We start from the raw sequence: 137584 nt of genomic DNA, 5'->3' as shown, positions 1-137584 counted from the left end.
TGTCATTTTATATATGCAGTTGTGATATACTCTCTGTTTGGCATGAATCATAAGGTATTTGCCAGTTGCCAAGATTACTTTTTACAATAGAATCTGCAAATACGTTTATGATTTTCATTCCCTTTTATTGGTCATATTTCATATCATTTTTATTTATTTATGTTGGTTTCATTTTTTTTTCCGTTCCAGTACAGAATTTTAGGGGTTTTTATAACCACAACATTATTCTGGTTTTTTACGGTTTAGTTTATGAGTGCCCAGGAATGACATTGATTTTTTGCCTGAGAATTGTTGGCCCATGAGGATGGCTATTGGGAAGTTAGTTATTTATTTGACTGAAATCTTTCATATTTTAGATACCATGCGGGGTAATGTATCTCCTTTTGTATTAGAGATATAATGCCTTAATGATCCCTTTTGTTTCACATAGAATTGATTTTATTTTAAATGTCTTATGCACATTTGAAGTATTTGTATTTTTGAGCTGCATTTTGCATAGACATGGTGAAGAGTTTGCTTCAATAACATGATCTCATGCTTGAATATAAAATTTGTCCGCATGATAGTGTGAATTTGCTTGAGAAGAGTTGGTTCCACTAATGAGTTGAGAGGTAATGTCAGCTTATTGACAACTTATTGACGTTCATGTAAAAATTCTATTTTTGCAGCCTTAACAACCTGGTTACACTGCCCCACCTCCTCCTCACTCTGAAGATACTTCAATTGATATAAGGCAAGATACTGATTGTGTCTCTTGACTGTGTTTGTTTTAAGTGACTGCCACTTAACAAAGTACCTACAAATGACCGCAATTTTGGAATTACCTGAAAACCTCTCAAACAATCCAGTAGATCCACCACCCTTCTAGGCTTCTCATCAAAATTTATACTTTCTTTTGGGAATTCTGTCATAGACAATTTTTTTATTTTGCTGTAATATATTGGTGAGAATGGGGCCTAGATTGGATCTGATTGGATTTGTGGTGTTGCAAGAACAACCTGGATGTAAAGGAATTGGCAATTTAGTTTGGATGTGTGAGGCTCATTCCTTTTGTGAAAAAGGGCTTATCTATGTAAGACCCATTTCCGTTTGTATTGCCCAAGTTTCCAACTTCTCTCTCTTTATGTTCATATGCTATCTCTGTGTTTGAGAAAATTCCTGTAAGTGTGAAGATTGTTGCTTTTGCAATTTGCAATTTGCTAGGTGTTTCAAACGTTAGTGATTACTTTGTACTATTTGATCCAAAATGGTAAAAGTTTATAGTCAATGATCCCTGTATAATTTTTGTAAATGTTTATATGTGAGCAATTGCTAACATGTTTGCTTTCCAGTTTTAAGGAACGGTTTCTGGCTTCATTGCCAACTTCTCAGCATGCAAGTGCTGACTTCACTCGCCCCTCATTCATGATCCCTCTTTGTCTCTCTCACCATACATAGGCAGGGAAATTAGTTGCCTTCTGTTCTTTTTGAGCAATTTACAAATTTATTTACTGCTTGTTTTACAGCTCAAGGTAGACAAGCTTAAGTTGATTGAGCTCTGTGGGGCATCTGAACCTGAATTCTCTAATGTAAGGGAGCCTTCCCACCATGCACATTGTTGTGTAGCCCACTATAGTTTTCATTCATTTACTCATCATATTGTTAGACATTGACTATGGTTTACCACTGCAGGTTTCTACTTCCAAGAAGAACTTATGCCACGATGTTTTCGGAGTTGCAAAGGAAAAGAAAGATGCCAGAGATATAAAGGGGAACCGAGGTATGTCTCTTAAGTGGAGGTGGCAGTACTAGACCCTCTAGGATGTGCACGCAGTGGAGGTCAACTCGACCATGTTATAGCTTTTATTAATGCACTTCTTTTATAATATATCACAGAGTGTAATTATTTATAAATTACATAAACATTACATCGTTATTTAATTGATCAAAGCATTACGTCCTTATTAATAAAAAATTAGTTCTTAACAAAAAATAAATAAATAAAAATTAAGCAAACGTGCATTGCACGTTGCTTTTACCTAGTATATATATATTTATATATATGTGCCTTCTTGTTTTGACCAAATTCATTTAATTTCTTTTGGGCTTATATCAACCAAATTTCTGCTCGAGAGGATGACTGCTTTGTTTTCTCTTATGTCCTTACTGATCTTTTAAAATGTATGATTCACATGATAATTAAAGATATATGCATGCATGGCTGAGACAGTTGTGGCTTCACGTGCAGGATTCATACACACACACACATATATGTAGATATGTGCCAAAAAACTATATGCAAGTCGATCTGTTCATCACACATCCAACATATTATTGTCCTATAAAAAAAAACATATTATATATTGACGTAAAAGTAATTAATATATAAAAATAATTCTCAGTGTTTTAAATCTAGCTTTTATTGCTATAATGATTTTATAACAAGTTGTATTTCCCGATTGCCCTAAAAATAACACAACGTTTATATATGTGTGTGTATATATATGTATATATGTATATATATAAGTAGTGTTATATATACTTATAATTTTACATACAAAACTTATTTTATCAGATTTTATTTTAAATTTAAATTTTATAATTTTTAATATATCAATGATTGATACATCAATAATTAGTACATGCACGTATGTATACATCCATATATATATATATATATATATATATATATACGCGCCCGCACATATATTCACATTGAGCAATCGCAATTTTATTTGTTTTTTCTCGGGGTTCTCATTTCGTTGAGGTAACTCGTGTTTCAACATGCATCCTTTCCACGTAGGCTAAATTGTCCAACTCCAAAATTATATATATATATATATATATATATATATAAAGTAATAATACCACATAATATTTTTCATAATATATAATTATAAAATGGGATAAAATGAGAATATTTTTATAAAATAATAATATTTTTATAAGATATTTTGTAATAATATCTTTTATTTTAAGATATAATTATAAAATATGTTATAAAAGTGTTGTGTCTAACATTTTCTAAACGAAAATATCCAGTGATCTCTATCCTTTTCGCAAAGAAGCATGACACGAAACCGTGATTGACATGCACAGAAGAAGTTCTTTTCTTTCTTTCTTTTTTTTTTTTTTTTTTCTCAAAAATATGATTGACATTTGACATAAACAGAATAATTAAGGTTCTGATCTTTCTCCCTCTTTCCTTTTTTCCCCTTTCATCCACAGGTATAAGAAACGTTTGAGGAATGACTTATACATAATGGGACAAAATATGGCGGAAAACATTGACGAATGACTAATGCACGGAAGTGAAAAAAAAAAAAAATCTTATCGAAGAGGACGTCAGATCAGCTTGAATGCGAAATGTATCAAGACATGCATGAGGTTAATATGTAAATCAGAAATATATATTATGTTTAAATATGAAATTAATATCAATTTAATATTAACAAAAGAAAAACCAGAAATTAGTAATTGGGTTTTAAATATGTTTTGAATTTCAAATCATTTATCTTATATTAAAATGAACTTTAAGAGTAACAATACGTGACACGATCCGTGAATCCAACACGTACATGATATGAAATGAATGAGTTCGGATTTAATATAAATAGATTCGGGTTAAAATGAGTTGACCTGTTAAGATACGATTAATAAAAAGATCAATAATGGGTCAACCCGTTTAATTCCAAATCAACTCGCAATAATTCATTTAAATTTTATTTTAAAATTATAATTTTGTTATTGTTAGGTTGTAATATTTTTATTTCTCAACATATTTTTATTTTTATTTTTGATATTGTAATACTGGATCTATGTTCATATTTATTATTGTAAGATTTGTAATATTGGTTACATTAAATGTTAAAATTTGGAAAATTTTTATTAGTAGGTAGTCTTGATCTTTGTTTTAGATATTATGACTACTAATAAATATAGATTTAACTTATATGTGAAATTATGTTATAGTTAATCAAGTCAAATGGGCTGTATATATTATTTCAATCCATTTATATGAAACATATTGAAATCATGAGTCGGGTAAAGTTGTATTGATTTAGTTCTAATTAATTATTAAATGAGTAAAAATATGTGACATTAACATGATTCGTTATTTAAATATGTCGAGTTATAGTTTAAAAGTTTGACATATTTATCATAACAAGTCGAAGTCGGATTTACACATATAGACGAATGTTCTAACTCAATTTGAAAATGGCCTACAAACGAATTGCGACCTCTAATAGAATCCGCGTGAAACTTATTTTATTTAAAAAAAAAAGAAAAAGGACAAAAAAAAAGGAAAGTGAGGACCGAGGGGAGAATATATAGAGGTCCCAGAGGCAAAGCTTCTAACTAAAAGAGAGACAAAACACTACAAACAATGTGTTATTATAAGGTAATGGCAACACGAAACTACTGTCTCTGGGAACAACACGGCAGCTTTTGGTTTTGAGTTATCCGTGAAGAAAGAAACATCAACTCCAAAATTGACAATTCCTACGGTAACCCAAAATGTTTTTCCTGTCAGATCAAACCTAAAGAATATATATATATATATTTTTTCATCTCGTTTTATGTGTTATGGCCGACCTACCTAGCTAAAAAGCAGCTTAGTTAAATGGGTACGTACGTGCTTGATTGATAGAATAAAAGTGACTCTTGAGATCGACACGACAACATGTTTGAAAATTGACACAAACAGAATATGGTTATTTTCTTTCTTTGAGATCGACACAAAAACATGATCGAGAATTGACATAAACGGAATAATGTTGTTTTCTTTTTCTCTTTCTTCCTTTTTTTTTTTTGTTTTTTGTCGTCATCCATGATTCCACAGGTGTCAAAGAAACATTAGAGGAATAAATGACCTTAGAATATATATTAAGATTGTGTAATATTAAATTAAATTACCTATTTCAAATTATTGGAATTCGAGTGAGTCTTGTTTTATCAATTAACTACTTTTCAAGCCCAAATAAAAAACGATTTTTCTTTTGAGTGACTTATTTTTATCATGTCTATTAGTAGTCAATTTGATATATATATCTATCTATATATATAAAGTGGCTATTTAATAGAAATTCTTGTTTTAACAGATTTTATTATTTTCCGTTAAAGTTAACGCTTTTTTCTAATTCAGTCATGCCTTTTTTTAATTGTCATTTTAATAGTAATTTCTCATCTTCTATCCTGCTTCCCGATTTTACCCCTGCAAATTTGTAAAGGACGGTTTGCTCCTTCTACCGTTCACTGCCTCAACGAGATTGGTAAATTCTTGTTTTAATGATTTTTACTGTTTCCCCTTAAATTTAATAGACCCCATTAATGCAAATTGAATTTTGTGCTGAATATTAAATTGCTCTCTAATAGGCCGGTTTCAATTATATTTTTTTCCTATTGATTTTGAAAACCGACTGAAACAAATCACATGCATTGATCGATCTCTTTGTGAGGATGGAAAATCGAAATAGGGTTTAATAGAGTGAAATAATATATAGTAAAAATAAAATTAAGTTCCATAATTCAGAAACCAAAAACAAATTTAAACAACAAAAATATAGTTCACACAAGTCATATTATTAAATCGGGAATTTTGTGGAGCCATGCATTGATCAACTAAGAAACATAATTTATGATCAGTTATTTTTTATAAAAATAATCTATTTTCTATGTTATAAATAGTTATTTTCTTCGTAAATAATTTATCATAAATTTTAATTTAATTAAGAGAAAGATTGGTAAACATATAATCAATAATTTTAACATTCAAATACATTGAATGAATAAATCTAATCATATATTTAAAGTTAGCATGATTTATGGAAGTTTTTAGGAATTGAGGAGTCCATATATATATTAATTAAACTTAGAGGCCTGCAGACAGGCAGGCAAGTTGCTTATTCCTTTCGAGGTTGAGTCCACTCGCAAACCATCATCTTTTCCCTAAAAATCAACAATTAAAAAAAATAAAAAAATCATAACATCCAAGTAAAAAATTAGTAGGGGAATTTTTTAAAATAATTAGTAGAGAAATAGTTGGTAGTTGCTTGAAATGGGGAATTAAGTTTGGCAAATAGTTTCTAAAACATTTTTTGTATGTGATATTGAAACATGCTTTTGTTAGATTCTAATTTCATAGTATTTTATCATTTGATTATTTATTTAACTGAGCGTATGAAATAATTGTTATTTCTTTATTTCATCTTGTTTGTGTAGAACAGTATCCAACAGTTAAAACAATCATTTCTTTCATTAATATAATGAGAAGTGATAAGATTTTGTAATAATTTTTTTTTAAAAAAAAAATTACAAACGAAGATAAATTAAATTAATAAATTAAAATTTGCAACCCCTGACGGTAAATATTATTTTATTAGTAATAAATTAAAATATTTACAAAAGCATCCATTCTAAAAATTCATTATGATTTAACGTAGAAAGTAAAATTCTGGATAGAGGCGAAGATAAATATGATTGACTTGGATCAAATATTTTATTTACATGTCATGTGTTGGATGTAATAAAGGAATTGGATATAAATACAATGAAAGCTTCATTTATATATATTGCAAAAGTCAAGGGGTCTGCAAAACACGGTATGTATTTTACAATTTTAATTTATAATTGATATATAATTTAATTTAGAATTTAACACTATTAAAATTTAAAATAATATATTCAATGCATTTAAAGTGTTAGGGTATATGTTGAACTAAACGATAACACTGGAAAGTTAGTTGCTACTATGTTTGGTGAAGTAGCAGAAGAGACATTTGGTTGTTCAGCAGTTGAGTTGATGGAACATACAGAAGAGATATCTTTTAAATTTTTTATCCAAAAATTGAGTTTGATTATAATGAATTAATTAAAAAAGAAATTGGTTTTTTATTAATTATGTAAAGCTATTTAAATTTTATTTTGCAAGAACATCGATCATATATTAAAAGCGTTGTGGATAAATTATCAAAAAAAAATTGGAAGATTCAAGTTTATATAGATCTAGAGAAACTGAAGGAGAAAAAATATAGGCATTTTGATGTTCTCTCTATTGAGGCAATGCAAGATGAGGAAAATGTTAAATCGTCATCATAGGCATTTTAATGTCCTCTCTATTGAAGCAATGCAATATGAGAAAAATACTGAATCATTATCCTAGAATCAAAATTATTTCAAACAACTTTCTTAAAACTATGGACGAAATTTATTTATAGGACCATGTTATTTATAGTTTTTATTAATATTCTTATTTTATAATATATCACATGGTGTAATTATTTATAAATTACATAAAAATTACATCGTTATTTAATTAACTGAAAACATTACATCCTTAGTAATAAAAAAATTAGTTCTTAACAAAAATAAATAAATATAAACTAAGCAAACGTGCATTGCACGTTACTTTTACCTAGTATATATATATATATATATACTAGGTAAAAACAATATATATGCTAAAGTAATGACAACACAAAAGTCCGTCTTTACGGCCAACTGCACGAAAGATCTTGGTTTTGGTAATTCTAGAAGAAAGAAATTGCAACAAAGGCAATGAGAAGTTATACAGATACTACTATTTCACATGTTTTACGCAATTCATGTTCAAGATAGTTGTTGGGAAAAAGTATGCACTAGGGACGAAGAAAGGTCATGATCAGGTGGACTAATTAAAGAAAGTATATATGCTCGAGAAGCTGCCACGCACGTGAATGAATATTAATGCGAGGAATGCATGTTGTTAATAAGTAAAACACAATGTTTGGCGGGACTAGCTAGCTAGCTAGGTGGCCGCACCTGGAGTTCATGTGATCAACAGAGATTTCTATCGAATAGAGCTTATCTCGTGAGTACTGATTTACTCTCTCTGATGAAGCAAGTCTTGCAGAGATGCCAATAACCTTAGAAAGACGCCACCATCTTAATTCGTAGCTAGTGTGCTCAAACAGGATGGTTCCTTCATGAGAATATTCTTCCAGGTACGCATAATTAATAGATTCATTCAGATGTTTTTACTTCTCTCGCTAACTTAACTATTGAAGATATCCTCAACTGGGATCACAATAGGTTGCGTTTGGATTCAGAAATATATATATATATATACACACACTAAAGTAACAGAAAATAATATTAGATTCAGAATCATTTAAATTTTATTTGACATGTGTTTGAATCGACAAAAAAGATGTTCAATAATAGGATGCGGTATGGTTTTTCATATGACAATAGCTAGACTAGGCCAAAACATTTTCCCTTAAAAAAAAAAAAAAAAAAAAACTAGGCTAGCCTTTTTATGTATTATTTGGGCTTCAGGCCATCTCTGTTTTATTAGCCCAACTCCTCTCTATTATTTGGGCTTGAATCTTCTGCTAAGTTTGAGATATAGAAACTTTATCAAGTAATTGGACGTTGGGCTACTTTGGATCAACCCAATTTTATAAAACTTCAGTACAAGAAAGAAAAAAAAAAAAGTAAACGCTAAAGGCATTCGTTTTTATTTATTTATTTATCTAAAGGAAGCAATTAAAAATCAGGGAGACATACAAGAGATACATGTCCACCAGGGAGACATACAAGAAATTAAAAATCAGTTATTTCAAATGGTTGATATGTTAAGAAAATTTGAAATATTGTTCTTTATCATATATTTTGTCATCTCGGATCACATATGTTGACGTAGTACATTTTAAGTAGTGATATATAACACAATTTAAATTGTTTTGTATAAGCTGGCATGATTTGAGATGATTAATTAAAGATGAAAACTAACATTTATCTAAGAATTAACCAGGTAATTATAAGTATGATAATTGTAATAGAACTTTGACGAAGTAGGTTGTAAAGAATAAAGAATTAGTTGAAATGTCGGATTTAGATTAGACTTTCCTCATTTTGAAGGGGATAGTACTCCAATAGGTTGGATCTTCAAAATTAACTAATACTTTAATTATCATCAAGCTCCACAAAATTAAAGAGATTTTGATGACTTCCATGGAGGGGGAAACACTCTTGTCACCATGTAGGATTCTTTCATTAAAGCATTGCAAATTGGATTTTTAACGAGGATCCCATGCATGGAAGTTTTGTCAAAGCGAAGACTATAAACCACAATTTCCATTTACAATCTTAGTTTGAAGCTCTTCCCAATAGGCTCAAAGGATTACTTGAGAAGCACAAAAATTGTTTTCAATATCGTAAATCTCAAAGGAGGAATACATCATTATACATGGCATGTAGAAGGAATTGCAAGCCTATGATAATCTACAAAACATGAAATCTCTTCAACTCAAGATTGATGAAAAAAGGTTTATGTTACTACTGAAAGATGATTCTCATGTTTGCAAGACTATTGAGATTTATTTTATGCAAGGATATTTTATGTTTCTGCCGAGCTAGAAGAAATAATTGTTGAACAGGAATTTAGAGATGAGGTTCTAGATGTTTGATTTAGAAAATACTCACAACTTGCAAAATCCTTCATTAGTTTAGAAAGTTAGATAGCTCAAGAAGATGACAAATAAGCTCAATGTGAAAGTGGCTAATGGTGATTATTGTAATATAATTTTTTTATATTATATTAGTGTCAAAAAAAAATTTGTAGACCCAAATTATAATATAATTTAAATTATAAATTAAAATTTATAAATATAAAAAAAACTTAAACTCATTAGAGTTAGATTTTGAATTGATTTGGCCTCTTAGACTAACTTTTATATAGGAGGCCAAGACAATCTAATGATTTGAATATAATTTTAAGTCTTTAATAAATTATACATATCTATATACAATATATATATAAATAAATAAAAATTTATATTTGGAGCGGGAGTGGGGGCGGGTGGGGTCATCCCGCCCCCGCTAGGCCCACTCTATGCGGGACGGGGTGGAAGCGGGGTGGGGCAACAAAGACAGGGCCCCACTACCCACCCCTACACCCAGGCCTTGAGTCATTGGCCATGGTCATCTTCCGAATGAGATGACTCATGGACTTATATACACCACTAGTAGAAAGAAAATGATTACGCACTTATGGATGTTGCTAGTATGTCGCCAAGGTTTGACCACTTGGTGTGTCATTTAGTGAAAATTATATATATATATATATATATATTTTTTTTTTATATTTTTTAAATATCTTTAAATATTTTTAAAGAATTAAAAAAATACATCAATATATAATTTTTATATTTTTTAAATATTTTTAAAAAATTAAAAAATACATTAATACATTAATAGTTACTTCCTTAACCATAAATCAAGTAGAAAAATTAAAAAAATAAATAAATAAATTCATGAGTGGTCAAAATGAACATACTATCATTTTCCTATACTTATATAGCTACAAATAGCCTTTCATGTTCTTACTGCCATTGGAGTGATTTTCTCCGAGAACACCATTTTTGTGCAATTCTATTGCTGTTACTTGCAATCCTCTTTCTATTGTTGGTGTAGAATAATATGGTTGAGCCCAGGAACACTTCGTGGGCTCTTCAAGCATTACATGCGGTACCCATTTCGTTTGGTCTTTGGGCTTCCTTTCTGGGTCATTTGGTTGCTGGGGCTTTTGGACTATTATGTACAATGCTTCTTGATTATTCAACTGCTGACTGCCATATGGGTGTGCAAAAACAGCCCTCAACATTTGTCAACAAGATTTCAATCCTTCAAGCGGGTTTCCCAAATTTCCTGCCTGGTTAATTAGTACACTAATACGGCTAGTTAATTTTGCTATTTCTTTGCTAATTTTCTTGTTCATCAACTTTTATTTTTTATTTTTATCTTTATTTATTTATTTTTGAATAGTTCACCCACTTTTCTATTTCACCACCCAAGGGTCATGAAGGTGGACCACAGGAGAAATTACCTTCCCTAGTAGAATTTGGTAATAACTCTAAAATCAAAGTTGGAGTTATTGCCAAAAGCCCGATGGCCTGATAGCATATAGCTCGGTTCTCCAAATGACAAACCTTGGATTTGAACCCCCACCCCCCTTATAAAAAAAAAAAAATTCGGAGTCATTAATATTTAGTCTTTTGCTTTTTGTCATATAAATAAGGAAAAAGTCGGGAGATTTTACCAAAACATAAGCCTCCACAAGCTCGTAAGACCATATATAAGGTTGATGCCTACCCAGTGCCAAGATGGTCAAGGAAGTTGGTGATTTGAAGATAAAGGAGCCAGCTACCGAAGTTCCAGTGAACGACCACCATAACTATGACGGTTCTAAAATAGTGAAGTTCCTTGTTGGGTAAGTTTTAATCCTTAAGTAAGGCGTAACGATCTGGGCACTGTCTTGAAGAGAGAATCTCAGTGAAATAAACATTATTGTGAAGATGGAGACTACCTGTACCTAGAAAGAAAATTCCTATGAAACTTCATTGTTTCCTGAAATCAGATTTAGGCATTTCCTATGCAGCTTAGGTGGCGGGTGATAATGAAGGATGTAAAAAAGAAAAGTATGCAATTTTTAGAAATTTACATTTTTTATTGCACAATGAGTTCTTTTGAAAACAATGCTCTTTTGGACCAAATGGCGTAAGATCACTAATCTTCAAAAGGGAGAACCAAGTTCAAACCCTATAGCCCTTAATAATAATAATAAAAAGAAAAAAAGAAAACCCTCTAGCCTTTGGGTCTTCTTCCTCCCTCATTTCGTTTTTTTCCCTTCTCCTCCCATGAGTTTCCTTTCTCCTCGCATGGCTCAAAAGCACTTGCACTAGCTACTGGAAAAAAACCAAGAACCATTCCTTCTTAAGAACTACATTGCTGGTAAATGCTACCGACTCAAAGGGCCCTCACCCAAGACCTAATTACAAGATGTCAAGAAACAAAAATCCATCTACAAAACGCTGAGCTTTCCTTGAGACTTTTGCCAAAACGCTTGCTTTCTCCCTTCCATGACTTCCCGGATCTTAGGAAATATCTACTCTTTGATTTTTCATCTCTGGCCAAGAGCCCTTATAGAAGCCCAAATGCCATTTTCCTTCACAATCCTGCCAAAATCACAACTCTTTTTTTGAAGCTTCTCTGAGAATTCAGAAACAATTGTCAGCTTCAAAACCCAAAAACCATAGATTTTGGTTTATTTGGGTCAATAGTAAAGAGACTGACCCATTAGGGCTGAAATTGTGAGATTGCAGGTGATAGAATTAACATCTCAATGAAGGACATTTTGAAATGGGATTCATTAGTTTGCCGAACCTCCAACAAAAGCCCAAAACGAATGCAGAAAAAAAATGTGGCCATGGAGGACAAAATTGCTTTCGATAAAAGTGCTTGTGAGACCACCTATTCTTGTTCTTGTAATGGTAAGCCTAGTAGTGCGATTTGGTTCGAAAGTAATGAGGAAAGGTCTAAGGATCTCGATTTCTCAAGTAGTAGCCAATCCATAGACTCTAAAGCAGTTGAATTATTAACCAAACGGAGAGAAGCGGCATATTTGTCTTGTAGCCACAAACAATTTTACGAAAACCCTTTCTGTTTCGTGCTCAGAAGAAGTCCATTGCCCGGTCATCGGACGCCGGAGTTCACATCACCTGCGATGTCCCCTAGTTGCCACAAAAGAGAGGTTTGTCGCTTTCATTTTTAAAGTGAACTCTTTTACGCACGAAGCTAGGTTACACACGAAGAGAAGCTCCACAAAGAAGCAGAGAAGCTCTAACCCACGGTAAACAGATCGATTTGCCAACCCACGAAGAGAAGCTCACTTGGTTACACGTGAAGAGAAGCTCCACGAAGACAAAGAGAAGCTCTGTCTGCTCGCTCGGTTATGCTCGCTCGATTTGCCAACCCTCTTTCGTTTATTCTTTCTCTTTTCATGATCTAACAAAAAATCAACTGACGTGTCAACCGATTGTACCACGGTTACGTATCACGGACTGTCCATAGAAGAACTCTTATAACTTTATATTACTTTAGCGAGCGAGTGGCCTGAATACAATAATTTTAAGGATTAAGATATTTAGGGCTTATTTTTACTTTTCATCTATTTTTTATTACTATTCATTATTATTTAATATTTTATTATTATTTTATCATTATTTTTTTACTATTATTCATAGAATATCTGAGATCACCTTACTGCCTAAACGCAACCTCAATCCTCAGTTTATTTGAACTTAATTTTCAATGGCATTGGTACTTAAGTACTTAATTAAATGGAGTATGTTCAGTACTTCTGAAGTTAGCAAAACCTTTTATTGAAAAACATCAATTTGCTTTTTACTGAAATAATTTTCCCATTAATTCTTTTTCTTAAAACATTTATTTTATATCAAAACAAACGAACGAGGTTACTTCAAGCCAAGGATTAATATTGATAAGGCCGTTTTTATATCTTCTAACGAAATTTAAATTTAATTGGTTCAGAATCTCTTCTCAGTGTTCTTGTCTTGTGCATGTAGTGCTATTTGAAAGTCTTTACACCATACATTATCTACATGACATCATTTGATTGGTAAGATTCAAATTTTAAAATTTCTCTTCCAAATCAGATTACGTCACTTACATGGATGATTTGTAGTGTAAAAATCTTCAAATAGAATTATTCATCATTTTTACACATAAGATTCTAATGCATTTTTCTTCTTTTTTTTCGAAGCTTCTTGTAAATTATGTAAAATATTATTTTTTGCATCTAAATTATGTATTTGTTGTGTGCACGCTATGTATTATGGAAATCATGAGTCACCTTCTGGCAACGTCAAAAGGTACATTTTTTTTTTTTTTTTTTTCTGGGCAAGTCAATATGTACATAATTTATTCCTATCCGGTCTAGAATAACAGTTGTAAATCCAAGAAAAAAAGAAATCATTATGGAGCTTATGCTGACTTATGGCGCCGTTGTGTGCTTTTGTATTGTTAGCTAGTTAGGTGGTGAGAAAAATAATGCGGAAGTTTGAAACAAATCAACGATGATTCATATATTTGAATCAACTTGAGTAATTAAATGTATCCTATTGCCTTTTTATCCCCATTTTGAGAGTCTACTTTTATGAAATTCTTTTATGGCTATAGCTTTTATCTAGTATTAAATGTATCCTCTTGCCTTTTTATCCCCATTTTGAGTTTTAATATTAATAAAAGGTACTTGATTCAAATAAGCAAATCTGAAGGCTAGCATTTGTGAGTTTTGATCAGTATCGGAATAAGCACTCTTTTATCTCTACATGAGAACCAACCACATGATCAGGTGAAGGAAGCTTCCTGGCTAGCAACAACCGAAGCTCATAACCTTAACCACAAGACGGTAACAATAGAAGGGGACTCACAATCTGTGCAAGAGGCCATAGAAATTAAACCCTTCAAGTAATAGCAACTAGACATGAGGACTCAACCCAATCATCCAGATCAAAAAGAGCATCCTTAATTAGATTGATTGGAGCACTTTAATTCTGCATATAGTGCAAACTCTTGTGCGTACGACTTAGCAAAGCAGGTCGCTACCTCTTCAAAAGAAACAATCTATTAAGTTAAAAATAAATAATAAAATCCACATATTCGTATCAGTTTAAACTTTTGAGAAAAGTGCTAATTTTACATGGTATCAGAGCAGAAGTCCTGAGTTCGAACCCCGACTCTACACTCTACCCAATTTAATTAAACATTTCATGTGTTGGGCCATACATTGAATGAGAATTTAGCCCACACGTGAGGGAGAGTGTTAAGATATAAAATAAATAATAAAATCTACTTCTTTCCATCACCTTTATCTTTTGTGACAAGTATTGGTGATTTTACACAATCCAATCTTCACACCTTGGTTCCATAGAGGAAAAGACCCGCCCATAGTCATATTAATAATTATCCATATAGTTTGTGAACAATGCTACATACAGTCGTAGAGTGCGCAAGTGTCGTGCAATCTTTTTGAAAAAGAGTAAGGTCTACTATTAAAAAATTAATTTTTTTCATATGGATCCCGTATTTAGTACTCATGACTTTTCTCAAAATGATCATTATGCGGTGCTTACGCACTCCACGATTATAAATATTATTTCTCATAGTTTGTAGGTCTCGATCGGTTGTTTTCTTTTAAACTTTTCTCCACTTTGCCTTGTTCCAAATGCAAGCTTATTTGCTTTTAAAAAGGAATAAAAATGGAAAAGAAAAGACAAGAGTCGATATTGTAATGATCTGTAGTAAGTGAAGAACATGGAGTTTCTTGATGAATTCTCTAATACAACCTAATTATACAGAAGCACAGAATTTATTTTCTGTAAAAAAATTAAAATGATTCATTAATCAAATCTATATTTCTAAATCAATCATCACCCTTGTGGTACTCATGAACCTTTTCTCATTTTTTATTTATTTATTTGGGCAACTATATATATATAGTAATTGATTAATTGTATACTCTAATAATATTGTCTTAATTTGTCGGGATTCCTTACCTCCTTATATATATATATATATATATATATATATTATTCTGCCATTGTATATTAATATATAACATTTAATTTGCTGATCAATAAAAACCTAAAAAATAATTTAAGAAGGCAAAACGAAGCACAAATCTTATATGTTGGAGCGGAGCCAAGAGAAGTTGAGTCAAAAAATACGACTTTGGCTCCGAGTCATGTAGAAATGTTCGAGGCAATGAGGTATGATTCCCACGCATGCCAGCTTTATACCAAATTAATTAGCTCAGCGCGCGCCTGCGCTATATATATATGCTTAAATTTCCTTTCCCACTTTGAAAACTTAAAGTTGATTCCCAGACGTGCAAGAAAGTACGTGGCCTGTAATATATAAACATTAAAGCACATCCTTGGACCTTAATTTCGAGATTCAAAATCAAACATGATGAGCTGCTAATTATTGTGGTTGATGATCAGCCAGTACTGGATGCTTCATTGCTTCTCATCTCATATATTGCAGGCCAGTGCTAATTAATGTTGTTCTTGATCATCTTAGATTTTATCATTATCAATTATATATTTATATATATATATATATATATAATTATGTTGATGTTTTGAATTTTAATTAACCGTATATTTAAGTGATTGAAATATGAAACTGTATTTTGAAAAATGTGTAACTTCAATAATGGTGTTATTGGAAATTTGGAATGACAGAATTTAAGATGAAGAAAAACATCAGGCCTTGTTTAGTTACACAGATGAGATAAAATGAGATTAAATGAAAGTTGAAAATTGAATAAAATATTTTTAGAATATAATTTTTTAATATAGTTTTTATTTTAAGATTTGAAAAAATTAAATTATTTATTATATTTTATATGAGAGTTTAAAAAAATTATAATAATTAGATGAGATGGTTTATATAACCAAAAGAGACCTAATATATAATAATTCATAAGTTTAATAACCATGCATAAAGAAAAAAAAAAAAGAGAAATAATATGGTTGTGCAAGCCAATTACATACCATCATTTCAATCAACTTCAATACAAATTTCAAATTTTGACCAAAGAACTGTACTTTTTCAGTTAATATTCACATGCTTATTTGGATTCAAAGCCATCACACGCCATCTTTTTTTTATTTCATTTTATTATTATAATTTTTTTAAATTTTCATATAATATATAATAAATAATTTAATTTTTTAAAATTTTAAAATAATAATAATATTAAAAATTAATATTCTAACAATATGTTATTTAATTTATTTAAAATTATCTCGTCTCATTATCTAAACGAGCCCTAACTCTCGACCCGAAACACAAATATTTAAATCTAAATTATTTAAATATTCCTGAAAATTGTTCTCTTTTTCTTATATGCATTCCTCCTGCCATCGTTACTAAATATAAACAGAAAGTACGTATGGGTATATATATTATTGGGATTTGGGAGAGTTTTAATTTTATTTTCAGTTAACAGACTAATTAAGATCATATATAGTTGATTTTGGAGCAAATTCTATTATGATGAAATAATAAATTTGAAATCTGCAAATTTTGATCTTATAATTTTATAAATTAAAGTAATTTGATATAAAAGTTATTTTATAGAATAGATTTATTATCTAACATGAATTGATCTACCCAATTTATAAATTCTGTTTTTATAAAATCTTTGTGCAGACAGTATTTCTCATGATGCATCAGTTCCTTGGCCAAACTCCTCGTTTAGGGGGGCCCCTCTATTTCAATCAGTCGTCGTTTACGCCATAATTAATGGAATTATTACTCGAGAATTCTGACATGGAACAGGTTTAAACAAAAAACAATGAATTTCATTACCAACTTCCACTACAAACCGAAACCCCCCAAGAGAAAAAAAAAAAACAAAAACAAAAAACAAAACAAAAAAGGAGAAACATGATCACTCATATATATATCTGGCTATATACATAATTTGATTACATGAATTCATCGAAGTCCAAGCCCTCTGGAATTTCGAACTTAAACAAGTTGCTGCAGTAGCTTTCTTTCTCATCTTCAGTGCTGCTGTTGATGAATGTAGAAGATGAATTCATGGGAGTAGGGCTTGATATTGGTGTTGACAAAACAGACTCAAAGCTGAAATTCTGATTGCTATTGTATAGTGACTGGAAATCTGAATTTTCTTGTATATCAGGAACCGTAGGATTAGAGCTGCAATTCCCATGGTTTGGGTGGCAAACAAAATCTTCATTCAAGTCTGAAGGTATCGAATTATCTGAGCAATTACCAAAAGTTGCCACCTTCGAACATAACCCTTCTAAATTATTGGCTTGCACGAGTTGGTTTGACATCTCCGATGAGAACAACCCTTGTTGTAGTACTGGAGTTTGATACTGATTAAGCTGTAACGGTTGGACTTGGTTTTGCATTAAGGAATCGAAAATCTGGTTTTCCTGAAGATTTCTTGCTATGGGTATTAGGTTTTCCTGTTTTAGTGACAAGATAGCGGCGGCTAGCTTTAACATTTCTGGATTCACAAGGGGTTGAGAGCCGGCCAGTAAGTTTGACACATTGAGGATTGTGGGGTTGCAAACAGATGAACTTAGGATGGAGGATAGATCAAGAAGATCGAGGCGAGGAGCATGAGTCACAGGATCAATTCCCATTCTTAGCATCCTTTTTCTGATGTGGGTGTTCCAGTAATTCTTGATTTCATTATCAGTTCTTCCCGGTAATCGAGCGGCTATGGATGACCATCTGATTAAGAAATTATTGTAAGTTACAAAACTAACCAGATCTTACGATCAAGAAACTACCATTTGATCTTGACATCAGGCATAAATAAATATATTAACTAAATATATCTTACGTACGTACTTGTTTCCTAAGATACTGTGCAATTGGATTATTGTCTCTTCTTCTTCAAATGAGAATCTTCCCCTCTTGATATCAGGCCTCAAATAGTTAGTCCATCGCAAACGACAGCTCTTTCCACATCTTTGCAAACCTGTTTATAAATTACATGAGTAATTAGTGAAGATCAATATATAATTAAGCCTCTATTATGTTAGCATAAATCATAATCACAAATTAATTAATTAAGCTGCCTGCAAAACAATAAATAAATATTTATGCGATCAAAGCTATGCATGTATATATATATGTATTGATGGAGAAATTAGAAGCTGTTAATTGAGAGGATACCAGCATTCTTTGGAAGGTTTCTCCAGTTGCCAGGACCATGGAGCTGAATATGGTTTATGAGCTTAAGATCTTCGTCTGGAGTCCAAGGACCTTTCTTGAGCCCATTCTTCTCACAACAAGCTGGTGCTCTTCCCATTGATGTTTGTTATCTGGATTAACAGCTGGTACGGTTGCCAAAAAACGGAAGCTTTTTTTTTTCTTTTTTTGTAAAGGTAGTAGGAAATTATTAAGGTGCGTGGTAACTGATCATCAGTACCGAAGACGCAAAGTTAAAGTAGTGGTCTCTGAAACAAAAAACAAAAAGTGTACTTGTTGTTCCTAATAGTCGTCGATGATGACCTTTATATATATTGGAGGAGAAGTTTGAGATATACATTGTAGTCAGACGGATTTGGTGCCGACCTCAGGCCACGTGTACGTATAAAGATGTCATACATGAAGCATATAATGCATCATGCTTCTCCTCTGCAAAATATATATATATATATATGCATGAAAGAGATGAAATATTTTGTTAAAAAGTTAAATAAAATATTTGTTATAATATTATTTTTTTATTTTTTAATTTTTTTTAGACTTAAAAAAGTTAAATTATTTGTTATATTTCATATAAAAATTTAAAAAATTTATAATAATTATACGATATGAGATGAGATTAGATGAGAAAATTACACGTCTTCCAGTTTATTTTTTATTTTTCTCAGATTTTCTCTTCAAGAGTACCACTACGATCTGTTTCTTAATTATTAGAACGTATTACTGGGACAGAACTTGATCTGATCTGCTAGCTCTTCATGATAATAATTATTAGACGAACCATTTTATTTGATTTCGAAGCTTTTCTGATCTTTCTGTGCTATATATGTGCTATATATATATATATATATATATATATATATATATATATAAGCACATGCAATTCAGTTTTCGTGCAAAAGATGGGAATAAATATATATCAGTTGATTTTACCTTAAGGGATCTGGTATTTATTAGTATCATTATTTCAAGAAAGAAAATGATTTATTTTACATGAACTCCATAGATATAAAGAATCTCATGTTACTCTAGCTGCTGATGCATTATTGAGATATAGACAAAAAATTATTCAAAGTATATATAGTTCAGAGGAATTAAAAAAAAAAATAGTATATAAATGATGAAGTGTCACTCCTTTGAAAGATGCATATGTCTAACTTGCCATAATGCAACTTTCCAAGCTGTACCATATTTTCAATCAGACCAGTACTAACCAGCCACGTGGCTAATACAACAGTGACAGGTGTCCTCTCTATCTCCAAATTAAAAATAACAAGGCCTGTTGCTTTATCTGAGGTAGCAAACTTGTAACGCTTTGATCACACTCTATCCGTGAAACCAAAGTCAAGAAATGGCTGAAAATCAGGTGCTGCATCTCATCCACCCCTATCTAACACAAACACATAAATCAGTCAAAATGCTATAAAATCTCGTAATCTACATATGTAGGTATACAGAGATTTGGGCTGCATGCGGTCAAAACCCTAGTGTTCACATGGTCTTAATTGCTTCTCGATCCAACGTACATTAATCTTAACCCTTGTTTTATTGCTTCCAGAAGCACCCAAGAACCTTAATTTGAGTGTTCAGAATTAATACATGACTTCATTTAAGGCGCACACTCAATCTGGGGAACCAAATTCAAAGGCATTAATGACATGAAAATTGAGTGTACGCTGCATATCCCATCCAACATCTATCTAACAAATAATTACCGACCACAAATTGGTCAAATAATATTATATTCTTATGAATATCTGCACATCGAACTTATCTATACGATCCAAATGCTTTTGCTTTCTTGCTTGTCCATCCTGCGTACGTACATTTTTGTTACCACTCTGTTATTGCTTCCAGAAACACTTGCAGAAGGCCAAGATCAACATCTGATCGATCATGTTTTTGAGCTTTATATATATGTATATTTCATTTATATTAATAATAAAGATATGGCATGAAACGAATTACATCCCAATTGATTTGCAACCATCACATAAACTAACTTTTGGCAATCACCCACAATTAAACCACCAAAAATACAATGCAATATTGATCCCTTTTTCTCTTAAAAAAATTAAATTGTCCCTTTAAATTCAAAAAAAAAAAAAAAAATTGAAAAGTACTACCCTTATTGATCACTAGGTAATTTATTTTATCAAAAAATAAATATTTTTGAGGGGTATTTGTGCAATAATTTTTAACTAAAATATTATAAAAGATAAATAATAGTTACAGTCGTGAATGCACAAATATTATGTAATTATTTTGAATTAAAGTAAATAAATAATATAGAACTCATATAAAAATAAATTAATTTTTTAATAATAAATTTTATTTTTTTTTAAATAATTACATAACACTTACATATTCCACTACACATTATTCGTTATAAAAACCTAGGTAGTTTCACCACACGCGTACGGAAAGTTGGAAACATTAATCGCGCATAATAGACACGTACGGTGATATAATTTATTATAATGCAATATCAATACACAACATGATGCACATCAAGCACGATCGAAGCAAACTAATCCTGTTCTTTATCGATTGTTGATGATCATGCATATGTCTCCCTGTTTGGTATCTAGAAACATCTCTTCTTCCAACGATTACGTACCCAAAAGTTTTCTTCAAAAAAATAGTTAATCATGGCCGCTATCCACGATGACACATGGCTGCATGCCTCCCACTAAGTACAGTACGTGACTGTTGAATAAACTAAAACGTAGAGTAAAAGCCAATGCACACAATATATACGGTAAAATTCATCAACTAGAATTGATCAAAACGGAATATACACACAGAATAAAATACAAACTTTTCAACTATATTTTCTTACACAGCTGAGTATTATTCACTATTTATAGGATATTACAACATTCTTTAGAATATGCTAAAGTAATCCTATTAGACAGAATTAATGTTTGCATTCCGATAGAATTTTATTCTGGAAGGTTGTGGTGAGGTGTTATCCTCTGATGCAGGTTCACATGCTCTAATATCCCCTCGCATTTCAAGCGGCACATGGTGAATAGTGAGGCTTGAATGTAAGAGAGTAAAGCGTGCTCAAGAGAGTGGCTTAGTGAGAATATCTGCAATCTGTTCTTTACTTGGAACAAAAGAAACAGTGAGAGTTTTGTTAGTGACAAGGTCTCGTACAAAATGATAATCAAGATCCACATGTTTAGTTCTTGAGTGTAAGATGAGATTAACTGAAAGATAAGTCGCATCAATATTATCACATAACAAGTTTAGGACATCAAAAATAAAAATCCCTAATTTTTTCAATAAAGATTGTATCCACAAAAGTTCACAAGCAGTGTTTGCAATGGATTTATATTCCGCTTCAGTGGAGGATCGGGCTATTGTTGGTTGTTTCTTGGAACCCCATGACACTAAATGAGACCCAAAATAAACACAAAAATACCTGTCGACTTCCGATCATCTGGATAATTAGCCTAATCAGCATCTGAGAAGGCAATGAGTTTAAAGGTAGAAGTAGATGAGAAGAAGAGGCCAAAGGAGCTAGTGAGGCGGAGATAATGCAGTATGCATTTGACTGCTTACCAATGAGAATTACGGGGAGAGTGCATGTACTGATAGACTTTATTAACAACAAATGAAATGTCAGGACGAGTGAAGGACAGATATTGTAGACTACGAACAATGCTTTTGTAAAGTTGAGGATCTTCAAAAGAGGATCCATGAGGGCAGAGAATTTAGACGAGGATGACATTGGTGTAGACATTGGTTTTGACTCATGCATATTAGTTCGAGTTAAGAGATCATAAATATAACGAGATTGTGAGAGAAAAAGACCCGTAGTTGTTCGACTGATGTGAATACCCAGAAAAAAAAATAAAAATGAAGAAAGCCAAGATCCTTTACAGGGAAAAATATGGACAGTGAGGAGATAAAGTTAAAAATAAGAGACGAATTTGAGGCAGTAACAATGATATCATCTACGTAAATTAACACATAAATGGAGGCAGTAGCAGAGGTAAAAATAAATACTGAAGAATCAGAAAGTGAAAGACGAAAACCAAGATCTGTGAGTTTCGAACTAAGCTTTGAAAACCAAGCCCTAGGGGCTTGTTTCAAACCATAAATGGATTTTTTCAATTTGCAAACATAATGAGGAAAATCAGAATTAACAAACTCCGTTGGTTGTTGCATGTAGACATCCTCCTCCAAGTCCCATGCAAGAAAGCATTCTATATGTCTAGCTGATAAAGAGGCCATCGTCTGGTCACTGCAATGGAGATCAATAGGCGCACGGTAACTAGCTTGACTATAGGGCTGAATGTTTCTGAGTAGTCAAGCCTGGCTTGTTGATGAAACCCTTTTGAGACAAGGCGAGCCTTGTGTCGCTCAATGGTTCCATCGGCAAGCCATTTGGTCTTAAGAACCCACTTAAAGCCTAGGAGATTTTGATTCGGGTGAGAAGGGACGAGGATCCAAGTTTGATTTCTGAAGAGAGCTTCAAACTCACTAGCCATGGCAGCACGTCAGAGAGTGAATTTGGAAGCCTCCGTGTACGAGCCGAGTTCATCAGGAATGGGGTAGGCTTCGGTTAGAGATGTGAGTGTTTCGATGGTGGCCAAGGAATAGTCCCATCGTGGCGTCGTAGAGGTCGAATAACTTGGGCTTTAGACTGGATAATCATGTGATGATTATTGGAGGGAGAATGAAGGATAGGAGTTGAAGAGGCAAAGTGAGGAAGAGGAGTTAAAGGAGACGAGAGTGACGACGCAGTAGAGGAACTGGAAGGAGAACTTTCGGGAGAAACTATTGTGCACGTAGAGTTAGGAGGAAGAAGCTCATGGGCTTGAGTTTGGGAGGGAGTGAATTCTTCTAAGGTAGACAATGAAGGATTATCTTGTGGGCTAGACTGGGTCGTGGGGTGAGGTGAGGAATTAAGAGTGGCCCGTGGTGGGAGAGAAGTAGAGAGACTCGATTGGTGATGTGAGATCGAAGGAGATGAGGCCTGATGGGAATAGTCAGTAGAAGAGGCAAAGGGAAAAAAATTTCATCAAAACGGACATCGCTCGAGATGTAAATTTTGCCGTTGGGGATATGCAAACAATTATATCCTTTGTTATTAGAAGTGTCTCCTAAAAATACACACAATTGAGATCTTTACATCTAATTTGTGACGATTAAAAGGACGAAGATTGGGCCAACAGGTCGAACCAAAAACACGTAAAAAGGTATAATCAGGGAGAGATTTAAAAAGAGCTTGAAAATGAGAAATAAAATGAAGAATAGAAGTGGGCATTCGATTAATAAGAAAAACTGCAGTTTGGAAGGCGTCAACCCAATATTTGGTAGGCATTGAAGACTGGGTTAGAAGAGAAAGCCCAGTTTCAACAATATGGCGATGACGTCTTTAATACTACCATTTTGGAAATGAGAGTATGGACATGTAATTCTGTGAGAAATTTCAATATTTTGCAAAATGGCATGAAAGGGGTGGAACTCGCCACCCCAATCAGATTGGATGCTAATTATATTTTTAGAAAATATATTGCTCACATATTTAACAAAAGATAAAAAAAATTATAGAGACTTCAGATTTCGCATGTAATGGAACAAGCCAAATGTATTTTGGTAAAATCATCAACAATAGAAAGATAAAATCGAAAATGACTAGAGGACAGCACAGGCGTAGGTCCCCAAACATCTAAAAATAATAACTGAAAAGGAAATCTAGAACGAGAAGATGAGGGTGGATGAGGTAGAGCATGAGATTTAGCTTGGAGACATGCCAAACAAGGAGACTGGGTAAAGGTGATGTTGACAGGAAGGTTGTAATGCCGTATAGTGAAAAAGGTGATACGGGAAGAGGGTGACCAAGTCGGGAATGCTAGATATGCGATAAAGTTCTTTCGCCAATGAAAGCATGCTGAGACGGAAGAGAGATGGCCTGATTATCTGGAAGGACATACAGACCATTCTTAACGGGGCCCTGAAGGAGTACCTCCTGGAAATGTAAATCCTTCACAAAGAAACCATATGAGTTAAATTCAAAGAAAACAAAATTGTCTAAACAAAATTGACGGACAGATAATAAATTTCTAGAAATCAATGGAACATGAAGTAATTGACGAAGGACAAAATTGCCAAAGGTGTTGAGAGTAAGCCAGATCCAAAGTTTTGAATAGCCAGAGAGGAGCCATCACCAATGGTTACTTGATCAAGTCCCTGAGAGGAAGAGGAATCCAAATTGAGCTTAGAGAAGTCAAACGTGAAGTGAGTGGAGGCAACTGTATCTGAAAACCAACTATTCGAAGAAGTTGAGGGATTTGAAAATTTTGTAAAATTAGCAGAAAACGATGAGGAAGGGGGGCATTGATATGCATGATCAAAATGATGATAACAAGAGACGACAGTGTGGCCAACGCGATTACAAAACTGACATGTAGGACGATTTGTGTGTTGAGGAGGAAAGAAATTAGGAGAGGATGGATTGAAGGAACGACCACCCCGACCTCGCCGAAAGCCACGACCACAACTTCGGTTAGGTGGAGCGGAAGAAAACTGGTTTGTGGAACGTGTAGTGGTGGAATTAGCCGAGAAAGAAGCGGCGGAGAGAAGGGACTGAGTTTGGTGATTAAGACGCGACTCATGATTTACAAGAAAACTGAAAACCTGAGAAGTGGATAGGGGATCTAGTCGAGTGGTAATAGAAGATACCACCGACTCAAAATCTGTCCCTAAGCCAGTCAAAAGATAGATGAGAAATTTTGTTCGGGAAGGAGATGGCGTGTGGCATTGAGAGAAGCTTACAGAGCCTTAGCCTTGTGAAATACACGGAAATAGAGTCGGATCCCTTTTTGAGTGTGGCCAGCTGAAATTTTGTGTGCATAAGGTGAGTTGTGGACTGTGCAGAATAAAGACCATGGAGAGTTTGCCATATTTGACGAGACGTAGTGCAATCCAAGATATGGGAGAGCACTGTATCGGTGAGAGAGGAGTAAATAGCAGACATGATTAATTGGTCTTGGAGGTTCTAGGAAGTATATTCTGGGTTGGGAGCGTCATTGATGGTTTTGGAAGGCATGGGTAAGGTTCCAATGACATACCCAAAAAGCTGATTTCCTTTAAGAAATGTAGTAATTTGAGCATACCATATAAGATAGTTTTCGATGGAGAGTTTAATGGTGATGAGTCGAGTCGCAAAATTAGTGATAGAAGGATTAGGAAAAGAGTGTTTGGATGGTGCTATGATGGAACGGAGAAGAAAAGAGGTGGACGTAAGTCCTATCGGGCTTCTGATACCATGTTGAATAAACTAAAACAGAGAGTAAAAGCCAATGCACACAACATATTCGATAAAATTCATTAACTAAAATTCATCAAAACGGAATGTACACAGAGAACAAAATACAGACTTTTCAACCATATTTTCTTACACACAACTGAGTACTATTCAGTATTTATAGGATATCACAACATTCTCTAGAATATGCTAAAGTAATCCTATTGGTCAGAATTGATGCTTGCATTTCGTTAGGATTTTATTTTGGAAGGTTCTGGTGAGGTGTTATCCTCTGATGCAGGTGCACAGGCTCTCATAGTGATTATCTATGTACGTACGACTCTCCTTTCTCTCTCGTGACTGCCATATTTTCTCTAGACCATAATCAAATATATATGTGGAAAGCTTGGTTTCACAATAATAATTGCTATTTTAAGCTGGATTTGTTCATCAATTAATCAATACTCGATGCTTACATATATAGCATATATATACCACTTTGGGTAGTTGCTTGTCGAAAATATGTAGGCCGTTTGATTGTACATTATGGCTCACCAATATATATATATATATATATATATATATATATGTATGTGTATATATTACTCATCTGCGTCTACATATAGTTGACTTCACGAATTAAGTGTTTTATGAAAACATGTATATGGTAGTCAGTGATAGTACTACATATTTGTTAATATGTTGTTGTACGTACGTTGCAAGGTGTCCAAAACTCGAACGAACTTTGAAAATAGTAATATTGGTGGGTATTGTTTGACTAATTTAAACTGCATGCGTGCAGGGGTATGTATCTAGCCTTTTAAGATTTCACATACCATTATATAAAGATTCATAAGATCAGAGATACGTGATCTTAGTAAGTGTGTGTGGCTCGTGTTTAACCCTTATTATTATTATTATTATTATTATTATTATATATAAGGTACTATTCATGCAAGTTTTATATTTCTACGAAGGCTAGCTGTTTACTGACCAATTAAGAAGTTGTCCTACAAAATCTCAGCTACTTTATAATATAAAAGAGGATTTGACTAATATTATATCATACTACTAGCTAGCCTATAACCTACATTGTCATGTGCATGTGAACTTTCATTGATCTCTTGATCTATCGTTGATTAAATGTAATTTTTATTCTACATTTAGTCTATGGAAAATGAAACAATACATGATGATCAGTGACAAAACTTAAAAGAGATTTTATCTAAGTAAATTTATAAACTGATGTGATTTCATATAATATGTTAAATCTTCTTTACAATGTAATGTATATATCACATCAAATTATGTCAATTTCTGAGTCTATTTGTAAAAATCCCTTGTAGTTAAAGAATTTCTCATTTTAAAAGCAAAACAGGATCGATAGAGAGGCTGCCAAGAGTGATCGTGAGAAGAACATGCTTTCTTTATTTTCTGAACAATAGTAATATGAAATGTTTTTGAAATGCTATCCTGATAATTTTTTTCATTTGCTTCTCTTTTGATCTTGTAGAAAATACAATAAAATATAAAAGAAGATGGAAAATAGAGAGGGAGAACAAAGACTTTCCGGGCTACGTCATTTCTATTGTCAATTGTGTTGAATACATAACATGATGAAGATGCCGTCTTGAGTTTAGAGATAAGATTACATTGCCAACCATGTGGATAAGACTTGTGAATCCAACTGAGGACTCGACAAAAGGTGTCTCTGTGGGTAGGAGTGACAATATGTGACACAATTTGTGAATCAAACATGAACACGACTTGAAATTAATGGGTTTGGATTTGATATTAATTAGTTCAGGTCAAAACGGGAAGATCAATTAATACACGATTAATAAACGTGTCAATTATGGGTCAACTCGCTTGACACGAAATAACTCTCTGTTTAGATTTTTACTCAAAATTACATTTATACCATTTTTAACCCTAAAAAATAAAAAGACCTAAGGGTGCGTTTGGATGTTGAACTGAATTGAGTTGAGTTGAGTTGAAATGATAAAATATTATTAGAATATTATTTTAAATATTATTATTATTTTGATATTTGAAAAAATTGAATTGTTTATTATATTTTGTGTTAGAATTTGAAAAAATTATAATGATTAGGGGTGTAACCGGTCCGGTTTTGGACAAAATCTAGGACCGAACCGGTATGTACCGGTTTTGTATTTTTCAAAACCGATTACGCCCCGATTACCCTCCTAAACCGGTACTTCCGGTTTTACCGGTTTCCGGTCTGGTCCGGTCCGATTTTCCAATTTTTTTTAAATGTAAAAAACATATAATAAAATGTTAATTCTTATTATAAAATATTATTAAAAATTTAATATATATATTATGCTTAAAGCATATGATCAATTAAATTTTTATCTTTAAGATTAAACTTTTATTTTATAAATTATAACAACATTATCTTATATATAATTATATTAATAACATATGATCAAATAAATTACAAATGTTCATATTTAAGATTAACATTTTATGTTATTATTTATAAATTATAATATAAAATTTTTTCATATATGATATATAATTATATATATTATATATAAAAATTTAACATATAATTATATATTATATATATAAATATTTTGTATAATATATAAATTAATTTTTATATTTTTTTTTTCCAACCGGTCCGGTTCGGTCCGGTCCGGTCCCAAAAACTACGGAACCGGACCGGAACCGGCCGGTTTTCATAAAATAGGAACCGGTTCCGGACCGGACCGGTTCAAAACCGGACCAACCGGTCCGGTTCGGTCCGGTCCGGACCGGTTTTCCGGTTTCCCGGTTTAAATTTACACCCCTAATAATGATGAATTGAGATAAGTTGAGTTTGGTTTAGTTTCCAAACGTACCAGTTTCTATTTAACCTATCTCTCAGACTCTCACTCTCATGGAACTCTCACCTCACGACCCCCCCCCCACCTAACCTTCTCACTCTCTCGGCCTGCTCTCTCACGCCACCCCCAGTACCGCACTCCCACCCCACACCACCCCCTCCCAGTCTCACACCTCACTCTCTCAGCCTCCCTCTCCCAGTGATGACCTTCAACCAACATGAAGATCAGCCAGTAGACAGTCCTAATTCATGGGAGAAGAGGAGGGATTTGTGTTTCAACGTCATCACTAGCTACTCCTCAATGATCCTCTGTACCCAACAAGGTCTCTTCGTCTGTTTCTATATTTGTGGATCTTGGTTGTAATTGTTATTTGCTTGATGTGGTTGTTATGGGTCTTCATTGATTGGTAGTTTGGATGTTGGGTTTTTTTGTTATAGGATGTGGTTGGATCTCACAATTTGAAATACTTGGCCATTGAACAATGATTTGGGTGAATGATTTCTTAAAGTAAAGGGCTCTTGCTGCTTACTCTGTACTCTAGTAATCATACTCCTATTGGAGGACAGATGCATTGGATTGGATTTAAGTAAATATTCTTAGAGTACTTCATGTGTTGCCTCATATAGTTTGAGCTAAATTTATTCTTCTTAAGAACTTGATAAAAGCATAAAAAGACTTGAGAGCAGAGGAAAGAAATGAAATTCGTACTAAATTGTATTCAAAATCATTAAGTTCTATACGAGCTTTACATTGTATTTATACTTGAAGTAGTGAAAGTAACAAATAACAGAAATAACAGAATAACAAAAAATGATTAATGCTTATTCTCTAATTTGACATTTTCCTCTTTGGACTTTAATTCCATATTTTCAATCTTTGATGCTATACTCCAACACCCCCCTCAAGATGAACATGAATGTTAAGTATGTTCATCTTGCGAAGAGTGTGATGAAAAGGTAAAGAACCCAGTGGCTTAGTAAGTATGTCTGCCAACTGTAATCGAGAAGGGATGTAAAACAATTTTATAAGATTCTGCTGCAGCTTCTCTCGAACAAGATGGCAATCGATCTGGATATGTTTGGTTCTTTCATGTGTTACTGGATTTGTAGCAATGGACATGACAGATTTGTTGTCAGTGTATAATAGTGTTGGTTGAGGATGATTAATCTGTAAATCAAGTAAGGCATAAACTAGCCATTGAACTTCACAAGTTGTTGCTGCAAGAGCTCTATATTCTGCTTCAGCAGAAGATCTACTGATGGTTGCTTGGATTTCCATGAAATCAAAGAATCACCCAAGAAAATTGCAAATCATGTTACACTTCTTCTTGTGTCAATGCACCCTGCCCAGTCACTGTCTGAGAAAGCCTTAAGTTGGAGTTCTGATGATGCTGAAAAGAACAAGCCTTGTCCTGGTGTGGCCTTTAAGTACCTTAACACTCTAATGGCTGCTTGGTAGTGGCTAACAGTAGGTTTGGCAAGGAATTGACTTAAGACTTGGACAGAATAAGCAAGGTCTGGTCTTGTGAGTGTTAAGTACAATAACCTGCCAACAAGTCTTCTATAGGCTGGTGGATCTTCATAGAGATTAGGATCTTCAGCAGTCAACTTGAGATTAGATTCCATTACAAAGGCAGCAGCTTTTGAACCAATGATACCCGTGTCTTGAAGAATATCTAGTGTATACTTTCTTTGGTAAAGGGAGATGCCTGTTTTGGCTCTTGCTACTTCCAAAAAAAGAAAGTATTTTAGTGGCCCCAAATCTTTTATAGTGAATTGGTCATGCAGAAAATCCTTTAAGAGCTGAATTTCTTGCAAATTATCACTAGCTAGTATTACATCATCTACATATACTAGCAGTGCCATGAAAGATGTTTCATATTTCTTGATGAACAAATGAACAATCAGAACTGCCTTGAGTAAAGCCATAGCTAAGAAGGGCAGTAGAAAGTTTTTTCAAACCATTGTCTAGAAGCTTGTTTGAGGCCATAGAAACTTTTTAAAAGTCTGCAAACTTTATTATCATGATTGGTCAGGCCAGGAGCAACTCCATATAGACTTCCTCATGCAATTCATCATGTAAAAAGGCATTAATGTTTACATCTAGTTGGTGAATGTGCCAGTTTTTAATTGCAACAACAGCAAACAATAGTCGAATAGAAGTTATCTTGGCTACAGGAGAGAAGGTGTCAAAGCATTAAGTTCATTTTTCATAGCTATTTTTAGGAAGAGTTATTTAACTCCTAGGTTTTATTTAACTCTAAAGCATTAAGTTCATTTTTCATAGCTATTTGCCATTCTGGAAATTAAGCAGCCTGTTTATAGGTTTTGGGTTCTGGACAGTTTGAGATAGAGGCAAGAAAAGCTTTATGTGAAGCTGATAATCTACTAGTAGATAGGAAAGAAGAAATGGGATAGAAATTACCTTTGTTAGAACAATCAATAGAAGAAGTGGAAGAAGCTGCATTTGAAGAAACATTGCTACAATAGTAGTCCTGCAAAAAAATAGGTGTTTGTCTAACTCGAGAAGATTTTCTAATATTTGGACTATTGGTAGGATTAACTGAGGCAAAGACATATTCTGATCATTATTTGGAACATGTTCATCAATAGGCAAAATTGATGATGTAGTTTAGTTGGGAATATTCTGATCATTGTTTGGAACATGTTCATTAATGGGCAAAATTGATCATACAGTTTGGTTAGGGATAGCAGTTGAGTTAATGGGAATAGAGTAACTGCTATATGAAATTTCTGATGGAGGAAACAGAAAAGAGTGCTCATGAGAATTAGTAGGAACAACTGTGAATGGAAAATATATTTTCATGGAATACAACATTCCTAGAAATGAACACGTTGTTGGTGTTAAGGTCCATCACTTTGTAGCCTTTAACATTAGAAGGATAACCAAGGAAAATACAATTTGTAGCTCTTGATCAAACTTTTGTCTGTGATGTTGAAGTGTAGAGGCAAAACAAAGACAACCAAAAACCTTGAGGTGAGAAAAATTGGGTATTTTGTTGAAAAGCATTTCATAAGGTGTTTTATTTTTAAGAAGTGGAGTGGGAATTCTACTAATTATATGTGCTACAGCTAGTACACAGTCACTCCAAAAAGACAAGGGAATGTTTGCTTGAAACATTAATGCTCTAGTTGTACTAAGCAAATGTTGATGCTTCCTTTCAACTACTCCATTTTGTTGTGGAGTTTCTACACAACTCTTTTGATGTAAAATTCCATTTTCATGATAAAAATTAGTAAGAAAAAATTCTGGTCCATTATCTGATTTTACAGTTTTTATAGATGTATTAAATTGTGTATTTATCATTTTGTAAAAGTTTTTGAGTATTTGTAATACTTCAGATTTAGCTTTAAGCATATAAACCCAAATACATTCTGTAAAGTCATGAACAATTGTTAAGAAAAATTTATAACCTGAGTAAGAAACAGTTGCAAATGGCCCCCAAATGTCACGACAGATCAAATCAAAAATTTTATTAGAGCTGCTATGAGATATAGAAAAATGTAGCTTTCTTTGCTTTGCCAAAGGACATATATCACAGACATTTTGACAATTTATAGAAATGGAATGATCTAACTGCTTAAGAGAAAACAACCTAGAAGAAGATACATGGCCTAATCTGCAGTGCCAAATATCTAGTGATTTTTGTGAAACAGCTGAAACAAAAGGGACTGAGTTAGACTTAAGAATAGTGCAGGAAGAATCTTGGGAAGAATCTTGTAACATATGATAGAGCCCTTGTTTCTCAAATGCAATCTCAATCATCTTTTTCAATGATTGGTCCTATAAAAAGCAATAAGATGCAAAGAAAGATAAGCAAAGGTTAAAATCTTTGGTTAGCTTAGAAACAGATAGAAGATTAAAAGAGAATGAAGGTACACATAAGATATTTGATAAGAATAATTGGTTAGAAAGACAAACGATGCCAATGTGTGTGGATGGTACACTATGACCATTAGGTAAATTTATAGAAGTATTGATCTGTTTGGGAGGAGAACATTAGAAAAGTGGTGAACAGATCATATGATCTGTCACCAGTGTCAAGAATCCAAGAATAATTGGATTTTGGAGTAAATGAGGTAGAATTGCAAGAAACTTTACCAGAAAACTGAGAAGAAGTAACAAGATTGCAAGCTGGTGGAACATTCTAAGTATTTGAAGAAGGCATATAGGAATTGGCAAGTGCTAAGAGTTTATTAAATTCTTCAGTAGTTAAAGAAAACCTTTGTTGCTCATTATTATTTTGATTGTAGACCTCATCAGTTGAAATGGTAGCATGTGCAGCAGAGTAATTCCTTTTTCCTTTTGGTTCAGTCCACCCAGGAGGGTACCCATGAAGCTGAAAATACTTGTCAATAGTGTGTCAATTGTATCCACAATATGTACAATGAAGAGAAGATTTCTTAGATTTTTCTCTTGAGAATCTGTACTGATTAGCTACTGGATTCGACTGCTTAACCATTAAGGCATGAGTTTCATGAGAAACTGAGTTAGTGAGTTGTCTTTGACTCTCTTCTTGAAGCAACAGAGAAAATACTTTGGCCATACTGGGTAATGGGACAACAAGGAGCAATTGGCTCCTAACAGATGCATATGAGTCATTCAAGCCAACAAGAAACTTTAGAACATAATCAGATTGTTGTCTTTGTAGTAAGAAAGTGAAAAGATCACAAATGCAACTGGACATTTTTCCACAAGCGCAGGTTAGAAAAGGGCAATAGCTAATATATTCATCCCAAAGTGTTTTGAAGGCATTGAAATATTCAGTGACAGAAGAAGAACCTTGATTTATGCAGCTGAAAGATTTTTCAAGATTAAAGACTCTTAGTCCATCACTTCTCAAGTATCGAGTCTTCAACTCATTCCAAAGATCAAGAGCTAAAGCAACATACAAGAGATTATTTCTGATTTCTTTGGAAATAGAATTTATTAACCAAGAAAGTACCAAATTGTTTGCACGCAGCCAAGTTGTGTGAGCGACAATTTGAGCAACAACAGGAGGGTTGATTGAGCCATCAACAAACGCCACTTTATTCTTGACAGTCAAAGCTATGATGATTGATCGACTCCAAGCTACATAATTGTCTCCATTAAAGATCTCTAAGACTAAGAGAGCACCAGGGTTATCACTCGGGTGAAGGTAATAGGGACTGGAAGAATCATCTGATGGGTTTGGAATGACAGAACTGGTAGACTCCATTCCAAGAATGAACAAGAAAACACAGAATTTGTAGAACTATGTAGGAGATCACTACAAGATCTTGAGAAAGATATTGTAATGTAGAAAGGATCGAAAGACGATGAAGCAAGTTCCAGAAAAAGGAAAAAAAAATTTGCGGAATTATTTTCTAATCTGATATCATGTTAAGAACTTGATAAAAGCATAAAAAGACTTGAGAATAGAGGAAAGGAAATGAAATTCATATTGAATTGTATTCAAAATCATTGAGTTCTATACGAGCTTTACATTGTATTTATACTTGAAGTAGTGAAAGTAACAGATAATAGAAATAATAGAATAACAGAAAATGATTAATGTTTATTCTCTAATTTGACATTTTCCTCTTTAGACTTTAATTCCATATTTTCAATCTGTGATGTTATACTCTAACAATTCCCATTAAGATGGTGATGACTTGGCTTTCTTTCTACAAATTCATTTCATTTCTATTTTCTATCTTGGTTTAGGAGTGAAATCTCAATTGGATTACCTTCAGTAGGGCTTGCCAGGTAATTTCTTTTCTCATATGAGGAGTTAATTATTATAAAACTTATGAACTTAGGTTTATAGTCAAAGAATTTGGCTTTAAATACTTTTCTGATAGTATTGAATAAAGACGGATTTTGTACTTGTATTAATACTTAGATACATTCATCGCTTTTGTATCTGATGCATTTGTTCTTACATGGAATATAAGACATCTCCATGTGGTGCCCGATCACCAAACATCTGAGATGTCTGCTGGCATTGAGCTTACATATGCCACGCCTTTGCTTATATATAGTTATGGCTGGAACAGATCAGATCTTCGTCCCAGCCAGGTCTACGTATACACTTGTTCATTCTGATGGAAAGATTATTAATCAAGACCAAGTGTGGATCTAGGATTGTCATATGAGATGCATTTAGTTTCCATCGACGCAATCAAGTCTCTCTATGCTATTATGATTATATTTAGATCATCAGAAAATATCACCATTCTATATATGGATAATGTAACGTTATTTTTATTTTTTTAGATAATTTATTGTAATGCTTTCAATACAATAATTTTATTTGACATAAAACTTTAGAGATACTATTTTGTTAATAGAAACACAAGAAATGGATTTGGATGAGCTAGCTGAAGATGTTATAGAATTGGGTATCAACAAGAGCAAGAAGGACACTTCATTTACTCCTTCAAGTTCTATATATGTTTAGATTTGTGTTTATTGTTTTTGGGATTGTAACTTTAACATTATTACAATATGTTTATATTTTCATTGTTTGGATTGCAATTTTGAACCTATGCTCATATTTGGTATTGTTGGAATTTTGACTTGGATCTATACTCATATTTTTTATTGTTGAGTTTGAAATATTGGTTTTATTATATAATAAAATATGAAAAATATTGATATTTCTTATTAGTAGGTAGTCTTATTTTTTTGGGAGATATTGTGATTAATTTTATGTGAAATTATGTTAATCAGACCAAATGGATTATACGGGTTAGTTCAACCCATTAACATAAAACGGATTGAAATGGATTGTATTGTGTTAACCCGTTATTTAAATGGGTCGTGTTAGGGTTTGGAGGTCTGACCAATTTAGCTTAATGGGTCGTATTCAGGTTGACCCATATAATTGAATGTCCATGACTTGACGCGACAGTACGAACATGACCCATTAATATTATTTGCCACCCCTAACTATGGCGTGTGGCCCAAGTGGACAGCAGGCAGAAATAAACCAATATATGATACTAATGATGAAAATAATGATAGCAATTTGTTAAATCCATAGGAAGCCTTTGAAGGGTATGTGGTGAACAAAAAATAATACTATATAATATATTAAATATGAGACTTATCACAAAAGGCGATCCTTTAAGTGCGAAGCCTCTGGAGAATATATGGTGAACGAAAATGCACACCAAATAACATTTTGAATATAAGACTTATCATAAACGGTGATCCATTAAGTGCGTAGAAAGTTTCTGGCCGAGAACGTATAGTGAACGAAAAATCAAGAGTAGGCAGCACCATAAAACTTGTGACAAAAATGTCATTATTTTCAACTTATTTTTCATAGGCTTTGTGTGTAGTGGTTGGACCAAAACAAATAATCAAACGCTGACTATAGATTTTCTAACAAAAGGCTAAAATAGAAAACCACAAACTAAAAAATGCCAAGATAAAGTGCGTACGTAAAATCAATAGACCCTCAATTACAAACATATGCAATAAACTAGACAATTATTTAATATATATGAGGGTTCTTTCTTTTCACTTGAACATCTGATCCTAATTAATAGCCTTCAAATCAATTAATGAAAGAGAATTACTAAAAACATGGGAAGCTTTTACGTGATTTTCATAAATCAATACTGTTCATGTAATTGCCTTTTGTATATTCAACTATCTCACCAAAAACAGCTTGTTTATGTTCTTCCTTTACAACCTGGAATAGATCCTCTTTCTAAGATGATCTTCCTTAATCATAAGTTGTAACAACCTGGAATATATAGCTTCCGGCACTCCTATTACTTCAGAAGATACCGATTCTAGCTGATAATGATCTTTTGGACTTCTCATTGTAGTTATGACCTAATTCTCATAATATCTTGCGACTCCAAATTCTGCTTTTTTTTAAACTTTATCTATGGCCACATCCCAAGTTGCTGAATACCATCCCCATCCCGACCCCTTCTGATGTACTCCAGTCCATATTCCTCGTCATGTTGGGCATATGCAGTTCCTAATTCTCATTGTAAGAAGCATTCTTAAATTGGTCAAACATCTTTAACATCAAGTACCGCAGTGTTTCTTCTCCACCAAATCAAGTTTGGCACAACTATAGTCAATTCAACATCTTTAATATGAAGCTTTTCAATATCCTTTTTGTAGGAAAGCCATCCGTACACGCTTTCCATAAGAAGGTTTTTGTAGAATTACACAAGATATAAGTAACTAGGCTTAACTAACACAACCCTAGCCCATAAAAAGAAATACAATAAAACCAAGTACACCCGAGCCCATATAAGCCCTCAACCTAACCCTCTAATCTTAATCACCCCAAACCAAAGCCCACAATGAGTTTATTTCAAACCTGTAGATATATTGAAGTGTGACAAACATTCCCTCTCATCTTGAAACTAGTATCAAGAAATGCATAAACCTCCCTGCAGTTGGCCACATTGACTTTCACAAAACTTATCAACTCATCTTATTTCATAATCTAATCATTACAATTTTTTTAAATTTTCACACAACATAAAATAAACAATTCAACTTTTTTAAATTTCAAAACAAAAAAATAATGTGTTTATCATTTTTCTATATGTGTGTGTATATATATATATATATATATGTTATCATTTGTAAATAAATTAGATTTTTATATTTTCTCAAAATAGAATTCTAATTTACTTTGATGGGTAAAAAAAAAAAACTAAAAGCATTGAATAAAATCTATATATATATATATATATGACAGTATTTTTTGAAGAATATCTCTTATAACTTTAATAAAACATTATTACAAGTTTTTTTGAAGTACTACGAGAAATTAAATTTTATGAAATTCACTAAAAAAGATGAATAAATAATATTGATTGTGAGGGGATAAAGATATTGGTCCTAGCCCAACAGGGGACAAGGGGGAGTGAACCATGTGGAGAGGTTTTCTCGTCTCCGTCTGGGGTCTTCTTCTTCTTAGTCTTCATGTTCTTCTTCTAGCTTCTTCTTCCTCTTCGGCAGCTCTTTCAAACAAGGGAGCTCCAACAAATGTCCCTTCTCCAATAAATTTATATACAGCATCACCAATGTATAGTGAGATATGAGGGACCATGAAAGACTGTAAACAAGAATACTATGGTGGATTTCTCCTCCCCAAACGTCCGTGGATGTAGACATTATACCGAACCATGTAAACTCATGTATTCATCTCTTTACTTTCTCTATACTTATATTTTCCATTCACTGCCATGGACATACGCATCATCGTTGTACAGCCACACCGAAACACTACCGGGGGTTCTATACAACGCCGATCAACGCCCAAGTCGCCTCAGTGGGCTGGGAATGACTCTTTCTCCCCTTCTGGCCTATTGAGCGATTTTTACCGCATCAATAATGGCGCCGTCTGTGGAATCTAATTTCCTCTTTCAGCCAAAGGTGGGAGAATGACGATTTTTCGACACACTGAATAAATTACTAGACGGACAGATAACACCCTTCCATATGAGTATTCTCAATTTCTTTAACGTTTACATTTATGAAAAATGAGCAGACAGTGAATAACACATTGGCCGGGTCGCCTATCTTCCAACTCTAGGAGTTTGATTTATGCACAGCACCTGAGATACTGTACTTAGTGTGGGGGCACCCAGAGACAAGAACACTACAAGGTGGCACTGTGCACTTAAGTGCACAATGCTAAGCACGTCTAATTTGCATGTATGCACAGTAAACCCACACACCCCTCCCATGCACGGCACAAACAGTGCCATGCACGGGGTACGTACCGGCTAGGTGCACGCCTTGCACCTAGTGACGCTGCAGCCTACCGTGGCAAGGCGGGAGGTGGAGCCGGTGGCCACCAAACAAACCGTCGACGCCCTCTGAGCCATCCGGGGTGGTTGCCGACCACCCCACTCCCACGGCGTGGTTCCACAAGAACCACACTAGCCGCACCCCCGATGGTGCCACGGCCCAGCCGTGGCACAACCTAGATGCGGTGTCGGCAACCACCATGATGACCGCTGACCCCGTCTGATTCTTCTGGGCCGGTTGCTGACCGCCCTCTCCCTACCCCGAAGTGGTCTTTCACAGGCAACATTCATCGGGTTTGTTAGCCTTTGCGCAGCCCAACCATGTTGCCTGTGGAGACCCCCTGTGGTCCACTAGCGCAGTCTGGTTGCACCAACGGTGTCCCCGATGCCCGCTACTTGCACACAATTGCCAACAGCTGTGGCCCCATGCGCTCGCTGTCATGCGCACGACAATGAGCACATTTACCCTATCAGCGGTCACCGCATGAATCGCTGGCGCTCTTTGGCTCAACCATCACGACCTCCCGTCCACGGTGGCTGATGGTGGCCGTTGACTATATGCCCGCGTGTGTGCCTCGTTGTGCACACGGGATAACAACCATGACGCGAAGGAGGAAGGACGTATACAGCCACCTTTGGGCCTGCCGACATCGTCTATCTATGCCAGTTGGTCCCTGACCACCACAACTAGCGCACGAGTACTGTCATTCCTCACACACTCCACAGCCTCGACACATCCGACTCAACCACACTTTTGCAGGACTCGGAACGGTGGTGCCACTCGGCTCAACCACTCAGCACAGGTTCGGGAAGACTCCTCAACTCGGTCCTCCTCCCCTTCGGCTCGTAAACACCCCACGGGGTCCTCCCCCCTCGGCTCGACACATCCAGCATAGGCCCCTCCCTCTGCTCATGGTTCTCCACGACAGAGGCTCGAGCACACCCCACACGGGGTCTTCACCTCTTTGGCTCAGTGCTCACGCACATGGGGTCCTCCCCTGCTTAGAGTTCTCCACGGCAACACACCCGTCTTCGGCAGCTCGCCACCACAGAAGCTCTCCTCAGCTCGGGCAGTCCCCCATTGCATGAGACATGAACATCACTACATGGGGCTCGGACGCCATTTGCCCAACTCAGGAACTCAGCCACTGAGCCCTCCTCCACGGAACCTACCCTGTTTGGGAACCCCTTAGCTCGGCAGCTCACCTGCACGGAACCTACTCAGCCTGGAAGTCATCAGCTCAGAGGACACCTCACCAGCACGGGAAAACACTACACGAAAGACACAGCTAGGGAAATTACAACTGCATGCACGACTCGGGAAACTAACACCAAGCACAGCTTGAGAACCACCAATCATGCACGAAAGTTAAGCTCAGAAACAGCTCTAGCTTAGCAGCCCATCCACACAAAAGCAACTTCGCTCAGGAGCTCACCTGCACTAGGGCAACCCAGCTTGGGAAGTGCCTGCAACTAATTTGCACAAGAAAGCCTCACTCGCTTGTGAATCATCCATTCGAGACAACACCCGCTGGCACTGGACAGTACCGGCTCAGTACCTCATTTGCTCGGATGACACCTTCTTGGCTCAAGAAGTCACCAGCTTGGGAACCACCTGCTCGGAGCTCACTTGTGTGGGAATTACAACCAATAGCAGACAATTTTTTAGTCAAGCAAAAAAGATCAACTACAACTAGGGGCTCATAACAGCACCAGATCACTACTAGGGGCTCTATACAACGTCGATCGAGGCCTAAGTCTCCCCAGTGAGCCGGAAATGACTTTCTCCTCTTCCAACCTGTTGAGCGATTTTTACCGCATCAACATTGATGATGGCCAAAATATAATCGGAGATAAGTTAAATTGATTTTCTGCAATGAAATAACCTCCATTTTCATCAATATAAAGCTAATATATATAGCTAATAAAGCCATTAGTAATTTGCTTTTAAAAACCTATTCAAAATCCTTCTCCAGATCATGATAAGTGGACCAACATACAATTAGCCCCACATTTTTTCTTGCTGCAAATTTAATTAATTGATATCTGTTTAAAAAATGATCCAATAAATTATTAATTTTTTTTTATACTCAACAATTAAAAAAAGTTTACAAATTTCTGAAAACATTGAATATAACATTTAGGTTTTGGGATCTGCGCGCTTACATTGTGGACCTGGTACGCCAAATTTGAATAACATTCCATCGGCTGCTCTCAAATCATAAAATTTCTATCGTTTACCCAAAAAATAGCAGTGAGACCGATACTTGCATATTATTCTATCATTTTTCTATCAACATCGGCTGCATATAATACTTGCATATTATTCTATCAAATCACCTTCTATCATTTTTCATTCTCAAAACATCCAATTCTGATTATTTTAATTAAGAACTGCTTTAAAAAAATTATATAAAAATTAATTTATAAATTAATATTATAATTTGATGTAATATGTTAAATTATAAAATTATTTTTATTATAAAATAGTTCTAATATAATTATAACAATTTATAATATAAAAATCTTTTACGCAAGTGTAACACTTTTTTATCCTTCTTACATCAAAGCGAGATTGGACGAAAGTGGATGAGATTCTTAACTGTCAACAACAGACAAATTGTATCGAAAAGCTAAAAGGTGCAAAGCACTTTATTCCTATTATTTATAGCATGCGAAATTTTTTTTTTTAAAAAAAGAGTAATGGTACTCATATTTTAATTCTCATCATTTTTTTATTATTTAATAATATAATATTAAATTATTAAAAATTATTTATTATATTATATTTATAAATTTATAATCTAATATTACATTATGATATGATAAAAAAATAATTAAAAAAATGATAAATAAATTTTTTTCTCAAAAAATAGTAATACTCGCAACTTATCATAATGCAGCGTGTCATTAAATTTACTTGTATAAGTATTAATTTTTAATAACATAACACTATATAATAGATTTGGAATACTAAATGTAAATACTTAGAAACTATTTAATAATTACTTTCGAATAAGATGCAAATTCATCATTTTTTAGTAAAAAAAGTTTATGTTTAGATGTTAAGGTGATATTAAATGATGTATAAATAAATAATAAATAATTTATAAATAATAATAAAATAATTTGAAGTGATCAAAACACCTCACTAGTCCTAACCGTTACAGTTTTAATTGAGGTTAAGTGAATTAATAAGTCAATCGTTTTTAAATGCCAAGACAATTTCTGGGACAGAGGTACTATTCTAGTATCCTTATCCGATTCAATTGAATTAGTGGAGGCTGGAGGCCACCATTAGTTTTCTCCTTAATTCGACCCCACGCCCTTACAACATGTGTGTGTAGATGTGCCCATTTACCAGAGGTCAAATATGTCGTCATGAAATTAATATTATTATTTTTCTTAATTCTTTAATAATTAATCGTTTTATGTCACGTTGTCAATGACGTATCAAGACTGGCCAACTGCTTGCTTGTTTGGACTTAATCACCAACTTTTTAAAATTCTTTGGTTTAGAATTTATACAAGATCGATCATTGGTTTGCATTCAATATTCATAGTCTTTCTCGGCGGTCATCAATAACGAATGTTCTTTAATTCTTGTCTTTAAAATTAAGAAAACGAAACAAAATTCAAAAGAGTAATGCCACACGTATAATTTTATGTATGTTATTATATGTATTGGTTGGCAACTCTACGTCGACAGTGCCACGATGTGAATTATTTAGAATCCCTGGTAGTGTTCAAGTACAGCTGTACGGTGGCGTTTCGTACGTCCATGGCAGTGAATGGAAAATAAGTGTTGTGAAAGTGAAAAAATAGATGACACCAAGATTTATGTGGTTTGACAATATGCCTACGTCTATGAGTTTGACAAAACGAGATTCATGTGCTTTAGACTTCGCAGATTGACACTTATAGGTTGGCAGAGCCCAAGGGCCCTGCTCCCTCACCAACGCATCGCTGACAGTAACCTTGCATGAAACTCGGCAAGTCATTGGGACTTGCGTTGTTAATAGTTGTTAATAGGTCAGAGCTCATGGCTCAGTTCTTGTGCTTTATACTTCGTGGATTGACACTTATAGGCTAGTAGAGCCTGAGGGCTCTGCTCCCTCACCAACGCATCGTTTGCAACATCCTTGCATGAAGCTCGACAAGTCATTGAGACTTGTGTTGTGAATAGCTGTTAGCAGGTCAGAGCTCATGGCTCGGTTCCTGTGTTTTTATACTTCATGGATTAACACTTATAGGTTGGCAGAGCCTGAGAGCTCTGCTCCCTCACCAACGCATCGTTTGCAGTATCATCGGACGAAGCTCGGCAAGTCATTGAGACTTGCGTTGTGAATAACTGTTAGCAGGTTAGAACTCATGACTCTATTCCTGTGCTTTATACTTCGTGGCCGATCTAGAGACCATGCTTGTTTCTGGTAGGTCGGGCAGTTCCTAACCTTTCGCTCCTGACAGTTCGTTCCAATGATAGAAATAACTTTGTTAGTAGAAACATAATTCACATGAATTTTGTGAGTAACAAACCTGGAATTGTTGATTAGTCAAGGAGAGTTCGTGCTTACCTGCGCAGCAAAGCAGAGCAGAGCAGAGCAGAACAACAAAGCTGAGCAAAGCAGGGTAGCTGAACTGAGCCGAGCTGAGCTAGAAAATCGAGCCTAGCAGAAAAGCCAAACTAAGCAGAGAAGCCAAATCAAGCAGAAAAATCCAAACCGTGCAGAAATACTGAACAGAGCAGAAATAACAAATCGAGCATAACAAAATAGCACAGTGTGGCGTAAGTGTGCACGGTCTGAGACCACCAATGGTGTCCGAGTCTCATGCAGATGGAGATGTCGGTTTGTTCCGAGAAGAGTGGAGAGTTTTGAGCAAATGAGAGTATGTCCCAAGGAGGGTTCGCGTGATAGTGACTATCTAGTAAACTGTTTCCGAGTTGGTGACTCCCAAGCATGAGTAGGTTAGAGCTCACTTTCCCGACTTGGTGGTTTCCATTTTTAACGTTTCTGTGATGGTGGTTTCAAAGCAGTAGTTTTTCGAGCGTGTGCTTCCCGTACATTGTGAACATCATCCATGTTTTTATATGTAGACGAAGCCTCATCCCGTGCAGTAGCTTCCCATGTAGTGGCTTCTTAACTAAGGGACTCCGTGCAAGTTCTCCCTGTGTAGTGCTTTCCAAGTGGAGGACCCCATGCAGAGACTTACCGAGCTCTGTGTGTGTAGTTTTACCGAGCTGAGGAACCCTTGTAGGTGGCTACTGAGCTGAAGGATCCACGAAAATGCCTCCCACGCAGTGGTTTCTGAGCGGAGGGACTCTATGCTTATGGTTTGAAGAATCCAGAGCTGGTCAAACTTGTGTCGTGCAGTTCCGATGCTTCCCGAGCAATTTCTAGTTCCCATGCTGGTGAAATGCAGCCTGCCATAGGGTGGTCGTGGAGGGCCCAGAGTAAAGGAGAGCCCACTACAGTCCTGCTTGAGCACAGTGGAGCGGAGTTGGCCATTAGGAAGAGCGTCCGAGGGGGAACTCGTGGTGGTCCTGCAGCGCCAAGAGCCCACTGTCTCCTGCGGCTCTCGGAAGTGCCATCCGTTGTCCATAATGAAAGCTCGAACAGGGTCAGAAACAGCTGGTGGGCCAAGTGCCGGCCATCGGCAGCAACAGAGAACTCAAGGAGTGGCACTTTTAGAAGCTGAAAAACCTCAGTGGAAGACTTTCGTGGTCCTTTCGTCGGAGCAGCTTCCCGGAGGGTGGAGCAACTGCGACACTTTGGCAAAGACAGACGGGGCTGGTGAGCCACATGGTGGGCTGCCTATCCCCTCTCCTGCCGCATAGTGACTGGGCCACGGTGTGGTCTCCGTGCGCACAGGACGCATTGTTCATGACCCCATTTGGTGAGGGTCGTGGCTCTAGAGCCAGAGACCATCGGCGGTCCAGGTGATGACTACCAGCGAGTGAATGGGCTCAGGCATGGCGTTGCAAGCTCTGGGCGCGCAGGAGGTTGGGCCCTGTGCACAGTGCATGGTGGCCTTGCATGTGGACGTGCATGCATGCACATTCAACATGCATGCTTATGCACTGTGCACTTAAGTGTATAGTATTTTTATCCGAGTACTGTGCAGGTCTGAGGAGTGTTTGTGGTTTACTGTGCACTTAAGTGCACAATATTCACCTTGTAATGTCCGGGCAGCGTGATTTTTAAGCATTCCGTCTTTACTAGGTGCTTTAATCTCTACACGATTCATTAGAATCAACTGAGTGCAATGGAGCTCGATTCTCCACCTGGGCGTGTAAAGATTTACTTACCCCCATTTTTTTTATGAATGTAAAAATTTTAAAAAGCTAAGAATACTTACCTGGAGGAAGCTTCTTTCATTATTCAAAATTTATTCTGTGCCCCAGAAAATCATCATTCTTCCACTTTTATTGCATTCTTCTTCTATGTTATCATAGGCTATTCGTCAGTTCTTCCTTCCATGACTTCAGTTTGTTCTTCTTCACATCGCGAGCTCTGAGAGTGTGTTGTTGCTGACCTACGAAGGACACACTAGTTATGAGACAACAGAGATCCCACAGATGGCGCCACTGTTGACGTCGTGTTTCGCAGGCCTGGGCGACTCTATGCTGATAGTGCCACGATGTGAATTATTTGGAGCCTCTGGTAGTGTTTTAGTGCGACTGTACGGTAGCGTTTCGTACATTCATGGCGGTGAATGGAAAATAAGTGCTGTAAAAGTAAAAAGAGATAACATCAAGATTTATGTGGTTTGACAATATGCCATGTTCACGGGAGTTTGGGGAGGAAAATCTCCAATATAATATATCTATTTACAATCACTTATTGATCCTAAAAAATCTCTCATGATTTGTTTGTCCGTTGATCATCCTCTTTATGTTGTTTGGACATCCCCTTTTATAGGTTTGCCTGACCCTTTATTGCGGCTACAAGCCTGTCATGAGATGACAGATTTCCTTTGCATGAGTCTCTTCGCTTTCTTGTCCTTACTCTCTGTCATTTATAGCCCTCATATCCCTCTTGTCTCCTTCTGACATTTAAAGTCCTCATATCTCTTTTGTCCCATTCTTATCTTTTTTTTGTCTCCTTTTTTATTCTTAGTGATGATTTGGTAGATTGAGCCCAATTTATGGACTATGAGCATTTTTCTCCTTCACTTATCCAAAACTAACTCTTCTTATTTTCTATAAAAGCTTAAAAAGAAAATGAACCTGTAATATTTTCTCTTGAGATTTTCTTTGATGGAGGTGACACGGACCAGTGTGAGCTTTAACTATTCTTCTGTATTTTTTTTTATGAAAGAGTGTTGCGATGAAGGTACTACAATTTTAAAAGTTTTGCTTGGATTTCAAATATTCCTTACAACACATGAAAAGTCCTTCACGATTCATGAGTTTTACTTTTCGACCATTATGAAATTTTTAAACTCTCTCAATGTTTTCAAATAGATACATGAGGTATTTTTATCATTTCATTAGTATTTAAAAATAAAATAGTTGCTAGAAATTTATTCGGTATCGTATCCTTAAGATATTTATAATTTTTAAACTCTCTCAATGCATTTATGTTTAAAAAAAAGAAAATATTATATATTATTTTATTATTTTATTTTTATTCTATTATATATGATGTGATATATTTATTATTATTAAATAATTATTTATTATATATTTTTTTATTATTTAATAAAATTAAATATGTCATGTATTATTTAATTTGATCAAAATAAAATTAGAGAGTAGAATATGTTATTATGTTTTTTTTTAAAAAGAAGGTACGGAATAAAAAGTTCAGGACGAATTCTGAAATTCTTCTCGCGCTCCGAAGTCCGAAAGATGCTCGGTAGGCCCCACACGACTAGCCACGAGGAATTCTGACGTGTCAGTCACATTCACATTGAATATTCCTCCTACGGCCTTTCCTCTACTGTTATTTCTCGAAAAAATCATTGTTATTTTTGTCGCTAAAACCTCGTGGATATATCATATTTTATAAATAAATAAAAAATGTCTGAAGCATTACAGTCAACGCCTACCTGTCTATTTGTGTTCTTCCTTTCATAAATTAATTTAATTTTGTATATAAATTAAATGCATTATATTTCTGCATCCTCAATTCCTTCTAGTCTTCCGCTCAATAATCCCGAAGCGATCCCCAATACGATTCCGATCTGAGATTCTCTTTACCAGGTATTGTGAACTTTTCCTTCGCGTCAACCGAATCCGCAAGCAGAGTCTTCGCCTGCGTGCGTTCGATGTGAATTCCATGTTATCGTTTTCATCAAAGCTTGTGGTTTTTTGTTTTTATCATTTTGATATCTTTTTGGTTGCTAAGAAAATGAGTGGCTTAGTGAGGAATTTTCTTTCATTTGATTCGTTAGTTTCTATTTCGTTAACCAATTCTTCTTCTCTCTTTTTTTTTTTTATTCGTTTGCCTTGTTTTACCGTTGAAAGATATGTTGTTTGGTGAATTTACTGAACGAGTTTTCTTTGAAGCTACTCGCATATAACTTGCGAATAAATTTTGACGTGAAATATTCATCTCTGTAACTTTTAATCTACCATGTCCATAAGAATATTCATTCACCTGCTTGTTTTATATTATTTAATCTATTAAATTTTGCAAACCATTCCTCAAAAGCAGTTCAAATCTATCGTATCCATAAGAATATTCACTCAAAACCATTCATCCAAAAAGTATGGCACTTTTGCGGTGTTAATATCAAATATTGTTTCTTTCCGTCTTTTGATAAACGGTGTACAGTTGTTGGACTTTTTTTTTTTCCATTTTTGTTTTGATGATTTTGTGGATCTCTTGACCTAATGTAATTCTTTAGGAGTCTCGTGTACGGATCACTTTTACAACAGTTTCTCTCTTATTAATAAATTTTTCTTGCAAAAGATTCATCCAAAAAACTGAATTTGCAAAAGGACCGCCAAATGGTGTTGTGGTTTGTTATTGATATGAATTGTTACTTGGCTATTTGAGTCTGTGACATGTCACTTAATGAAAAAAAGATTTGGTTCCTGGCTTTTATTTAATTAGCAAATAAGTTGCTAGTATGCATGATCTTCCATGTGTTTCTTATATAGAGAATCGTTTTAGCTATTTATTACTCCCTGAGCTTGATCACCAGCAATGATGTGATACTGCAGTTACAGGCAATAATGGTGGATTCTAATTCCGAGACTGCGTTCTTGGCCGAGGATTTCCAAATTCCTACTTACATACTAAAACCTGAATCAGAGGTTGTGACTGCCCCCAATGTGCCCGCATGTCCAGTGATAGTGTTCATCAATTCCCAGAGTGGCGGACAGCTGGGTGGGAATCTTCTTGTTACATTCCGTAGTCTTCTCAATGAAAATCAGGTTCCTTTAGTCTCTTGTGAATTAGTTGAGCATCTTTTTATCTTTTTTTTGGCCATGGGGCTGACTTTGAAATGACAACTCAGGTTTTTGATTTGGGAGATGAGGCTCCTGATAAGGTGCTGCGCAAGATCTACGTGAACCTAGAAAAGCTTAAGCTTAATGGAGATGAGTTTGCAGGGAACATTGAGAAGCACTTGAGACTAATTGTGAGTTTAGAAATGGTTGATACTTTTTTATGCTTATGTTTACCTTATCTAACCTTTTTTATTTTGCATTGTATTATCGCACTGATCTGGTATGCTGTTGACATTTAATAAATCTGACATGAATAGCGGGCCTTTTAGGTTGCAGGTGGTGATGGAACAGCTGGCTGGCTTCTTGGAGTTGTTTGTGATCTGAAATTATCTCATTCACCACCAATTGCTACAGTTCCCTTGGGAACAGGAAATAATCTTCCATTTGCATTTGGATGGGTAGGAACTAACCCATCTCTGTAGGTTCTACTACTTTGAAGTGTCTGCAAAAAGTTATAATGGCTAGATCCTTGACTTCTCAATCTCAATGTGTGTAGTATTTTTAAACAAGCTGATTAATTTTGCATCCAATCAGATCTAAGATCCATGCTCTTTCTTCTCTGTTTTCTATGTGGTAAAGCACAGTTGTTGGTCAAGCATCTAGAACATTTTCTTAACTTTGATAATCTATACTCTGAGCTGGAAGATATGTTGTCATCTATAGTTTAGGAATAATCCCCTTCTTAAGTTTGCATATTACCTTCTGAAATGTACAGTTTCACGTATATATTTTTATGTACATGCTTCCAAGAAGTTTCTCCATTTTAGCGTGTAAGCATTGATAATTTCAATTGTATCTGCCAAATGTGTAACATCCAGTTTGCTTTTACAGGGAAAGAAGAATCCTGGGACAGATGATCATGCTGTTAAATCATTTTTGGGTCAAGTAAAGAAAGCCAAGGAAATGAAAATAGACAAGTTATGCAACAGGCTTATTTGTCCTTTATAAGCATTTATATAGACTTGTGATGTCGCTGCTTAGATGACTTAGACCTAATTATGTTATTTTATTTCGCTCTTGATTATTCTTCAAATATTTTAGTTCTCAGGAAGACACACTATTTGATTATCAAGTCCCAGATGATTTATTGTGTATACTTTCAAGTTTACTCTTTTATAAGAGATTGCACTCTAGAGTTGCCTCCAAAGTCATTTAACCTATTCTGTTACATAATTTCCATGTGACGTAGATCTCAGAGGAAATGAAAATGTCCTTTTGAGGAATTGCCCTTCTTTTGTATAGTAACATTCAGCCTTCTATTAAATAGGGGATCTTCTTTGGCATACTACAGATGCTGCCAGGTTGGAGGTTGGTTGAATATTACGATCCTAGTTATGCAGTATTCGAAGAATCACTAAATTTCCTGGGTAGAAATGAGTGCAATATCAGCAAAGTTGGGAGGGATTGACCTTTTCTCTTGATGTCTTTCTACTTAATTCCTGAATCTCAAACTATCATTTTGTAGCTCCTGTACTAAATAGTTCCTGAATCTCAAATTACAACTACATATTCATTATCATTTTCCTTTCGTGAGGGTTTTGGAAGGGGGGGGGGGGGGGGGGTTGGTGTCTTCTGTATACAGGTGATACATGCCTTTTCACATGGGTGATACATGTCTTTTCACATGGCACTTCCCCTTCCAGCCTTACTTCTGGATGATGGATATCGACAACCTAGTTCATATTTCACTACAATTGCATTCATACCTCCTTTATAACTCTATTTTTTTTCCTTTTTCTTCCCACCGATGTGGTTATTGATTCTGTTTCTGTAATCCAGTTGGCATATTCTCATGAGGATGAAAGCTCCAAAAGAAGGCTCCTGTGATCCCATAGCACCTCTTGAGCTACCACATTCTTTGCATGCGGTTCATCGTGTCTCCGAGGCAGATGAAATGAATTTGGTACCAGTCTAGTCTTTTTTGCTCCTAAGAATTCGCTGACCATGTGCTGCTACCAAATCTAGAAATTCTATCTTCTTGGGCACAAGCAGATGATTACAATTCTTCACAATTTTGTTCTGATACATGCAGATCTTTTCTGTGAATGGCTCTGGTTCTCTTCGTTTTTCATTCTCAAGTCATTATTATGGCCAGTAGTATTAAGCTAAATAGGGACAATAGCATTAGGCTTGAATAAATCAATGGCTTTTATGCAAAGAAGAGTAGACATCATTCATATCGCATGCTTTGTGACATTGAAGTTAAAGGGAAAAAAAGAACATTAGAACTCTTTGCACAATACCCACGGAGTGGCAACATTGAAGTGGATGTATGTCTTTATCACAGTTTTTTATGTTAGTTGTGTGATCAGTTGAAATTATATGATATATTTGCTGATTTGGCTCAGAAAAGGCTAATGCATATTGATACATTAATTATTTATGTATCTGAGCTCAGATTTGAGTAAGAAATTTATTGAATGGATTAGCAGATAATTTCTAATTAACTTTAGTATAGTTCACATTACGAATCTAGTCATTCAATATTTTGAAGGGCCTCCCCTATTCTATGGCTGACAACTTTCTTATGATAGCAGTTTGGATTTTGGAATCTGTGCAAATATGATATTGTTTGGAAATTGTATTTAGTGATTTTACCTGCCAGCCTCCATAGCATGTAAAAAGGAAAAGTGTAGATTTTCAAATGAAACCTTCCTTGTACCTGACTAACCACTATGTAGTAGCAACTAGTGTTATATAGAAGAGAAGCAGTAGCTGTAAAAAATAAAATTAGTCTTTTTTCTCGCTTGGTTTTCATTCTGTGAAAGCTTTCCCCTTTTATAGTGGTAGCATTCTTTTTTGCTTCAAATTCTAACGTGTTTATGTCTACGATTTCCTCAGGAAGGTTTCCACACATTTCGCGGAGGATTTTGGAACTACTTTAGCATGGGTAAGGATACTTCCTCTGAAGTCCTAGATTAATTTAATTTGTTACATTGCTAAGCTTTAAAACTCTTATGTTTCCTAATTTTAAATGCCTTTAATAAATTTTGGAATATATATATATATATTTATATAGATTTATTCCATATATATATTTGTCTTAGTTGAACTGCTCCCTTTCTTTACAGTGACTTTAATTGTTTCTTTTTTGTACGCTCTTTTTTTCCCATGTAAGATTTCAACCCCAAAGAATATGATATTGTATTAGCGATGAGATTTAACATTCTAAAGGAGTCCAGTTATTTGAACAGTCTCTTACATGTATTAAAATTACAAAAATAGTATTAAGTATTTTATTTTTAATTCTGAGAATTAATTTGAAATTTCAATTAATTGCTTGTTCATATTTAGTATCTTGCAAAAGAAGGAACTTTTCTTGTAAGTAAGATAAATTTTATAGTGACAAAAGAGGGTGTTAACCCAGGACACAAGAAGTACACGAAAGATCCCCTAATTAGCAAGAGGTAAGAGTGCTAAAAAAATCTTTGGAAGTAGAATATAAAGACAACCATTTTGGGCCTCAATCCAATGAAATAAGATATTAAGCAAGAAAGACTTAAGCTCTGGCATCTATTTGTCGTAATCCTCAAAATTATGATTATTTCTCTCCAAAGACACCACAATAAGCATGACGGGATCATTTTTTTTTTTTTTTTTTATAGAAGTTTGCTCTAATGGCTACCACGCTGCCCTTTCCAACATGTTAAGAGATCCACCATCTGAAAAGGCATAACCTAATCTATCCCAAATAGGCCAGTAACCATGTTCTATGGAAAGCTGGGAACCTCACCCTTCTTACACATGCAACACTGATCGATTTGGAGCTTATAGGGTGGGAGTTTGGAAACACATTAGACGAGGGTAGGGGATTTTTACTCGTCACACTAGACTTGTGTTGGGAGATGGCTCCTGAATAAAATTCTGGAGCGACGTTTGGTATGGGAATAATGCCTTAAAGGAATCATTCCCTTCAGTTTTCCGTGTTGCAAGCAAGAAAGATGCTTTAGTGGCTGATCTAATGGTGATATCTGGGGACCAAGTCCAATGGAACATTAACTTTAAATAGGGCGGCCCAAGACTGGGAAGTTGGTAGCTTTGAGGAATGTTTAGTCTCTTGTATTCCATGACAACACCGAGCACTCCAGGTGTTGACTTGCTGTGGTGGGTACCCGCAAGTAAAGGCACATTCTCGGTTTGCTCTTTCTAGAAGTCTCTCACACAGTCGCAGAACATTCAGTTTCCATGACGACAGATTTGGCGAAACAAGGAACCTCCTAAAGTGGCATTTTTTTGCTTTGACTGCATCTCTGGGTAAGATTTTGACAACGGATAATCGGCGGAAGCGTGGGGTGATTATAGTAGATTGATGTTGTATGTGTAAGAAAACTAGCGAGACCGTGGAGGATCCCTTACTGCATTGTGAGCTTGCTAGAGCTCTATGGGATGAAGTTTTTTGCAGATTAGACTTAGCTTAGGTTATGCTCGCCTCAATGATAGCGCTGCTGGCCATCTGGACAGCACTAGGAGGTATCCCACAAATCAAAGTTGTGCGGAAAATGATTCCTATCTGTATCCTGTGGTGTTTGTGGTAGGAGCGAAATGATCGGATGTTCAAAGACAAGGAGCGACAATAGAGGAACTTAGATCTCTTTTTATTAGAACTCCATTTCTATGGGCCTTAGCTGTAGATTTTAAAGGCCGTGATGTTCATGACTTTCTTGTATCTTCTATTTCTTCCTAGGTAGGTGCTATCTCTTGTATACCATCTTGATTACTTGGGCTATGCCTATTATTATTAATACAATCTTTTACTTATAAAAAAACACCGATTGATTACTACAACTCCCTTCCTCATATTGTTGAAGATAAGAAACTTCCCAAAAACCTCATCCCAAGTGAAGAAAGCAACTCTAGGGGGAGCCTTATTTTTCCAAATGAGCTTCCAAGGTAAAGGGTCCTGTCATGAACACAACAAATGATAGAATGATTTCGTTTGGAACGCTACTTTTCTAGATGGACCCCACACCATTTTGTCTTCACCATTGCTTCTCACTATGCAGAAATACAAACTCTACTGAGTAGAGTCGTGCACCATATGACAATGATTGTTACATAAGCCTCGCTATCACGAACGATTCTTAATAACATTTGTACCTTTAATTATTTCTTTTATTCCAACCTGAGTTTTGTAAATTAAATTTTTGTTCTCTATTTTACAGTCTTCATTGTTCCATATGGTGTTAGAATAACCTTTGTTCTCTTTTCCATAGGAATGGATGCTCAAGTTTCATACGCTTTTCATTCCGAGCGAAAGTTGCATCCTGAAAAATTTAAGAACCAGTTAATTAATCAGGTATTGCTATTCTTTCTGCTCCATTTTTGCTGATACAAAGACGTCAACTCTAGTTATACTTAAAATGGACATTTTTGTTTCCTCTACTTTTATTATTGAATCTGTTAATTTAATACATTATGCCCTTTTGAAATAAATTTTAGAATTGAAAAAATTAGTATTTTCAACTGTTAGTATCAGTTACACTTCCCCAGATATAATAAGACCTGTTTGGGTGACTGGAATATACATAATAGAGATTAGATGCCTTGACAGAGGATATTGGGAAGCAAAATTGTCAGTGGTGAAGAATTGTATTAGTTTTCTGAAAAAAATGCAATACTTTTGGTGCAGATGTGCCTGGATTGTACAGGGTAGTATGGATAATTGCATTGAACAGCTGAAAGACAGTTAGAGTTTGTATAATGCAGTGCTATGTTATCCTTTCCATAATCATATATCTAATTTTGAGTTATGGTCATTAGAGTATAATTTTAGGTTAATCATATGGACATTGAATCTATTCATATTTGTACTGACACAAAAATCTGTTCATATTTGTGAAGTTAAATAATTTACATGAAACTTTCCTTAGTTTCCATGTTCAAGTTCACGTGGAGAAACTTTACTTGCTTGGAACTTTTGTGATGAGTCTCTTAGAATTTCTTTGCATTAGTTGTCTTGATTAACATGTCGATGGCCAATTAATGCATTCAAGTTGTATACTAAATCCACAGGACTTTGGCACTTGATTTGTTGATTTTTATCTCCACAGTCTGCTTAAATGCTTTTTGAAAAACTTAGATAAGTTTATGTAGCATAATGACACTGTTTGAGTAGTGCTTATGCCTTTCCCTTTGAGAGCTTGCCTGGTTGGTCCATTTGCATTTATATAGGTTTATTTTGTTTTTTTTTTTTAAATGAGTAAGATAAAATTTGGTTGACAGTAAAGATGGTATTAATCTAGCACACAGGACGATATATGAATCCACTTAACAAACAAAAGAAAAACACGCTAGAAAATCTGAAAAATTGGAAATAGAAAGGCAACACCATGGTTGGCCATTATCCAATGGTATAGGGTGTTAATGAAGAATGACTTAACTCCAACACCGATTTTTCTTAGTCCTCAAAAACTATGTTGGTTTCTTTCTCTTCATAGACACCATAATATGCATGATGGGATCATCTTGCACGAAGGTGTGCACTCATGGTGGCCAAACTGCCCTTTCCAACACATAAGCTCCACCACACGGGAAAGAGTCACCTAATCAATCCCAAAGAGATCGAAGATCATGCTCCATAGGATACTTGCAACCTCTTTTGACACCGTTTTTTCGTAGTCCGTTGTCTGCTTTCTCTCCATAGACACCATAGTATACATGATGGGATCATCTTGCACAAAGGTGTGCACTCATGGCAGCCAAACTGCCCTTTCCAACACGTTAAAAGCTCCACCACATGGGAAGGAATCACCCAACCAATCCCAAAGAGATCAAAGATCATGTTCCATGGATACTTGAAACCTCACAATGCAAAAGAGGGCAATCCTATGTCTCCTCACTTCTCTCGCACATACAACAACGATTAACTATTATAATTCCTTGTATCCTCACGTTCTAGGTAAGAATTTTTCCTTAAGGCGTCATCCATGTGAAGGAAGCCACTATAAGTGTTGATGCATTTTTCTGATGGGTTCAGAGCCCAACAATATGGTTGAATGGCCCAAGATGGTAGTTTGGGCGTTGATACGATCCTCGCATATTCATCCATAAAATAAATAGCAAATAAAACATATAAAATGTAACTAGAGAGAGAGATAGAGAGACAGATATTTACATGGTTCGGCATAAAAGCCTACGTTTACCAGTAGTTTAGGGGCAAAATTCACTATACTGGATGATTTTACAGTCTCTCTTGGCTTCTAGAGGAAATAGTGTTTCCCGGAGGTTGAAGAAGATGCCTCCCTTCTGGAGAGAGAGAGAGTCCCCCGGGATGTTAGAGAAGCCTTTCCTTATAGAGTTATTTAATCCCCCACATTTGTAGTGGTCCCTTTATTTTTTATAGAGATCTCTTTCATTCTTTGAAGTAGTTGAGTCCTACTTGTCTTATATCACTTTTGTCAATCAGCTTTCTTTGTCTTTATAACTTCGGTAATGGGCTTTTAATGGGCTGGACTCTTGTTCATTTTATATCCAACAGATGCCCATGATTCTTAAGGTTGACTTGTCCAACAAGTAGGCTTTAAGAATCTTCAAGTCAACTACGAAAACTATAGAAAGAATCTTCAAGTCAACTACAAAAACTATAGAACAATAAATTCTGGGAACTTGTCCTTGGTTTTCCATTGTCATGTGATGCAATGAAGATCTCCGAGGTCGGACCTTGAGGAGACATGAAATCCTTGTAAGCGCCTCTGAGGATGGTCCTCTTAGAACGTTTGTTTGTGTGAGCATATATATAATAATCGAGCATATTGATGCTCGTGTGTAACTGTTTATCGTTAGCAAAGAGCACTGGATTTCTTGCCCTCTGAGATGTAATCCAGCATACTGTTTATTGTGTGTAACTGTTTTTCGTTGGTGCTAATGGATTTCTTGCCCTTTGAGATGGTTTCAAGGTTGCGTTGATATTTTGGCGTTAAAGTTAGTGTGTTGGAACCCGTGCTAAGTGGTTATGTAGCCTGTCGACCCCTGGTCCATCTCAGACAGTTGTCGAGCCTATTGATTCATTCCCGAAGACAACCCGCATGAGGCAATTATGGAGCTCACAAGTTTGTTCTCGGAGGTAACTTGCTGGTGATGGTTATGGTGAGAGAGGTAGCCCCGGTCGCATGTGCGTGCACTGACGCTTCTTGATGAAGCAGCTAAAGGCTTGTTTGACCACTCTATTGTGGCAAAGGCACGTATGTGTGCCTTGTTCGGGGGAACTCAGTTGCATGTTGCTCGGCATGGCTGCTATGGCAAAGGCGTATGTGTGCCTTGTTTGTTGTGGTAGAAGGCATGCTTGACCATGCTACTATGGTGACGACATATGTGTGCCTTGTTTGCCGTGGAAGGAGGCATGCTCAATCGCGCTGCTGTGGCGAGAGGTGTACTTGACCGCACTATTGTGAGAAGTTTTCACCAAAAACCAAATTGGTTAATGTAAATAATCTAAATCATGAGTTTGAGACTTGCAAACCTAAGCCAAGTGGCCTAACGACTTGTAAGAATTCGATTTCCGTTAGGGGTGTTACCCGCCCCCGCACCCCTTCCCCTCACCCTGCCCCGCATGGTGCAGGGGGTGGGGTTTTCACCCCCATCCCCCGCCCCCGGGATGCGGGGGTTGGGTATCCCGCCCCAGTGGGTGGGGTGCGGGGCAGATTCCCAATCCGCCCCGCCTATTTTCACTTAAAAAAAGAATACTATATTTATTTGATTTAAAAATTATTTATAAGTGCAAAAGTAATTAAAAATACATTTTTAGATCCAAATTACAAATTTAAATTTTGTATATATGACTATAATTGAAAAACTATGTAATTTTTAAATTTGCTAGTGCATATTTTGTGTAAATTGTAGTGTATTAGTTTTTAAACTATGTAGTTTTTAAATTTGCCAATGCATATTTTGTAAAAAGTCTAACAAATTGTAATATATATTTATATATACACAATTTGTAAAATATAAATATATATTTATGTTTATATATATGTATATAATATATATATATATATATATAAATAGGGGTGGGGGCAGGGCGGGGTTGGGCCCTCCCTGCCACCCGCCCCCGCTAGGGGCCCTAGATAATTTCCGTAGTGTTCAAGTGATGCTCGAGGAACCCAAGTGAGGCTTGAAGGTGACCCTATTTTATGGGGAGCTTCTTTTTTGGAATGAGCATTATTACTCGGCTAGTTCCTTTGTTGATAAGGGAGAACGTCGTTGATCAGCATGGTAATTTATTGCTCGGGAGAGTGTTGTTCCTCAGTGGGTTACGTTGTTGCTTGGGAAGAGCGTCATTGCTCGGCATGGTCCTTTGTTGCTCGGTGGGCTACGTTATTGCTCGGGAGAGCCTTGTTGCTCGAGGCGAGCATTGTTGCTCAAGAGTGCTTTAGTGCTCGGGAAGAACATTGTTGCTTGCAATTGTCTTTCCTTGTTGTTCAGGGCGAGCGTGATTGCTTGCCTGAAGTCTCCTCATTGCTCCGGGGAAGTAGTCGTGCCAGAATGTCCATCCGTCCGTGCACTCATCCAGGCTTAGTGCCCACTTGTCCATCTGTGTTATCTGGGCTAAGTGCCTTGTAGAAATTTGAGGAGCTTTATGGTGACAACATCCAAAATTCAAACTTTTTAGCAGAAGTTAAATCTCGTGATTGGGGCGAGCAAACCAGGGTGGGCTTTGTTGCTCGGGTGTTCTAAGTATTTGTTGCTTGGGGCAAGTTTCATTGCTCAGCTTTTTCTGTTCAATGCTTAGCGAGCTACGCAAACGCCAGGCTTTGGTAGGTTTGTGCCTCGGGGCGACCCCCCATGGCTCACCATGATGCGAGCAAGCAATGGAGTTTCATTGCTTGCCCAAAATGCTCCCTGTGTGGGCGGGTTAAGTACCCCGCCTTGCTTCCCTTTGCTAATCCTTGTGAGGGCAGGCTAATCATTTACAGCCCAAACGAGCTCCATGGTTATTTGCTTTGATCGTTGCTTAGGCGGGCTCATTGGTCGAGGTTCTCTATGTGCAGGTAGGTTGCATGCCCGCCTTGCTTGTCTTTCAGGTGAGCTGCATTGCTCGCCTGAGACTTTTCGAGCGCTGGCGGGTTAAGCATCCGCTTGGCTTTTGTCCTGTGCGAGTTGCATTGCTCTGTTTCAAGCACTGATGTGGTAGGTGCCCGCTAGGCTTCTATGCCGAGCGAGCTCATTGCTCACCCGGGATTTTCCAAGCGATCTCACATGTGTTCCAAGCAATGGCCTAGGATTCCAACATATTCCCAATAAATGAAAGATAAAGAGAAACAATAGTTAAACTTATCTATTTCTATCGTGTAAAACAGGGGCTTGGTGCAACTAGTTTTGAGGTGTTGTAGTGTAGAGAGATTCTTGGTCGGAGGCACTCGGTGTGGACTAGGCCACATCCACGGTGGACATGTGGGACCGCTTTTCCTATGGTTTCGACTTGCTTTGTTTGTGGGGTTTAAAACAGGGGCTGATGTGGCTTTCACTGGTGGTCATAGGGAAGCTCTTGGGCAATGAACGGAGTTTGTTCGGTAGCCCTAGCTCCTGGCCATGTGTAGAGCAATCTCCAATGGATGAGGTAGGAAGTGGCTGGGACTTTATTCCTCCTCTCTTGCTGTAACACTCCGTTGAGTGTAGCGCCTCTTTTGTGTTAAACTAGCTTTTGTTGGGTCATGCGACTTTTTGTTTTGAGAGTGATTTGTTAGTTCTCACAAAATTGCTGTTGCATTTTTCTGACGTCTTTGGAGTGCAACAATACGGTTGAATGGCCCATGATGGTGGTTTGGATGTTGACACAATTCTCTCATACTTATTCATGAAATAAATAGCAAATAAAGCATATAAAATGTAAATAAAGAGATAGACATAGAGATTTACGTGGTTCGGCATAAAAACCTATGCCTACAGGTCATTTGGGGGCGAAATTCACTATATTGGATGATTTTGGCCTGGTTTGCTTTCAAGACTATAACCTAAAACTTTGAAAACTTTGAAACCTCTCATCTTATCATTACAAATTTTCCAAATTCCCACACAAAATAAAATAAACAATTCAACTTTTTCAAATCCCAAAACAAAAATAATATTAAAAAATATATTCTAATAATATTTTATTCAACTTTTTAACTTTAATCTCAACTCATCTCATCACATCTCATTTCTGAAAACAAACGAGGCCTTAGGGCCCGTTTGTTTTCAGAGATGAGATGAGATGAGTTGAGATTAAAGTTAAAAAGTTGAATAAAATATTGTTAAAATATATTTTTTAATATTATTGTTGTTTTGAGATTTGAAAAAGTTGAATTGTTTATTTTATTTTGTGTGGGGATTTGGGAAAGTTGTAATGATGAGGTGAGATGAGATGAGATGAGATGAGATGTTTTTGGAAAACAAACAAGGCCTTAGTCTCTCATGGTTGCTCATAGCTCTCAATACAATGGAGGAAATAAGGTTCATCTCCCTTCTGGAGAGAGAGTTCCCGGGGATGGTATAGAAGCCTTTCCTTGTATAGTTATCCGATCCCCCTACGTTTGTAGTGGTCCCTTTCTTTTATAGATATTTTCTTCTTTGGAGTAGCTGAGTCCTACTTGCCTCATATCACTTTCTTTGGTCAGCTTTCCTTGTCTTTATCTCTTCCTTTTATTCCTAGCAATAGGCTTCTAACGGGCTGGACCCTACTTCATTTCATATCCAACAATGAGGTTAGCCTTATTTTATGCAAATAACCTTCCACCGGAAAGGGGCTTTGACATGATTACATAGCATATGATATGATTTTAGTTCCAGTACACCTCCTGGATGGGCTCCAATCCATTTTATAGTCATCATTATTTCCCACCCCCAACGAGTACAATCTGTCAAAGAAGGATGAGAGGAGCTCCACCTCACAATCATTAGCCTCTTTATATAGGTAATCCCCCATCAAATAGATTGAAGCTGAGAGGGATCCACCACATAAGCTTCCTTTATGCTAGACATTTGGACATGCACTCCTCATTGATTGATCCCTACACCACACGTCATGCTAGAAGCAAACCTTTGATCCATCCACCACCGTAACACCAATGAAGTGGGAATAGTCTCCCTAACCTCTTCTAATGCTCTTCCAAAGACCAACCCTAAAAGACTCGTTTACGCATCAACCTCCTCCCATACTACCATATTTTGTCTATTAACACCCTCTAGAGGCTCTCTCTCATATGCATAGTGCCAAAGTCATTCCCCCAACGTGATTGATTATTTCTCACCTTTAACCCGTCTTCTTCAACCGGTGAACACCATTTTACAAGATGGATCTTGTTTCCTTGGCCCATACCTCCTCATAAGAAAGTGTGCTGTAACTTCTCCAAAATATTAGCAACTCCCATAGGTAAGTAATAGGTGGTCAAGTTGGAAAGTGTGCTTTTGATTATTGTATTTCTACCACCCTTTGACAAATGCAAGCACCTCCATCCAGCAAGATGACGCTTCTTCCTAATACTGCCATCCTATGCCCAGCTTTATATGCTCCTGCTGATATAGGGGTTAATTTTATCGGACTTACCACACTTGACTCGTCTATGAAACTCAGCTCGAGGCCCATCGTCGGGAGGTGATTGAGACAAAACTTCCACCCTACTGAGCTCTTTGTGAAAGGCTATCCATCACTTTCCATTTCTTACCTCCGGGACTACCAATAAGCCCCTCCGACCCCACCTCCCATACACTAAGAGCTCCAAGAAACGACCGTAGTTCAAACATCGCTGCAACAGGAATGTGTTGTTCCCTTCCCACTAATGGTCAACAAGATCTTTATCTCCCTTCATTTGGAATAGAGCCTCTATTTAGGACATCAACCACTCAACACTCTCTTCCCCCATAGACAATGACCAACGTTCCCTCTGGAGCACTCAATGATTTGACTCATTGACCCCCGTCTTTGTTTTGAAGACAAAGTACTTGGCTTTTATGAACAGTCAAGTTGACACTCCCATTGGAAAAGATTGAATTTTGAGACCAAAACATCCATGTAAACATATCATAAAATTGATCCTTTCCTGTCTAAAGATGATCAGTCCATTTATTTCTGATGATATAGATGTGTGCCTTGGATGCCATAGAGAGTATGAATAGATCTATTCAAATTTCATGAGATAACCAAATAGGCCCTCAGATTAGATGCGTAATGTGCAAAATAAATTCTTCGAACTCTTTTACGGCATCTGTGGTATGTTATTTTCTTTGATTTGTTGTACATTAGCTATGTGAAATAAGATATAACCTTGTATGATATAAATAATGCAAAGTATGCATTTGCCTTGATTGGTTTGTAAAGCTACTTGATATCATGTAGTTACTGGGTCCTGATTGTGTTTATATTTAATTTATGTTTATTAGATGAAATGCTTCTTATTCCCTTCTTTTCTTATTATTATTTTTTTTTAAATCAGGGTACTTATGCCAAGCTTGGATGTACACAAGGATGGTTTGCTGCTTCTCTTTTTCATCCTTCTTCCCGGTGAGTACAAAGATATGGTTCATTAAACAAGAAAATAGAATGCCTTTTCTTGTTGTTTCCTTGAATTAGTGTCCCAGTAGCCACTATTGGGTAACTAGGTTGACAAGAATTTTTCACATATCACTACATGATTATTTAAATTGAAACATGAGTCACTTTAGGTTAAGAACAAACACACACATATTATAAGTAAACAATTGTATTAATAAGAATAGACATAGCTGAAGTACACAAGATAGTATACAAGAGGTAACATCTATTTTGGAAGAAGAAATGGAAACAAGAAAATCAAGGCCATTGAAATCTACTGCTTTAGCCCATTAAAGTTCTAACCAAAAGTAATCTAAGTTCCTCTAATGAGTGCTCCTAGTCTTGAAACGTCCGGTCATTATGCTTCTGTCATAAGTACCACAGAATACATATAGGAATCATCTTCCACACCATTGTGATTTGTGGAATACCACCTAGATTTGTCCAACTGGCCAAAAGCTCAACCATTGTTATAGGCATAACCCAGGCTAGCTCCAACCTTCTGAATACATCTTTCCATCTCTCTAGCAACCTCACAGTGTAGTAGAAGATGATCCACCATACAACACCAGTCCACCATAATCACCTTGTGTTTTTGTAAGTTATCCATCGTCATGATCTTACCTAGAGAAGTTGTCCAAGCAAAAAATACTGTTGTGGGAGACGCCTTATTTCTCCAAATCCTTCTCCATGAAAAGTGATTATTCTGCAGTTGTGTGAGAGACTTATAGAAAGAGTGAGCCGAGAATGTACCTTCCTGCAGGTACCCACCACAACATGTCAGATCCTTGAGTGTTTGGTCTCATGGAGTATAAGAGTCTAAAAAATCTGAAAAGTTACCGACTTCCCAATCGTGGGCCACCCTAACGAAACTCACATTCCATTGCAAAAGGTCACCAGATATCTCCATGAAGTCATCCACTGAGGCTTCTTTCTCACACGGAATCCTTTCTCACATGAAATCCTGAAAATTGAAGGGAAAGAGCCCTTAAGGACAATATCTCCACACCATAAATCATACCAGAATTTTATTCTAGAGCCATCTCCCAACACAAGTCTAGTGTGACAAGCAAAAACCCCCCACCCTCATCTAATGTACTTACATGCTCCCACTCCTTAAGCCCTACGTACCTCCCTAGTGCTCCACCCCCCTCCCAACAAAAAAAAAAAAAAAACACCTCCATACTCAAAGTCAATCACCAACTTCCATAAAGCTTCCGGTTCATATTATAACGACATAACCATATCCCAAGTAGGGCCCGATTGAACACCCTCAAATTTCTAATTCTCAACTCACGAGAAGAGATTGAGGAGTATACATTGTCCCACTTAACCAGATGGAATTTGAATTTGTACCCTCAGACCACTCCAAAGGAAATCACGATGAAGTTTCTCAATATGGATTGCCACACTCGTTGGAATTGAGAATCAAGATATGAAATAAGTTGGTTGATTTGACAGAGTGCTCTTGATTAAAGTGATCCTTCCACTTTTCGACAAATACAATCTCTTCCAACTTGCCAATTTATGTTCAATCTTCTCAATAACTGTATCCCAAAGAGATTTAGCCCTTGAGGCACCCCCCAAAAGAAAACCAAGGTAATTCATGGGAAGAGAGGAGATCTAACCTCCAAGAGTGTTAGCTTACAGCCAGATCTTGTGAACATTACCAATTGGAACTAACTCTGACTTTGCTAAGTTCACTTTCAAACCAGATGCAACTTCAAAGCAAAGTAAAGGTGCCCTCAATGCCTAAATCTGGTTTTGTTCTGCCTAACAAAATATCAGAGTATCATCTGGGAACAATAAATGAGAAATGTTAAGAGTACCCCTATTGATGTCACCCACCAAAAATCCAGTCACAAAGCCACTAGTAACCAAGGAGCCTCCATACAAATAGTACCATCTACGTTCAGCATCTCCATGGTATTAGTTCTCCTATGGGAGTTGGTTACTCTATGGAAAAACTTTATGCTTCGATCTCTTTCTTTCAATCACAATGCTCGCAATTTTTGCCGCCAAAAGATTTCCTCCAATAAGATAACCCTCTCTAGTTTTGAAACTAACTCAGTCTTCCAAGATAATTCTTCCAGAGGAAACCAACTCTCCTATACCCTCTCTACCTCCTATAGCTCCTCCAACATGGCCTTCTTACATTCGTCTATATCACCGAAGGATTGAGAATTCCAAAGCTTTAAATCTTTTTTTAAAACTTATAATTTATCCGCAAAAATGAAGCTAAGGGTGCCATGAATCTGGTATGAGGACCACTATTGCTTGACCCTATCTACAAACCTTCTATTTTCAACCACATATTCTCGAATTTAAAATACCTATACCCTCCTTGAATGGCACCACAATCTAGCAAAATAGGAAAATGATCGGAACAAAGGTGAGGAAGCCTCTTCTGACATAGCTCCGGATAATGAATTTTCCACTCCGAGAAGACTGAAAATCTGTCCAATCTAGACCACGTTTGGTTGTTAGACCACGTGAATGCTCCGCCCATAAGAGGAATATCCACCAATCCCAAATTGAAAATACACTGAGAATTCCATCATTGCTTGCCGCAACCTACTTTCTCTTGATTTTTCGTTTGGAAACCTTATAACATTAAAGTCACCACCAATGCACTATGGTAGGTCCCACCAGCCATGTACTCCAGCTATCTCTTCCCATAGAAGTCTTCTATTGTTGTCCAAAGTTCAACCCATAAATACCAACGAAAGCCCACATAAAATTATCTTCCACACTCTTTAAAGAGCATGCCACTGTGTACTCGCCAATGAACTCCTCCATTTTCTCTACCACCCTTCTATCCCACATAACAAGTACTCCTTCTGAAGCCCCAATAGATGCAAGATAAGCTCAATCCACATATGGACAGCTCCATAAGCTTTGAATGATACTTCTTGGAATAAATCTAAACTTGGTTTCTTGCAAGCACACAACGTCCGCCTTCCACTCACGAAACAATTTTTTTATCTGAAGACGCTTATTAGCCTCATTAAGCCCTCGGACATTTCAAGATACAATCTTAGACTTCATAAAGAAGGTGTTGACCCCCTCCCTTTGGATCTATCTCTACATGAGCTGCCTTCATAGTTAATAAACCAAGTTAGGGGATGCTTGGGGAATGACATATAAATAGTAGTAAGATAGTTTATGAATAGTAGTGAGATAGTTTGAGTTAAGTAATTTTTGGATTTTGAGAATTGAGAGAGAAAAAATTGAATAAAAAATATTATAAAATTAAAATATTATTAGAATATAATTTTTTAATATTATTTTTGTTTTAAGATTTGAAAAAGTTAAATTATTTTTTATTTTTTATTAGGAAAGTTGTAATGATTAGTTTGAAAGTATTTGTGTTTGAATGATGTTTGAGAAATGAATGAGATTGAAAAAGATGAGATGAGATGTGAATTATTTCCAAACATCTCCTTAATCTCTTAACTTCCTTTGTTTTTTGGATCCTAATTTCTTGAGTTGAACATGCCCAACTTCAATGGCAGTAAGCAAAGCCATGAACTATTCCTCAAGACCCTCACATTCAAACCCCACATAGTATTTCCTTCACCTTATGTAGAACCCAGTCAGAGGCACTGAGCTGACATGGTAGCAGACAGTTTAGGGGTATGGGCTCCTTTATCTCGTCCCTGGTTGCCCATTGTGACTCCATCGCCACCCCCCCTCCTTAGCAAAGAGAGGCCTAAATCCCACTCAAAAACATCGTGCGAAGGGACTAGCAACCTTAAGGGCCCTCCATCAACACCCTCGTCACTCCAAACTCTGTACACAACGCTCAAGCCACATCTGCTTGCTAAAGAACCTTCGCTGGAGACGAAATCACTTGAGACTCAAGAGAACATTGTTCCCTGCTACCCATCGGACTTGTCTGTCTGTGCCAAAGATCCAATGTCTGATGGTGAGGTAATGTTGAGACCCATATATGGCTCCGCTGTTGTCAACCCCACTGCTATTGTGTTCACCGTCTTGGCCACCGTCAAAGGTTCCTCGGCTGGTTGCAATTCGATCGGCACCTTATCTGACGAGGTTGATTGACTCCTGCGGTAGAAGGCCCGACATTGCCACCCTCGTTGATTCTCCACACGGGTTGGGTCCCAACCTTAGCCTTTCCTTTGTTTTGCCCCACAGGTTGAAGCCTAGTTGAACGGCCATAGGATTTGCTACTTGCCCAGACAACTTCAGCTGCCAAACTACTAAATTGAGGCCCCATACATTAAGAAGGTTGCCAAGTCCACGTACCACATAGCCTAAGCCCATAAAATGTTTCTCCTCAAAACACCGTATTAAAGAGTCTACTTTCTTTTTCAGTGCCATCAGTTGCGATTTCACGTCCAGAAGTGTATTGTGCATGTCATCCTCTACTAGACCGACAGCGAGCCTGCCACCTCCACCTTTCCACCAAGCACTTGTTGTACCAGAAGTATGAGGAGCCTTTCCGGTCCCATAACCGTTATTGTGTCTTACGGTGTCTCCTCTCTGAGCTGCCAAAATGCCGACCTCTTTACCCCTATTCTACTCTCGAGACTACACCGGCGCCATCTTCTACACCAAGGCCTCCCTATACAAACGATTTTGTGGTTGATTCACCACCACCAACGGCCTCAGAAATACACCTCTATTGTGAGTCACATGTCCTCCCTCTTTTACGACATCCCTCAATGCATCCGCCATTCTCTTCTAGCCCTTATTGTCCACCTCTTCTGGTATGAAAATAAAGCTGCGTTTGCCACCACCACCGTACTCCACTAAATCCATGTAGCTACTGCGGGCATTTGAACACCTCTACGCAATGAAGCTTCTGGTACCCTCTCTTGAGGTGGTGTAAAAATCTTTTTTTCACCCTTCTGACTGTCCTCCAGTGTTTTGGCGAACCATTAACACCGTGGACAACCCCAGCCTCATCTCTTTCACTGCCCTCCAACTCCTCTCAATAATAAGAATTTCAATCCTTCGACAAAGCAAAAACTTTTGATTCTATCACTAAGTGTTTCGGGAACCCCTTAATCACATTATTCTCACCTAATTACTCAAAACTCAAACATAATCTCACCGTTGAAACCCAACAAACATCATCGGAAATAAGGTTGTATGCAGAGAAAACTTTTTGTAGTAGTATTACATTTACAAAAACATATTACTACCTCATTCTGACTCTTGGGTTACATTTCAGTACATGCAGTCATGCCCTTTAAATTTTCAGAAATCTAAACAAACTCTTAACTCATAGTATGAGTTTTGGCATGGATCGAAGCTTACTTGGGTGTTTTCTGCATTGTCAGACATAACATAAATAAATTTGATATTTTATTTAAGTATGTGTTTTTAACAAATATATTGAATCAGATTTACTCGAAACCTTTTTGTGTTCAACAATGTTACCTGAGAAAATACTATGGAAGCAATAGCTACTGCTCTGGAAATAATGGACGTCTATTCTATATTTCATGAAAAAGAAGAATAAGTTTTATATTTCAATACTGCTTTATCTTTTCTTTATTTTATTAAATAATATATAAGCAGATGCCATATGTTACTGTAAAAATTTCTGCTCTCTGGCTCGTACCTTGATAAGTGTCCGCATCATGATTATGCTTCGGTGGAGTTCCCATGTGCTCTCCTACTACTTGTAAAGTAATCCTGTGACGGCTCAAGAAAAGTCCAAGCCACATCTGGGCCTACACTCTAAAAGGAATAGCTAATGGTACAACTTGAGCCCCATTGGAACCACTAAGAGCAAGAACTTTTGCCACCCAAGCAATGTGGGATCCCATACATCACCTATATTCACCATTCGCAATGGGGTATCACAAATCCTCATCATCATTGTCATCGTAGTACTATATTTGTTTGCTTTGATGAATCACCGGTTACCAACAGACACGCAAAGGCAGAGTTTTAGCGAGTCACTTTAAAATTGATCACATAATTATGCAGAGGAATTTGTTTCATTGTCTTCATTTTTGTCCATATTCTTGGTTGGATCCTAGAACAGCAACTATCGAATTGATTATCTTCACTCGTGAAGATACTAGATTACATGGTATAAAATATATAAATATAGTAGATTAACTGATATATTTTTTTAAATAAAGGAGTGTGGCTCACCTTGCAAAAGTACGCATCCTGACAAAGAAGGGTCAGTGGCAAGAACTCCATATACCTAACAGGTAAAATATTCTGTGTATTTTATACCATAATTTAATTTAGTTTGCTTTTTCCAGGTTTCATGTTGCATCTAATTATGGACCATTTGGATAGCATATTGTTGATATGGTATAAGTTCAATGCATCCCGTGTTGTTTGCACTTACAATAAGGTGTCTGGTGTATCTACTACATTGGGCTGCCCTCCATTGGATTTTGTGAGATTTAATGCAAGTTTGGCTACTATATTTAATGGGAAATAACATGGATTTCAATTCTATCTGATTTTTTAATAGTCCATAGATGCAGGAAGTTATCTTGCAGGTGACAATATCCTCTCTAGTCCTTAATTGTAGAATTTAAAAAGAACATATAAAGCAGGCCTTTACATCCTGTGCTGTTTGCACTTACAATAAGGTGTCTGGTGCGAGGAATTCCTTATTATTTTTATTATCTTGTACCTGACATGCATCTGTTTATCTAAGACGCATAATTGCTTCTCATCATCTGTTTGCTGCTAATATTTGCTTTAATATAGGATCCTATTGTTTTGAAAAGTTCTGTTCTTTTTAGTTTTTCAGGTAAAGGGTGTTAGGCTCTTTAGTCACTGAGTGTCATTTATTTATATTACAATATCCTTTACGGGTAACTCTCCAGTAAATAATCTCTTAATTTCTTGGTTGCTCGAAGATTGCAAGAGTGATTATTTTCTGTTACTGCTGCTCTGATGGTTAGATGATTAATGTGCTATCAAACCAAGAACGTGCACTTTATAAGTTTTCTCTGGTGTTCTATTTGAGTTTTTAGGGTAAATTACACTTGAACCCTTGAACTACAGCCCCTTCTATATGGTTTTCGAACTACCAATTTTGGCACATAGCATCCGAATTCAAAAGTTAAGTTGTATGACATCCCGGCATTTTTATTCTGAAATGACAAAATTGCCCGAGTTATTTTATTTTATTTTCTTTTGATGAGGCCAATTGGTTATTTCGGGCCTTAAGAAAGTGTACAAGGTACACATTGCAAATGAAGTTCAAATTGGGGTACAAAAGTGCTAAAATTAGTAATTTGGTGGTCAAATTGCAAAAGTGATGGTAGTTTTGTGGATTAATTTTAAACTTCCCTAATTAAAACTCCCTTTGCTTCTACTGACTGTTTTTTTTTTCCTTTCCATTTTAAATACAGCATCAGGTCTATAGTTTGTCTGAACTTGCCTAGCTTCTCTGGTGGACTAAATCCTTGGGGAACACCAAATCAGAAGAAAAAGCGTGATGTCGCTCCCAAACTTGACTTATCTTTTCTTCCCCCACCCCAGTCCCAAATTTTGTGTTGATCTTGATTAGTTTCATGCAAGTTGATTCTGCTTATGTAGATCTAATAAAAATATCCTGACATAATATGACTTACAGAGGGATTTAACTCCTCCATTTGTTGATGATGGCCTTCTGGAGATTGTTGGGTTTAGAGATGCTTGGCATGGGCTTGTTTTGCTTGCTCCAAAAGGACACGGGACTCGTCTTGCTCAGGTGAGAAATAAAAAAATTAAGGGTTAGCCTGTTACATATGTGCGCGTGCGCGCATGCACATACATACGTGTGTGTGTATATATTTATATATATATATATATATTTATATTTTTAGTTTTCTAGAAAATGCAAAGACAAATCTCACAAAAGTATTAGACCCTAGAAATCGTGTGATGTTGGATAAATTCATTATCAGTACACACACACATATATGCCATATATATACATATATTTACATATATTTGGCAGCATATGGGATAAGCCTCATGGCTAAGAGGATCACAATCTTGATGGTCCAGTTAGAGGTCCAAATCCTTTAAGAGTTGTGATATATGCCATATCATAATACTGAGATGAACTCCTGATTTTTCTGTCCCCTTTTTCTTTTTAATCTTTTCATTGGCGGGTAGGTAAACACTGCTTGCATTTCTAAATTGTATTGAACCATGATCTGACGTCCTTCACTCCTTAGTTATTGTAGGGGATGCCATTTGGTTAGGAATTGACCTGTTTTATCTTGGTCCTTGGGAAAATGGCTTCCTTAGAAGATATCTTTGCTGATGTCAGCCAAATATAAGACCTCTTAGGAGGGAAAGGGTACATCTAGTTACAAATTTGATTTCTATAGTCGAATGACTTTGCGGAGCACCATTTGACATTTTATATTGGATGACTAAATTCTCAATACCCACTGAATGACCTGAGCATACCACTGATTTTTTTGGCTTTATTTTGTCCGTAGGCACACCGAATCCGCTTTGAGTTCCACAAAGGGGCAAGTGATCATACGTTCATGAGGATTGATGGGGAACCCTGGAAGCAACCCCTCCCAGTTGATGATGATACTGTCGTGGTAGAAATCTCTCACCTTGGCCAAGTGAATATGCTTGCAACTGAGAATTGTAGGTCTAGAAGCGTCCATGATCCCACAACACCTAGCCATGACGATGCTGAGGAAGAAAATGATAGCAATGAAGAGGACCCTATAGAAGACGAGGAAGCGTTCAAGAAGTTTGGTGCTGCAGACACATTCAAGATCCCCGACGGGGTTGATATTTCCCATCTAAGCTAAAACCTTTCAATTTCTTCACCAATGGCTTCAATCATCAATCGTGACCTTTCTGCAGTCAGCATTTTGTCGAGTCTTGGAGTTCCAGTACGGTTTCAAGTTCTAGCTCTTCTATGATGGCTTCATTACAAATTTGATGTCAAGTGGAACGGCATTCACAATTTGAGGGCCAGGAGGGTTGTTGGTTGAGGGGACAATTCCTTTATATTAGGAAATAAGAAATGCCATAATGGTTTATATGATTTTTAGTTATTGCAAGTGCTCAATTCATATGGTTATCTTGTGCCTTTGTAATAAAGTAATAAAAGCGTGCAATCTCCCTTGATGCAGTTGTAACTATGTTTATACATGGTGGAGTGATGAACAAATGTGGATTGGTGTTATTCTTTTCAAATGAGAATGGATTATGGATGAGTTCTCTCTCTCTCGATTTCGGTTCTTCCTAACCTTTTTTTTGTTTTGTTATCGAAACATAATGATTCGTGCACGTACAGCTCAAGTTAAGATGATTTCTTGTTTTATGCTTCAACTAAGTCACTTGATACGATTCATGTTAACATCTTTTCATAGATGTCAATTTCATTTGCAAAACTGCTTAGACTGACAAAATCAGGCTACAAGAAAGAGGAATGCATTTTGTGAAGTCAGTACAAACACGCATTCTGTGGAGAAGCCAACTACTACGCATGAGTGGTTTCTTGCAAATTTTCCAAGTGCAAAAAAAACGTAAGGAGTTGCAAATTTTCTTCTCATCAGTGGAACAGACGGTGGCTCTGCTTTGGAAGAAAACAGAGGCAAGGTGCATAGGCGATGAGTAATGCTAGAGAGAAACTACTATAGCAGTATACACTTTGCACTCACTGCGTGGTTACTTCTAATTGATTGTTCCTAATACTTACTTGGAGAGATGTGTGATCTAGATGATACCACATTATGTGTGTAAAATGGATGCTCCTAATAGTGACTTCTATCTATATTTATTCTTTGTTTTTTGTCTCTTATCTTCCATCAACAATTATCAACATGCTGAGAATTTGTCTTGATCATGTTTTTTACACCATGTTTGGCAGATTTTGACCTCCGAATCCCTGCACTCCCATTGTTTGAACCCAATTCCTCCTCCTCCCACTCAAATTCTCATCTAATCATAAAAAATGCTTGGATTAAACCTGATTTTACACCGTTCGATTCTTGTGTTTATACTTTTTTTTTTTTTTTTTTTCCCCATGAGCTTATGTCCGTGTTTAAGGTTATAAAAGGGAGATCTATGTGTGTATCCATGGATGCATGTACTCTCTGACCAAATATATCATGACAAACACAAACATATCTCGGTATGACTTCAGAAAAACAAGTGTTTCGCCATAAAGCTACAATTCAGAATGGTCTCCTTCTGCATTTTCAAATTAGAACTTGGTCTCATTTAAAGTTTTATGGTAACTACTTTTTATTTTTCTGTTTTATTTCAAGAAATTAATTAGAATATATTAGAATATTAGAATATTTCTCTTTTAAAGTTTGTAAATTTATAATTATCTAGGTGAAACATATTTAACAAAAAATCTCATATTCGTTGGATAGCTGGCTACGTAGTATGCAATTGCGTTACTTAACAACTTTTAAATATATGATGTTATTGCTATACATTATTTAGCAAAATACAAAATTCAGTTTATAGTTTACATATATTACTCCTTTTTACAATTCCTATATAGATCATTTCCATAGTTCAACTTCTTCTCATAATTGCAACATTTCAAAAAGCTTAGAAGTAAAATTACTGGTAATCATGGAAGAATGCAAGTTTAAAATTTAGTTTTTTTCTTTCTTATTTTGTACTAAGTTTTTTTCAACTATTGTTAATTCAACTATTTATTCTAGACCTAAAAATACCGAGTCCCTCCAAACTTATAGTTATGGCTGCACCCCTGGTAGTAGTCTCAAAATCAAACTATAATTTCGTAAGGGAAATAAATAATTACTATTCACACATAAAAATTTAGATGTTGACATAAGTTTTATTACCCCACACATCACGACCTTATGCTAATCCCCATTTTTATGAACGTATTTGAGAATAAGCGCACTTCTCATGAGTAGCGGATCTACTTCCACACTTAGGTAAAATTTGTCAAAGGTGTTGTAAGTTTGTAACGTCCCAATAGAAGGTCTAAATCACATGGCTTATATTCTAAAAGGACTAGTTAATGATACAATTAGAGCCCTATTGGAACCTTATAAAGAGCAAGAACTTTTCATTTCCAAGCAATGTGGAATCCCATACACTACCTACCCTTATCCATATCATATAGGCTATCACAATCTACCCCCATTAAATTCCCGATGTCCTCGTCAGGCTTGTGCATTGTAAGTGGCACGACTCAAGTCCCACATTTCTGGTTGGGATAGACTCTGATACCATTTGTAACGCCCCAATAGAAGACTCAAACCACATGATCTATATTCTAAAAAGACTAGTCAATGATACAATTAGAACCCCATTGAAACCTTATAAAGAGCAAGAACTTTTCATTCCCAAGCAATGTGGGATCCCATACACCACTTATCCTTATTCATATCATATGGGGTATCACAAGTGTACCTGTAAATTCCAACATTCTACTCATAAAGTTGCAGATTTTCATCCAGAGGTAACTCATCCTCCCAATTATTACAGCGAGAGAAAACACTATCAATCCAATAGGACATATTACAATAGAAACAACTACTACTGCAGCGAAGCTTTATGAAAATAAGGTAGTTGATAAAACAATCTTTTTTTAAAAAAAAAATAACATAAAAAAGGGTTAGAGAGGGTAATCTAAGGTGGTTTCAATTGATAAATCAATGACTAATGGAGTATCCACCGCAATAGAAATATAGTGTAAGGGGAGCAAATTGAGTCTTGAGAGGAACATCACACTAGAGTCAATTGAAATGGAAGTTGAGCAAACAGATTGATTGCAATGCACCGATAACTCAAAGGTTCAAGATGTTCAGATGTCGTCTTGTTGCTAGGGGTGTAAATTTAAACCGGAAAACCGGACCGGACCGGACCGAACCGGACCGGTTGGTCCGGTTTTGAACCGGTCCGGTCCGGAACCGGTTCCTATTTTATGAAAACCGGCCGGTTCCGGTCCGGTTCCGGTTCCGTAGTTTTTGGAACCGGACCGGACCGAACCGGACCGGTTAGAAAAAAAAAATATAAAAATTAATTTATATATTATACAAAATATTTATATATATAATATATAATTATATGTTAAATTTTTATATATAATATATATAATTATATATCATATATGAAAAAATTTTATATTATAATTTATAAATAATAACATAAAATGTTAATCTTAAATATGAACATTTGTAATTTATTTGATCATATGTTATTAATATAATTATATATAAGATAATGTTGTTATAATTTATAAAATAAAAGTTTAATCTTAAAGATAAAAATTTAATTGATCATATGCTTTAAGCATAATATATATATTAAATTTTTAATAATATTTTATAATAAGAATTAACACTTTATTATATGTTTTTTACATTTAAAAAAAACCGGAAAATCGGACCGGACCGGACCGGAAACCGGTAAAACCGGAAGTACCGGTTTAGGAGGGTAATCGGGGCGTAATCGGTTTTGAAAAATACAAAACCGGTACATACCGGTTCGGTCCTAGATTTTGTCCAAAACCGGACCGGACCGGACCGGTTACACCCCTACTTGTTGCACTTATTCATGACTTCAGACATGTCGCCTTTGGCACTCAGGGGACTCTCTCATAAGACTTGTTTGGTATAGCATTCTTAAGAATTTCTATTCTATACATAAAATAAACAAGGGTTATGAACATCTAAGGAGAGAGAGAGAAAACAAAAGTTGAGAGAGCGAGAGAATATCTAAGAAAACTGGATTTACCATTGAGAATACCGATTTCTATGCATTTCGAGTATTACAGTTATGAATTATGAAATACATTGTAGATTTTTCTTTTATTTTTCTGGGAAATATATATGTGGACATCGTCAATGGAAGATCTTCCGAACGACACCATAAATGAAAAATAACCAGCTGCTAAAAGGGAGCCTTTAAGTGTAAAAACTTCAACTCTATCTCAAAACCACTTAAAACAAATTAGGGGTTCGAAGATTCACAGAGGTCAGAGGGCGATGAGCAATCGGAGGAACCACTGGAAAAAAATTCTACAGGCCGGCATGCTGGTACTCCCCCAAACATTTTGTGATAGCCTCACTAGCCTTCTGCACTCCTGCTCGTTCCTCTTGTTTTTTCTTCTCCCTGAAAGCCAAGTTCATTGACGAAGAATACTATGGTTTATTTCACCAAATACAAAGTAAAATGATTACTGGTATGGTAAAACCACATAAAGTAATTCTTCATTATCGATTGGTATGTCCGAAGGACCTACCCAACCCCACCCCACCCCAGTTCAACCCTTTGCCATCTCGAGGAAGGCCAAGTGACTTAAGAGCAAAATGAAAAAAAAAATAAAAAAACCATACAGTGATGCAGAAATTTTCCAATACAACTAGAGTTTGCACTCTGGAAAAAGGTCCATCATAATATAAGGACTTGAAGTTCGAACCCAACTTGTGGTCTCATGCAAATTTAATAAGGATTGTCTACGGTTTTAGAAACTTAATGAGTCTCATGCCCACAGGATTTAACTTCCTTTCCACCATGCTACGGTTTGGAAATTCTGATCCTTTGTGTAAGGTTATAACAGAAGACTGTTCAATCTTCATGTCTTGAAAACTTATAGTATAGCAGACCTTTTCCAGTCGACTTAAATATAATTTTCAAGCTCATGAACTAGACGACATGCCAGTCCAGGAAGACGATATAGTAGCACGAAATGAAAAGGTACTAAAACAAAATACAGATTTCAAGTTTAGTATATGTTTTTACCTATCCATGTATTCCTTTAGCAGCTCTTTTGCCTGAACCAACTTGGAAAGCAGATTGCGATATACATCAAGGTCCCGATCCACACTTCTTTTGTTAACATTCAAGGACGCACAGAGCTGTTAGGAAGCAATGAGAGTTATTGTCAAACCATTAGTCGTAAACAATTATACATCAGCTCCACACTAAACTTTGTTGCTAACAATTTTTTTTCAAGTACAACAGAATTTAAAATCAAATAGGTCATTGTGTGATTCTGTGTCGAGATTTACCTCTCATTTTCATCTGAACTTTCAGCCATTTAAAAAAAAAAAATACACAAATCAGATCCATAGATATTTAGTAATGAACTTGAGCAGGTGCATTGCCAGAAAATGTCTGATGGTACAAGAGTGAGGCCAAATATGTTCGTCAGCCCTATACATATGAATATGCTTACCCCAAAATGGTACAAGTGAAAGTTCTTTCCACTTGATGAACCGGTACTTTAGAGCATATTTTAAATTACAAATCTCCAAACACACGTCTTTTCTAATTTTCTCATAATCTTCAAGAGCAAGAAAGTTGATTGACTTACTATATATCCACCAGTAAATTCATCATTATGGGTAGAAAGCAGACACAGAAGAACCCCATATTATGCTTCAAAAATCATCCCATAGAAAAACGAGCTTAAAATAGAAGGGCTAGGTTAATGGTGTAACCTTTTCTAAAATTGCGGGTTCAGTTGCATTTGCCAACTCAAGAAGACGAAAGAGCCCAACAGCAAAGAAACGGCTGTAGCTGAAACTCCCCTTACCCCCGGCTCTTTCTGCAATGTCCTTTAATATCCCCTCAACTTCTCCTTCTCTGGATGCAAACTCAACTAATGAACTAGCAGTTTGCGCCCGAGCCCACTCTTCCAATTTTTGTGCATCAATTCTGTGGTGTGTATCAGGAAATTAATCAATGTTAAATTACTAATGCTTCTCTTAAAATTTGAAAAGCGCTTTACAAAATATGGTGCAAATGTTCTTTAAGTACATGCATCAACTACTTATTTGAAAAATGTGCTCAAGAGCATATCCAAAGATTGATTGCTTCCCTTCCACAATCAGTCTACTGAAGAGGTAATTGATGATAGTCATATAATTAGGACAGTTTCTTTTCAGTGGAAGAAACCTCTAACTTTTGTAAGCATCCATCCCATATTTTCGTGCAGGTTATATTCACTCAGCTTACCTTTTATCCCTTTTTTAGAGCTTTATACATATACGGTATGCTTTTTGTGCCACTTATCTAGCTTAGCTGGATTTCTCTTAATTGCCATACATGGTGAAAAATTAGCAAGTTGCAATAAAACAATCTTCCCAGCATAAATGATCACCAATATCCCAATGCTCATGTTGTAATAAGGAACAATGCGGTATCGTCCCATCAAAACGTAAAAATGAAAGTACTGAAATGAAAGGAGGCAGTACAGGAAGATAAGAAATAATTTAGTCAAACCTATATTGTTCTGGGTCCTCCTTCAGTGCCTTTATGTATGCTTGGAAGATGGCATCTCGATCCTCATCACTAGGGTATCCATCCATGAGTTGATCATACACAGTAACAAAACCGAGGGCAAACACAGGGTCATAACGGTATGTTCTCTTGTACTTCATCAAATGTTGCTGGACAATCAGCTCCTGGATAACATTGTTGTAGACAGTGGGAATAGGCCGCTTATATGACTTGAGGAAATTCAACTTCGTCTCAGATACAGTGGGCAATTCTGCAAAGAAAGTAAAATAAAATCACGACAAGGAGAGATATTAAGGATCTTTTGTTCTTCTTCTTCCTCTGGCTAGGAATGATAAAATAATCTGAAGCAGAAAACATTAATCATATGGGATACAAAACCTCTGATCCTATTCAAGCATTACAATTGGAAATGAGAAATCCTGAAGGATTCAGCATGCCATTGTAAAAAGACTATCTCATCAAGTTTATTTTCAAATCAATGGAAGGGGTGGCTTAAAGAATTGAAAAGGGATAAATAAATAAATAAATAAATAAATAAATAAAAAAAGTCACATGGCTATGGTCATCATTTTGGAGTAGAAACATTATTTTGAAAAACATATAATCACTTAATGAGAAGCCAAATGGCTAAAGAAACATCAACGCAAATCATTTTCCCACAAAAAGAAAAAGAAAAAGAAAAAGAAAGAGTTATCTGAAAGATTGATGAAGAAAAATCCATACCTTTGAAAATTTTCCAACAAAAGAAAAGCAAAGAAGCTTAAATTCCCATTGGATAGAGATGCAAGATTATACTTCATAAGATTAGTTAGGGCATTGAATAAATTTGAAAAAATTTCCAACGTAAGGAAATCAAAGAAGCTTAAACTCCCATTGGATAGAGATGCAAGATTATCCTTCATAAGATTAGTTAGGGCATTGAATAAATTTGAAATCTTGATAATTTCCATTTTAATACAACCGGTAATTCAAAACAAAACACAAAAGAAAAAATAACAATGTCAATATTTTTTTTTTTTTTTTGATAAGTAAAAATAACAATGTCAATATAACCAGCAATAACAAATTCACAATCCTCCTTCACTGCTCTCCACATATCTTCTTGGCAGTCTCTGCGGGCACTAAAATTAACCAGTTTAACGAGGTATCCAACTGAAACAATAACATGACCTCGACATAAGTTTTTGTGGAAACATTAGAAAGAAATACAGTTCAGATATGATGAGTCTTCTGCCTCAAATTAATTTCAAAATTCTTATTTTTCCCACACGTATGCCTTTTGAAGATGGTTAACTTCAACAACAAGCTTGAGTTATCTCAAACCATATGCATATCCAATCCAGTGACTCCAATCAAAATAACACACCAAAATACAAAAGAACACAGAAAACCCTATAGCTTCGCAATGGCAAACACATCAAGCTATTTCTTTAAAACTAACTTAATCGGAGAAACTGGAAATCGAGTTACCTCACTAACTGGAGCTTAAAAAATAATTAAATTTCTCTCAGTTATGCTCATTTTCTCAGCAATCAAACAATGCAGAGAAAATCACCTGTGGAAGTGGACATGCAATGAATAGCCAGACGAGAAGAAACCGAGGCTCGAATGCCCCCACAGTGACATGACAAGCTTGTACGGAACCGGAACCCTTCAAAATTCGTCGGCAAAGTACGAGTCGACGATACGATTGCTCTTCGCTCGGGATATTGACTCGGTACTGAGAAAGACAGAGAAGACACAGATGCCATTGTACAGAAAGTGAGAAAGCGGAAAGTTGTAATTAGTAATATTCCTGGAAAATGAGGTTCATTTACTGAGATTTTCTCGGCAAAACAGAGAGAGAGAGAGAGAGAGAGATATGAGGTCGACGGAAAGGAAGCTTATCCAGTGTGTGTGAAATTGAAACTTCATGGAGGAGCCTCTAAGAGTTCGACACGTGGATATGTGATGGTGGTGAGGCTATTTTTTCTCATTTGTTGGAGGTTTCGCAGTTGACTCCCGGACTACGGCGAGCGAGTCCGTTGAAATGCAAAAGATAAAAAAATATAACAGAAAATAATTTTTCTTTCAATCTAATTCAAATATTATATATTCGAGGAACGTAAAATATGACTACAGGGCTTATAAGTTTTGTGCAATATCTAAGAAAATATTAAATTTTTATAATTTTTTTTTTTTTCAAAGAGACCATACAAAGATTACGGGTCTTAGACTTGTACAAATTATTTTTCTTTGTATTTCCTTTTGTGAAGATTTTTTTTTAAAAATATAATTCAAGGGCATATAACTTCCATGCAATCTCTATGAAAAATGTTAAATCTTATCATTTAATGATAGAATCCACCATATTTTTTTAAATAGACTACACAACTTGCATAAGTTATTTTCCTTTCTATCTCTATTTTTTTTTATTATTATTTAAAGAAACTCGGTTTTGTCTCTCCCTATGTCCAATGACCAAGTATTATTATGTGATTAGTTTAGCTTAATAATGATTTTAACATAATGTTGTGTGTAATAGATAAAAATAATAATTACACACAAAATAAATATGAAAAGCATGTGTCTAATGCTATTTCTTTTCATCAAATGTTGGACAAGTGACTTATGTTTATATTCTGTGTGCTTGAGCTTTGTCTATATTTCAATCATAATAATAAAATTTTCTTTTATCTATCAATAAAAAACTAGCTCTATGCATAATTAATTATATCTATGAGAGGATCATGATAAAATTGCATAAGTTAGAACAAGTTTTCAAAACCTAATAAATATGTTTAGTCCGCTCAAGATGTAGACCAATTAAACAAGAAGATTAGATCGAGGTTTTACAAGATGATATGGTTCGATATGCATGAGATGTTAGAACTATTTTACAATAAAATAAGCATTATAATTTGATATATCATATCGAGTCATGCATATCAGTTTGTAAGCTTATTCTTGTAAAACAAATTTAAGTTCCAAACATTCTCTCCCCATAATCATGTCATGTATATGCAATGGTTGGCTCACGAAATGGTCTATACGACGTCATGTGCTACTAAATTAAAGAATGAAAAATAAATCTAATATAATTTTTTAAGGGTTTATTTTGTTGCATGCATGAATGCTTTGTCATAAGGTACGTATATAAAAAATTTTGGGGCAATTTAAAATGGTTTTTGGTTTTTATGCATGCGTGTACATAAACGACAGAATCAACATCTATCGTTTTGGTGATGCAAAATGGTTAATTTGTACGTCGTTTTTACCTTCATTGTTTTTGGTTGGGGGTGGAAGAACAGACGAGGCTTGTTGCAACTTGCAATGTATATATGGTTTAGGTGTCATTCTTATCCATCTGCTAAATTGTGTACGTACAAGTTATCTATCGGAGAACGTACTTGCTGCGTGTTGCAACCAAGGCAGTTCTTATATTTCTAGTGTTCCAATGTTTATATTCCTCAGAGTGATTAACTACAAATTATCATTTAAGAACGTGTCTTTTATGATAACAAAATTCATGTAATTCCTCAAAATTTAGAAAAAAAAATAATTAATTGTTACTCGATAGATCATGACTATATATTGACAAAAAGGCTCTTCAAATATTGTCACCCAGCCAGTTTTTTCTTTTCAGGTCTTTTAATTTTTTGTGAGTATTGCTAATTAATTGCTCTAAGCAAGTAGACTTATGTTCCATTTAGATGATAGGGAAAAATGGGTATGGGAGGGGGTGGAAAAAATGATAGGGAGTCTAAAACTAATGGTTTGGAGGGAAACTATGAGAGTCGAGAGGAAAGGAAAGAGAATGGGAGAAAAGAAAATATTGAGGTTACTAGTAGAGAAGAGGAAATGGTTGGAACATTGGTAAGTTTGGAGAGAAAAGAAGGTGAAGGGAAAAGAGAAAAAGTGAAGGAAGGGGACGTTTTACGTGTTAGGAGTGAAGTTGAAAAGGAAGGAGAGACGGGAGAGAATGTGCTGATAGATAAGTTGGGGGATGGAAAAAAACCTAAAATAGATATTAGTCTGAGAAAAGGAGGAGTATGGAAGAGAAAAGCAAGGGAATAAGGGATGAGAGGGGAGAATGAGGAAGTCACATTGAGTAGTTTAAAAAGAAATCATGATGCAGTGGAGGGGAAGCAGAAAAACCAAGGAGGGAAAAAAGCAAGAGGGGGGGAAGTGGAGATGAAAGAAGCGAGTACAAAGATAGTGGCGGTGGCTGGAAGTCAGCCCCGCCAAACATTATGAAAATCCTAAGTTGGAACTGCCGAGGGTTGGGGAACCCTCGGACAGTTCAGGACCTCTGTTGTATGGCAGAGGTTAAGAAACCCAGTATAATTTTTATTATGGAAACGAAAAGTGGAAGGGATAATTTTGAGTGGTTGAGGAGAAGGCTAAGGTGTGAGGGCAATTTTATTGTGAAATCAGTAGGTAAAGGGGGAGGATTATTGTTACTTTGGAATGATAAGGTGAATGTTGAAATAAAAAATTATTCACAAAGACATATAAACGCTTGGGTGAGGGATGATGAAACAAAAGAGAAATGGCTTTTTACAGGCTTCTATGGGCATCCTGAGGTGGGTAAAATGAACGAATCATGGGAGTTATTAGCTGCCCTAAAACCAAAGGGATTAAGGGGTTGGTGCATAGCTGGTGATTTCAACGAAATAATATCCAATGATGAGAAAGTGGGAGGAAGACCAAGGGCAGAGAAACAAATGGAAGGTTTTAGGGAAGTTTTAGCTAAAAGAAATCTACATGATTTAGGATGGAAGGGAGAGAAGTTTACTTGGAGCAACTTGCATGAGGATGAGACCTTCACCAAGGAAAGATTAGATCGAGCAGTTGCAAATTCAGGTTGAATTGAAGTTTTTAATGAGGTATGGGTAGAAGTCCTTGCTGCAAGAACTTCAGATCACAAGCCTATTCTGATACATGTGCTGAAAGGAAGAAATAGGAGTTGGGTTAAAAATCAGGGTTTCAAATATGAAGCCAATTGGGCTCTAGAGGAAGATTGTGAAGGGGTGGTGAGGGAGGTGTGGAATAAGGTAGAGGGATCTGTTTTTCCTTTAGAGAAAGTGAGTTTTTTCTTAAAAAAGAGTAAGGAAGCTTTCTTGAAGTGGAGTAAACAGAGAAGAAATGGGGGTCAAAGGGAAATAGAAGAAAAAACAGAAGTACTTCAACAGCTTCAGGCTGTGGAGGGTATCACTAATGTAAATGAGATAAAAAAAAAAAAAAAAAGCAAGAAAGGAGCTGAATTTATTATTGGAGAAGGATGATTTAAGGTGGAGACAAAGGGCCAAGGTTAATTGGTACAAGCTTGGAGATAAAAACACAAAATTTTTCCATGCTTGTGCCAACCAAAGAAGAAAGAGAAACACAATCAGGGAGGTCACAAATGAGCAGAACAGAAGGGTAAGTGGAAGTTCTGAGATTGAAAGAATTTTCAGTCATTATTTTGAAAATCTGTTTAGAACTACAGATCCTTCAAGTGAAGCTTTGGAAGAGTGTTTAAATGGTTTAGAGCCAAGAGTGATAGGGGAATGAATGATTTTCTATTCAAGAATTTCAATAGATCCGAAGTTGAGGAAGCTTTGAAGCAAATGCCCCCATTAAAGGCACCCGGACCAGATGACTTTGGAGTTTGCTTCTATCAAAGTCACTGGAATGTAATTGCTGAGGAGGTTTGTGAGGCTGTTTTATCTACTCTTAATGGTAATTCATGGACCCCTTCTTTGAATTATACTTTTGTAGCTCTAATACCAAAGGTAAAGGAACCTGTTTTGGTGAGTGATTACAGGCCAATTAGTTTGTGCAATGTCTTGTACAAACTAATTGCAAAAACTATTAACAATAGACTCAAGAAAGTATTATCTGAAATAATTTCTCCTACTCAGAGTGCATTCTTACCTGATAGATTAATTTCAGACAACATCATGGTAGCATATGAGTTGATATATTCAATGAAGACCAGGAAAAAATGAAGATTGGGGAGCATGGCTGTTAAACTTGACATGTCAAAGGCTTATGACAGAATTGAATGGGTTTATTTAGAAGCTGTGATGAAGAAACTAGGTTTCTGTGATAGGTGGGTGTCTCTCATTATGAAGTGTGTTTCAACTGTAACTTACTCAGTGTTGATTAATGGGAAGCCAGGAGAAGTTATTAATCCATCAAGGGGTCTGAGGCAGGGAGATCCCCTATCCCCTTTTCTGTTTATATTATGTGCTGAGGGGCTGAGTTGTTTACTTAATCAGTCAGAAAGAAGGGGAATTACAAAAGGGATACAAGTGGTTAGAGGTGGGATCTCCATAAATCACCTACTATTTGCAGATGACTGCATATTGTTTGGAAGAGCTTCTCTTGAGGAGTGGAACAAGCTGCAAGTGATTTTGAAGAAATATGAAGAGGCATCGGGACAGTTTCTCAACAAGGATAAAACATCCATATTTTTCAGTAGTAATACCCCGATAGTTGCTAAAAAAATAATTCTAGAGGCTGGTAACTCAGTAGCATGTGGAAGTTTTGAGAAATATTTAGGTCTTCCAACTATTGTAGGAAGATCTAAATACAATACTTTTAGAGTATTGAAAGAAAAGATATGGAAAAAGATTTCAAGTTGGAAGAACAATTTTTTATCCCAAGCTGGGAAAGAAGTGATGATGAAAGCTGTGATGCAGGCTATACCAACGTACACCATGAGTGTCTTTAAGTTGCCTATGAAGTTATGTAGTGAAATCAACACCATGTTTTCTAAATTCTGGTGGGGTAAATTTCAAAAGGAGGGGGGAATTCAATGGAGGAAGTGGGATAAAATGGCTGGACAGAAATTGAAAGGGGGATTGGGTTTTAGGGATTTGGAATGCTTTAATCTAGCTCTCCTAGCCAAACAAGGTTGGAGGCTTTTTCAATTCCCTAACTCTTTGGTTGCAGTAATTTTTAGAGAAAAGTATTTTAAGAATTCTAATTTTCTGGAGGTGAAACTTGGGCCCAAACCTTCCTTGATCTAGAGAAGTTTATGCAGTGCTAGAGAGGTAATCAAGGAAGGTATAAGGTGGAGAGTTGGAGATGGCAAGAAGATCAGAATCTGGGGCCATAAATGGTTGAACTCACCATCTTCCTTTACAGTGCAGTCCCCTATCACAAAGCTCAGTATAGACTCAAAGGTTGCAGAGCTTATGGTAGAGAACAAAAGAGAGTGGAATGAGGCATTGGTTAATGTCATTTTTGAGAAAGAAGAGGCAGAACAGATTTTGAGCATACCAATTAGTAGAGGATCAAGTGAAGACAAGGCAGCTTGGGGGCCAACAAAGAAAGGGCTTTTTACTGTGAGGAGTGCATACTATCTTTTACTCGAAAAGAGGAAAAGTTTGAAGGGGGAATCATCTATAGAACTTCAGAGTGATAGCAGATGGAAGAGCATTTGGGGGCTAGAAGTTCCCAACATGGTGAAGATGTTCCTTTGGAAGGCAGCAAATGAGCTTCTTCCAACAAAAAAGAACCTTTTTCTGAGAAAGATAGTTGAGGATCGTTTCTGTCCAGTGTGTTTTAAAGAAGAAGAGTCAGTCATTCATAGTTTGTGGGAATGTTCAGCAGCTAACGATGTTTGGGCAAATGACTTGAGTGGAGTCTCAAAGTGGAAAAGGGAAGGTGGAGATTTTCTGGCTTTGTGGGAGAGGTTGATGGGAGGTTTGGATAACACTAAACTAGAGGAGATAGCTATCCAGCTAAGTAAAGTGTGGCTAAGAAGGAACACTGCAGTGTTTGAAAAAAGAATTACATGCCCAAAAACGTTGATAACAACATCCATTGAGTCACTGGAGGCTTTCAAACAAGCTAACAGGTTGACTAATAGTAACAATGCAGTTCAACAGAGGATAGTGACAGTAAACAAGACTATGTGGATTCCACCAGCAGCAAACTTTGTTAAGGTTAATTGGGATGCATCTTTGGATGTAAAGGAGAGGAAAATGGGAATGGGGGTTATAATCAGAGATGAAAATGGAGAGGCATTGCTTGCAGCATGTGACAACAGAAGAAATGTCGTGAAACCTGATATTGCAGAGTGTCATGCTCTTTGGAAGGCTATGCAACTGTGTAATGATCTTAATATCCAAAATGCTATATTTGAAGGAGATGCCAAAGCTGTTATAATGGCAGTTAATAGTGATGAAGAAATTTTTTCTTACTTAGGTTCTTTAATTGATGATATTAGGAATGTATTGAGCTTTAGAAAGGATTGGCTTTTACAATTTGATTACAGGGAAAAAAATACAGTGGCACACAACTTGACAAAATCTGCCTTACACATAGTGGAGGAAAAAGTTTGGATAGAATTTGTTCCAAATTTTATTATAAATAGTCTGGAATATGATAGAAGATGTATGCAGGAAGTTAATATATGAAAGTTATGAGGTTTATTCAAAAAAAAAAATGTTCCGTTTAGATACAGAAACGGTTTTATCTCATCTTATAATTATAATTTTTTTAAATTTTCATGTAAAATATAATAAACAATTCAATTTTTTCAAATCCCAAAATAATAATAATATTAAAAAAAATATGTTATTAAACTTTCAATTTTCATCTAAAATCATCTCATCTCATTTCACTATTATTACAGAAATTCAAAACACTGTAGAAAATTAAACCTGAAGGTTATTAATTAGTAGATTTTGCCCAATGAATGGTTAGAGTTTTGCCAGCAGAGGTATACTAATTAATATTTCCTTAAATTCTTATTCAAATTTACTGACTTTAAGTGAAAGGATACAATATTTATTAAATATTTGAAATTATCCAAAAAACTTATACAATAATAATAAATATTGTAATATATGTTATTAACTTTATATATATTTCTATTTGTTTTCAAGTTTTGTACAAGAAGTCCTCAAAAAAAATTTCCTTCCTGATCAATGACTATGAGACCAGGAATCATCAATGCAAAGCCACCATTAATTCTTTCCTATTAGTGATCAGGCTTCTATATATGTAGACAACCTCATCTCTCTCTCTCTCTCTCTCTCTCTCTCTCTCTCAAGGAGAGCATTAAATTTAGATGAGTATGGAAGAAACCTTCCAAGCAGGTTCACAAATGCAAGAAGAAATTGAAGACCAAGCTCCAAGAATCACATCTTTCAAGGGCTCTGCTTGTTCATCTACTTTGTCTTTATCTACTTCAAAGCAGGTGAGAATATATCCAGGGCTGCTTTCAGTGCAGATGCCTCTGCTAAAGCTTACAGATCGAGCAAGGATAATAAGATTGTTCAAAAGGCAGAGTCCTCCCATCGGACTGTGATGTACTTAAGCTGTTGGGGCCCAATTGACCTCTAACCTTGATTTTCGAAGTGGCTTTGACATCTTAGTCTTCAGTGGCTGCTTCTTTCTAAGTCTATTGATTAATGCAGCCTTCTGTACATATTTTGGAGGTAATATGTAAGATGTTCAACAAAAGTCCTTTGAATGAATGATATATCTATATTTCTTCGATTACTATTATATTCATAAACGAATTCGTTAAATCTATTTTATAATAAAAATAATTTTATAATCTGAAAAATCACATAAAACTATATTAATTTATAAAATTATTTTTATACCTAAAATATTTTCCTTTTTGAGCTACATCTCCAGGTAAGCCGATCTAAGTGCAGGTGAAGTGGTTCACTAAGTCCGACCATCTACTTACGAAAGATATTCTTGGACAAAGAGCATTTACTCAATATTGGCGGTTCTGATCTCTTGCTAAGCTTGAAATATCAAGCTCTGGTTCACAATATTGCAGAACTTTTTCTTCAATACACAAACGTATAAATCAAGATGATGAGGCAAATAAAAATAATGCTAGGTGGCTAAGCTGTATGTGTGTGCGCGCGGCCTATATTTTTTTTCACTAGGAATTTATCAAAATACTTGTACAGAAATTGACTAACCCAAAGATTTCTCTGTCAACGCAAGACTTCTCCTTATTACCAGTCACTATAACCCTCTCAAGTCGTTCCCCTCTACTCAATTTGTTTTCACTAATTTTCAATTAAAAATTCTTCCCATCAATCACTATTCATCACTTCACATCATAAAAAAAAAATACTCTCATACTCTATTAAAAATACCCTCACACCCCATAAAAAAATTATAAGTATAGAGTGTGAGAGTGAATAGTGACTGATGCATAACATTCTTCTATCATTTTTTCGTGTAATATAGGGAAATAAAAGGAAAATCAAGTCACTTTTACTAACAAACTACAAGGAAAAACATTAACTCAAAGTGCATACATAGTTGAAAGTCATAGCTCAAAAGCGACATGCATAGAAAATGACTATTTGGGTCCCCAAAAAATGAGATGCATAACATTCTCAGCCTTCTCAGTCTCTCTTGGCTCCTTTTTCACTGGCACATCAACCTTCTTCATGGGTTCGACGGCGCCCGAAAACTGTCTAACCTGAGAAGAATTATCAGAATCTGATCTGATTTTTGGTTGAGGAGGCGTAGTTAATCCCTTATAAGAGCCTGCATGCTCTTTAAGCTCTTCTGCCATGCTAACAACAATTCTGCTCAGATAAGTCAAACTCCTATTGAGCTCTTCAGTCATTTGATGTAGATCTGAGTAAAGGTTAAAATGGTTAGAAACCTTTAAATAAGGAAGAAAAATCACTTTTTTAGGTCCTTTATTTACTTTTATTAAGTTATTTTCTTGGTGTTTAAAACATACTAAAGACACGAAAAAGAAAACTGCATGCATATCTATTTTACATCAAGCAATTCGTGAAGTAACTCCCGGTATAGCAGTAAAAGCAAATTAATATGTATTGGCAATGCATTGATGAAGAAAATCAAAAAGAAATTAAATGAGAGAGAGAGAGAGAAGAACTGATTTCTTGGTCAGTAAGTATAATTCAAAATTAATTCATTTATGAGGAAAAAACCAAAAAGAAATTGATAAGTATCCTTATTAATTATGCTTAACTAGGGTTTTGATCACCCAATTATAATCAATTATTGATTGTTCAAATATAATTGGGTTGGTTTAATAATTTTGTTAATTCATTTAATTTCTTTGAATACGTTGTAATATTTTTTTTAATTTATTATTCTTTAGGGCAAATTTATCACTTCTTTAAATGGGTTTTAACTTTGTTGAGAACCCAAACTTTATTTATGGACTTTGATATATATAGTCTCGTTTGGATACAGAAATACTCTCATCCCATCTCATCTAAATATTATAATTTTTTTTAAATCTCAAAATAATAATAATATTAAAAAATAATATTCTGACAATATGTTATTTAACTCATCTAAAATCATCTCATATCATCTCACTATCCAAATTCACTACAAGAAAAATGGTCTTTTCCAGCGCTCAAAATCGTCGCAAATACCCTTCAGAATCGCTACATTTGATCATTTGCGGCGATTTATAAATCGCTGCAGGTTTGCCACAATCCTAAAGCCATTTTTGATCAATTGCGGCGATTGGAAAAAATCGTCAGAAAATCTACTATTTCCGGCAATTTTAGTCTGTCGGAAATGTTCAAAAATCGACAGAAATGGCCTTCCGATTTATCTTTAAAATTGCTGAAAACAACTATTTCCGGTGATATGTATCGCCACAAAAACTTAATAAATCACCGCAAATAACTTATTATTTTTCTCAACCATTTAAAAGTATCGCCATTAGGAAGTATTTCCAGCAGGTAAGTTTCGCTGCAAAAAAGTTATTGTGGCGATTTTATGTCGCCGCAAATAAATTTATGCTATGAAAAAATTATTTCCGACTCGCCGGAAAAGATGTTTGACAAAATAAAAAAAAATGCACAAAACAGTATAGATATAAAGTCTACACATGTAATTACCTAAGACTGATCCCAAACAGATATTTGGCATTACTGTAATGTGAAATGGCTTGTCAATGACCCATCTACTTAAATTTTATGCATCTATAATGGAAAAGGAGAACAAAAGGATATAATAAAAATAATAATAATAATAATAATCTATCCTGCAGATGAGGGACAATTAAAACTGAGAAATTAAAAAAACTGAAACTGAGATGTGCATGTTTTACTTCTGAAACTGAATACCTTCTCAACTCAATAGAATAGGAAAAGATTACTCCTTGGAATAGTGAAGATATAATGGTAGTTTTGAATGAAGATGTTGACTTAAATTAGAAAGACATCTTCTCAAATATTAGAAAGCTTGACAAACTATTATATGTGAAAGACAATATCAAGTTAATAGAAATATAGGAATTGACAAGCATCACTACAAAATAGAGGAATTCTAACAAAGCACTATTTATAATTGAGGAAAAACTTAAAACAAAAAGATCAACACATCCAACATATGATCCAACATATGTGGGGTTTGGATTGATCCTAATAATCATAACATTGAACTCTTCAAATAATAAAACTGCCATTTATGTTTAACCACTACCTATAGAAGTATATAGTTGCAATGAACCTCTCCTACTTTGATAAACGTATTATAGAACAACTTGGATTACCTCTTGGGAAGTCAAAAAACCAGCTATTAGACTTTAATATGAGCATTAAGTAATTCGGTTCTGCATGGGGGTACAAGAATCCTTCCTGCACATATCAAAACCATGAAATAAGGTTTAATGGAGTACATGATATCATGTAATTTGATCTTAATACTCCATGATCCAGCTTCTTAATTCTGAGAAGTCACTAAAAAATAGGGGGAAAAAAACTGACCCTAACAGCAGCTTCCACAAGATTGACCATCTCGATGGGTAATTTGAGCCAGATTCCCTTCTTTCCCTACAGTTCAAATTAAGAACATAAAAAGTCAGTACTACTACAAGATTTTGACAGAATATTGTTGCTTTTTTTTTTTCTTTTTTGCATGAACAAATTTAAATACATTTCATGTGATCAAGTGTATGTACGTGCTTTGTAAATAACCCAATCATGAATAGCATACGTGAAGAGATCATGACGACCAGATCAGTCAAAGCATGCACCGATATTTCAGGAAGAAAAATACAACGGCCACCATAATCATGATATACAACTTTATAATACGCATGATTACTGTATGCATGCCCGACCCAGCTAGCTCGATCGATGATCACTTTTGTAATTAGAAGCATATAATTACACGTAGGGTTATGAACGTACGTATAGACAAACAGCTCAAAACCAGGCCGCCATTAACACAACAATAATCATACATATATACAATTACATGCATAAACAAACACAACCATTAATAATTGTTTAATTAAGATATTATAATGATTTACGTGTCCGCGCGCGGGCACCACTTGGTTTTAGCAAAACCATGGGGGTCTAGTTGCTCATTGCCTGATCTCATCTCCCAACATGACAAAATTTTGTTCTGGAACAGGCCAATGGAGGTATGGTTAATCTCAATGTTGATAGCTGCTGTTTGGGGAACTCGGGTAATTGTGGTAGAGGAGTAGCAAGAAATGAGTATGGGAAACTACTGGTTGCTTTCTCTTCCTTCTAAGGGTAAGGCACAAATAATAGGGCTGAACTAAGAGCAGTTGCTTTCTCTTTCTTGCATGCAACTAAACCATCTGCTGGTAGAGATTAATTCAGATTCCCAAGTGGTGGTCCGATGGATTCAGAATATAGAGCATTGTCTGTAGTATTTGAGGGACTTATGTGAGTAGTTTGAGGAACTGAAAAGTAAAAGTAATGTTATTGTCTAATATATTTACAGGGGTCAATCAAGTTGACGACAGTTTTTTTTTTTTTTTAAATTAGAAAGAGTTATCACATAAATCTTTACAGTCTCATTTGCATTTGGATGAAGCATATGTATTCCTCATCCAAAAAAAAAAAAAACGAGAACAAAAAATAAAGACTATTTCCTTGGCAGGTTTTATACAGAGAATGAAGGGGAATTCTTTTCATACATATCCCTTCAAAATAATTCCAAATACACACTGATTTCAATTCCAACATCTTCAAATTCTCTATTTGGGTTTACAGAGAAATTTTTCTTGCTGTGTAGGCACATAAAAAGCAATTTCCATTTTCAAAGTAAGAGAGAGATGCTAAGAACATATTGCTAGAAACCTATGACTAACTTGGGATAAGAAAGCTGGCTGGATATGTACATAACAAACAGAACTACATGAGTTTACAACTCTGTATTCAAACACATTATGTAACTACAATGGCGAATGGAAGAACAAGCTCTGCATTGTGGAAAAAAATATGATCAATCACTAATTAAAGGAGTCGGCTAAAACTAAATACATTCAAGCAGCATATACAAACAGTAATCGCAAGTAACATCATAAAAGGTAAAAGACAAGATAAGGCACTCACCTGGTTTTTATACACAAGGTAAGCAAGTGAAAAGTAAATCAGCAAGAAGGGCAACATTAAGGGTGCCAAGATGGAACATGTGAAATCAAGGAATCCAAATAAGAGGACTCGTGGGACTTCTGTATGGTAGGGAAAAGAGAAAGTGCAATTGGACGAATCATCCTTGATTCTGAGTACGAATCTCTTGACTAGATTGCAGAAAAGAGCAAGAAATTGCATCACTTCACACGACAAACTTGCCCAACCATATGTTAAAACATAAGTCATGAAGAAGCTAGCCTGCAACAATTTGAAAACCAAAATCACAGTAATAAGTTATTGAAAAAACTTCTACATTTCCACAAGAGAAGAATACAGGTTTTCCCCAATTTCTCTACTAGTTGTAATTTCCAGTTATCATGGCAGGAATTTCATCTCTATGTCCGTCTCCACAAATAATAATTTTTTTCCCACAGGATCATGATGTCTTCTACAGGATTGCAACTCTCTTTATTTCATGAAAATCTAATAACCAAACTTGAACTAGTTTAAGTTGTTTCATGAAAATCTAATAACCAAACATAGTAATGATAGATGACAGTTTTTTTGTTTTTCACCTCAAACTTGAACTAGTTTAAGTTGTTTCTCTAACCTTCGAGCTTCCTCCTTTTTCTATAGACCTCACTAGATAATTGAATCCAAACAGAAGCAAAGCAGAAAATAAATTCATTCTACAGCCTCCTACCACACTTCCTCGTCATAAATATTGAATAGGACTTATGCAAAAGAAGGGTTTCCATCAACAGAAGGTTTGCAAAGCTCCTATGTTGTTATAACAATATACTGATGGAAATACTGTTTTCCAGGCAAACAAACACCATCAATGGCACCCACCAAGAATGAAGATCACAGCTTGGAGAGACTACAAGTCAGTCAATATAAAAATTGAAACAAAATCCTAACTTCATTTTTCATAACCCAGATCCATTAAAGTAGCAATCAAGTTCTAATTACCTCCATCACAAAGCAGCTCACAACTCTAAGCCACCAACACAGACAACATAGACACACAATAATCATCTTTATTACACACTCTTGATGCGGTTAAAATAGAGAGATGAGAGAGAGAGAGAGAGAGAGACAGTGGAGGAGAGATGACCTACCGACGAGGACGAAGAGCATGGTGGTTGTGGTGGCGGAGCAGGACCAAGGAGGCGTAGAGATGAGAGAGAGACCAGGCGGTGCTCGGTGCCATGGAGTGGTTCTTGAGAGATGTAGCAGAGAGAGAAATGGAAAGACTTTTGCCCTCGGGCTGCTGGGCTAGGCGAGGAGGAGAAGGCGACTCCGACGAAGGACTGGCGATAGCGTCGAGCTGTGAGTGGTGGAGAATGGCGCCCCTAGCGGCAGCGATTTCCAGAGAAATCTGAGAGAGAGAGAGGCAATTCTAGATTCGAGGAAACGGAAATTTCCGGCGTGGGGGCTGGGGGAGAAGGAGGGGGTGGACGTAGAGGTGAGGTGGCGGTGGCGTGGTGGGGTCGTTGGCGACGGGCTGTGCGCGGCGGAGGCTTGAGGGAGAAGAGTGATTGGGGACAGAGAGGGGGGGAGGGGGGGAGTGGGCTGGAGGGAACGAAATGAGCGAAAACCTAACGGGGGATTTAAATTTTATTAGATTTTCCGGCGCTTTTTATTCGCCGATAATAACCTGCAAATGGGCGCATATGTTATTACAGCGACAATATTCGCCGCAAATAGTATCTATTGCCGCAATTACTGCAATCGACGGAAATTTTATGCCACTACAGTTAAAAAAAATCTATTGCAACGACATAAATCGCTATAACAAGTATAAAAGTCGCCGCAAAAAATCAATTATGCATTTTCCATCGTGATTTCCCAACTTCGCATTGGAAATTCAGCAGCGACTTGAAAATCGCCGAAAATAACGTATATTTGCAACGATTTTTTTTTGCGGCGATTTTAAAATCGCTGGAAAATGCCAGATTTCTTGTAGTGAAAAGAGCCCTTACATTCGGTACCGACCAGCTAAATTCTGCACATTTTCCGAATTAAGCACAAAAAAAGTGCTTGTTTATTTATGCCTATTGAGCTCAAGAAATCCAACCTATCTTCAAATTTATAAGGTTAATTTGAATAAAGAAAGGAAGAAAAGACGAATTTACAAGGCAATTGAGAGAAAAATCGCCCTATGTTAGTAAATATATATATATATATATATATATTTTATAAAATCTGGCATAAAGAACATTACGTACAATTGTGCCCATAAAGGCTGAAAGACATTAATTATAATTAAAATTAAAAATTGAATAATATATTGTTAGAATATATTTTTTTAATATTATTTTTATTTTAAAATTTAAAAAAATTAAATTATTTATTTTATTTTATGTAAAAATTTAAAAAAATTATAATAATTAAATAAAATAAAATGAAAGGAGTTGATTAAACAAACATGCCCTTACTAAATGACAACACAGTAACAAACACTAATAAATGGGCTGACCAAATGATTATTGAAATAAAAAGACCCAAACCAGATAACAAGACTCAATATGTAAAGAGAAATGATATTTGCAGTCGTGAGTGTGCAAGCGCCGTGCAGTCGCTATAAAAAGAGTGAATAAATATGGGACCCACATGAAAAGAAATTAATTTTTTATAAGTGGACTCCATTCTTTTTCAAAGCGACTATATGACGTTTGCGCATTCCACGACTGTATGTAGCATTACTCATATGTAAATGACCCATTGGCCCTGCTCCCACTTCAAAAGACGCAACCCCACACTTCGCCCCACTTACAACCAACCGTTCTCGGCAATACGAGTTTACTCACCAAAACAAATACGTAAAATTTAATATATACGCAATCTGATGATCAATCCAGAATTTATACTTTCATTCAGGATTCAACATCAAAAGTATAGATCATCTGTAATTATATGCTCTGATACCAAGTGTTATATATATTTAACATGAAACTTTAATTTTTAAAGTAATGTTCGATAATCTATGCGAAAACCTCTCTCTCTTATGGTAATGTGACGAAGAGTTATTCTGATCACAAGGGAATGATCACCCTAATAACCTTACATCAGAGTGTCTCCTCATGGCTAGAGGTACAATTATGTTGCAGGTGAAAACCCGTAACCATCTTAGTACTTAAATAGATTTTAGCTATCATGAGAGCTAGAGGTATTTGTGTCCCATTATAACTCATTAATTAATTAATTTAATACAGACTAGTCTGATCCCATAATTAGAAGTGTGGAGTGTATGGAATAGCTTATAGAAATAAATTCTTACAACACCACCAATGCCCAAGTCATACAAGAGATTTCTAGCTCATTAGCCTTTAAGGTATCCAAAACAAGAATAAAATGCATGCCTAGGTCTTCCTAGTACCTCCAAAAGGCTTACTCTACACAACCCAAAAAGTCCAACAGATCTTGACTAATTTCCTTTGCAATCAAGAAACTTAAGTACGATTGGGAAGAACTTTTTACCAGTCTTATTTAGATAGCGACAAAACTACTCTCTCACTAGAGTCCCTCTGCACACTGTAGTGTTTTCTTCACAACCATCACAAACAACCATCCTTTCCTCATAAGCTGAAACTCACTAACCAATTACAGAAAACATCTCAAATTGAAGAAGCATCGAATGGATTTGGATTCACTCATCACACAAACTGAAGCTCTCTCTTGGCAAGATTTAAATCTAGAACCTGCACCAGAATCAGCAAAAGTCATATCAGACGCAGTTTTAATAGGAAGATTGGTAGCAGACAGGCCCCTCAACAAATTTACAATTCACTCTAGCATCAAGGCAACATGGAACTTCATCCAAAATCTCCTGACAGAAGATCAGGAAACAAATATGTTCATCTTTACATTTCGATCTCCGCAAGACAAGCTAAGAGTCTTAAATCAAGCACCATGAAACTTCAAAGGACATCTATTAATCCTCAAACCGTGGCCCCCAAGAGCAACTCTGCAAGAGATCAACCTAAAGCATGCACTGTTTAATGTGCAGATACATGGACTACCCCTTGACCACATGACACTAAAGAATGCAACCAACATTGGGAAATCATTAGGCAATTTGATCAAAGTGGAAGAAGACCCAATTTACTGGATAGCCTACAAAAAATCCATCACAACGAAGATTGAAATTGATGTCACTAAGCCTCTTCAACAAGGTTTTGCAATGCCAAGGTACGGGAATCATGAAATATGGGTTTCCATAAAGTATGAATGCCTATTTGAATTTTGCTATGCATGTGGAAGATTGGGTCGCTCTCAAATTTTCTGCAACTATCTAAAATCAATCCCTGAGAAACTCAACTATGGAACCTAACTAAGAGCAGAATTTAATAGCACAAATTTCTCTCAGACTTCTCAACAAACAGAAGGAAGGCAAGACACATAAATTGATCCTTCGGAAAATGCAGCTCAATCCACCATGATTCACAAAAGAAAAAGCAAGGGGAAAGAAATCCAACTCTCAAAAAGTTAATGAAACGCTTGATAGTCTTCTCTCGCTTTATTCTCTCTAGAAGGAAGCTAAGGCGAAGTGGGGTCCACTGAGATTCTAACAGAATCAGAGGTGGTTGGAGTGGGGGGCAGCTTACAGAATAATTTATGTTGCTTGCAAGGGATTGAACAGGTGGTTACTAGGTTGTTTTGGTGGCGAGAAAGGGATTACAAGGGTGAGTGTAGGATTCTAGTGGTGGTGAGAACGAGATTTTAGTGGTGAGAGTGGATTTTAGGTGGTGGTGAGATGAATGAAATTAAGGATCGGCGGGAGAAATTGAAGTTGTCGGAGGAGGAAGCTGTGAATATTGATAATGATGAAGTTGAATCAGCAGAATTGAAATACAAAGAAGAAGTGAGTCTAGTAGGGAAAGTCTGGGTGGAGAGGAAGATCAGTAAGGGCGTGATTGAAACAATGACGAAAAAAATAAGGAGGATTAGCAGAAGAGCAAAGTTTCATGAGGTGGGTCTAAATGTTTTTGTAGTGGAGTTTGCTAATCAAGCGGATAAGCAGAGAATAATGGAGGGGAGACCATGGCTTTTCGATAATCAACTATTTGTGCTGGTGAACTTTGATGGCTTTACACCTCCACAAAAGATGCAGTTTAATACTGAAAGGTTTTGGGTCCAATTGCATGATATGCCCCTAAAATGCATGAACAAGGAGAAGGGGGAGATATTAGGAGGAACAATTGGCAAGGTAGTCGAGGTTGACACAAAGGAATATGGGAATGGATGGGGTTTATTTCTCAGAGTCTTAATTGAAATAGACCTTCATAAACCACTGGCAAGAGGGAGGACCATTCATTTGAAGGGGAAGGCTTACTAGATTCCTGTAAGGTGCGAAAAACTTCCTCACTTATGTTTCAAATGTGGTTGTATTGTACATAAAGATTCTGGTTGCAAGGGAAAGATGGATAGTGAGTACCAGTATGGTGCTTGGTTGAGAGCAAGGGGTAGACTTAAAATTAAGGAAGGAATGAGGAGTATGGAGAGGGTTACCAAAACATTTATAGAGGAAAGAGTTAGTGGAGATGGTGGACTAAAAACAGGTGAGGAAAGGCTAGAAAATGATAGGGTAGGATTTATGGAGGAAGAGGCTGAAGTGGTTCCTGCTACTCAGGAATGTGAGCTTAACAGAGGGGTGAGTAGGTAGGTTATAAGGGGGGGTTTGAAGAGAAGAGTAGCTCGAAATAGATAGAGGGGAATGAAGTTTCTGAAGAAAAGAGGGAGAAGGGGCTGTAGGCCAAGGAAAATCTAGAGGAAGGAAAGGGGGTGGATGGGAGCAAATGGTTGAATGCAAACAGCAGTAGAAGGAAGGTGGAAAGAGTATGGAAAAGAATGGCTAGGGAACAAGGCAAGAAGGGTGAGCTAATAATTGATCTATCACCTACAAAGAGACTGCTGAGATCTGGGGTTAACAAAGAGGAGGAGAGAGTGGGTAAAAAAGCGAAAGGGGTGGAGGGTTGTATGGTTGAGACAGTTGAGGGGAACTCAATTGATAAGGTGGAGGCTATGAAGCAGCCCCACCTATCATTATGAAAATCTTGAGTTGGAACTGTCGAGGGCTTGGGAACCTTCGGACAGTTCAAGACCTTTGCCACTTGGTAGAGGAAAAGATACCCAATGTTGTGTTCTTAATGAAGGCTAAGTTGAGGAAGGCTAATGGGGAGAAGATCAGAATGAGGTTGAAGTTTGAAGGTTGTTTGGTAATTGAACCCATAGGACTAAAGGGTGGGTTGATGCTGCTATGGAAACAACCTTTAGAAGTTAAGGTGGTGAACTACTCCAAATGGCATATTAGTGCTTGGATAAAAGAAGTCTATGGAGATGCTAAATGGCTGTTAACAGGTTTTTATGGACAGCCAAATACCAATTTGAGGGAAGAGACATGGAGACTTCTAAGCTCTTTATAACCACAAGATCATGATAATGGGTGGTGTGTGGTATGTGATTTCAATGAGATATTGGTACATTATGAGAAGAGGGGGAAAACAGAAAACAGAAAGAAAGATGGCTCGTTTCAGGAAAGTTTTGGAGGTGGGGGGATTGTTTGATCTGGGTTGGAAATGGGACAAATATACTTGGAGCTAAAAGCACGAGGATGATTCCTTCACAAAAGAAAGACTTGATAGGGCTGTAACCAATCTAAAATGGAAGGAATATCATGCAAAAGGGTGGGTGGAAGTATTGGTGGCAAGGTGCTCAGATCACAGACCTATTATGCTATGCATGAACCAGAAACTAGAGAAGGCATGGAGACATAAGAGATTTGAAATTACCCAAGTACCACTGGTTATGCACCTTAATGCTGAACAAAAGCTATTAGCATGGATTAGTAACCAATATAAAATATTAAGAGCATTTACACAATAACTTGGTTACAAAGGGAAACCCTTTGAAGAACTCATCAAAGGTAAAACCCTATGGGGCAACCAAATCCAGGAAAACCAATTTTATCGATTGAGAGTACTACAAGTAAAACGTTTACAAAACCTTTGTAACTAGACACGTTTACCCAAAATACGTGACCCGCTTGTCTTCTACCGCAGTAGGTAGCTAGAACCTCTAACGCTCTCCAATCTTTGTCTTTCCTACTGGAACCTCTAGTGGTTGAACTCAAACATGACAACTCCCCCTTGGAGTATGCTCTCACTCAACCCCACGAACTGAGCTTTTTGGAAAATCATTTTCTCAAGAATTTTCTCTTACACGATCTCTTGAAATTCTACCCAGATCTTCAAGCTCTCAATGCTAGAGAATATATGCTATTCAAGTGTTATTTAAAACCTTCAGCCGATTCCTCTATAAATAGGCAATGTTGTGATTGATTTGGAGAATGACTTTACTAACAAGTTTATCCAAAATTTCAGTCAGATACATTGCTAACTATTCGCGAACATCTCGGACTGGATCACTTCTTCTAGATTGCATTGAATTCAAATCAGCTTCAGTTTCTTCAATAAAGTTTGCGTCTTTATCTCTTCAACTGACTCTTAGACTTGAAACATACATAGGACTCTTGTAGACTCATATCTTATAATATAAACAAAATTTGATAAGAGTTACAATTCAAACACTTATCATTATCGGATAACTTCTATTCAAATACTCATCCTTATCAGATGCAATCCAAGAGTCCTATTTAAAATTACATTCATCCATAATTCGAATTTAAATACAGACTCACCTAATCCTAGCCAAACATAAATTACATTTATAATCTCCCTATTTGGCTGATTAATGACAAGAATATATATTGGATGAATGTGATTTAAACCTGCAAAAACAACTAACCAAACCACCAGCAAAGATCTCATATAGAAAGTTATACTTCATATAAAAAAATTCATCATATGCAAAATGTTTCAAGTATCACAATGAGTCTTAACATAACCACACACATATCAGTTTAATGTAACAAGTGGAATCAAAATAAGAAAAGCAAATCATTATTCAATATGCAATCCAAACTGGAAAAAAAAAACAAAAAACAAAAAAAACTTTCCAAGACAAAGATAATAAAAGGTGGTGGTGGTGGTGGTGGTGTCCGTATTCTGCCCGCACTGCCCTGTTTCTGCCTCTGCTGAAAGATTCATCCCATCCCCCTATGTGTTGTCAGCATCAGTCAAAATCTGATTTTTCTTCTTCTTCAGGTGGATTTACTGTCTTTAGAATCTAATCCAAATCCAGAACAACTTGTTGCAGCCTATCATTCACCTTCTCTGACTCGTCCTGCAGGTCTGCTAGCATTTGTTCCATTTTTCCCATTTTTCTTCTCAATTATCCACAAAAGAATCAAATTTTGACTGCAAAATCTAAAGTTGTTCAAGCACTTCGGTGGATTGTCCTGGGGCAGGATAGGAAGATGTGGATGCCTCAGCGTGGCTTCTTTTCTTTCCACTAACCACAGCTTCTGACTTGGTGATCGTTTTAGAGAAGATCTTCATGTACATCCTTACAGTGGCCTCTATGCTCCTTAAAGGAATTTTAGCAATTCTAGCCAACTTCGTGATGAGACCTCCAAATGCAAATTTTCCTTGTCTGTCATGTCAGCCCTGGCCTTGGAAATAACATGAATAATATGGGAGAGAAGATCTATAGGTACACCTTTAACTAGAGCATGCATAAACTGGGTTTTTTCAATTATCAACTCGGTATGCCTAGTGATGGGCCAAAGACTTGTCAATACAACTTTGGTAATGAACCTATATTCGGGGAGCATTAACTTCATAGAGAGTCTATGAGTCTTCGAGGGCCATGCTGGTGCATTCAACCTAGCAAATAAATCTTTCATTTGCGCTTTTGATGGGGTCCCCATACCCTTGTATGGAAAACCTGGGTTTTCCACACTAGGGAGTTCATAAAACTCTCTAATAATCTCGGGAGTTATGATCATGTCAACACCCCTAACAGTGGATGTAATGAAATTATTGTCCACTCAGTAAAGAGTCGACATAAAATTCTCTCACAATTTCAATATAGGGGTAGGGGCTCCCTCAGTAATTTTCTCCCATTCTCTATTAGCAAATATATGAGTAATGAATTCAAAAGCAGGGTCATTCACATCACTTAGAGTTATCTCCTGTTCTCCAAGAACATTCCTCTTGGAGAACACTTCCTCATTAACAAACTTTGGTGGTTTTGATCCTTTGGTAGGAGGCTTTGATATACTCCCAACTCCTTTAGAATTGACAGATCCTTTATCTGCCACCTTGGATTTTTTAGGAGAGTTCTTTGGAGTTCTCACATGAGAGTCAGATTCTCCCTCACTGGAGAAATTTACTGAAGGTGCTTTTCTATCAAGTTTCGATTTCTTTGCAATTGACTTGTATTTTATCTGCAAAAAAAAAAAAATCATTTCTAAGCATGGTAACTACGCAATGTAACAAAGTAACCAGATTCACTTTTCTCCCAAAATATCGACGTAATTGGCCCAAGAATGTGTCTCTAAGTATATGCATACTAGACAAGATCTACTTCGATCATAGCAAAATGAATTGGTGGAGTCACAAATCTCAAAGACCCGGTACATTCATAAAGTTTGTACCTTGCAGAATGATAGCAACATGAAGTTTTTGAAGAAACAAGCAAAACAAACATATTTTATTATTATTATTATTATTATTATTATTATTATTATTATTATTATTATTATTTTAAAAAAATTAGGGCATGTCACACACACCAATGACCTTCCTTAGAATTTCAAACCTTAGATCATCTTAGAATTTTCCAGAGACACTACCTTTGTTTCAATCAGGTTTCTTATGAAGTGATGTCTTATATCTATGTGCTTGGTTCTTGAGTGTTACACAAGGTTCTTCGAGATACTAATTGCACTTGAATTGTCACAGTAGATAATCATAGTATCTTGAGAGAACCCATAGTCCTCAGTCATCTTTTTCATCCAAAGAAACTGAGTGCAACAACTGACAGCCGCAATATATTCGGCTTCAGCAGTGGACAGGGAGATGGAGTTTTGCTTCTTGCTTATCCATGCTACCAAATTGCTACCAACATAAAAATAATTACCTATGGTGCATTTTTTATCGTCAGCATTACCAGCTCAATCAAAATCAGAATAGTCAACCAGACTCATATTTGAATCTTTTGAATACCATATGCCATAGTCAACAGTAGCACTCAAGTATTTCAAGATTCTTTTTACTGTTGTGAGGTGTGATTCTTTAGGATTAGCCTGAAATCGTCCACAAACGCCTACACTAAAAGCAATGTGAGGTATGCTAGCAGTAATGTAAAGAATACTTCCTATCATGCTTCTATACAGAGTAGGATCAATGCTCTTACCTGTAGAATACAAACATATTTTAACCGAGGTGCTTGTCGGAGTGCGAGCATGTGTCTTCCCTTCCATGTCAAATCTCTTAACAAGATCTTTAGCATATTTAGATTGCGAAATAAAAATCCCTCCTTCAGTTTGTTTAATTTGAATCTTCATGAAGAAATTTAATTCCCCTATCATACTTATTTCAAACTCATTTTTCATTTCTTTGGAAAAGTCATGTGAGAGTTTGTCAAGAGTGGAACCTAACACAATGTTATCTACATAAATTTGAGCAATATGTAGATGCTTACCAGATTTTGTTATAAAAAATGTTCGGTCGGCTTGACCTCTTACGAAGTCATTTTCAAGCAAATATTTCATTAGTCTCTCATACCATACTCGAGGTGCTTGCTTCAATCCATAAAGAGCTTTCTTCAACCTGAAAACATGGTTAGGAAACAAGTAATTAGAAAATCTCTTTGGTTGTTCTACATATACTTGTTCATTGAGTATGCCATTTAAAAAAGTACTTTTAACATCCATTTGATAAAACTTAAAATTTAAATGGCTTGTAATTGCTAGCAATATGCGAACAAATTTCAAACGAGCTACTGGTGTAAAGGTCTCGTCAAAGTCAATTCCTTCAACTTGGGTGTATTCTTATGCTACCAGTCTGGCCTTATTTTGAACAATGGTTCCATTTTCGTCTGACTTTTTTTTTGAAGATCCACTTTGTTCCAATGATGTTGTGATTTTTAAGTCTTTTTAACTAGCTCCCATACTTGATTTCGAGTGAACTGGTGCAATTCCTTGTGCATGGCGTTGACCCAATTTTCATCTTGTAAGGCTTCTTCCACCTTTTTAGGTTCAACCTAAGACAAGTAGCAAACGTATGAGACTTAATTTAAAACACGGTTTCTTAGTCTCATACCTTCATCCAATTCTCCAAGGATGTTCTCCTTTGGGTGATTGTGGCTGATCCTTATAGAGGGCTCTTTTTCATGTGTGAAACTGAGCTTAGTGTAGCAGGTTCCACTGGATTTGTGTCCTATTGATCGGTTGAGTTTTCTTTAGCATTCCCAATAAGGTTGTCAAGTTCCTTCTTGGTCATCTCCTTAGAGTTGTCATCTAAAACTACATTGACTGACTCCATCACTGTTTTAGTCCATAGATTGTAAACTCTGTAAGCTTTCCTATTTGATGAATATCCAAGAAATATTCCTTTATCACTTTTGCTATCAAATTTGTGGGCATTCTCTTTGTCTCTTAGTATGTAGCAAGTACTCTTGAACACCTTAAAGTACTTTACCGTGGGTTTCTTTCCATTCCATAACTCATAGGGTGTGAGTTTGGTGCTTAGACGAAAGACTACACGGTTCAAGATGTGTCCAACGGTGTTGACAGCTTCTCCTCAAAAGTATAATGCTGATTTTGTGTTACTCAACATCGTGTGAGTCATCTCTTGTATTACCCTATTTGTCCTCTCAACAATTCCATTTTGTTGTGGAGTGATTGGTGCTAAGAACTCTTGATGTATATCCCCTGTTCATCACAAAAAGAAGAGAAATTAGTATTTTCAAATTCTCTCCCATGATCACTACGAATACGAGAGATAGATGAATTCTTCTCTATTTGTAGTCATCTAAACAGTTTCTTCGCGAGGTCGAAGGTTTCTGTTTGTCTCTCAACAGAAGTAATTTTGGGCAGTCTACTTACAGCTTCATTCTTAGAGATTTTTTGCATGTCCCTATAGTTGATAATGCATCGTTCTACTTTTGCATGTCCCGGTAGTGCCACAACTCAGTTTCATCCAGTTCTACTTTGTAACAATGCATCGTGTTAATAGGAGAAACTCCATAGCAGTTGTTAGCAGTCCTAGTGCCCTTCAAGATCCATTTTCCATCACTATTGTAGACTTTGCATTCATCATTTGAGAACTGCATAGAAAGATGATCATCACAAAACTAACTAATACTTAACAGACTGGCCTTGAGGCCATTAACAAAAAGAACACTATGACGAGTAGGTAAAACAGGAACGTCTACACTTCCCTTTCCTTCCACTGTTGCTGTGCTTCTATCACCGAAAGTTACGGATCCTCCACTGGTGGACTTGATATTCTTAAACAACCCTTTATCTCCAAACATATATCTAGAACAAGCACTGTCCAGATACCATATGCTAGTGTCGAGTATTGTGTGTAGTACTAGACATACGGCTTTTTCTTTCACTACCCACTTGGTCTTAATACTAAAGCAATTTGTTCTAGTGTATCCAATTATTCCACAAAAATGACAAGTAGGGACAAACATATGATTCATGCACACTTATTCCATGATCAACAACTTCTGTGGTAACATCAGAATCAGTACCACAAACAACCATGCTATCGTCAGCACATTTTTTGCTCGTGTCAGCACAATCAATAATAGAGGCAGAGAAAACAATAAAGATAGTTTCATTATCAAAGAATGTATCTAAACTTTCAGAGTCAGAATCATCACTCAGAGTAGTATTCAAATCTTTTACCTTTCTTTTAAACTTTGAACATTCTATTCTTATGTGACCAAAACCAAAGCATTCATGACATTGGACTTTATCTTTAGACTCGGTTTTGTCTTTATTCTACATTTCAGATTCATTCGTTTTAGTGAAATTCTTACATTTTTCATCTTACGAGAATTCTTTTTATTAAACATGATTTTTTTTAATTTTCTGACCACAAAAGCTAAGTTATCATTACACAGATCTTCATCATTAGACTGATTTTCTTCCTTAGCAGTTTTGAGTGCGATGGACTTTCCTTTCTTGTGTTGTGGAAGAGTAGATTCATAAGTTTGCAAAGAACCTCCAGTTCTTCTACCCGATTGTGTCTAAATTATTGCTTTCTTCTATGTCTGTCACATTTGGTCGAAACCTTTCAAGCAGGAATCTAAGGATTTTTCTCACAACTCGTGCCTCCTCCACTTTCTCACTGAGATTGTACCTAGAATTAACAATGTCATTTAGTTTAGCATAAAACTCATTAAAAGTCTCATCATCCAGCATTTTTATCTCCTCAAACTTTGAGGTCAACATTTGTAATTTAGAATTTTTCACCATTTTGGTCCCTTCATGTGTGGTTTCCAAAATATCTCTAGCATCCTTGGATGTCTCACACATGAAAATTCTCTTGAACTCATCAAGAAATGATGACATGAAAATGGAATTTAGACCTTTGTTGTTCCAATTACAATTGCTTGATTGTTCTTTGGTCCATTCTTCTATTGGTGTTATGGGCCTTGTTCATCCTGACTCCACGGTTAGCTAGACTTTCTCATCAAGCGACTTTAGAAATGCTTTCACCCTTACCTTCTAGTAGGCATAGTTATCATCATCAAAATGTGGTGGTGATAATAGTGTCGCCATGATCTTCTAGGGGATCGGATCGCACTCAGATCGAGTGAACCATACTCTGATGCCAATTGAAATTACCCAAGTACCCTTGATTATGCACGTTAATGTTGAACAAAAGCTATTAGCACGGATTAGTAACCAATATAAAATATTAAGAGTATTAACACAATAATTTGGTTATGAATGGAAACCCTTTGAAGAAATCCTCAAAGGTAAAATCCTATGGGGCAACCAAATCAAGGAAAGCCAATTTTATCGATTGAGAGTATTACAAGTAAAACGTTTACAAAACTTTTGTAACTAGACACGTTTACCCAAGACAAGCGACCTGCTTGTCTTCTACGGTAGTAGGTAGCTAGAACCTCTGACGCTCTCTAATCTTTGTCTTTCCTACTGGAACCTCCAATGGTTGAACTCGAACACGACAACTCCCCCTTGGAGTATGCTCTCACTCAACCCCACGGATTGAGCTTTTTGGAAAATCATTATCTCAAGAATTTTCTCTTACACGATCTCTTGAAATTCTACCCAGATCTTCAAGCTCTCAATGCTAGAGAATATGTGCTATTCGAGTGTTATTTAAAACCCTCAACCGAATCCTCATAGGCAATGTTGTGATTGATTTAGAGAAGGACTCTGCTGATTGGTTTATCCAGAATCTTAGTCAGATATGTTGCTAGCTATTTGCAAACATCTAGGACTAGATCAATTTTTCTGAATTGCATCGAATTCAAATCAGCTTCAATTTTTTTTTCAATAAAGCTTACATCTTTATCTCTTCAACTGACTCTTAGACTCGAAATATACATAAGACTCTTGTAAACTCTTATCTTATAACATAAACAAGATTTGATAAGAGTTACAATTCAAACACTTATCCTTATCGAATAACTTCTATTCAAATACTCATCCTTATCGGATGCAATTCTAGAGTCCTATTATAAATTACATTCATCCATAATTCGAATTTAAATACAGACTCACCTAATCCTAGCCAAACATAAATTACATTTACAAGATTTTGTTCAGATATGAAGCTTGCTAATCCTTAGAAGAGAAATGTGAAGAAGTGTTAAAAATAATATGACAAAAGGGATTAAGGGGTGGGGAACCTTCTATGGGGTCAACTCATAAGTTGAATGAGACAAGAGGAGTTCTGGTGAGATGGAGTAAACAAATGGTTTATTATCAAAAAGAGTTTTATCATAAAAGATTGCTTTGTTAAGGGAGTTATAAAAAAAAAAAAAAAAGGAGGGAAGCCATAACATTGCAGCCATCAAAGTATTACAAAGGGAGATTGGGGTCATGTTAGAGAATGAGGACTTGAAATGGAAGCAAAGGGCTAAGGTAAACTGGTACCAATTAGGGGATAAAAATACTGAATTTTTTTTATAGTTGTGCTAATCAGAGGAGAAAGCATAGTAGAATACTAATGATAGTAATAAGCAGAGCAGAAAACACACGAGTCCAGAAGGTTTGGAAGCGGTTTTCAAAAGTTTTTTTGAGAAACTTTATTCCTCCTCAAAACCTGAAAGTGGTGATGTTGAGGACTGTTTGAAGAGTTTGACTCCTTGCATGACAAGAGGAATGAATGACCATCTCTCAAAAGCTTACACTAGAGAAGAAATAGAAGAAGCAATAAGACACATGGCTCCTCTCAAATCCCAAGAACCCGATGGATTTGGTGCATGTTTCTACCAGAAGTATTGGCACTTAGTTGGTGAGGAAGTCAGCAACACTGTGTTGAATTGGTTGAATGGTAATTCCTTAACCCCTATTGCAAATTTCACTTATGTAGCTCTTATCCCTAAGATTTCAGAACCTAAACTAGCCAATGATTTCAGACCCATAAGCTTGTGCAATGTAGCTTATAAGATAATGGCAAAAGTGATGGCTAACAGACTATAGGGTGTACTAAATGATATTATTTCCCCTAATCAAAGTGCCTTCATAACTAGGGGTTAATCTCTGACAACATTTTGGTAGCATATGAGGTTTTGCACACTATGAAAGTGAGAAAAAAAGGGAAAGTGGGGAGTATGGCCATTAAACTTGACATGTCTAAAGCTTATAATAGGATTGAATGGTCTTATCTGAAAGCAGTCATGGAAAAAATGGGTTTATGTAACAAGTGGATAGAGCTAACCATGAAGTGTGTGTCAACTATTTCTTATTTAGTTCTTGTTAATGAGAAACTAGGTGGGTTAATAAAGCCCTCGAGAGGTCGAAGGCAAGGAGACCCTTTGTCTCCCTATTTGTTTATCCTTTGTGCTGAGAGGCATAGTTCTTTGTTTAACAACTCAGATCTAAGGGGAGAGATAATGAGTGTGACTGTTTCAAGAGGAAGGACTCGGGTTAATCATTTACTTTTTTGTTGAGCCAAGGTAAAGTAATGGGATAAAATTCAAATATTACTTTCGTAATATGAAAAATCTTATGGTCAGTTCTTAAATAATGACAAAACAACTGTGTTCTTCAGTTCAAACTCAAAAGAGGAAGACAAGAGGAGGATAATGGAGGGAGGTAGAGCAGTGATGAAAGAGAATTATGAGAAATATTTGGGGCTGCCTGCAGTTTTAGAAAATTCAAAGTACAATGCTTTTAGAGGCATAAAGGAGAGAGTGTGGAAAAAGATTAATAATTGGAAGAACTCTTTTCTGTCTGCTGTAGGGAAAGAAGTTTTAATCAAAATTGTCCTTTAAGCTATGCCTACCTACGCAATGAGTGTGTTTCAACTTCCAAAGCAATTGTGTAAAGAGCTTAATGTTATGTTTGGTAGGTTTTGGTGGGGTAATCATAAAAAAGGGAGTGGTGTACACTGGTGCAACTGGGAGAGGATAGGGAAACAGAACGGGAAAGAAGGGCTGGGCTATAGGGATATAGAGAGCTTCAATATTGCTCTCTTGGCCAAGCAAGGGTGGAGGCTGCTTCAGAATGAGACAAGCATAGCTACAAAGATCCGAAAAGAGAAGAATTTCAAAAATAAGTCACTTCTAGAAGCAAGTTTAGGGCACAAACCTTCATATTTGTGGAAGAGTGTGTGGAATGCAGTGAGTCTATTGAGGGAGGGACTAAGATGGAAGGTGGGGAATGGGGAAAAATTAAAATTTGGGGTCACAGATGGCTTGCAACACCCTCATCTTTCTCAATACAATCTCTCGTTTCTATTTTGGATAATGAAACTAGAGTGTGTGAGCTGATGCAATGCAAAGGGAAGTGGAATGTACCACTGATTCGAAGTATAATTAGTAAAGAGAAGGCTGACCAGATTTGTAGTATTCCTTTAAGTAGTATGGAGGTGGATGATAAAATGATATTGGGACCATGAAAAAAAGGTATGTTTTATGTTAGGAGTGCATACCACTTGGAGATGGAAAGGAAGCAAACCAATAAAGATGAAAATTCTAGGCATCAGGAGAGGGATAAAGGCTGGGAAAGCATATGGAGGATGAATGTTCCAAGGAAAGTAAAACTTTTTCTTTGGAAAGCTGTCAATGAATTCCTAGCCACTAGGAAAAATCTGTTTCTGAAGAAAATAATAGACAACCCTTATTGCCCCATATGTAAACGAGATGAGGAGACAATTATGCATGTGGTTTGGCAATGCCCTGCAGCTGGTGATGTGTAGTCAAAGTCTCTAAGTATAATGCAGAAGATGAAGAGTGAAGAGTCTGATCTACTGGCCCTGTGGGAAAAACTTACAGAAAAGCTGAATGAAACAGAATTAGAGGAAGTAGCTATGGTGATGAGGGGTCTATGGTTGAGAAGAAATGAGAGCATTTTTTAAGATAAGTTTAGATCTCCAAGCTTAGTAATCAGAATTGCTAAAACTGAATTAACAGAATACCAACAGGCTCAACAGATTGATAAGGCAAGCTTGAGAAGGAATGATGGGAGTTGTAGCAGAACTAGGAGGTGGGAAAAGCCAAGACCAAGTTTTGTAAAAGCCAACTGTGATGCAGCAATAGATAAGAAGGAGAGGAATGTGGGCATAGGAGTAGCAATTTGAGATGAAGATGGGAAAATGTTAGTTGCTATGGAAGGACAGAAGTTTGATGTTGATCAACCTACTGTTGCTAAAGCTCAGGCTCGGTGGAAGGCAATGGACATATGCAGAGAACTAAGGTTTGAAAGGGTTATGTTCGAAGGTGATGCACAAGTGATTGTCAAAGTTGTTAACAATGCAAGTGAAGAGTTATCATTCTATGGCAGCTTAGTTGAAGACATGAAACAGTTACTAAAACATAGGACAGATTGGGCACAATATACTCATAGAACAAACAATGAAGCAGCACATACATTAGCTAAGGAAAGCTTATCTTTACAATCTAAATTGATTTGGATAGAAGATATACCTGATTGTATTCAAAGAATTGTAGATAGGGAGAGTTATTGTAATGACTAATACATAGTGATCAATGAAGATATATTTTATTTCAAAAGAAAAAAAACTCTCTCAAAAAGTCAGCAACAAGGAAGCTATAAGATAGATATCCTGAACCAAAATATATTTATCCGAAGAGAAAGAAACCCATTTGCAGAGAAGAATCCAGAGCTCCTATAATTCTTTCCGCCATCACCAATTTCCTAGCAACATGAAGAAAGCTCCCTGCGAGCGATGCCATCCAACTCTCCATCTTCAATGAATCAAATGCCTTCAATTCCCCACCAACAAAAATCAATATATTCACTGTGGAACCAACTGCTGCCTCTAATCAATTTAATCCAACCCACAGCCAACTACCACTCTTATTAGTGGGATCAGGAGCGAAAACAACAAAAAGAATAGCAGTGAAGACATAGAATCTTGCAGGAGTCACACCACATATCGCGTCTTTGTCGGCTAGAACGCATACACCCTAGAAGGCACAGTAGAGACAAATATATTCGACTATGCAGAGTTACAAAACACAGTTGATCAAACATGGGACCTCAAATTCGTCAACCCATCTAGCCTTCTAGGTGAGCCCAAATCTAATTCTCCCATTTTAATTGCACAAAGGCCCCTTTACATTGATAAGCAGGAGAAACATATTTTCTCTACTAGGCCCATAGACATCTGCTCACAAAGCCCACCCACTCAACACCCTGAAAGCCAAGCCGACCACTCACCCAAATCCAACCAATCTTCTACAAAGCCCACCCAAACCAATTCACTAATTGAGGCTAGCGGAACACCCCAAGCCTAATGCAATAAAATCCCTCAAAAGCCCAATGAATCCCAGATCATGGCCAAATACACGATCACCCACTCAGTCAACCCCCAAGAAATTAGCAAGACCTCAGCAATCCCACGACATTGTTCCAACCCAGACTACTACCAAAATTCACCACAACTATCAACCTCAATCTCCACGAAACAGTCTACAAACCCAACACCACCATCTACCTTTATGACAAACACGCCATCCTCAATAACCACTCCACCTCCTTAACCCACGACACCCCACTCAACCAGCCTCCCATCCAAAAGACCAATGAGTGCAGACTCCTCACAAACCCTAAGAGAAAATCCCAGTGCCTAGTGAAATAGAAAAGCAAATATCTGATGAACCCCCAACCAATGCACAACAAAAGAAGGAGTCATCACTGGCTCTCACTTTATTGGAAATGTAGTCAAGCTTCAAGGGGAAAGAAAACAAATTCAAAGGGAAAGCTAGCATATCCCCTTATGAAAGACAATCACCACCTCTTTCAGGAAAGTCCAAACAAGCTAACGAGGTAAGCTTCAAAATGCCTCCCCTAGCAGAAAGAAGACATTGGCTTTGTAATACCCTGCTCCTTCCTTCTTACGTACGCTTCTTCTTTTTGACGTATGTTCCGTCTTTATGACATAAGCAAATCCCGAAGGCAGAGATTATGTGATCATCTGCCCTTCTATCTAGCGACTACGAGACTCGCCATGCTTGTCGAACCATGATGACGTGTTTCGAAAGATATCTTGTGACTTCTAGGGCACGCTCAGTGTTTTAAATATGCAGAAAATATTTGTAAGGAGTATTTCCATTGTTATTGAATTAAGATTTGATCTTAAATACGACAATCATAATATTCTTGAAGAGCTCCAAAAATATTATAATGGTCAGAAATCATTTTAATGTTATTATTAAAATGATTTCAATTATTTAAGATATCATGGGATTTAAATTATGTTGAGAGCTTTTATTAATCAAATGGTTTTATTCTCTTTAATATGTTAAGTGAGACTTCATCATTTTATTAATGATGAAGAATATTATTTTATAAACTAAAGTTAGATTAAAATAATATTCTACCTTAATTCCTCTAAGCGCTTTTAATTAAGTTAATAGTTAATGCATTTTGAATCAGTGTTTTAATCCCTCGTCGTTAGATTGTTACGTGGATCCCCAGATGAAAGGACTGGGTTAAATACCCAGACCCCCTCTCTTTCCTCCTCATTTTCCTTGTAGCCCTCTCTCTCCTCCCTCTCCCCAGCGTACAATGTACGCGGCTTCTCTCCACACCGAACGGTTCCTTAGCTCAGCCCGAAGCTGCCGTGCGTCGCCAGCCCTCACCGCCGGCACCACCAGCTCCACCTCACGCCGGCAAGCCTCCCTAGCCTAACCCCTCGTATTTATGTTGGATATTGATTAGTTGACTAGGTTGTGGACTGTGCTGTTGGTATTGTGGAGTTGTGGTATTGTGATGTTGTGTTGTGTAACGAAGTGTTGGGCATTCTATGTAGTGAAGTGTTGGGCATATCTGTGTTGTATGGAGGTGCATTGTGCCGTGTAGTGCGCTGTGATGAGTTGGGTGTAGATGGGAAGTGTTGTGGACTGTGCCATGTAGTGTGGTTGGGGAATATGTGTTGTATTGGTGACGTGGCAGATGGAATAGGAATAGTACACGTTGGGTGTACTTTGTGTGTGGCGTAATGTGTGACAAGGAGAGTATATGTAAAATATACCCTCCTGACGTAGTATGGAATGGGAAGAGTACATGCTGAATGTACTCTATATGGTGGAGTGATGCACCATATGGCGAGTACGCCATAATGGTGATGTGGCATAATGCATGTGAATGGAATACACGGAGTACACATGGAGTGTACTCCATGTGGTGGAGTGATGCACCATATAACGGGTACGCCATAATGGTGATGTGGCGTGATGTGTATGAAGGGAGTACATGTGGAATGTACTCCGTATGGTGGAGCGATACACCATGTGGCGGATATGCCATAATGGTGATGTAGCGTGTAAAGGGAGTACACGTTGAGTGTACTGCATGTGATGGAGTATGTGAAGGGAGTATATATGGAGTGTACTCCACGAAGCAGCGACACTCCATATGGCATGTCACAAAAATAAGGATGGTTATGTGATTTATGGGCGTGGAACGTGATGGATAGTGTCGAAAATTGTGGAACAGTGCCCCGAAGTAGCTATGGTGAGGCCTGTAGTCTAAGGTGACGGGTGCCACCATACTTGACTTATGGCTGAGAATAGGCGTGAAGTAGCGAAACAAGTGTAAGAGTACGCAGCGGAAGGATGACTGGGCAACTTCACGAAGTGACGTGGTTACTAGCAGTCATGCTTATGACGGGTGAAATGTTAGAGTGTAGGAATGACATAAAGGGAACGTGACGAGATGTCACGATGTGACGGGAGTACGTGAGGAACCGTACTCGTGATGAGTCAGGAGTTGACATAGCAGAATGTTGGGTAACGCGACAAGGTCACAGTGTAGCTCTGGAGCAATCTCGGGCTATGTGACGTAACATAAGGCGTAGTTGTGAATGGAGTCTTGTCGTGTTAACTGTTGGGATGAACTGTCAAAAGGGACGGGTAGCGTGAAAAGTCATGCTAGCCGGGTTAAGAGAAGATTGGTATCGGAGTATGGCTCTTGTCCTTACGAGCAGGTGATCAACATGTTATATGTTGATCTCAGGTGATAAAGGGGTAAGGTACATGTGTAATCTGGTTAGACACATGTATCGGACGGATTCATCATATGTAATGGGTAATCTGTCATGAGTACAGTTACACGATGCTTGAGCCTCAGAGTTGGCTTAGAACCGTGTGGCTTGTATGGATGGGAATGAGGATTTAGTGTGGGCAAAGGTGCATGAAGGTAGTGACGGGCATATTATCTAGGATTGAGATGCGTGATTCCATCGGTCAGAATCATGCATTGGAATGTGATTGTAAGAAGAGTAAGACGAATGTCTTAGTGTCTTAATCCTAAGGTGAATCATGGGTTCACTTTAGTGGATGAGCACTCGAGACAAGACTTTGAGTTGGAAGTTGTGGTGACCGTAAGTGGTCCCGAAGGATTTAACATAGTGAAGGGCACGTAAGTGCATGGGATAGAAGGAGAGTGTTCCAAGTATAGTGTAGTTCTATTTATAGTTCAAGTTGCTTATGCATTAGATAGAGAATGACGCTAAGGTATGTGTATGCATGTAGGTTGCCATCTGACAAGCACATGAATGGACTACATGACATGCAAATAGCATGGAGTCCAGGTAAGTGTTACGTTCATACTTTTCTAGAGTCCTTATAAGATAAAAGAAAATGAAAACGAAAGTTTTTCCTTTATGACGCTTTAAGAAAAGACTAAAGACGTTTTACAAAATAAAATGCTAACTGTTCAAAGGTATAAGTATGTACGGCCCCTCCTTGGCGGCCCATTTTTACGCAACCAATGTATTAATTGTACGCATGCGAATAGATGACTATACGCTATATCTATTGTATGTATTTTCTAAAAAAATCCACAAACTGATGAAATGCATGAAAGGCATGAAAGCGGATGCTTTTATGGAGCTTACGAACCGACACTCTCATGTGCGCCACGGGGTGATGCTCGTGGATGCCATGATTGACGACGTTCAAGGTGACGCTTATGGGATGCCATGAAAGCTGACGTTTAAACCCATGTATGTTCTTAAATAAAATTTTCCACGAACGAACTGTTAAAAAAAGGATAGGACTGAAATGAACTGAAAGACGAAAAGACGATTTTTGGGCTTACGCCCCAAACGATGTTTTCTCATGAAAAAAAATGACTGTTAAATGAAAGAATGAACTGAATGAAAGCTCCAGCTCTTTCGAGCTAACATGAATGCATGAATGAAAAGAACGAACGAATGAAAACAAGAAAGAAAGAAATGAAAGCATAAATGTATGAAGATAAGTAATGGCCACATGAATGAATGAAAAGGGTACCAATGAATGGGCAGATTGCAATACCGGGTAAGTAGTACTAGAAGTGCACCCAGTGCTGCCCCTATGAAAGAGATTCCTAACCCGTGGCCACGGGCTGATTACGGGTCCAAAGGAAGACCGCTAACCCCAAACACACGGGGCGTAACAGTGTGTACTGGCCTATAAAAGTTATAAGAATGAATGGATGTATGCATGCATGTACGAACGCACGAATGCATGAACCTTTAAGAAATGAAGGCACTGATGGGGGACACGTTTTAAAGAAAGGAAAGTCTTTTGAAAGAAAAGCCTCGTCCAGTGAAGTTTTCAAAAGAACGCACGTATGCACGTAAACATGCACGAACTCTTGAAGAATTGAAGGCACTGACGGGAGAAACGTTTTAAGAAAATGAAGCCCGTTTTAAAAAGAGAAAAACCCCGTCCAGTGACGTTTTCAAATGAACGCACGTATGACACATATGCATGCACATAATAGTATGTACGAGTGATGAATGCATGAATGAAAACCTATGTTGTTATATTTTAACCGTATGAAGTAATGCTTACAAGTCTTCGACTCATTTTAATTTTTATGCATGTCCCTTCCCCCCATAGGAACTGCATGATCAGGATGGACACGGCCCATGGAGAAGAGCACGGAAGTCTAGGCATGAGTTTTAAACATACGAGAGGCCTTTTATTGTAAAAATTAATGTTTTCTGCTGTAAACCTCTTTTATCCCAAAGTACATTTTAATTTATAAACGTGGAGTCTCGCACCCTGGGTATGCAAGTGAAAAGTTTTAAATAGGACGGTAATTCCCGTCGTCCTTTCTAAAAATATTTTGTAAAAAATCCCACCATAAGGACGGGCGTTACAGGCTTGCAATTGCTGGGGACTAGCCCGACCCAAGGCAATCAGAAACTTAAAGACTAATATTAGGATTTATAACCCGGAAGTAATCTTTTTATCGGAAGCCTTGGTGTCAGATGAAGGCACATCATATCTATTATAAATAGTTTAGGTTTTTATCATTTTGTTCATTTTCCAGCAGCTTGTAAAAAAGAGGGTCTCTTACTTTTGTGGCGTCCGAGTGTAGAATTAGAAGCTGTACAAATTAATAGAAATGCAATTTCAATATTAGTCTACTCAGATCCTCCTCACCATCCATGGTTAATTACTCATGTATATGTTTCAGCACAATGGAACTACAAATCAAAATTTTGAAAACATTTGGACTCAATACACCAAGATTTTTTGGGCCCTTGGGTATGTATGTGTGACTTTAATGATCTCATTGATTAGTCTGAGAAGCATGGTGAGTGTCGAACCATCATCAACTCAAACAAAGCTCTCATGGATAGAAACGGCCTCATTGCCATTGGCTTCACGGGACCAAAATTTACATGGTCAAATAACATATATGGGAAAGAACTTAGAAGAGAACGACTAGACCGAGTAATAGCAAATCAAGAATTGAGACTATTATTCCCGGATGCATCACTGCAACATTTAGCCTCATCAGCATCAGACCATCATACATTATTGATGCATACTACGATAAATCATCGTCAAGCCTCATCTTTTAAATTTGAAGAATTATGGATTCGAGAGCTGAGCCACCAAATAATAAAAGAAGCATGGTGTAACAGCTATCAAGGCAATCCGACCTACATTCTCTGCAAGAAAATCAAAGCTACCAAAGAAGCCCTCAAACTATGGAACAAAACACACTTTGGGCGAATTCAGAAGAATATACACAATCTAGAAAAAGAGTTAACTTGAAGTTCAAAGCTACCAAATGACACCTTACAATCAAGAAAAACAAAGATCCTTACAGCACAGACTGCACAAACAAAGAGAAAATGAAGAAACACTGCGGCGTCAAAAATCACGGATCACCTGGCTCACCTCCATGGGTCTCAACACAAAATTCTACCACCTCACAACAACAATCCGAATGAGAAGAAACGTCATAAAATCCATCAAATTGGGACCAGGCAACTGGCCAATGGACCCTCTCATTATTGAATCTTCATTTATAAATCATTTTAGACCAATATACTCTTCTTCCAACCCACAAATTCCGGAGCAACTTGAAGATCTTTTTGACAAGCAAATCTCGAATCATGACAATGAATTGCTTAATGCGATACCAAGTGAAGAAGAAATATTAAGAGCTCTAAAACAAATCTCAAGCCACCAAGCACCAGGACTAGATGGCATGACTACTCTTTTCTACAAACATTATTGAAACTCCATAAAAAAAAAGAGGTCGTCCAAGCAGTTTAGAATTTTTTCAGAAGCGGCAAACTCTTGAAGTAACTGAATCATACCAACATAGCTTCTCTCATTCCAAAAACCCCAAGTCTGAATTCCCCAAGCCAAAACAGTCCCATAAGTCTAACAAATGTTAGCTACAAAATCATTACGAAGATATTGGCAAACCGCTTTGAAATCATGTTACCAAATATTATCGCCCCCCTTCAGGCAGCATTTGTCCCTGGTCGCAACATAAAAGAAAATGCTATAATTGCGCATGAGCTATTCCACCATCTCAAAAGAAAAAAGGAAAAAAAAGGATTAATGGCCATAAAAGCTTGACATGGAAAAGACTTTTGATCTAGTGGAATGAGATTCTCTTTTCATGGTAATGAAAGCATTAGGGTTCAATCAAGAATGGATAAACTTGATAAAAGCATGTGTAAACATTCTCCATCCTTATCAATGGCTCACCACGAGGCTTCTTCAAGGCTCAACGAGGACTCAAACAAGGAGACCCTCTCGCCTTTTCTCTTGATACAAGTCATAGAGGCACTTTCAAGAATCCTGTTAAAAGCTGAAGCACAAAGTACACTTGAAGGAGTAAAAATCAGTAGAAACAGTCCACCCATCTCACATCTACTCTTTGCAGACGACACAATTATCTTCGCAAATGCTACGGAAAGAAATGCACAAGTTATCTCAGAAAACCTAGAAAAATATCAACAATGAATGGGACAAAAAGTTAATCTGAGCAAATCCTCCATCTTGATCACAAGGAACACAAGTCCAACAACCAAATCATCTATATCTCAATGGCTTCCTTACAAAGCATTTTCAGCAAGAATGAAATACTTGGGCCTACCAACCTTTTTAACAAAATTAAAAGAGAGAGCTATAGAGAAATGTTGAGCAAAGTGGGGAAAAACTAGAAGGTTGGAAATCAAAGCTTTTATCATGGGCAGGAAGAACAATGTCAATCAGGTTAGTGGCAAGCACATCCCATTCTACCATATGAGCTCTTTTCAACTCCCAAAATCAGTATGCAAGGCCCTTGACACAAGCTTCAGGAATTTTTGGTGGGGATTCCCAAAAGATAAAGCTCACAACTTGACATTAAAATCATGGAAATCTATATGCCAACCAAAAAATTTAGGAGGACTCGACTCAAATTGATGGGAAAAATGAACAAGCGTTACTAGCGAAAACCGGATGGGAATTAGGCAAAAGACACAATGGCCTGTGATATTCAATTCTCTCAGCAAAATACCTCCAAAATACAAATTTCTACAATACAACGCCAAAACTGTCACACTCAAGCATGTGGAAAGGCTTTCTTCAAACTAGAGACATACTAAAAAAAGAATGATGCTACCAAATTCTCAATGGACTTTCAGTCAATATATGGTCAGAACCGTAGACTTCAATGGAAAATTTCAAACCAAAGCCGATCCAAGGTATGGACCAAATCCACTATTCCCTCGTAGTTTTAGATATAATTGTAAACAACCCGCGATCATGGGACACGAAAAAAATGCAAAGTCTCTTTAACCAGGAAAGCATCACAGAAATCCAAAAATTTCTACTATCAACAATCTCTCAGGGGCAAGAAAAATTCATTTGGAGACCAAATTATAGCGAAAAATTTTCGATAAAAACAGTTTATCATGTAACAATCAACAACCAAGATTTAATGGAGTTTTTCATGCCTCTTTGGAGTCTAAGAATCCATGACCGTCATAAGCTACTACTCTAGAAGCTACTCTGGAACATCCTCACCACCAATTCAAGGATCAGCACAATTGTTCCTCAACTTGAATCAACAGAAAGTCCACTGTGCAATCAAGCAGAAGAAACTTTGCTACATCTTTTCATAGTGTCCAATAAACCGTATACTATGGCAACAAAGCAACTGGCCATTAAATTTAGCAAACTTGCCCATCAGCTCCATCTTAGATTGGATAAGAATGATCATATGTCCTGAACACGTCTTGGGATTACGGGACAAGGAAAAACACCACTTCCAATTATTCACAGTAATTATCATGATTTTATTTGGAGGCAGCGAAATGATATTGTCCATAATCACACTACCCTGTCACTGGGAAAAAACAACTAGTCAACTGAGTCAGATTTATGAGAAATACAAGGAAGCATGGGAAAATAAACGAAACAGGCAAGAAGAAACTTGGAAGCCTCCACATCCAAATTTCCATAGTTTCTCCTTTGACGTTGCAATCAGAAACAAATTCTCAATAGCATCATCGATTCGAAGGAACCACGATGGGGGTATCCTGGAAATCAGAATAGAAAAAATTCAAACTTCAAACCCACTGGTAGCTGAAGCCTCAACGGCGTTGCTAGCTTCCAAAATGACAACTCACCATAATCTAACAATTATTTAAGGCAATGCCCAAATCAGCAGACATTCAACAAATCCTCCGTCATCACCAAAGATGAAAACTAGCAAAAATTCATTGATCTAAAAATCGATGTGCGCACTTAGTGGCACAATGTGCAGTAACCAATCTCGCTTTTGGATATCTACCCCTAGATAAGCTCTCTAAATGTTTTTTATTTATTGACAGTGGAAAAGATCCACCTTAAACTCTTGTAATTCTGCCTTTTATTCTATAATATGCTTAGGAAAAAAAAAAGTACGATTGGGAAGATCCCTCCAATTATTCCCTGATAAACATAAATAATGGACACTCTGCTCATCAGGAAAATTCTTGGCAAAATCAGCTTCTGCTGCCACATTAAACTCTCCCTCCACCTATGGCTATGAGTAACAAATTTTATTTTTTAATTTTATTTTTAATGCAGGATTGGAAGCAACTTAAATCAAAACAAAACAAAACTCTTTCTCAGGTTCCAATATACTGGACTTAAATGGAGACAATCAAGTTGGCCATTGTGTGCATCTTTGTATGCTAATCAACTGGTCGCTGAATGGATACAAATGAAACTTGATCCAGCAGCCAAATCAAATTTACAAAGAAAAGATCTCCATCCTAGTACATCAAAAAGTAAAAACAAAGTCAAAAAAGAAAATGAACATTGCAACAGTAATGAATTGCATTGAGTTACCCTTATTTGATCTAACAGCCCAAAATTCAGTCATTTCAACTCAATCAATGGTCTTTCAAATTGGTCAAGACTCTCCAGTTTATGGCTGCTTCTATATGGTACAGTTAAAAAAGCTTTTCCTGACTGGTCTCCTCCTCCAACATTGGAAACATACTAATAGCCAGAACAAGTCATATCCATTCTTCCTACCCAAAACAAGGGGAAGCCACAACCGCACTGATATCACTTTTCACCTCCAATCCAAAGTATTGGAAAGTACAAAAGATTGAAAGAAATCAGAACTTATGTACGCACTCAGCTGCATGCAGAATGAGCCAGCCTCCAAGCTGTGACAATTTGGTAGCACACCCTCTACCAAAACTGCCCCTTGCTTGCTTGCTTTCTATAGTGGAAAGGACCTTCTGCAGATACTGATCTTGTAACTGACTTTGTGAAACATTTGTCATGATCTATATTTACAACGTGCTTGGGAAAAAAAAAATCCCCACCAAGAAAAAGGTTAACCTATGTCGCCATATTTTTTGAATTACCAAATAGAATGACAAGGGCAGTAAATCACCTAGAAGAAATAAGCTCATGGGTCCAGAATTCAAACAACAAAATGAGAATAGGGGAAAAAGAAAAGTGACTTTATGCAGAGACTGCTGGATTATGCCCAAACAACTTACTAATTGCCCCCAATGTCTTGGTAGGTTACATTATTGCCTATCAACAATAATTTAGATGGAAAAGGAGTGATGCCTTTTGCAAAGAGGGCCACATGGGAGAGTATCAATGGCCATTCCAGTGTGGCTGGCTATAGTTAATTAATGGCACCACAAATATCAGGTTCTAATGTCATACTATCATAACATATCATGCTCTTCCATCATGCTCTCTAATTATAAAAAATAAAAAAATAAAGGATATGGTCCATTCTTTAAGCAAAAACAGAATCTTTCAGTAAAGAGAACTACTACAGACATAATCAAATTACATAAAATAAACCCACAAACTAATATGACTTCATAGAATTTGTTAGATCTACTTTATAATAAAAGTAATTTTACAATCTAACATATCACATCAAGCCATATCAGTTTGTAGTTTTACTTTTGTGTAATCATTTTATGGCTAAAGTATTTTCCTACAATGAATAAACATAAATTGGAAAGTGAGAGTTGGAAGATCAGGAGGAATATAATGACAATTGTTTAAAATGACCCCCACCCAAAGGCTTTCACTTTCATTCCTTTAGATTTTTATTGGGACATGTTGGTTGTGCATATTGATTGTGTACTCCCTACTCTCAACACTATTAGTTTCTGTAGTGGAATATAGCATTCTTTGTTGATGAAAAATAATGACTGATATTTCAGTTCTTAGAGAAAGACATAAGAAAACATTTTCAAATGTATCACTTTATCATCATTATTTTTAGATTAAGAATATTGGAAAATATATCATGTAGTACTGCATTCTTTAAAACAAGGATGAAAAGTGTGTACATGGAAAGAGAAGAAGAAAGATCCAAGTTCCAACTTTATAGCCTGATGAACCCAACCCCAACCAAACACAATCAAACATTAACATACCAATTTGGTAATCCCCGCGTAATAAATTAGTCCCTCTATATAATTTCCAAACACAATCAAATTTTAAAACATAATTGTCAAGGAAGGAATATATTGACATCCATATTGTCAATCATATTCAAGCGGATATGAATCGAGGGTCAAAAAATTAGTTCGATTGGACTTTTTGAATCATTCACCGAACTGTTTCAATCGAAGGATTTAGGCCGATTCAAACCGATTTTAGCCGATTTCAATCTTAGTATAGCTAATTGCAACCAATTCAAAACTTTACATATTTTTTAAGTTGTCTGATAACTGAGTTTTTTTTATTTTTTATTTCTTGTATAAAAATATGATAGAATTGAATATATATTAACTTTTCCATTATTGTATTGAATAAGAATCATAGACAAATAGAAAGATAAACATGTAATTCTTTACTTTCTTTAATTGAAAAAAAAAAATAGGAGATGAATAAATATTTTGTATCAAATTTTTGGTTGTGCTTAAAATACTTCGTTTGCCATGTGTTGGAGCAAAGGGGCTGCAAAACAATAAATAGTGAGAGAAAGTTTGCTTCAAGACGCGTTACAATTTCGCTTTCCTTAAGACAATATTCGCCCCCACCAATAACGGTATGCACACGGGTTACAAGCGAATTTGCCTCCAAGATACAATGAAGTCCAGAACAAGTCTGTTTATCTAACTACGTTATGCACACATGAAATTAGACCCCGAATACCTTTAGATTTTGCTATTCAACTAAGAAATTAGAAATTCGTTCTCTCGAGAACAAACAGATTCTAACAAGTTCTAACAATATGAAGAAGTGAAAAACTTGGGAGAGAGAGAGAGAGAGAGAATTCGAAATTCTATGTTGGATGCTCAAATGGCAGGCCAATGGGTCTATTTATAAATGACCAAAGGTTGTGAACGAAAAGTTATTACTTTTCATAATTCTGAAAACTGTTCGGAATAGATACATATATTATGCCTGTAGCCATATGACACAATAGTTGGACTTAGTCCAATGGTTGCCTTGCTTCCGTTTCAACTGGATGGCACCAGTTCGAATCACCGCGTGCGCGCATTGGGAATTTAATTTTTCTTTCCTATGCATCGCAGCGCCTCGCGCATGGAGACCCTCATCGCAGCTCCTCGTGCATGCCCACATGCAGTGCGTCGCAATGCTTCAGCGCCCAGGCATGCGGTGCATCCCTTGAGCCATGCGATGAGATGCAATGCTTCACACATGCGCATGCCCTTGGTGCTTTGCTTCTCGCGTGAAGAGAAATTAAAAACCGTTTCGTCGAAGGGCTGACTCAAACTCAAGCATTCACAGTAAACCAATGGCACTAACACCACTAAGCCAATGATTGCCTTATGAAGGCTTATAGACCAAATAATATTATAACCATAAGCTGTTTACCTTAATTCCTCTCTTTCCAAAATAATTCACAACTTCCAAAAATAAATCCCCAAAATATTATTAATAATAAATATTATATATATTATTTTGAAAATCTTTCCAACAATCCTCCACCATTTTCAAAATACATCCTGGTTAGAATAGGAAAACATATACATAAATGAAGGTGTCTTTTGGACTTGAACATTCACATAATGAAAACACATCAAAGCTAATCAGAATGGCATAGTAGACATGTTTTGAACTAGCGATTCTATACGATTAGCCGGATATATCTCACATATAAATTTTCTTCTCTTTGGGTAGTTCATAAAAGCCGACACATGGATTGGCCTTGTGTCTATATCCTGGTTTCATGAGCGCTCTAGTGACAAAGCCTAATTCGCATAGGAGGCGGCACCACCCCCGACACTCATATAGGTAGACTTATCGAAAGTGTCTTGTAACTAAACACTTTAACATAACCATGTTATAAGTCTATTAAGAGCTTATTACTCAACCTCTCATTTTCATTACAGTACCAAGCACTTCAAACCTTGGAATGATTAAATTAGTTTGAAAACTAATTTTAATATCACAGTGCTTGCAAATCAGGAACATATAATGTACTTTGCTCATTGAACTCAAGTCTTGATATGTTCAAGAGTTGAGTCGAGTTTTCATTATTGATGATTTTATTGTATAGGCTTTAAACCCATCCCCTTTGATGCCTTCCACATCAAATCCCTTGCAAGTCCATTAGTTAACGGATCTGCCAAATTTTGATAAGATCTCAAAAAATCAATTGTAATTACTCTATCTGTGAATAATTGCCTCACATAGCTATGTCGTAAACCAATATTCCTAAACTTGCCATTATATATATGGCTATAGGCCCGCGACAGTGTAGCCTGACTGTCACAATGCAAAGATATTAGTGGCATTGGTTTTGGCCAAATCGAAATCTCCATCAATAAGTTTCTTAGCCACTCTGCCTCTTTGCTACAAGAAGCCAATGCTATAAACTCTATTGCCATGGTAGAGTCAGTTATGCATGTTTGCTTCTTTGATCCCTAGGAGATTGCCAAGGGTGAATATCCACCCATTGATTGACTTGTGATCATCATGCTCAGTTATCCAACTGGCATCCGTGTATCCTTCTACTACCGAAGGAAATCTGCTATACTCAATACCATAATTTATGGTATTTCGCATATATTTGAAAATTCTTTGTACAGCTATCCAATGAATATGACTAGGGTTACTAGTGTACTTACTAAGTTTGCCCAATGCAAATGCAATATCAGGTCTAGTACATGTCATGGCATACATTAGACAACCAATAACTCTAGCATATTTAAGTTGATCCACTGCTCTCCCAGTATTAGGATACAATTTTAAATTTGAATAAAAAGGTGTAGCCATGGGTTTGCAATCAAAGTGATTAAACTTTTTCAATATTTTTTCAATATAATGTGATTGGGTTAGAATTATACCATTATTATTTCTTATAATTCTAATACCCAAAATCACGTTTGCAATACCCAAATCTTTCATATCGAAATTAGATGACAAAGATTTCTTAGTACTTTCAATGCTCATATTATCAGTGCCAAAAATCAACATGCCACATACATATAAGTATATTATAACACCTTTATTTCCATTGAACTTGCTGTAGACACATTTATTAGATTCATGTATCCTAAAATCATTTTTCACTACAGCTTTATCAAACTTTTCGTGCCATTGTTTTAGTACTTGTTTAAGTCCATAAAGTGACTTAACCAATTTACAAACTTTATGTTCTTGGCCAAGCATGACAAACCCCTCGAGTTGTTCCATGTAAATTTCTTCTTCTAATTCACCATTCAAGAAGGCAATCTTAACATCCATTTGATGGATTTCAAACTCATAGATGGCTGCTAAGGCAATCAAAGTTATGATAAGTAGCAATCCTAGCAACTGGTGTGTAGATATCAAAATAATCTAACCCTGTCTTCTGGGTAAAACCCTTTACTACTAGTCTTGCCTTAAACTTTTCAATAGTTCCATCTACTTTCAGTTTCCTTTTAAAAATCTATTTGCAACCAATAGGTGTCGAACCAGGGGGTAAATCTACTAATTTCCAAGTATTATTACCCATGATTGAATCCATTTCATCATTAATAGCTTCTTTCCAAAAAGCTACATCCTGAGACTTCATAGCCTCTTCATACGTCATAGGATCATTCTCAACATTATGTGTAATCATGATTTGGTTAGAAGATGAATTTCTTGTACCCTCTACCAAGTATACAATAAAATCTGGTCCAAATGACTTTTTAGTTCTGACTCGTTTACTCCTTTTTGGTTCAAATGGTTCACCAAATTCACCATTATTTTCAAGTGATCTGTCTAATTCCACTATTTTATCATTAAAAAGTAGAATTTCACTGAATCTATATTCAAAAAATTCAGCATCCCTGGATCAATCATTGTACTGACATCAACAGAACCGTTAGGTTCCACAACTAGGAATCTATAGCCAACACTATGATGTGCATAACCTAAGAAAATGCACTCAATGGCTTTTTGTCCTAACTTCTTTATCTTAGGTTCAGGTAATCTAACTATGGCTCGACAACCCCAAACTTTAAAATGATTTAAGTTTGGTTTTTGTTTCTTCCATAGTTCATATGGAGAAACTTTAGTTTTCTTGTGGGGTATTCTATTCAAAATATAGCATGCTGTTAGCATAGCTTCTCCCCAAAAACTATTGTTTAAACCAGAATTAGTAAGCATGGCATTGACCATCTCTACTAAAGTTCTGTTTTTCCTTTCTGCCACTCCATTTTGTTGTGGAGTGTAAGCCATAGTAGTTTCATGAATAATACCTACAGATTCACAATAAATAGGAGAGTGATATTTACCTCCTCTATCGGATCTGAGACATTTTATCTTAACATCACATTGATTTTCTACTTCATTTTTATATGCCTTAAAATTATCCAAAACTTGGTCTTTCGAATGCATCAAATAAACATAACAATATCTAGAGAAATCATCTATAAAAGTCACAAAATATTTTTTACCTCCTCTAGTAGGCGTGCTATGCATGTCACATACATCATTGTGTATTAATTGCAATAAAGATGAAGTTCTTTCTACTCTAGAAAAAGATTTTCTTGTAATTTTTGTTTGCATGCATATTCTACATTTATCTATCATATCTTTGGCATATTTAGGAATTAAACTTAAATTAACCATGTCATCAAGCTTTCTGGCATGAATATGTCATAAACGACAATGCCATAAAGAATATGAATTGAACATATAAGCAGAAACATTCACTTTATTATTAATATTGAGTTTGAACATGCCTTCACTCAGATATCCCTTCCCCACAAAATTACCCCATTTGGTCGGAACAAATTTATCTGACTCAAAGACTAATTTAAACCCATACTTAATCAGAAGACTACCAAATACAAGATTTTTCCTAACTTCTAGTACATGATATACATCCCTGAGAGTAAGTATTTTTCCATATGTGAACTCCAAATCTATTGTGTATTTGCCTTTAACTGTAGCAGTAGATGAATTTTCCATATAGATAACACATCCATCTTCTTCCGACTCATACTTTTTAAACAAACTCTTGTCTTTGCAACATGTCGTGTTGCTCCTGAGTCAATCCACCAAGAGTTGTCTCCTTCGAGAATGTTGACCTCAGAAATCATGGCCACAAAATTCTCTTTGGAGTCAGAGTTGTTTTGTTTCTTTTTAAGGAAACGACAATCTCTTTTGTAATGGTCCGGCTTTCCACAATGGAAGCAATTTACACTCAGTTTCTTCTTATTCTTGCCTTGGAAGTGACTTTGTTTTCTTCCAAAGTTATTCTTTCTCTTCCAGTTTTCATATCCGGATTGCTTGGGTTATCCAATTTTGTGGGTCTTCCCTTCCTCTATCATATGCATATTGGAGGTCAAAGAGTCATGCTCTTCCTTACCATCTCTAAGCCTTATTTTCTCTTCTATACGAAGATGTTGGCTTAGATCTTCTAGAGACATTTCCTCATTTCTATGCTTTAGAATTCTTTTATAGTCTTTCCATGATGGAGGAAGTTTATCGATAATGGATGAAACCGATATAGAATCATCCATCTTCATATTGTGTTGAGTGAATTGATCAAGAATATGCATAATTTCATTGAATTGTTCAACAATAGGCCTGAAGTCTACCATTTTATAACTGAAAAATTTGGTAGCCAGAAATTTCTTACTTGTAGCATCTTCTAAAATATACTTAGCCTCAACTGCGTCTCACAGATCCTTGGCGGTTGCTTCTGGTACGCGTCAAACAATGTATCAGACATTGCATTGCAAATGTGACCCTTGCAGATGTAGTCGTCTTGTTCCCACTTGATTCTTGCCCTACTTTGAGCAATTGTCTCGTCCTCATTTGCAGACGGCTTAGGAGTGGTTAGAACATACACCACTTTAAGACTAGCCAGGAGAAAGTGCAACTTCTTTTGCCAGCGTCGAAATTGGCTCCATCAAAATATTCAAGTTTAACAAAGTCCGCAGCAAACTCTCTCAAACTATGTGCCATTAAAAATCGATATTGTCTCAAGATTTTTGGAGTAAAGGGGCTGCAAAACAATAAATAATGAGAGAAAGTTTGCTTCAAGGCGCGTTACAATGTCGCTTTCCTTAAAACAATATTCGCCCTCACCAATAACGGTATGCACACGGGTTACAAGCGAATTTACCTCCAAGATACAATGAAGCCCAGAACAAGTCTATTTGTCTAACTGCGTTATGCATACACGAAATTAGACTCCGAATACCCTTAGATTTTGCTATTCAACCAAGAAATTAAAAATCCGTTCTCTCGAGAACAAACAGATTCTAACAAGTTCTAACAATATGAAGAAGTGAAAAACTTGAGAGAGAGAGAGAGAGAGAGAGAGAGAGAGAATTCAAAATTCTATATTGGATGCTCAAATGGCAGGCCAATGGGTCTATTTATAGATGAGAAAAGGTTGTGAACAAAAAGTTATTACATTTCGTAATTCTGAAAACTGTTCGGAATAGATACATATATTATGTTTGTTGCCATATGACACAACAGTTGGACTTAGTCCAATGGTTGCCTTGCTTCCATTTCAACTGGATGGCACTAGTTTGAATCACCGTGTGCGTGCATTGGAAATTTAATTTTTCTTTCCTATGTGTCGCAGCGCCTCATGCATGGAGACCCTCGTCGCAGCACCTCGTGCACGCCCGCATGCAGTGCGTCGCAATGCTTCAGCGCCCAGGCATGCGGTGCGTCCCTTGAGCCATGCGATGTAGTGCTTCACGCATGCGCATGCCCTTGGTGCTTTGCTTCTCGCGTGAAGAGAAATTAAAAACCGTTTCGTCGAAGGGGTGACTCGAACTCAGCCTTCACAGTAAACCAATGGCACTAACACAACTAAGCCAGTGATTGCCTTATGAAGGCTTATAGACCCAATAATATTATAACCATAAGCTATTGCTTATAAACTTTCCTTAATTCCTCTATTTCCAAAATAATTTACAACTTCCAAAAATAAATCTCCAAAATATTAATAATAATAAATATTATATATATTATTTTAAAAATATTTCCAACACCATGTGCTTATAACTTAATAGTCATTATCTTCTTGGCATATGAGGAAAACAAATGTAGACAATTGAGGTTAAATAAATGAATTACATATTTATTAAAACTAATTAGATTTTCATCATATTTTTATTGAAATTAGTCAATGAGTTTATATTTTATATTTTTCTATACATGATATTAAATGCTTGAATTGCTTTATATATGATTTTTAATAATTTATATCAATATTGAAATAATCGATCCAAACTTATTATGAATTGTCCAATTCAACAAACGATTCAATTTGTTAAATCTCCTGATTCATTGACGGTCCATATCCGATTCTGATTTTTCGAACCACGAATCTTTTAAAGTTCAATACTAAAGCTTAAAATGGCATAAATAAATACATAAAGCAAGTCCAGCATTTATATTATTCGAGATATTCACTCGGGTAATTATAAATGTTGTAAAATTTATTTTATGTGTTTATCTTTTCTCCAGATTAAATTTTAGAATTTGGATAAAAAAATCCATGAGATCTAAATGCTATCAGGGCTATTAAAGTTTGAGTGGTGCTACTCCTACCGCTGGGAGCTCCCGCTGGGGCTCCTGCTAGTGCATTTTGGATTTATTTTTTATTTTTATATTTATATATATTAACACATTTAAATATATTTAAAAAAATAAAAAAATTCATAATATTATTAAAAAAATATTTACTTAATCATTAAGAAAAATAAAATAATAATAAAAAAATAAAAAATTCATAACAGTAAAAATTAACGGTAAAATTAGCCATGAGAGTAGTACTTTCCTTAAAGTTTAAACGCAAGTTCATCTATTATTTCATGTCATGTCAGTGCAAGAAATTAATCCATAAAAAATATAAATCAAGGACTAAAATAAAGTTAAAGATTAAAATTAAAAAAAGAAAAAAAAAAGATGGGATCCCATGAATCCCTTCCCCCTAACCTCGTATGGAGGTCGCAAGCTACTGTAGAGTGGAAGGGTCAACCCTTCACCCTGTAGTTGGGAGTGCGGCTCTTTAAGGGTGGCTCATGGCTATCAGATTAGTTGGCAGGCAACATTGCAAAATGCCGTTTTGGCAGGCAAGCATTGCTTCCTCTTCTTCTACTTCTGCCTCTGCTTCGGTTTCTGGTCCGAGTCACACTCATCATGCTGTTGAAAGTTCGAGCCTGCATTCTTCGAATGCCGTTTCGGCTATGGCCAAGTCTCTGCTTCCGACTCGAAGAAGGCTGCGACTTGATCCTCCCAACAAGCTCTTCTTTCCCTGTAAGACTGTTGTTTTCTTAGTTCAGTTTTTGTTCTGGGGTTTTATACGAATTTAGTTGTTTTGGGGGTGTGTGCTTTGCTGTTAAATTTGTTGCACTTTGATCTGGGTCTTATTTTCTTTTTATTCCGTTCATGATTTTCAATTTTTGAATCTAGAACGAATTCATTTGGTAATTACCAATCTGGGTCTTGTTTGTGCGTCTCTGGAACTGAAATTCTTTGTTGCGTGGACAGTATGTCTGTTTTACAAGGGATTTATTTATACTTCTGAGCAAGTTTTTAGAATTGCCTTCCACTTTATTCTCGAATTCTGGTTCATTCATTTGTATACCAAATAAAATTTAAAACAGAAAATTTGATTGATTTGGCGACTGCTGATATGGATCGTCTTAGTTTGATCTCTAGAAATGCGATTCTTTTTTCTATTGGTTAGTTTCTATTGCGTGATTCATAGGTTTGAATGAGTTATAATTGTTAGAACTGCCATAGACCAATATGTCGGTTTGGAGTGCGTGGCTGGACAGGTGGAATCGTTTGAAATCTGGGTTTTCTTTATACAGTCTGTACAAGTGAAATCCTTTGTTATTGCAGTTTTTTGTGTTTTTGCAATATATATTAATTTGTGGCTAAAATTTTTCTTTTAGGACTAATTCAGCTCAGCCGGTCATGATTCTGTTGCTAACCTATCAGCGGTGTGGCATGTTGATGACTGAATTGTTTCGATTAATTATTAGGACTTGATTTGGGTTGCCTATTCTTGCATGTGATTTATATCTCTATTAGATTCATCGAAAACTTCAGCTGTAACTATCTTACTCCAGACATGTTGTTAATAATTGCCATTGGTAGCAATAATGTTGAATAAGTTTCTCTGCTATTGCTATTTGCAAAGATTTTTTTTGCTACCCATTTCATCAAATTCTGTTCCACATGAAGTTGAGCCTGGAAAGCAAGTCAGGAGTGCCATTGGGATTAAAAACACCAGCAAGTCTCATGTGGCTTTCAAGGTATGTATTTTTTGCGGTTGTTTATCTTTGCCTTTTTACTTAGTTTTTTTTTTTTTTTTCCCTTTAGATCCTTGCCTGTGCTGCGCAGTCACCTATACATATGATAACCAAAATATATGTTTTAGAACCTCACAACTGACTGTGACTAGGTAATAAAAAATTCAATTTTTGACCATCACCTATCATATTGGAACGACCCTCACTGAGGAAAATGTATGTTCACCATAATATGGAAGAATGAATTTTTGCAATTTTTAACAATTGATGTTCTGTATTGATAAAATGTGTGTTCGCCATAATAGTTGCAAAAGATCAGTGCAATGTCTCTGAAAAAGTAGGTCAGAATTTGGATACCAGTCCGTGGTACAATCTCGTCTGTATTTTCCACACCATTTTATATATTCTGTACTACATTTTGCCTATACAAGTTCTGAAAGCTATTTCTGTTGTTTAACAATGCTCAAATTTTTATTTTAACCATAAAAAAAAAAAAAAAGCTAGACTTTTGAGATAAGATAGGAAAAGAAAGTATTACTGCAGATCCTGCCTTTTTCTCCCTCTGTTATTATTGTTCTTACATATCTTGTAAGAATTTATACTACCACTGGGACAATCTAACAAGTGACCTTGGCTGTTTTAAGGCATTACTGGCTTACTGCAGATCCTTTTTCTTCATGTTTTTCACTTTTATTATTGTTTTAGACATATCTTGTAAGAATTTCCACTATCACTACAACATTTAACGAGTGACCATGGTTGTTTTAGTTCCAAACAACTGCACCAAAGAGTTGTTATATGCGTCCTCCGGGTGGTATAATTGCTCCCGGTGAAAGTATAATTGCAACAGGTAATTCAACCTTCTTGATCTTTTCTTGTTGAGCCCTTCTCCCCGCCCTTTTCTTTCTTCTGGCATTTGGTACTATCTCACCGCATTTGTAATGCTATGCTGCACTTGTTTAAATTGTATTCCTCTTCTGAATTTTTGACTTGGGTGACAGTTTTCAAATTTGTTTAGCCGCCAGAGAACAATGAGAAACCAATAGATCACAAGAGCAAGGTTAAGTTCAAAATCATGAGCTTAAAGGTGAAAGGTGAAATGGACTATGTACCAGAACTGGTATATCTTGCAGGCCCTCAAGATTGAAATTTACAGTTGATATAATTTACTCTCAACTTCTCGTGTCTGCTTGGTATACAAACTCATGCAGTGCCTTGATCCTGTTCTTCATATTTGCATTATTATATGTATCATCGTTTATGGCTGCTTCCATATGGTACAGTTAACAAAGCGTTTCCTGACTGGTCTCCTCCTCCAACATTGGGAAGATACTAATAACGGGGAAGCCACTACCGCACTGATATCACTTTTCACCTCCAATCCAAAGTATTGGAAGGTACAAAACATCTAAAGAAATCAGAACTTATGTACGCACTCAGCTGCATGCAGAATGAGCCAGCCTCCAAGCTGTGACAATTTGGTAGCACACCCTTTACCAAAACTGCCCCTTGCTTGCTTGCTTTCTTTCTACAGTGGAAAGGACCTTCTGCAAATACTGACCTTGTAACTGACTTTGTGAAACATCTGTCATGATCTATATTTACAGCGTGCTTGGGAAAAAACAACCCCCACCAAGAAAAAGGTTAAGCTATGCCACCTTATCTTTTGAATTATCAAATAGAATGACTAGGGCATTAAATCACCTAGAAGAAAAAAGCTCATGGGTCCAGCATTCAGACAACAAAATGAGAATAGGGGAAAAAGAAAAGTGACTTTATGCAGAGACTGCTGGATTATGCCCTAACAACTTACTAATTGCCCCCAATGTCTTGGTAGGTTACATTATTGCCTATCAACAATAATTTAGATGGAAAAGGAGTGATGCCTTTTGCAAAGAGGGCCACATGGGAGAGTATCAGTGGCCATTCCTGTGTGGCTGGCTATATTTAATTAATGTCACCACAAATATCAGGTTCTAACGTCATACTATCATAACATATCATGCTATTCCATCATGCTCTCTAATTATAAAAAATAAAAAAAATAAAGGATATGGTCCATTCTTTAAGCAAAAACCGAATCTTTCAATAAAGAGAACTGCTACAGACATAATCAAATTATACAAAATAAATTTTATAAATTAATGTGACTTTATGGAATTTGTTAGATCTACTTTATAATAAAAGTAATTTTACAATCTAACATATCACATCAAGTCATATCAGTTTGTAGTTTTACTTCTGTGTAATTATTTTATGGCTAAAGTATTTTCTTACAATGAATAAACATAAATTGGAAAGTGAGAGTGGGAAGATCAAGAGGAATAGAATGACAATTGTTTAAAATGACCCCCACCCAAAGGCTTTCACTTTCATTCCTTTAGATTTTTATTGGGACAGTTGGTTGTGCATATTGATTTTGTACTCCCTACTCTCAACACTATTAGCTTCTGTAGTGGAATATAGCATTCTCTGTTGATGAAAAAAATGACTGATATTTCAGTTCTTAGAGAGACATAAGAAAACGTTTTCAAATGTATCACTTTATCATCATTATTTTTAGATTAAGAATATTGGAAAATATATCATGTAGTACTGCATTCTTTACAACAAGGATGAAAAGCGTGTATATGGAAAGAAGAGAAGAAAGATCCAAGTTCCAACTTTATAGCCTGATGAACCCAACCCCACCAAATACAATCAAACATTTACATACCAATTTGGTAATCCCCGCGTAATAAATTAATCCCTCTATATAATTTCCAAACACAATCAAATTTTAAAACATAATTGTCAAGGAAGGAATATATTGACATCCGTCTTGTCAATCATATTCAGTCGGATATGAATCGAGGTTTAAAAACGATTGGACTTTGAATCATTCCCCGAACTATTTCAATTGATAGATTCAAACCGATTTTAGCCATTCGAGTATAGCTAATTACAACCAATTCAAAACTTTACATATTTTTTAAGTTGTCTGATAACTGAGTTTTTTTATTTTTATTTTATTTCTTGTACAAAAATATGATAGAACTGAATATATATTAACTTTTTCATTATTGTATTCAATAAGTATCATAGACAAATTGAAAGATAAACATGTAATTCTTTACTTTCTTTAATTGAAAAAAACAAATAGGAGATGAATGAATATTTTGTATCAAATTTGTGGTTGTGCTTGAAATACTTCATTTGCCATGTGCTTATAACTTAATAGTCTTTATCTTCTTCGTATATGAGGCAAAAAAATGTAGACAATTGAGGTTAAATAAATGAATTACATATTTATTGAAACTAATTAGATTCGCATTGTATTTTTATTGAAATCAGTCAATGAGTTTATATTTTATATTTTTCTATACATGATATTAAATGCTTGAATTGCTTTATATATGATTTTTAATAATTTATATCAATATTGAAATAATCAATCCAAACTTACTATGAATTGTCCGATTCAACAAATGATTCAATTTGTTGAATCTCCTGATTCATTGACGGTCCATATCCGATTCAGATTTTTCGAACTACGAATCTTCTAAAGTTCAATACTAGAGCTTAAAATGGCATAAATAAATACATAAAGCAGGTCCAGCATTTATATTATTCGAGATACTCACTCGGGTAATTATAAATATTGTAAAATTTGTTTTATGTGTTCATCTTTTCTCCAGATTAAATTTTAGAATTTGGATTAAAAAATCCATGAGATCTAAATGCTACCAGGGCTCTTAAAGTTTAAATGCAAGTTCACCAATTATTTCATGTCATGTCAGTGCAAGAAATTAATCCATAAAAAATATAAATCAAGAACTAAAATAAAGTTAAAGATTAAAATTAAAATTAAAAAAAGAAAAAAAAAAGATGAATCCCTTCCCCCTAACCTCGTATGGAGGTCGCAAGCTACTGTAGAGAGGGAGGGTCAACCCTTCAACCTGTAGTTGGGAGTGCGGCTCTTTAAGGGTGGCTCATGGCTATCAGATTAGTTGGCAGGCACCATTGGGGGGGCGGGAAAGTTGGTCCCTTCCCAACCTATTGGCACCTCAAGAATGGCCCCCACCTCTTTGTGTGGTGGCAGCCAACCTATGACATCTCATGTAATTTTGTTTTTATTCCATACTAGTTTAGTAGTTTTTATCTTTGGCAGTTCTTTTAATTGTTCTTGCGGCGATATGGCAGTATGATATAATATTTTGGCACTGGAAAAATGATATTGATAGAATTATTTTACATTAAAATTATATAAAATAAAAAAATAAGAGATTTTCTACTCGAGAATCACTTTGTCATTCGGGCAAAGAGGGTGGAGTGATGGGAATCGGATAGTTTTTGCAGCAAGGAACAACGTTACAACAAACCCATCTCCTGAGCAAAAAAGTAACCACCGGGATTTCCGACGCATCAAAAAAAGCGTAACGAAAATACATACATAGCTGAAAGGTCATTTTCCGCCATATGGTAAAGAGCTTTCACATCAAAAGCAAGTCTGTTCCTCAAGCTCATGCGCAAGTTCAAACAAAAACAAAATCCAATCTTTGTAAGCAGCTCCGACGAGAGATCCAGGCCCAGACCCAGTTAGTGGTGGGTCTGATTTCCCCGTGTAGAAATGGCTGTTGATAGTGAGAAATCAGCTACGGATGGGAAGATTTGGAGTCTTTGCAAAATGCCGTTTTGGCAGGCAAGCATTGCTTCCTCTTCTTCTTCTTCTGCCTCTGCTTCGGTTTCTGGTCCGAGTCACACTCATCATGCTGTTGAAAGTTCGAGCCTGCATTCTTCGAATGCCGTTTCGGCTATGGCCAAGTCTCTGCTTCCGACTCGAAGAAGGCTGCGACTTGATCCTCCCAACAAGCTCTTCTTTCCCTGTAAGACTGTTGTTTTCTTAGTTCAGTTTTTGTTCTGGGGTTTATACGAATTTATTTGTTTAGGGGGTGTGTGCTTTGCTGTTAAATTTGTTGCACTTTGATCTGGGTCTTATTTTCTTTTTATTCCGTTCACGATTTTCAATTTTTGAATCTAGAACGAATTCGTTATGTAATTACCAATCTGGGTCTTGTTTGTGAGTCTCTGGAACTGAAATTCTTTGTTGCGTGGGCAGTATGTCTGTTTTACAAGGGATTTATTTATACTTCTGAGCAAGTTTTTAGAATTGCCTTCCACTTTATTCTCGAATTCTGGTTCATTCATTGGTATACCAAATAAAATTTAAAAAAGAAAATTTGATTGATTTGGCGACTGCTGATATGGATCGTCTTAGTTTAATCTCTAGAAATGCGATTCTTTTTTCTATTGGTTAGTTTCTATTGCGTTATTCATAGGTTTGAATGAGTTATAATTGTTAGAACTGCCATAGACCAATATGTCGGTTTGGAGTGCGTGGCTGGACAGGTGGAATCGTTTGAAATCTGGGTTTTCTTTATACAGTCTGTACAAGTGAAATCCTTTGTTATTGCAGTTTTTTGTGTTTTTGCAATATATGTTAATTTGTGGCTAAAATTTTTCTTTTAGGACTAATTCAGCTCAGCCGGTCATGATTCTGTTGCTAACCTATCAGGGGTGTGGCATGTTGATGACTGAATTGTTTCGATTAATTATTAGGACTTGATTTGGGTTGCCTATTCTTGCATGTGATTTATATCTCTATTAGATTCATCGAAAACTTCAGCTGTAACTATCTTACTCCAGACATGTTGTTAATAATTGGTAGCAATAATGTTGAATAAGTTTCTCTGCTATTGCTATTTGCAAAGATTTTTTTTGCTACCCATTTCATCGAATTCTGTTCCACATGAAGTTGAGCCTGGAAAGCAAGTCAGGAGTGCCATTGGGATTAAAAACACCAGCAAGTCTCATGTGGCTTTCAAGGTATGTATTTTTTGCGGTTGTTTTTCTTTGCCTTTTTACATAGTTTTTTTTTTTTTTTCCTTTAGATCCTTGCCTGTGCTGCGCAGTCACCTATACATATGATAAGCAATATATATGTTTTAGAACCTCACAACTGACTGTGACTAGGTAATAAAAAAATTCAATTTTTGACCATCACCTATCATATTGGAACGACACTCACTGAGGAAAATGTATGTTCGCCATAATATGAAAGAATGAATTTTTGCAATTTTTAACAATTGATGTTCTGTATTGATAAAATGTATGTTCGCCATAATAGTTGCAAAAGATCAGTGCAATGTCTCTGAAAAACTAGGTCAGAATTTGGATACCAGTCTGTGGTAAGATCTTGTCAGTATTTTCCACCCTTTTATATATTCTGTGCTACATTTTGCCTATACAAGTTCTGAAAGCTATTTCTGTTGTTTAACAATGCTCAAATTTTTATTTTAACCATAAAAAAAAAAAAAGCTAGACTTTTGAGATAAGATAGGGAAAGAAAGTATTACTGCAGATCCTGCCTTTTTCTCCCTCTGTTATTATTGTTCTTACATATCTTGTAAGAATTTATACTACCACTGGGACAATCTAACGAGTGACCTTGGCTGTTTTAAGGCATTACTGGCTTACTGCAGATCCTTTTTCTTCATGTTTTTCACTTTTATTATTGTTTTAGACATATCTTGTAAGAATTTCCACTATCACTACAACATTTAACAAGTGACCATGGTTGTTTTAGTTCCAAACAACTGCACCAAAGAGTTGTTATATGCGTCCTCCGGGTGGTATACTTGCTCCCGGTGAAACTATAATTGCAACAGGTAATTCAACCTTCTTGATCTTTTCTTGTTGAGCCCTTCTCCCTGCCCTTTTCTTTCTTCTGGCATTTGGTACTGTCTCACCACATTTGTAATGCTATGCTGCACTTGTTTAAATTGTATTCCTCTTCTGAATTTTTGACTTGGGTGACAGTTTTCAAATTTGTTGAGCCGCCAGAGAACAATGAGAAACTAGTAGATCACAAGAGCAAGGTTAAGTTCAAAATCATGAGCTTAAAGGTGAAAGGTGAAATGGACTATGTACCAGAACTGGTATATCTTGCAGGCCCTCAAGATTGAAATTTACAGTTGATATAATTTACTCTCAACTTCTTGCTTGGTATACAAACTCATGCAGTGCCTTGATCCTGTTCTTCATATTTGCATTATTATATGTATCATCGTTGAAATGCTAGGTCAGTGGAACAAATTAGTATGGAAGTTGGAACTGTATTTTATGTTCGTTGCATTTATTGAGTCAAACTTTCCTGAATTTTTACATTTCCTAGAAACCAAATGAGTAGAGAAGATAACAAGAAATGTATGTTTTTGAAATCTTGATCACAAAGTGATGGTTTAAATATCATGTTCTTTTGACAACCAGGTGGATTTTGCATGTTAGCGATGGGCCAAAATTAGGAGCTTTATGCCCATGTCTGGCCCCTTTTACCTTGCATTCTCTAGTTTATTTACAGCATGTTCTTGTTCATTCGAATTCTTTGACATTGTTTATATATATTTTTTGGCATGTGTGATATTGCTGTGCAATTTATTTTTTAACTTTCC

The 137584-nt window shown here is 36.2% G+C and overlaps 5 protein-coding genes and 1 pseudogene across 5 annotated transcripts in view; 3 read left to right on the top strand and 3 right to left on the bottom strand.

Moving 5' to 3' along the window:
• Positions 1–17204: 17204 nt before the first annotated feature.
• LOC109019196 (transcription factor MYB102-like) lies at positions 17205–18815 on the bottom strand. The gene is made up of 3 exons (XM_019001440.2): positions 18547–18815; positions 18220–18349; positions 17205–18099 (listed from the first exon to the last, which is right to left on the bottom strand). The coding sequence occupies exons 1-3, from the start codon at positions 18680–18682 to the stop codon at positions 17319–17321; spliced, it is 1047 nt and encodes a 348-aa protein (XP_018856985.2). The 5' UTR covers positions 18683–18815; the 3' UTR covers positions 17205–17318.
• Positions 18816–30008: 11193 nt separating this feature from the next.
• LOC109019195 (uncharacterized mitochondrial protein AtMg00810-like) lies at positions 30009–30626 on the bottom strand. Its single transcript, XM_019001439.2, has one exon. The coding sequence runs from the start codon at positions 30624–30626 to the stop codon at positions 30009–30011; it is 618 nt and encodes a 205-aa protein (XP_018856984.2).
• A 15870-nt stretch (positions 30627–46496) lies between these two features.
• Positions 46497–70638, top strand: LOC109004867 (diacylglycerol kinase 5). Its single transcript, XM_035688290.1, has 13 exons — positions 46497–46683; positions 47650–47862; positions 47946–48068; positions 48207–48335; positions 48769–48854; positions 49717–49840; positions 50779–50827; positions 53151–53233; positions 61344–61411; positions 67564–67638; positions 68803–68890; positions 69027–69143; positions 69886–70638. Exons 2-13 carry the CDS (start codon positions 47662–47664, stop codon positions 70213–70215), a joined length of 1473 nt encoding a protein of 490 aa, XP_035544183.1. The 5' UTR covers positions 46497–46683; positions 47650–47661; the 3' UTR covers positions 70216–70638.
• A 3480-nt stretch (positions 70639–74118) lies between these two features.
• LOC109004866 (protein THYLAKOID FORMATION1, chloroplastic-like) lies at positions 74119–78595 on the bottom strand. The gene is made up of 5 exons (XM_018983573.2): positions 78207–78595; positions 76634–76901; positions 75850–76066; positions 75149–75264; positions 74119–74518 (listed from the first exon to the last, which is right to left on the bottom strand). Exons 1-5 carry the CDS (start codon positions 78400–78402, stop codon positions 74425–74427), a joined length of 891 nt encoding a protein of 296 aa, XP_018839118.1. The 5' UTR covers positions 78403–78595; the 3' UTR covers positions 74119–74424.
• A 50143-nt stretch (positions 78596–128738) lies between these two features.
• Positions 128739–131731, top strand: LOC109004865 (annotated as a pseudogene).
• Positions 131732–134389: 2658 nt separating this feature from the next.
• The window catches only part of LOC108999491 (vesicle-associated protein 4-2-like), a 4556-nt gene continuing 1361 nt past the window's right edge, over positions 134390–137584 (top strand). The window contains exons 1-4 of the mRNA XM_018976393.2: positions 134390–134959; positions 135889–135959; positions 136720–136801; positions 136953–137071. Of these exons, the coding sequence (XP_018831938.1) occupies positions 134704–134959; positions 135889–135959; positions 136720–136801; positions 136953–137071 (528 nt within the window). The 5' untranslated portion in view covers positions 134390–134703. The remainder of the gene's footprint in view (positions 134960–135888; positions 135960–136719; positions 136802–136952; positions 137072–137584) is intronic.

The sequence above is a fragment of the Juglans regia genome, chromosome 3 (assembly GCF_001411555.2).
Source record: "Juglans regia cultivar Chandler chromosome 3, Walnut 2.0, whole genome shotgun sequence".
NCBI classification, from domain to species: Eukaryota; Viridiplantae; Streptophyta; class Magnoliopsida; order Fagales; family Juglandaceae; genus Juglans; species Juglans regia.
This window is presented reverse-complemented; position numbering and strand designations above follow the sequence as displayed.

What these genes read in the sequence shown, in the direction of transcription:
- LOC109019196 (XM_019001440.2), bottom strand. Translation starts at nt 18,682, where the DNA reads ATGGGAAGAGCACCAGCTTGTTGTGAGAAGAATGGGCTCAAGAAAGGT. An exon ending in AAACCTTCCAAAGAATGCTG is followed by an intron (nt 18,350 to 18,546) that starts GTATCCTCTCAA and finishes ATTTATAAACAG; the next exon opens with GTTTGCAAAGATGTGGAAAG. An exon ending in CACAGTATCTTAGGAAACAA is followed by an intron (nt 18,100 to 18,219) that starts GTACGTACGTAA and finishes TTTCTTAATCAG; the next exon opens with ATGGTCATCCATAGCCGCTC.
- LOC109019195 (XM_019001439.2), bottom strand. Translation starts at nt 30,626, where the DNA reads ATGGCTTTACTCAAGGCAGTTCTGATTGTTCATTTGTTCATCAAGAAA.
- LOC109004867 (XM_035688290.1), top strand. Translation starts at nt 47,662, where the DNA reads ATGGTGGATTCTAATTCCGAGACTGCGTTCTTGGCCGAGGATTTCCAA. An exon ending in GTCTTCTCAATGAAAATCAG is followed by an intron (nt 47,863 to 47,945) that starts GTTCCTTTAGTC and finishes ATGACAACTCAG; the next exon opens with GTTTTTGATTTGGGAGATGA. An exon ending in ACGGGACTCGTCTTGCTCAG is followed by an intron (nt 69,144 to 69,885) that starts GTGAGAAATAAA and finishes TTTTGTCCGTAG; the next exon opens with GCACACCGAATCCGCTTTGA.
- LOC109004866 (XM_018983573.2), bottom strand. Translation starts at nt 78,402, where the DNA reads ATGGCATCTGTGTCTTCTCTGTCTTTCTCAGTACCGAGTCAATATCCC. An exon ending in TTGCATGTCCACTTCCACAG is followed by an intron (nt 76,902 to 78,206) that starts GTGATTTTCTCT and finishes CTTTCTTTGCAG; the next exon opens with AATTGCCCACTGTATCTGAG. An exon ending in GAGGACCCAGAACAATATAG is followed by an intron (nt 76,067 to 76,633) that starts GTTTGACTAAAT and finishes TACACACCACAG; the next exon opens with AATTGATGCACAAAAATTGG.